Source organism: Corvus hawaiiensis, chromosome 3 (genome assembly GCF_020740725.1).
Source record: "Corvus hawaiiensis isolate bCorHaw1 chromosome 3, bCorHaw1.pri.cur, whole genome shotgun sequence".
In the NCBI taxonomy this organism is placed as follows: domain Eukaryota; kingdom Metazoa; phylum Chordata; class Aves; order Passeriformes; family Corvidae; genus Corvus; species Corvus hawaiiensis.
The window spans coordinates 33,628,167-33,761,157 of NC_063215.1; the positions used below are offsets into that span (position 1 = coordinate 33,628,167).

A 132,991-nucleotide genomic window follows, 5' to 3' on the forward strand; every position below is an offset into this window, starting at 1 on the left:
TCTTCATCCAGTTTCACCTTAGGTTCTCACAGATCAGTGCAGAGCAACACTTCTGATTAAACTTCAATTTAATTTTCTTACAGACCTTAAGGAAATAATATATAAAGCATATATATCAACCATCACATGCACCCCACAGAACTCATATTTCTTTATTCTCAGACATGAACTATCCAAGTAACCTACATAAGAATTTCACTCTGCTGATTTGCTGTTCTTTCTTTCATTGTTTCCTAAATCCTTGAGACATGAAGTTATATAGTCAATCAAGCTTACAGGAGAGAGCAAATGAATGTCACAGTTGAAATGAAGAACTGTGCATTTATTTTACATAACATAACTGAAAGATCAAACAGTGAATTATTTCAACAAAAGTCTAGAATTTAGTTAGAACTAAACTAAACAGAATTTAGTTAGAAGTGAATTTAGTTCATTTTATGATCTATACTTATACAGTAGTTTCCACAGATTTAAATGAAGTGTCCTTCCCTTTACTATTAAAGGGTTTTAGTGTTGTTGCAAGTCATAACAACTATGTCTAGTCCCAAAATTACACACATAATAAAATATAGGTTTCATTATAGCCAATTCCTTTTAATCACTTGTTTTCTTCATAATTACAGGGTTTGGCAATCCTGATTTCATTCTGGTTTTGTTTTTTGGAGGTTTTTTTTGGGGGGGGGGGGGGGGGGGCGTTGTTTTGGGGGTTTTTTAAGCTTTTTTTTTTTAATGTTTTCTACTCATTCAGCAGAAACGTGATTAAAGATAACATGGATATTTTGGCAGATGGGTGATTACCTCTTAAAACCTCCTATGGAATTGATATTTGTAGCAACTTATGGGCACATGCAATTTTCTCCCCTTAAAATATGCACAGCCCAATCTTTCCAGTTCTAATGTGCAACCTGAGTCCCATATACGGACTTTCAGCTTTCTGGACAGCTGCATCAGGACATAACTTGTACAGACTGATTTGAATTTTAAATTGTATCACTTGAGTCACATCATGCAACTTTTAAATGGCATCTTCATTTGTACCTGCTGGTGCTCACATTTGTATATCACCACCGTTTTATATCAGGCACAGAAACCATGGTAATGTGACCCTCTCATGCTGCAGCAGATGCTCTTCTCTGAAGCAACAGCCCAGCTGCTGGGAGAAAGGATTTATGTCAGTCCACAGCCCTTCCCTGATGAGTGCCTGGAGCCACAGGAAGCCCAGGTTAAGAGTTTTGAAGCAGCTACAATATTGATTACAGCTACCTCTGTCTGTTAGAATTATCTACAACCCATCAACTGTAAAGGGTTTTTCTGAGTGAAGGAGAGTTTCATGTAAAGGAAACAAAGTTTTATCTTTGGAAGCCGCTTGTTATAGTTGAAACATATTCACCAGATAAATAAAAATTACTTTCTCTGCCTCTTTAGCACAACGTGGTCACCTTGTAATTTGTGTTCCTATCTATCCATCTGTCTAAAAGCATGTATATATATGCATATATATATTTGCATATGTATACCTCTATAAATGACCTATTCTATTTCTACAGCATTTGCATTAGAAATTCATTTTACTAGTCTAAAACACTGAAGTTTTTCTGAGTGTTTTTTTCTTCTCCAATCTTCTTTACGTAGTTGCCAGATACAAGGAATTCTGGGCTTCAAGAATCTACATTTTTAATATTAACATGAAGTCTACATTTCACACCAGAAAAAAATGAATTAATAATGGTTTAAGCTTGTTAAATTCAGTAGGACATATTTACAATTAGAGCAAACTGACAAAACTCCTTTTAAGTGAATGAAATGGTGACAATTTACATGGCTGAGCAGACAGCAGTCCCTCTCCTCACCTACAAGAGCGGTACAGTATGGTAGTTTTGAGGAGAGACATTAGCATAACTCTGAAGACTAAACTGGACAGCACAGCCTATAAGAATAGATTTATTACACACTACTAACATGTGCAGCCAGCCTGACATGCCAGTGCATGACCATGATAGTGCCACAATATAGCAGACGTCCACAAAACAGCTTCCATGTTGCCATGCAGTGCAAAGATCATGGATCCTTTTCAGTAGGAGACTTCTCAGCACCACTGCCAAGGATCCTCAGAGGAATGAAACTGGAAAAGGCAGGTGCCATGGGGGAGATTCTTGCATGAATCAAAAGTCTTACTTGTGTGTAAGACTGCCAGACCACGTTATTTCCTCCAGTATAGATCAGAGCATGTATGTGCACACATAGCTAACAACCTCCAAAAACTCTCCTGTGATTTTATATATGGAATACTAAAATTTTTACAAAATACAGATAATAGCTACTCTAACCAGTTTATGTCCAATAACTCAGTAGTCAGAGGGCTGGCACACTCATACTCCTTTCACTTCTGTGTCACTTAAAGCCCACCTCTCTCACCCTGCAGCCCACTTCACCAGGTTACAGTCAATCTTCAGGTGGTCAGGGAGAATGTCAGAGCAGAATACTGTGGTTTGGTTTGGTTTGGTTTGGTTTGGTTTGGTTTGAAGGAACTTCTAGAGGGTGTCTAGTCAGTCCTATGTTCCACTTCAAGTAAGACAATCACCAAGACAACACAGCTATTACAGCTCTTCCACCAAATGAATGACTCTTTGGCTGAGACAGCACAGGATCACAGAATCATTAGGAATCACTGGAAAAGACCTCTACGATCATTGAGTCCAACCATTCATTCAACATGGCGAAGTCCAACACTAAACCACGTCATGTGGTATCATATATAACCCCTCACATGAAGGTAATTTGGTTTCTTATCTGAAAATATGGCAAACTTCAGTTGCCTCTAAAGAAAAATACATGCTATTTGGACCAGGGAATCAAAACAAGAGCCCTTGTATTCCTGCCTGGTAATTACTCTTCCACCATATTAAAGCTCCCTGTAGCCTAAACACTATTTAATTTCACCCAAAGCAGAGCATTTTTGGCAAAAGAAATTGAGACAAAACTCTTCCAGACCATCACTGTGATTGGTGGGTGCAATGCTTCTTTGGGAAACAAAGTGCAAACTACCTCAAGAAGAAAGAATTTACTCTGTATCCTTTAAGCTCTGAGCTGGTTAGACAGGCGAGGTGCTACAAGAAATAGCACAACCGCTGCATCTCAAGTGGGCACCTGGCCTTTCTAGTGAGTGAAGTCAGTATGTTCCAAGAAATGAAACTCCTTTCATTGAAACTTATGCCTGACCCAGCTGAGTCAATAGAAGGAAATGGACATTGTAACCCATGATTCAGCTGACCCCTCATGCTTGCACAGAGGAATGTTAATCAAAATTCCTCAGGATTCAATCACAATAATGTGGATATTTTAATGCACTCAATTTTCTCTATTATGAGGTAGTTAGCGAGGACTGCTCACATGTTCTTTGGTTAAAGTTCTGTGTAGAGAAGTGTAACCTAAATTTTTATACTCTAGGACAGCTATATCATAGCAATTACCTGTTTACCTCTCTGCCTTTTTATAAACTTCATGAAGAAAATCTTGTGGAATTACAAAAAGAAGTAGTAAATTAAATGAAAGCTCTTTATATGTTTTTACTTTAATTCTTCTTTCTTCTCAGATATCTGTTGCAGCATACAAGGAAAGTCTTGCAACACTGTTTTGTTACTCTCAGATATATGATGAAATGTGGAAATTATCTGCTATATTGTCACATTAATTTTTAAGTATTATTCTGATTACTTGCTAACATGCTTTTACTGTTTTTCTTACCTAGAGGCATGAGAATCTTTCAGTATTGATTTCCAGACTCTGAAATTCTTTGAGGGAAAGGTTTGATCTTTCCTTAGTATATACTGTATAGAAAGGAATGGAATCTGTTGTCAGTAATTTTATGTAACTGATGACAAAGCACTGTAAAGTATCACTTCATAATTGATGGTACAATGCCTATAAACAGTAGCAAGTTTTTTAGTTTCCCTGTTCTCCTCATATCATGTCTAACTTTTTATATTGCTTTTACAGAACAAGGTTTTCCTTGCATCAGATGCTGAAACGTGATCCTTTTTTTCCTGATGGTAATGCTTTGTTTCTGAACAGAAAAAAAGATGTCATTGCATAACTCACTGAACATCCTGAATCAGATGACTTGTTTAGAATTGCAGATTATGCTCAAAGGGACTGCTTGAGCCATATTGGTTCCATCAGAATTACATACAAAATAGAGCCATCATGAACACATTATAATCTGTTTTGAAAACAGCTTGATGCTGAGTAATGAAGAATTATTATGCCATATTTTAATTCAAAATTTTAATAATTTTTTTAAAGTAAATATAGCACTGTAACCCATGAAAAAAAGGCTCAAATGATAAGATTATGATGCTTCTGCTCATGATTTTCACATGCTTTTCTCAGAATAGTGTACCTCTTGCCCCACATCAGCTAAACCAAATTGCAGCTATGATAGTTGAGACAGCGTGTTTCATATGTGTTTTCAGACACTTCCAGTTCTCAGGTAAATAGACATGCATTAAAATATAAAGATGTCTTATAAATTCTGACAGACCGTAGTTCACCAAATGAAAATATATTCTTCCATTCTCAAACTGTTGTAGATACTGTAACCATCCGGTAAGAGCAGGGCATGCCTGTTTGACAGTAGTATAATCCATTTACTTTTAACAACTGATTGAAGACTGTGTTTTTTGGGTTTATTCTTAGTTGACCACTCAGTTGTTTAAAATTATTCAGCATGTGGATTGGTTAAATACTGAGAACTCATGACCTCTAATGTGATTAAACACCTCACTGCTTTTAATTATTAACAAAAGCAGCTAATTATTTTGTATGACCTTTTGCCACAAAGATATCCTTTGACTGTTCTTGAGATCAAAAGACATATTCATAAAAAGATCAAAGGAATTTCTGTGCAACTAGTAGAATCAGCTTCCTTCACAAACTACAGACTGCTTATTTCAAACTGAAACTTCATTTCACTGTTGTCTGACTTGAGATTACATACAGTGCTTATCATCCCATGTTTGGATAGCTTATTTTTTATTTATTGGATATAACATGAATTTGCACCATGCACCAATACATGTGCACATACACATTGCTCATTTATGAAAAAAGTAATGTTAGATTATGTTGCTTGGACATCACAAAGAAATTCTGCACTGAAAAGGTGGTCAGACATTGGAATGGGCAGCCAACGGAGGTGGCAGAAGCACCATCCCTGGAGGTGTTCAAAAAAATAACTGGATGTGGCACTCAGTGCCATGGTCTAATTAACAGGGCACTGATCAAAGACTGGATGTGATGATCTTGAAACTCTTTTCCAACCTTAATGATTCTATGATTCTATGTAATCACTGGGAATACTCACTGAATAAAGTTAATGCAAATTCTATACATTATTTTGGAAAATTTTTCTTCAATAGAACAGGAACACACATCTCAGCGATTCTGCAGTTGATTGTGTCCAGATTTTGCTGCTTTCAGATGAATAAAAAACTCATTAGAGATGCTCTGTTAATGGTGGCAGTACACCTGATTTTTTTCACCTTGAAAATATTGGGATGCTTCAACTTACTTTAAAAGCAAAACTAAAAAATGTACTAAGTTGTATCTTGGTTGGTATTCTGAAAGCTGTGCACAGTTACTTTGCAAACTCAAGAAAAATTTCTTCTAACTACTGCTAGCTCCAAATTAAAAAAAAAAAAAAGGAGCTGCTCATCTAAAACTGAATTTATACAGCTCTTCTTTTTTTTTAATGTAGTTCAAGTGCAAAACAATAAAGTGAAAAACATCCCTGCAGGCAGCTGCCTAGTGGTAGAAGGCCTCAGGATTTTTAGGTGTCTCTCAATAAGCCTCCAATTGCAAGCAGAACTGGTACTCTCAGAAAAAGCAAAGCCACTTTCTTTTTTAGAAGAGTAGTAATGTTGTCCCTGCCTAATTCTGCTTTTTAGATTCAGCTCTCTATACAGATGACAGGTTTGCAGGTAAAAGCACTGATGTCTCTGAATTTTTTCTGTCTCAGTTGAGAAGATATGAAAATATGGACGTTCCAGTCTACATAATGAGTGTCCAGTTTGAAAAGCATCTGCATCACTTATATGCACAAAAGATACACAGAAAATTATAAAGTGTAGCTGCTGATATGTCACTGCAATAGAAGACTGGAGAATGTTTAGCTATTTTTTCCCCCCTGGGTTTCACTGAGAAATAAGTAGTGCTGTCAGAATGAAAATGCTCTCTAACTTATTCTGTCTAATTTGTTTTTATCATTTGAAGTCTAAAATGAAAAGTTCCAGTGTTAACAGTTCTCCATAGTTGGGAAGGTAAATTTTTCAAAATAAAAAAAAAAGAAAGTGTGTATTAGCTCAGAAGTTTTTCACTATGTATACTGATGAAAAATAGTTTTTTGAAGAAAAGAACATGATAAAAACAGTGCTGCTTAGATTAGCCAAGAAATGGGGATGAGGGTTTTAAAAGTATGTATTGTTTGTCACATCTGAATACTTCTGTGTTCAGAAAGATTGCCCCCCACTACTTAAAAACTTGATGTATTGTGATAAGCCTAACTGCACCTAATGCATCTGACTTCATTACTCATTTCTTATCTCTTCTCCTGTCCTCCACCTCAGCCTCCTCAACCGAGTATTAATAAAAATTTCTTCGGGCTGTCAAGCATTAGAACAGGCTGCCTGGGGAAGTGGTGGAGTCACCATCCCAGGAAGTATTTAAAAGAAATGTAGATGTGGCACTGAGTGACATGGTTGAGTGGTGGACTTGGAAGTACTCAGTTAATGGTTGGAATCGATGACCCTAAGAGTCTTTTCCACCAAAATGATTCTGTGATTCTATGCCTCTATAGACACCATTTCTGACCAACAAGCCTTAACACAGCCTTTTCAGCACAGTTTGTGTAATTTTTCATAGAAAGGTAATTTCTTAACTGGCGAGCTTGGCTCACAGTGTTTCCACTAAAAGGCAGCTTCTATTTCCAATGCAGTATTTTAAAAAAATACTGTTCTGAAGTTTCATTATCCCATTTCCTCTTAAGATACTGTGCTGATTTTGGCTGGGATAGAGTTAATTTTCTGCACAGCGGCTAGTATGGGGCTGTATCTTAGGTAAAAAAAAGTTTAAAGAGACCTGAGTTAATCAGCAAAACACTTTGAGAGGCCCTCATGCAATTTATAGCAGTAAGAAGTGTAAAAGCGTGGGGGGTCGTCCCAGGTGATGGTGAGCTCTGCCACCTGGACCCTCGGCAGGCCCAGCGTGCGGCCAGAGTCCAGGGCTGGGACAGGCACGGCATGCTCGCTAAAAGCCTGCCCACAGCTCCGCTCCCTTCCTTCCCTGGCGGAAGCACCAGGGGCCTTCAGATGTCTCCTGCGGAATTCCATGGCCTCCCCCTTCCTGCACCTTCCCGACTGAGGCGGCCTTTGCAAAAAGCTGGCCCTCCCTCTCATTCCAGCCCCGGAGCGGGAGGCGAGGCCGCGAGTGCGCGGACTCTGCCAACTCCCCAGGGAGCACCCGTGTTCGGCCGACATAAACACGAGTGGGACGCGGAGGGCCCGCACCCAGGAGCTCCCAGCACCGCGCCGCGGGGCCGGGGCTGTGCCTGACCCCAGCGGGGAGAGATCCCGGCCCGGCCCCAGGCCATGGACCCGGGGCGCGGCCCCCGCGGCGCGGCCGCTGCTGCAGGTGGGTGGGAGCCCGAGGCCGTCAGGGCTTCCCGGAGGCCCGGGGAGGCTGGGAGGGAGGTTGGGAGAGGGCTCCGACCCCGCGGTGTCAGTGGCCTTTGGGGATATCCCCCATGTGCAAGCCCTGTGCCCAGGGGTGCGGTATGGGGGCTGCGTCAGACAGCCCCCTGCTTCTCCTGGTTCTCCCGGAACAGCCCCTTGGTTCCCCTGGTTCTCCTGGGACACCTGCCTCGCCTCCGTGCGGGAGGCCTTACGTGATCCAAGAGTGGTTTCCTGAGGAAAAGTTGAGTTTATTTGGAAGGAAATGGGAGCCTTCCCGTGAAAGTTGCACTGCTTTGGTCATTAATGATGAAGAATATCAGCTATGAATTACTTGTCTCTATTTTTATATATTACAAATGTGAAGTTTTTTCCTGTCCATTTCACCTAATTCACACTATTGTTGTGAAGTTTTGTTGGATGAATTCTGGGATTCAATTAATGTTGTTAATGCTCTGCCTGTTAAAAAAAGATTACATGAATGTGCAGATATAACAGAATACAAAAGAATTATCAAAGTTACCAATATTTTTAGCTGATTATTTCTAATGTCAGTGAATGGAAATGATAGTTTCTGATGACTCTGACCTTAGGAATACAGAAATCATAGGGCTTAGTCACTTGCATTTCTCTCATTGACTGATGGAAGAAAGTAATGATTAATTTTGTCTTATCACAGAAATGCCTGGAGTTCTAGTTCCTTAAAAATCGTCTAGTTCCAACCCTCCTGCCATGGGCAGGGACACCTTCTACTAGACCAGGTTGCTAAAAATCCCATCCAGCCTGGTCTTGAGCAGTTCTAGGGATGGCGTTTAACCCCAGCTGGCAACTAAGTACCACACAGCCTTTTGTTCAGTTCCCCCACCCCAGTGGGGATAGTCATAAAGAAAAGGTAAACCTAATGGGTTGAGATAAGAACAATCTAATAATTGAAATAAAATATTATAATAGTGATACTAAGTATGCTGATAGTATGATTAATAGGAGGAATTGTTATAACGAAAGGGAGAGACAGTAACAGAACCCAAGAGAAACAAGTGATGAACATCATTGCTCACCTCCTGTTGACCAATGCCCAGCCCATTTCTGAACAGAGATCATCCCCCCACTATCCCAGTATTCCTTTGGCCAGTTTGGGTCACCTGTCCTGGCCTTGCTCTCCTCCCAGCTTTCAGTTCAGCTCCTCAGTAGCAGAGCATGAGACATTATAAAGTCCTTGACTGAGGGTAAACACTACATGGCAACAGCCAAAACACCAGGATGTTATCAACATCATTCTCATACTAAATCCAAAACCCACCAGCATTGTACCAGCTACTAAGAAGAAAATGTCCCACCTAAAACCAGGGCATGCATCCACAGCTTCTCTAGGCAATCTGTTCCAGTGTCTCATCACCCTCACAGTAAAGAATTTCTTCCTAATAGCTGATCTAAATCTGCCCTCTTTCAGTTTAAAGTAATTTCCCCTTGTCTTGCCCTTGTAAAAAGTCCTTGTAAAAAGTCCTTCTTCAGCTTTCTTGTAAGCCCGCTTCAGGTGCTGAAGGGCACCCTGGAGCATTCTCTTCTCCAGGCTTAGCAACCTCAACTCTCTCAATCTGTATTCAAAGGAGAGGTGCTCCAGCCCTCTGATCATTTTCCTGGCTTAGATGTTTTCTTAATCTGAATAAACTAGTAATTGAGCCAAATTAAAGTGTGAAAAGTACTTGTCTATGGACTTGGCTATGAATCCTTGTCAAGTCTCTTCAGTGGTTCACTGTCTTTTGCAACCTCCAGTGCTTCATAAATTAATATTTAGGTAATACATATTTAAATGTGGTTATAGTTATGCTACTATGCATAGTATATGTAGGGCTTCATTCTTTATTGCATACCGTATGCTTCTTAGAGTACTGGATTCCTAGCAGTATTCCCTCTTTTCCTTGCCCTCCATTACAAACATTTTCTTTCTTCTGAACAATCTCATCTTTCATTCTGCCTGTATTAAATTTCTGTAAGAAACCCAAAACTAAAGTGTTGGGGAAGATGAAAGTTTGGTAAGAAAGTTTCACAGGTATGTAGGCTTGGCAGAAAGATCTTTGAATGTAGAAACTGGGGATGAGATAGAAATGAAAGCAAGTTTTGATATAGAGTAAAAGATGTTTTGCTGAAACACTGATCGATGAGTAACTGAGAAGGCAAAGGTTGGAGATGAGTTGGAAGGAGATTTTTAGGAGTAGGACAAAGGTATGTGACTACAAACAAAGACGTTTTTCACCAAGTAAATAAATCTCAAGAAGAGCATAAGTAAATAGAAAACATGTCTTTACCATAAAGAGAGATATGGCAGGCAAACAAGAAATGTTGATGCAGCAAGAAGAAGAAAGGTCTGAGAATTTTCCATTGTAAGCTTAAATTGTAACTTACTTACTCTTGTGATTGGACAGTAATGACTGTAATATGGTGATGGTAGTAGCTATGATAGGCTATAGGCAAATGTAAAGGTATTGTGTATGGTGCTTATTGGTTGTTATGTATTAAGATACTCTGCAAAGAAAAGTATAAAATGCTTTGTAACTTGAACAGAAAGCGGCTTCAGGTATGCCTACAGCTGGAGCTGGCAGCTGTAGGGCTGGCTCTGGATACCCACTCCCTGAAATGCTGTAACTTGACCTATGCAATAAACAGCTTTCAAGAGAGCCACCTGAAGTCCAGACAGCCTTCATGAAACATTCTCCTATACTAAAGTTTTTAAAATACAGTGGATGCATTACCTCAATGAATCTTGTTCACTGAAAGATACTGATCTTGTAGATTTAAAAACTTGTGGAAACTGAACTGGTCAGGTAAAGGCTGAAAGTGTGAAACTGAAAAGGAAATTATGGTGATATTTTAGTCACTATATTTTAACATGGGAAAAGGAGATATGCAAAATAGTCTTCATATAATGCTCCAAACTCTTGATGATTGCCTTTTCCTGAATTCTGCATTGAAATTCTGCATTCAAAAGCTAATATTGCTAGTCATTGCAATAGGTAAAACTGGGGAGATAAGGGCTGCTTTCTTCTTGTAATTTGGCAGTATATAAAGGCTGGGATTGTTTTCCATAGTCCCTAATGCCAACTGTAAATTTACTCTTTATGTAATTATTATTCGCATATATGAAACTTTGTAAAAGAATAAGGGTTTGAATTTCATGGTCTCGTAAATTTCATCTCATAAAGCTATAATGAAAAGTATGTCCTCAGCTCCCAAACCCAACGAATTTACACCCAGGTGACTAAGTGAGCACAGTTTTGTTTTGGTAGGGGAAGAAATCTGTTCTGACGTAAGAATAGATTAATTTACACCACTAAGTTATACTTTAATTTCTGAACAGCAGGTTTTATAGAATAAATTCCCTTTTCTGGAAACATATTCATGTCTTTCATAGTCAGAATAGTGAAGAGAAACATGGTAATGGTACTGTGTACCAAATTCACTTTATATTGTGACACATGAAAAATGCCTGTTGGAGGAGAAGAAGGAGTGCAAAAGAAAGAACTTCAGCTTGTAGGGAGAATATATACACAATTTTAAACTACCAGAAAATTCAGGCTTAAATTACTATTTTCAAATGACCTTTTTGAAGAGTGAGGCACGGAAGCTTTTAGGACTCAAACTGATTTTTTGTGCTCATAGAATTCCAAGCATACTTGCTGTTTCTCATGTCCCTACTTTGCACCTGTCTGCTATGTTGTGCATTGAAATATATTCACAAGGTTATTCTCACAAACTTTTTTCCATGTCCAGATCTAGAATGACAGACTTCTTTTGAGGAGTGCTGCTTTCAGCCTTGCAAAATTTGTCTTGTTAGTGAGGCACCTTAAATAGGTTTTTGAAGGTCTCAGCTTTAGCTGCCTGTGGTGCACCAGCTCATCTCAGTGCAGTTGGCTGCCCACAGTACATGTGTGTGCATCTGATGTAGTCATCTTAACACTCTTTGTAGTCCGTGCGGAGAAACAAATGTTTCTGGGTCATGACTTCACCACAAAATGTACAAATGACTTGGCTTATTTTTAACATTAGAAATCTCTGTTTCTGCCCATTGGTAATAAAAGGAGTCTAGACAGCTAGCTCAGTTGTAGCCATCTAAGCTGTAGGTTTCTGTAATTAAGAGGAGATAAATCCTACATCTAAAATGTTACTGAAATCCTGAGGGATTATGCTTGCTTATGTTCTTAAATTCTCTGAAACGGTTATATTTGGGAAACATTAATAAGCTCTAAAATGTTTTTTCAGCTCATTCATGTTATTTGGATTTGGAGAATTTATAAGACTTGATTTTAGAAGCTAAAATTATTTAAAAGTTAGAGTTTGAAGGAAGAAATCATGCTACATTTAAGTTTCCATGTGCTTTTGACATAAAGTATTTTAAATATTTATTATTTTCAGTATTGTTTTAGTGTTTTGAGTCCATTTGAAAAAAATATGCTGAAAGTATTGTTAGGCTTGTTGTAGGAAAAGCAAGTTCTTCCCCGAGTGTGTCCACATTACATATCTTTGTGTATTATGAGCATAGGTTGTTTAAAGATGACACTGTGGAGTAGCCTTGGTTTAATATACATTTTTACAATAAAAACTGCTTAATTGGAACACTGAAGTGATACTTCAGTTCATCTTGATTATGTAGTTGTCCTATTATCATTGTTTATTATATATACAAATGACGTTGTGCTAGGCGTACCAATTAAATCGAGTTTATTTTATTGTTGCTTAATGTTGTGGCCGTATGTGTCTGAGCTCAGCCCAGTTCTGCTAGAGCACTTGCAGCATTTTGTGCTCCATCATAATAAGTTCATATCTTGATTTCTGTTTTATAAAGCAGATGAGGTTACAAAGATGTGGTTAATTTTTTCGCCTTTATTTGCACTGTGTAATTGACAGACGAGTTGAAGTAAAAATCATGGCAACAAAATGGTTTTTCTCTTTATGTCTTTAAGGACAGATCATACTCTTAAATTTAGAAGAAAAAGCAGTTTATTGATATTTAGGGCTGTCTGAGGATTTTTTAGCTGTGTAGTAGTGGTGAATGGCAATTTGTTTCTGTCCTGACAAGTCTTCTTATTTTTAAATAAAAATTTCACGTGTGAAGAAAACTGAGCCCTGGAATGGCCTGGAAGTTAAATGAATTACAGTCTATTTTGTGTCTTATGCTATTAATTTTTTAAATTATTTTTAAAATTCAGATGGCAGTGGTCTGAATAACAAATGAGTGTCATGTTGTAAGCAATAAGGTTTTGTCTATGATATTTGCAGCAGTTTTCTCCATTATTAGCCATGAATTTCGTGGCCAAACATGGAAGTCATGCCTAAGGTCTATAATTCTTTGACATTAATGAGTATTACTCCAGTGTTGAATTATTTCAAATGAGTTTAGGTTTTGGGTTTGGTTTGAGGTACCCTATAATTTTAAACCATAGCATAATTTAGCTACCTTCTCCTAATTTGTCTGTGACTTGCTTGTTTCCAAGGTCAGTCAGAAAATTGTATGTACCACTCAGAAGAGTAAATTATATAAAATTCACCTCCTTTACCCATAAGCACCCCTGAAAGACTTCTTAAAAGCTCCAGAGCTGAGGATTCACCTGTACAAAACGAGTAGCTCATCTTTTGATGAATGGATGCAGCACATTCTGTGGTTCCTCTTGGCAGGGGAACCCAGAGCTGGCACAGGAAAATCAGTGGACATGGTCCCAGGAGCTGTAGGAAGCTCATCCCAAGATCACTGTGTTTTTTATTCAGGAAGCAGTCTATTTTGATGTGACTGCAAGTTTAACTCTACCTCTTTGTAGGATAATCCTGTTCGGGAGGCCACTTCCTCTAGTTCACATGTACTAATGTGAAGAATAATGAAGGGATCATCTCTATACTTCAGCTACAGAGTGGAAATTATTGTTATCCCTGTCAGCACGTTGTTGACTCTAGTGGAATTCTGGCATGGAGTAAAAAAATAAAAATAGTATCCAGAAGTATTTTTTTTTTCACTTCTTGAGACTTAATTTGGTGTGCAGCAATGAAAGCAACTTCTGTGCACTCAGGCTGGGCTGTTCAGTTGTCTGTGGTTAACGGGGGAAAAAAAAGAACCATTGAAGTAAAAGGCAGAAAAGCATCTTCTGACAGCCAGGAGAGTGCTAGAGGAGGAGAGAATGCTTTTGGGCCAGTGGTGGGCTTGGAGAATTGTCCTTGTTTCTTGAAGATGCCACACGTTTGACCTCAGCTTCCAGATTTTGCCAGCATGTTATCAGTATGAAAATGGGGACCACTAACTAGCAAGGTGCAGCCCTCTTGTGGAATTGCACGTTTTTTGGAAATAGGAGATTTTATAGCATGTTGAAATTACCTTGATGAATAGCCTTTCATGGCTCTAATGAATGTTTTCTTTTTTTTCCTATAATAATGAAATATTTTAATTCTTTATGTTTTTTAACCGATAGTATGAAACCTTTGACCTTTGGAATGAAATTAAAGATAGGCAGTTTCAAACCAAGAAGAAAATGAACCAAAAAGGTGATCATCTGAAACTAGTGGGGTGGACATTTTTCCTATTTTGTGGGAATTACTTCCTTTTCACTTTTTGACCATGTCAAAAACAATGTGGGACCTACCAGAAGAGTATCTTCTTGTAGTTAATGGTGTAATATGATGTTATGACCTAACTAGAGTGAAACAATGCTGAATGACCAGCATTTGTATATATAAATATATATGTGGCAGGTTTATTTTTGAACAATTTGGTTGGAATGGAAAGGAGGTATATAGCCATTTTGGTTATTATCTGTAGTAACATAACAATATAAAAGCATGAAAATATCACATAAGAAAATATATATGAAAAATAAAGAAGAAGAAAGGATAAGAGTAAATAGTGTAGAGGAAAGATACCACCACCCGTGGATCCAGCGACCAGGCTTGATTGGTGCAATTTCAGTGTCCGAAGTGATGGTTTCAATGTTGATCTGTCAAGGGTGGCAGAAGCTCTTGAAACATAAACTCATAAAAACATAAAACATAAATTCAACTCCCAACTTCAGTGGGAGTTGAATCCCTTCATTATTCTTCACATTAGTACATGTGAACTAGAGGAGCTGGCGCCCCAAACAGGATTAACCTGGAAAGAGGTACAGTTAAACTTGCATGTAAAGACATTCGAAACATCTGCTCAGCTTTGGGTGGCAACACCCAGGTACCTTCCCTGTGGGGGCGGTTTTACACTGTCTGCTGCAACACTGTGGACCATGCACAGTGTTTTGGTGGAAGGCCCCAGAAATGAGTCCGGGGACATTTCTGAGGTCTTTGGTGGTTAAGACCTCTTCTAAGACACGACCCTTGTTGTCAGCGTAGTTGAGCCAGTTACGTCCCGTCAGAAGGGCTGAAAACCTTCAGGCCTATGTGGGAATGTTTTGATACCTCCTTGGGGTGGGGCAGGCACAGTTTTACACCTGAGCCAGTTGTGTAAAGGAGGGTTGGTTTGCCCTGGTCTTTCTCCAGCGGTGGATGCTCACCTGGGCTGTTCTTGCACAGATCAGAGGTTTTGCTGCCACACACCCAAAAACCTCTCCTCCTCTCCTTCAGCTGGGTGGTGCAAACCTGGCTTCAGCAAGGCACCCGCAGCTTTTGCAAATGGCCAATTCTTTGAGTCATTAACCCTTAACATTTCAGTTTCTCTGTATGAGCTGCTACATCAAATGCAGCTGCAAAACAGGACTGGCATGTTGGTGGATTAGGATAGTGCTTATGAATCAGATTTATCCTGGTTCTTTCTGTTAGCCTGTATTCCTGCTTATATCAAAGGTCTTCAATGAATCTTGGACCACATCTCAGTTCCCCTTGGTTATGTTACACAGAGTGTACAGGACAGTTCATCGCTCCTTTTGTAATTATTTCAGCAGGTGAATAATTGCTCAGCAGTCTTCCATGGCTGGGATCTTAGCAGGTCTCAGCACCCTCTCCCTCCATGAGAGCTGGAAGCGTGGAATGTCATTCTTGTGTTGGAAATCTTTAGACTCAGCCCTGTTCGACAGTGTTGTTAACCCACTGTGTCCTCTGAGTACTCTTTCTTCCAATATCAGTTTGTGGATTGAGGGGTTTACACAGGGAACCTGTCACCAGGTGGAATCTGTTGTTAGGGTGCTGAGCCCTGCTTCCAGCAGAGATTGCAAGGCATTACTGGTTCTCTCCTTAACACTGAGTAATCACACGAATGGAGCTTTGGATAATTCTTGAACCTTTCTCTTTCTGTCAGACATTTTGGCATTAGCAGCTAAAATTAGACTGGTGACTCCTTTCCGCTCTTGGCCAGGTACTATTCTCAATCAAGGAAAGTTTCTGGTTTGGTTCTAAAACTTTTTTCTGCCCAACCAGTGGTATAATTTCTGTGCTGATAGGAGCAAAAATATTATTGATAAAACTCTGTAGCTGCCAATATGCTTTCAGTGGAATATATTTGGTGGTTCAGCACTTCCTGAGAGCAACAGATTGCTGTGCAATTTTTGCTAATGCACAGTTGGCCAGCATCCCCGTATTTCTAATAATGTCATCCGGTGTGTTATTTTCTAGAAGACTTATATAGTAGTATCTGAGAGAGCAATTGTCCCTTTAGGGAAATGGTGAAAAACCTTAATCAGCTCTTAGAACTTCTGCTTTTTGATACACAAACTTCTCTTTTCCCAATCAGAAAAGAAATTAAGAGAGATGGTGATAGTGACAGTAACAGAAAGCAAGTAAAATATCTGTATATTCTCCATAAAATCTTTAAGAAGTCCATTCTTTCTGGAAATGCATGCAGGAATCTTGCTATTTGTCATTAATTATCTGTTTTTAAACGAGATTTTGTGATTCCAACAGAATGACTTCTCCAAAAACTGTGCTGTGTCTTGTTCCTAAGAAGAACTGATTGTGTGATTTGTCCTGCTGTTGGGGATTTTCTCTAACAGAAGTAATTTTTCCAGAAAAATTATTCTTTTTCTCCAGAGTAAGAATATCTCCCTAAACTCATTCAGTGTAAGGCACTCCTACTGTGCAAGGGAATCTGTATAAGATGTTAAAGAGGAAAAGGCCTCCCTCAAACTCCAAATTTCATTAATTCATTAATTAAATTTATGTCTTAACTGTTGTAAGGAGGAATGCTATTTAAGATTCTCAAAGCAAAATTAGGTAATGGTTTATGTGGTTTATGTGACTTACTTACATCTCCTTTAGAAAATAGCATTTTGGAATGTTCCAGTTGAAAGATCCTTTTACTTGTACTCCATTGTACTGTTACCTTGTGCACTTAGGTTTTTGTTATGCTTAAAACACATAGTTTTAAGGATAACAAAGGGACAAAATAGTCCCTTTCAAAACAAAATGAAAAAGTGACTATTTTGGTAATGAGTGGTGAAAAAATGCTACCAAAGTAGCATTTCACACTAGTAGCATAGTGGTAATATGTCAGTGGTCAGACAGCAAACTTTGTATTTTCTTCATATTTTCTTTGTAATAGTATGTCCTGTAAGGAGAAATAAAAGAGTACAATAGATAAGAAGGTATTGATGGTGACTGATGATAAAAGGCACCTGAGCATTCATGTAATTCTGGAATAAATACCACTCCCTGACCCATACTGGAATGTTGGTCATTTTGCAACTTTTGTGAGTGTAATTTAAAGGAAAATGCTAATACTGACAAAGCATATTATGAAGCAGAAAGTGAACATGGATTTGTCCTTAAAAGGAAAATTGATCAGAAAGCTTTTGCAGAGTAGTCTCTGGAGGTACCAAAATTTTAAGCCAGCAGTGTAAGACGTTTTTCTGCCTGCCCTAATTTATCGTTCTGCTCTGCAAAGGGACTTTGTAAGAATGGAGCTTGACAGACACTGTTTGAGTAATATCTGGGTGAAATTTCTATTGATGAGATAATCTGGGAAACACCTTTCAGGTTCAAAGCTGAATATTTTGGATACCTTACTGTTACTACTTGATCTTCTTTCAGTGTGTTTCTACGTATTTAATTTTATTCACAGCTTTGAAGGCAGTTCAATTACTTGCATGGTTTTGTATTTGTAAACATTTCCTTTGATGTATTAGGCAAGCAAGTCTTACACCAGTTAGCTGTCCCACAGAGGTGCTAATCCTTTGAGACTGCGAGAATCAACCTCTGCTTTTCACAGAAATTCTAGATATGAATTGAAAAGTTGTGTAAAACAGATTTTCTTCGTAAGAAATTTTGCAGAACATACCATTTAATGTATAACTGCTTTAAGTAAGCGGCATACATAGTATAGTTCCGTTTCTAAAGGCTTACTATTTAATTAGCTTTAAAAATGCACTGGTAGCTTAGATTAGGTGATTTTGCCCTGACACGCAGCAGGAATGGAGTGTTTCAAGTGGAGAAGAGTAGCTTAAGATATAGCTGTAGGTAAACAGATCCCAAGGAATTTTTGCAGTCTTGTCTCTTGTGCTCTTACAATGTGAAGTGTTAATTGGCAGCTGTGTCTTAATGGACAATGTGCAAGGGTTGCACAGGGATTGTTTATGTATTTCAGAAGTATTTGAAAGGTGAAAGAAATACTTAAAGAGCAGTGCCTTTTGTAAATGTCCCTGATGGATAAATGAATATATGATGATTTATGAGTTACTATCCAAAGTCAAGTAGAACCAAAGGAAGAAATCAGCTTAGTGATAGCAGATGATCTGGGGAAAGGATGACCTAAAATACCTTTTTCTAAGCTATGCTGCAACTATTTCAGAGCTGCTCAATGCAACTTACTGTAGTGCTTAACCTGCAGTTTTGTTGGATAACGAGAAAAAACAGCATTGTGAAAAATGTGTAGATGTCAAGGCCAGGGCAAAAGTGTAGGAAGTGATTTTTTTTTTTCCCATAATTATTCTGGGAGTGATATTTTTTCAAGAAAAGAATACATTAAACAACTGAATGAAAATGGTGTGGAATTAGGAAAAAAAAAGTAACTTTGCTGATTAGATGGGCTGGTTATTATTAGTTGGTTTTAATTTCATTTTTTCCTTCTCTGCACCTAGGTCCTGTGCTGTTGCACATGACATAATCATCTGTTTAAATATTTTGTTTCTCTGACTCTTATGATGCCTTTTGCCCCATCCTCACTGTTTGTAACAGAGTTTATAAAACTTTCTTTACTACCTTACTAGCCACTTGCATCACTTTGAAGCTGTCTGCCTAGCTTTCTGCATGCTTGAGGCTTAATGTGGACTTAAAAATTCAAGAGCACCAATACGAGGTGTCCAAAATCAAAGACAACCTCAGAGTTTTATCTTTTGAGCACTGGGACCTTTTGGCACACTTTCAAAAATTTATATGTATTGTGTTTAAGTATAAAGAACCCCAAACGCATTCTTCAGTCATGGGTTTAGAATCCTTTTGGGGGGGAGGGAGTGTCAGAGTGGTTTTTTTGAGGTTAGTATTTTTACTTTTTTCATCTTTGTTTCAGTGGAGATAACATTTGCATTGAAAATTTCGCTAGGATAAGCCTATTTGAAGTGCTTACTATTTCCACAGTTATTCTCAAATACCAGCTGAATTTTATTTTTATAGCTGGAGTGCAGCTCATGTATGTTCTGTTCTCACTTTGAGCAGAGATGCTTGTATTTCTGTTCTCCTTGATGATTTAGGAATGCACTGGAAATAAAAGAATTGGTCTCACTGTTGAACAGTTTTCACAGCCAAGAAAATATTGTGCATCATTTCCTTAATGGAGTCATAGTGAAGTAACCTTTTTGTTTTCTGTTTTTCTAATGCAACAGAAATCAAAGATGGAAGAGAAAATCAAATTTCATATTTGAAAATATCAAAACTAGCATTGGCTTTTGCAATTATCCACTCAAAACCACCTGGGAAGAGTTCCAAAGAATACATAGAGTACCTTGCCAAAACTGTATCCGAACAGGATTTTGGATGGAAATGGAAAGTGGAAGTGCTGGAAGCTGAAGTTCTTCGATTACGACAGGAACTTCTTTTGAACAGGATCTCTCCAAGATTCTGCTTGGAAAATAGTAAGTTACTCAAATAATTTCTGGCTATGTTGCAATAGCAAGGAACCAAACAGCTTTCATGTTGCCTTTCATGTACCATTTCTTGTACCTAGATGTGGGAGTCTTCAGTGTACAGTTTTTTGGTTTTTTCCACAGTTCTGAGGTTGTGGAACACTTAATTTATTTGTAATGGGATTGTGCTTGAGAATTTGATGCAGAATTTACATATTTAACCTTCAGAACCAATATGTATTATACAAAATAATTGCAGACCAAAATTGTCAATACAGAATGTTACTCTATAACCTTGGAGCTACTAGTTTGTAGGAACTAGTTTGTATTTACATTTGGAACATGTCTTAAAGACATACTGCATATTTTTAACCACTCTACAGATGTTTAAAATCAGAATTTAAGCTTAAAGTCTTGGAAGCGTTAATCCCTAATATGTGTAACAGGAAGGTAGGGCAGGCAAAGAACAGTGTATCTGTTGCTTCTGCAAGTGTACTGAGACTGTGGGTACTGTGAATGTTTTTTATGGCATATAAAATATTGTGAGTCTGATATTATTGGATTCAGGAAAGCATTTATTCAAAGAAGATAAAAAAAAAAAGATGGTCTCAAACAGCACTGTTTTTCTGACTTGTGCGTGTGGAGTGAGTCATGCTCAATTCAAGATATCAGTGGCACTGTGTGAGCTTGGAAATCAGGCAATGGAGGATTTCTGCAGTCTCTGGGGAGATACTTTCCTGGGAGATGGAGGTCAAAATGCTCTGGGCTGAAGGAGAGAGAAAGTTCACTGTTGAAGGGATCTCTAAAATCAAGATGTATAACTAATTGCTTTATGACTTGAGATTTTTAAAAGGCTCCCTGGTGGAAAACTTGATAAGGCTTTACCACACTGCTTTTGTACTGAAACAGTAGCTTCTTTATTGCCTTGTGAAATGATCTCTAGTTTGTAACGTTGACTGATAGGGGGGATCATTAGACTTCAGCTAGAAGCTCTAATGGTTTATGTATTTTTGTATAATAGACCTTTCTCTACAGAGAAGTGATTTAATGACCCTTCTTACTTCATTATTGTCTGGGTGTCTGTTTTCTGCAACATGTTGCAAATATGACATATAAAACTAAAAGTAACTTTAAAGATGCAGCTTCCCACAGGTGTCTTATGTTTTGAAGAACTGGCTGCATATGATCAGGAGAGATTTATAAACATCTAATGTCTGGAGAGAATATTCTGATTGTGGATTAAGCAGAACACAGCAAACACTATCAATTAGCAAAACATAGCAAACAAAATCAATTCATTTTCAACTTCCATGTTCTAAGTCTAATTTTTTTAAAGATTCTCTAAACTCTAAATTTTAATTGTGAGATAGGCAAAGAAAACTGTCCCTGGCAGATAACACGTCTTGCAAAGGATGTTCATTTTCATTGCCCAAGTTACACTGAAGATTTAAACTGTGATAAATCTTTTCTAATTTTAGATGTCTTATACCTGTGCTAAGTTTCTGCTGAGTGTGCATTCATGATTACAGTTCCACTAGAGATAAATGCTTGGTCATGTGCATTTGAGTAAAGAAAGGTTGTTACTGGTACCTGATCTGTTGGTGAGATCTACACACTCCTCAGGAGATCAAGTTGATGATGTACATTAATAGTAGAACACCTGTGGTTGACATGTATGGGAAGATGGTCATAGAAGCAAGGCCTACCTGAAATAGGGACCGCTACACCACTGGCATCTTCTGCCCCAAGAAAAAATACAGCACCTTTCTCATGTGTTGTGCCCGTTTTGAGATTTTTCAAGCCCATGGAGATTAGAATCTAAAGGATGGCTACTGCTGAAATACAAAGGCACAAAGAGTTTGAATCTAAGTTAAGAGAAAAAGTGGTAAGCGGTGTTTCATCTTTTCAAGTGAGACTACTATAGATCCATCAAGCCATCCTTATGGATGATGATACTAGGTTTACCACCTAATATCACACCAAAGGTATGCTCTTTAGGGCTGAGGGTAATAACTAGGCTTGTTCTTAGCACTAAGATATCAAGGATCCTTTTCCTCCTCCACTCATTTCTCCAGCCTCATTTCTGGAGTTGGTGTTTTGCTTAAAATAATGCAGCCTTTTAAAAATATTTCAAACCCCCAGCTTTTCTATGGCTTTCTTGTGTTTCGATTAACAACTCTTTAGATACAGGAATATCTGGGTTTCACAAAAATCACCACCAGAAAATCTCATGCAGTAGGATGAGACTGCATTTATTTCTGCTGGTGCCTCTTGAGAACTGAAGAGTTTGAGTCCTTCAGCCAAGGTTCACTTTGCAGCTGTATCTTCTCTGCTTTGCATTCCGAATGTGAGAGCTTTCCTCTCCCACCTGCTGTTTGTAATAATAATAGTAGATCTTTCAGGGGCTTCAGTAATGATTAGAAACTGCCCATGGAGTTTTATTTCCCTGATGTGAGAAATCTGTGAGCTCTTTGAAGCAGTGGTACCTATTTTCCCCCTCCACGTACAGTTGAACACAGTATGGATGTGCAAATACATGAAGGATAAAGAACAGAGAATGCATTTTTAAAAGGTATGGTGCCTAAATTTTTTTGTCCCACCTGAATAATTCTTTGTCCTCAGAGACACTAAAAAAATTGTCAGTTCCTAACTTAGGGGGAGAAGCCTGCTTTGCTGCAGGTAAACTGCTTGGTGGTATGAGTTCTTATGGTTTAATGTGTTTTTTATGAAAGCGCAGTGGTCTGTATTCACTGACTGCGCTGTGTCTGGAAGTTCCTTATTTTTACTTACTGTTCAGTTGTCTTTCTGAATACAAGGACTCTATTCCTTCGTAGTGCTTTTGGCTGTATGCCAATCATCTGAGGAGGAGGAGAAGCAAATCTTTTTGCAATTATCTGTTATTTTTCACCTTGACAGTATTGTCCTGACAGCTATGCCCATGGGTAGAAAACAGAAGTCAAATTTCATGTTAAATCAGAGTTTCTTGTCTTTCTTTGATCCAAATTTACATTTCACAGAAAGGAGGATAGAAACTTCTTGGTGTTACTCTTAAGAATAAGCATATAAAATACTTGAGCATTCTGTTGTCACTTTGCTTTGGAGCAACATGAAAAGATAAAGAGTCTTACAAAGCATCGATGAATTGATAGATTAATGGATTTAAGCACCTGTCCTCTGAGACAAATTCCTTCACTGTTATCAACTCATAAAATCAATGATCATATTGTTTCTTGGCAAGCTGTGTTAAACAGTTCTGAAAAGCCTGCAGCTGTTACTTCAGCCCAAGAAGGCATAAATGCAGTACTCTACCCTTTTTTGGCCAAGCACATATTTTAGGAATGACAGTTTAGAGGATAGATGTTTATTGCCTTGGTTGCTTCAGGCTGATACTCTTGAAGGTTCCAAATCGATTGTCCAGGGTATATGTTTAGCAAAGCGTGTATCAAGTATGTGTTCTCTCTTCCTTAGCTTCACCTTCAAACTTGGTTCAAGTTACTCACTTCTTATGTGGTGGGTAGGGATTTACTGAGCTGCTTGCTCCTCTAATTAAAATAAAAACCGGATTCTCTCCACACCGCACCTTTTTAGAATTAGGTTAATCTTCCTTTTATAGATCATTTACAGTAGAACTTCTTCTGCCATGCCCTGGAGTTCTCTCCTGTTCTTAACCTCCACAGTAGCATGTCTGCCAGCCACCCTACCACAGTGTGTCTGTGTGTTTAGGGAAATGCTGAACTCTGAGGGGGAATGTGATTAACGTGAATGTCTGATTTTTAACTGTATGCTGAGGCTGTGTTTCACCTTTCAGGATACTGTCCTCTAAATTCTATTCTCTGTGTCAAAGAAGCAGCTTGTATCTCTTTGAGTAATAAGACCAGAGGAAAAAAAGAATTTTGTATCTCCTGCTTCACTCCCTAACTTGTTTTGGTTCTTTAGGAATTTAGTTGTACATGTGAAAAAAGGAACAAATTCCTTTGTAGATTAGTGTGAATGAAGACACTTCAGTCTCCTTTCTTCTCACTGGGAGCTTATAGAACTGGAACCAGCCAGTTCAACAGCTGAAGTAAAACTGATAATAACTAATACAGAACTACTGTTTACCAGCAGCCTTGGTTTGGGCCACAGAATTCAGCCTTCTCTTCCCTTTCCACTTCCCTGTAAGTCATGGCTTGGGAATTTCTTGCTCAAAATGGAGAGGCAGAAACTCTGGGTGCTTATGTTATACCCCAGGATTTCCTCGACAGGCAAAGATAGGATCAGATAAGTCCTGCTCTCATAATGTCAGGAACAGTGATGGCCAGTCAAAATATTTTCTGAGTAACTGGATTTCAAACTTCTGAAAGGGCAAAGCTCTCCATCATGACTTAAATAGTGTACTTGTGATGTTTCCTCTGCCTCCTTACATTAAAAGGAGTGGTGAGAGAACATAATTGATAATAGATTTTTTTTAAGCTCATTTTCAAAGAGAAACCAATCAGATGAATTCAGAAAGGTCAGACCAAAACATGAAGATTTCCTCAGTAGATATGTTATCTGCAGCCTCATAAAGGAGTCTTCCTTGTTAGTGGAGATAACAGCAGTCCACATCTGACTGAATAGTAATGATACAAACACATTAGTCTATTAGGAGAAATTATTTCCCTGCCCAGAAGGTAGATGAAATAGTGTGAAATCTGTTGTGAATAGCACTTAGCAACAATTTTAGTTCCTATAGCATGGCAATAGGGTAGAGGACTATAGAGTATAATGTCCAAGTTATCGTGGTATGTTTAAGGAAAAGCTGTTTTTTCAGGTTGGTGTGTTCAAGTGAGCTGCTGTTACAGATTGCTATGTCCTGTCATCACTTCCCCCCCCGGTATTTGAAGGAGTACCAAAGCACGACAATTGAGGAGGAGCTGTCAGTCTCTGAGGGGTATAGTTTACTTCTTTCTTTTTCTATCTTCCTTTTTCTAAGGTGAGAGGATTCTTCATTGGGCAGCAGTTAACTCTTAATTTGATGTTGCCATGGAAAACAGTTCTGATTATTTTTGTTGGGTGCTTAGGGATGTGATGTTTCTGCATGAAGACATTCTACCTCCCTATTTCTTGCCTCCCCCCCCCCCCCCCCCCCCATTAAAAATAGGTGTCTTTCTCTCCATACAGATCCATAAGGGCAGCCCAGTGTGTCATCTCAACATTTTTTTCTCTAAAGCATGGGGATGTCAGACAGACAGTACTTCTGAAATGCCATTTGACATCTTAAGTGTACTGGTGTACTCCCATGCTTCTACCAGTGGCAATAGTGCAAGTAGGCAGCATGGCAAGGAATGTCTCACAACCTAAGTATTTTATGTTTTTATGAGGAGAGCAAAGAAATGAGAGCAGATCTGTGAGATGGAAAAAATGAAGTTAAATCGTGTTTAGCACAGATTTACAGGAATATGGCTCTTGGAATATGATGATGAGATAAATCTGTTCTCCGTGATTGTATTGACACAATAGGGAACTTTATGAAAGCTGAGGCCTTTTCAGGATAATTAAATAAGTTAATTTGCAATCTGGAAAAGCACCAGCTGGAATGTAATGATTCACTGAAATCTCGGAATACTGCTCCTTCCATGGATAACAGGTCCGTTTTGGTTGTGGAAACTTTCTCCTTTTGAAAGCAGGTGCTGCTTGTCTTATCTGACGGCATTGCTACAGCTGTTCTAAGCACATACTTGGGGCAAAGGGACCCAAGAAGCATCCCTTTCTTTCCAGATTTCTGTGTAAGGAACCCATTCAGAGGCAAAACCAACCCAGTTTTCCCAGCAAGAGAAAGGGCTTGTTATTATTTTAATAATTCATTATAAGATGGATAGTGATTTTTAGGAATAAGGTTCATAAAGGCAAGTGGGATTCATAATTTAGTGTAGATTAATTTCTTCTGGGTAACAGAATGATAGTTTTGGAGAAAACTGAATGTATATGGTAAAAACAGGTTAAGAAGTGTGGCCATGGCAGTTGGGATCCTTTTGCCTTTAAGTCTGCTGTGGGAAAATAAGGATCAGTCAATGTTTTCCCTGGAAATACAGAATCACAGAATGGTTGAGACTGGAAGGGACTACCGAAGATCATCCTGTCCAAGCCTCTTGTCAAGCATGGACACCTAGAGCCAGTTGTGCGGAACCGTGTCCAGACAGCTTCTGAGTATCTCTCAGGATGGAGATTCCACAACCCCTTTGGGCAACCTTAACCCAACTCAAACTTAGAATCTAGTTCCTCAAGCAGATCTTTGTTTGTGTCCTTCTGGATATATAAACAGAAAAGCCAAGTATTTATACCATGTTGTATTCAAGAAAAGCGATGTTTTTAGGAAGGCACACTTTAGCTGACTTGCTAAGGAGTCCACCTCATTTCAGCCTTCATCTCATTAAGTTGCATCCAGATCATTGCGGTCTTCGTTGGCTGCTATGTCCTGTCTCTCAGCAAAGCTCAGTTTGTTTCATAATGGAGAGCACTTTTAATAAGACATAATGCTTCCAGTTCAGTACAACCAGTTCAGTGAGGTAGCCTTCAGAGGTACCATACATTAATTCATTTAGTATTTTGAAATGTCGCCTATCTGGCTTAGAACTCAAATTTCAGTCACGTCATTGAGATGGTCAATATTGTAAAGCTTGTCAGATTTTTTGTTGTCAAAGCTGCTTGATGAGCATTAGCAGAGCCAAATCCGTATGTTTGTTACCTGATTATTTATCATTTAATATCTTTACTGCAAGTACTCTTTATTTGACTCGAACTACAGAAGATTTGTGCTGTCATCTACAGAGATCCCTTAAAAATGAGTGTTTCAATCCTCAAAAACCTTCTCAGTTCTTACTGAATTCTAAACATTTAGATGCTCTATTTAAGCAAAATCCCTAACAAATTGAAGTATATACTTCTAAGCCTTTAGAGAATCATACAAACCTAGCACTGACCAATTTGAGAATTTTAGATACTCAGTCCTATATTCATTTCTGTGAAATTATCCCTAAATGGGATAAAATATGTCAGCATGCACCTTTAGAATGAAAAAGCACCTTGCATTTAAACAGAGGACCTTTCTTTTCCAAGCCAGTTATAAAAAAACCCCCATGGAGATGCAGAAGCCAAGTGTGGGATACAAGGCTTCTAAAACTTCTTTTTTTGGAGAATTCTAGAATCTTTATAATACTTTGGCATTATTATTTTGGAATAATGAAAATAGAAGTTTGGCTTGGTTCCAGGTCAGGACAACAATGAGGTGTTAAACACATAGTAGTTCATAAGGGGGGGAGAGTTGTTTTTTTCCTCGGCCAGTCAGCTTGGTTAGTAATGAAAGCAGCAGAATAGAGACAGTTACACATGAAAGAAAGGCAAAGAAAACATATGGGTTTTGAAAGAAGAGAATTAACTTGATTCATTGTTCACGGAAAGTGCACTTCAAACAAACCAATCAATGAAAATTAAATGATGAATAACAGAGTCCTGAAAAATGTAGAAGTGGACATAATTTCACTTACGTTTTTAATTTCCTTTTAGAGGTTATTGACTGAACACCTACTTGGAAAGCAGAATGCAGTATCATCAAAGAGATTTCTAAGAATGTCTCATTTTTAATTGTCTCTTGTTTTTTCTTTTAGAAGTGGAACTGAGAGTATCAATTGTAACTGAGTTTTAAGATAACTTTACGTGTCTGATGTCAATGTTTTTTATTTTCAAGTGATAATCCATGTGTCTGCTCAGGAAATGAGAGAATATAAACAAAGTCTAATGCTTGAAACTGAAGTAATTTTTTCTTTGCAGAACTCAGATCACCTCTTCACTTTATTTCTTACCTCTGCCACCTTCAAGCCTCTTTTCTGTTCTGCAGTCCCTGTTGGTGGTGGAACTGCAGGTAGATTAAGTTTTTCAAAAGACTTGAAGATCATTTTACCATTTCACAGCAATTTCATCAGTTGAGGACCCTCTTCAGTTTTTAAATTTTGAACTACATGTAGCATTTGGCCTTTCTCACTCAAATGTGCTCCAGTCTGTGGCAGCCACTAGCAGAGTGTCTTAAGGAAGCATCTTCCACCACCCCTGCTCCTGCTGCATGGATCTTATACAAGCTGCCTCTTTTACTCCACATTGGGTAGGGAGAGAATGAATGTGGGACATTGAATTGCCTTTGGTGTTTTCTAGAGCTCTGCTTCCTCAGAACTAGCTGAAGACTCCCCCTTCTCTAATCATGGGGCATGTTGCCATCTCACTGCCCTGATGAAAGCCTCTGTTTTATGGTCCCACAGGGGTATGTACATCTGAGTTCTAGTGCCTGCACACCTTGCTGACACGCTGCTCAGTATGTAAGTCACTCCCTCATCCCTTGAGTGGCTTCTGATTTTCAGGCCATACTCTTTCTGCAGTAGTGGATATGTGTAGAACCATGTGAGTTCTTCAGCCTTTGTGCCCCAAGACTCTGTGGTACCACATCTCGCTTTGTTTGGGGCTCAGGATCTTGCTTTGTTTTTCATCTCAGGATCTTAATTTAGTAAGGAGCTAAAGTCCTAAATAGGAGTTAAGAATTTAAATATTTCCTGAATTTGGTGTGACAAATTTAAGGAGACTGTAAAATTGTTGATGACCAGATATTTCATTACTTATGGTGGTGTAAATTTGGTGTCACTTTATCACACACACTAAATTTTCATATTTCTTGTTCCAATACACTTATAGTCAAATGTTCTTGAAATTACTATTTACAGATTCTTGTTAGTCTCAGGCAGGCTTATTTTAAAGGCCATTGCTTTTATTTTTTTATTTTTGTACTTGATAACCACATGGTGTGAACATCAAGACTGCTTTCTCATTTAAATAGTAGGTAAGTACAAAGCGATGAGTTTAGCTTCTTTCAAGAAATAAATTACAAGCTATGTGTAGACATTCTGAGGGGAATAATGAGTATTTCCTGGTGGATTTTTTTTTTGTTTTTTTTTTTTTTACAAGATAACTGCCACCTCCTCCCCAAATGTCTGGAACATGTAAATAGCTTAACAATTTTAAGTATTTTAGATGGAATTACTCATTTAGATGGAAATATACTGCTATTGGGGACTTACTGTAACAGGGTTTTCCGGACACTCGTCATGGAACAGGAGTTTGATATTGCAATGAATAGCAATCCAGCCATAAATGGAACATTGTCTCATACTAGAAGGAGTGTTTCATTGAATACCCTACCTCTTACATTTGGGAACATCTTAAGTTTTTCTTCTATGGATATTGCTGTACTATTCTTCCTTTTTTCTTCTCTTTTCTTTCCCTTTCTTTCACCTCTTCTGTTTTTGGTTTGTTGTTTTTTTTTTTTTTTTTACTTCCACAAGAGAATCAGCAAACATACATATGGGGTTTTTGCACATAGTTCTTGCTTTACTGCTTCTGACTTCTGACATTAAATCCTCATGAGCAATTTTCATGTTTTCATGGGATTGAGAACAGGAACAAAATACCCACATAGCAGAACTCACTGTAGATGGATTCCCTGGAAGGGAAGCTTATTTTCCTTAAATGGAACCAAAAACAGCTTTCATTTTTTTTCTTCTGAAATGTGTTCTGCTCAAAATCCTAGGGAGAGAAGACATAGAAAATGGATGCCTGTTCTTGTTCGTCAGACCTTGGGAAGTGTGCTTTGCTTCTTTTCTTGCTTTCCAAGTTTGGATATGCAGGGCATTTGGAAACAGTGTTAATCTTTAAAATGCTAGGCTGGCCTTAAATGTCCAGCTTTTCCTACCTCCTGGAAATGGAAGTTGATTTTCCTACAGTTAGACCTCTCATTTTGAGTCAGTTGGTACCAATACTGTGCAATTTCAAATATGTCTGAATGTTAAAGATGTGAAACTCAACAATAAATAAATAAATAAACCACATTTCCAGTTTTGATCTCAGTAATAGTACTCTCATTGGTATTGGTATGTTTTCAGAGACTGAACTAATGGTCAGAATTTAATTTGAAATTGTGAATTTAATGAAGTCTGTATTGAAATTTTTGAGTAGTGTTTTATTAACATACGGAATATTGTAGGTTGCTGCCTAGGGATGTTCTCTGTGTTAAAAATGCTTTTTTTAACTGTCTATGAAATACAACATTTATTTCCTGTGAGGCCAAACCATCTATAATTTTTAAAAATTAATAAGAATATAAAGGCAGAGGAGTATGGTACTGCTTTGGATTCTTGTGGAAAATGTGAACAGTGTAGGCATGTTTTCTAAGAGTGAGAGGGGAAGCAGTTTGTGACTCTGTCCCAGTAAGCAGGGCTGAGCCAGGAGTTGGTCAGATGGGGTTCTAGCCTTGCCTCGTGGCACTGAGATGTTTACCTGTGTTGGTCTTCCACTTCACTTCTCTGGCTTGTTTTGACTGTGATCTTTTGGCATAGGTAGCATGTAGGACAGGTGTCTTTTGTCACCTGGAGCTGAATTTATGTTGAGAGGCATTGCCTTAAATGTATTTAATGTGTGAAATGGGATGAAAGAGATCCTACAGTAGCGCATGAAAGTAATTTATTGGTGTGAATGTACTGCATACCTCTTGTAATGTAGTTTGTGTGTCTTTGAAGGAGATGGTGTGAGATAGGTGATGACTGAAGAAGCTTTTGATTCCAAATGTTTCTCTTTGTTAAATAATGAAAAAATCAAATCTAATGTTCTGTTCAACTTTGACTGTTAGAATTTCTTACCTGACTGGGGAGAAAGAGCACACATAAAAAAGAATATTTTGTTTGATGCAGTTATAGGAACAGACTTTCACTGCCTCTTAATACCAGTCAGAGTTTTTGAGAATAAAAGCAGTAAAAATGTTTGGAAGACCAGGAATTTACATGCATTTTCTTCCCTGTAAATTAATGGGAGTATAGATATTCACTTAAATTGTTTGGTTTATGTCTACTTAAATTATATATAGGAAAACTGAAAATTTCTGACAATTTTAAACTGAAAATTACTGTTCATATTACTATGAGCATAAAACATCTTGTTTACAAATAGACATTAACTTCTGAAATTTTTTACTTTAATTTAAAAATACGTTCTTCCACAGCTAAATTCTAGTCATGAGAAGTTCTTGGGGAGCCAACATAGACATGTTTACATGATTTTTGCATGGAAGCAAAAAGGAGAAAGTATATATGGCACTTTCAATAAGCATGCGTTTAAGTATTGCACAACTGTAACTGTGATGTTTGCATTTCAGGAAAACAGGATACGTCTGCTGAAACTCTTCTGGGTCGGGAATCTATAAACCCTACAAGTTACTCAAGCCAGCTAGAAGACTCTGGATGTGATGTCTGTAATGACTCTGCATTTGATTCTTTAGGCATAGCTTCAGATTTTCACCAATCTGAGCATAATGTCAACACTTCTAAACATTGGTTGGAAAGAGTTCCCCCACTGAACCTTTGCCGTAGTAGCAAAGAGCAATCTCTGACTGCTCCAGTGCAGTTTTTGCAACGTTTGCTTGAAATAAGAAAACTGTCAGAAGGAGGAATTCTTCAAGCAGACTTCTCAGAGCTTGAGAATGATTCTTTCACCATATGGAATTCAGTGTCTCAGCTGCTTGATGGACTGACTGTTTTTTACAAAAGTCCTAAATTCCCAGCTCCAAGTTTCCTTACTGAAGGAGTTTCTGTTTTGATCAGTTTAATAACTGATACTAAATTATCTAATCATGTTTTGAAGAAGTGTTTCAAGAAGATGGAAGAATTTAAGAAAAATCTAATTCAAATTATTTTAAGAAATAGGAGTGTCAATAGGGTAAGTTTGAAATGTTTTCTATCTTTCATATCCCACTTCCATATGCTGTAATATTCTCCTGGTTTTATGCACTTTTAAAATACAAGTTTGTCTTATATTTTGAAGAGTACTACTCAGAGATTTTTGTGATTGTTCTTTTCTGCAGTATGGACAATAAATGCTCTGAAGCACTTGAAAAAGTTCTTGCTCATGCTTGCAAGAAGTTCTAGCCTATTCCCAAGTACAGGACCTTTAAATAACTGATAAAAATGCAGTTTAAAGCAACTTCATAGAAAATACGAGGGAAAACCACATTGTTTCTCTTGCTTTATGACGATATACTATAGATATTCATTCATATGTAATGAATATACAGTTTTTTATTCTTTCTTGAGCATCTAGATAAAATAGTTCATTTGCTTCAGATATCCATCTTCCTCTAGATACTTGCGAACTGTGTTTTAAAAATATATAAGCAAATGAGTGAAGAGTTCAAAAATAATATATCCCCATGACAAACAACAAATAGGATTGAATTGCATTTTGTTTGTATTCATCAGTGTGTATTGTTCCATGTATCATCTTGTTAATTTCCTCATTCAACTGAAATATCACTGGTCTGTCCTCACAAGATGCCCTACAGGTAATGAATTTCACTGCCTGTTTTAGGATTTTTAGTTTTCATTCTGGCTTTTAGAGTTAACTTGGAACAGACACAATGGTGGTATTGTTTGACACTCAGACGTACCAATCTAGTGTCCCCATGTAGGCAACTACACTACCATTAGAGCAAATGAAGATCTTGTCCCTGTAATTCTTGGAGCCTAAAGAATGCTCACTGGGTACTAGGTCCCTATTTTAGGATAAATTCCAAAGTTGCCTTTAGCAAAATGAGAGCCAGAACATCTGCTATGCCCGTGGATGGATGTACCCATTTGTCTTAATTTAAAATGAATCCCACTCACTGTGTATTGAGTGTTTACCCCAGAACATGAACATGAAACAAATATTATTACCAAATTAAGAGGGTGTTGGATGGAAAGGATGTACCTGTATTTTGGTTAGAAAGCATTCAGACAGAAATCTTTCCAGGACTTGTGTTTCTAATACCAGAAACATTTCCAGTTTAGTGTCACCATGGTACAAGACTTAGTTTTTAATTAGAGGTGTCCCTGGTCAGTGTTTTGAAAGGACGTGACCATACATTCTATTTGTGTTGCGATAGGAATGGAGTTATACAGGTGTGATTCATTTTTTTTGTGTGTGTGTGATCACTGGATACAAAATAAAAAGTTTGAACAGTCCTTCATTAAGGACTTTTTTATAGTTGATGCTGTCCTGTGTTTCCACTGTTTCCCATCCTCTACCTGAATGGGAAGTCAGTAAATAATTGAAGTAAGGTTAATTGTGGAAGAGCAATCCAGACATTATCCAGAGAGGGATTTTCTGTTGATTGGAGGAATCTGGCAAAGTTTAAGTGAGCAGTGTCACATCTTAAATGGCAGAAAATACTCTGATAGATCAGGGATGTTTCAGGTGTGCAAAATGTTTTTATGATCATTCAGGAGAGGTGGAGTATGTCCACATAATTTGAAAGTGGCATATTTTCTCTGAATAACTTCACTAAAACAGATGGCTTTTTATGAGATGTGTTGTATCTTGCTTCCACCAAAATATTGACTTAACAGTCATTACTATTGGCAGCCATTGCTTCAGTCAAACAGATTAAAAGAATTTAAAAATCATATAAGCCTATTACTAAGGGATAATCTTGGAGGTTTCCAGATTAGAGGATTGGTTTTCTTTAAACTGAATTGAAAATGGAAATAAACATATAGCATTCAGAATTAGTAGTGTAAATTGTATAACTAATTCTTTACGTGCTGTGTACCAGATATCTCCCAGGATCACTTTATACAGGTGGTGATTGAAATATCAAGGTTTAAAAAAAATTACCATTACTTACAAGGCTATCTTCTGAAAAGAGTCGCAAACTGTATGAAATTCAGTTCCAGGAAAATGCTTAAATCCCTCCAGCATAAAAATATTAAGAATTCTGTTGTATCTAACTTTACTGTCAAAAAGCATTTGTATAGACAGCCATTGATGCAGCAATATAGTATTAGACACAGCTTTCCCTTTACCATCCTCACCATTAAAACTGTCAGGAACTTTCAAGGACAAACGGCTGTGAGAAACACCTTCAAAAAGCTAACAGAAGTGCTGTGGATTACACTAAATTAATTAATTACATCTTCAAAAGCAATCTCAGCATTTTTCAGAGGAAGTTAACTAACTTTAAATAATCTTTGAGAATTGGAAAAGGAATCATTATCTCTACCTTAGATGTAAAGGAAGAAAAACAGCAGCAGAATTACTTGCTGTAACTGTTGAGTCCTATTGTTTGAAATATTTATAATTATAAAGCATTGGAAGCTGTAAGAGCCAGCAAAGACATGTACTCAGAAATTTTTTCCTGGATTCAGTTGCCTAAAGCTGTGCACTTTGGATAGAATTTGACCTGAAACTCCAAATTTACATAGGTGTCAAAAGGAAAGAAAAGTAAGTCTGTCAATTAAGGTATGTGACAGAAAATAAAAGGTAATTTTACTTAGAATATTGAATTATTTATATAAAAAAATTAAAAGTAAATGTAGCCTCTTGGATTTTCCTTTTTAAAATTTTCTCCTTCCTCCCCCCATGTTTCGAGAGCAGCTCAGAAGTATGCATGCAGTTGTTAGACACACAATCTTTTGGAATAAACCTTCTGGAAATGTCTGAAAAATGGAGCCTCAAGTCACAGCTGCTAAGGGTGAAGCATGAATGTTAAGAGGTTCAACCATCTGTGCAAGGGCCTGACTTTGCACCTTCTGCTGGCATGATCTTGCATTCCTGTATGGCTGCCACAGAAAAGCTTGTGAGGATCCTGTGTGTGTAACTCTGGTACAGATGAGCTGTTGCTTTCATGCTGCAAAATGTGTGACAGTCGCTGCTGATCTATGGAGTAAGCATTTTGCTCATCACCAGTTTTTGAGTCCTTAGCACTGAGACCTTTGGGGGTTTGTAGGGGTGCGTATTGCCTTTCGATGTGCAAATTGTTCATTTCTGTTGTCACTCCACTGACACACTCTGCTGTGTCAGCAGAACCACTATTGTATTTATGTAGGTTCCTTGTAAGTCCCGCTTTCAAGCAGACCAAAGTGTATTATAAAACTCTGTGAGATTGTATTCAGTTGGCAGAGCTGCTGGCTCTGGCTTTCTAATGGATTCTACTACCTGACAAAACATGGGAAAACATTTCACATGGAAAACCCTGATAGGAGCTATGGTCTGTGATTACAGCCCCAGTTGTCAGACTGAAAATAGCTCATGCCTCAAACATTGATATAAAGTTTTGCTCATTATAAAGAACCTACAACAGAAGAAGCATCCCTGAAGAGTGGGACTTTGGACTGAAAGTCAAACTGTTGATTAGATAAAGGGAAACACATTGTTCAGTCACCTCAGTCTGAGGGAAAGGTCTGCATCCACAAACGGCCAAAGCCACCTGCTGCAACTATCCCCAGTTGAGTTTGGGGTGGAGGGAGAGCACAGCTCACAGAAGCCAGGTTTACACAGACTCCCTCCAACCGAGGGGGGAGGAGGAGATTTTGGGTGCATGGTGTAACCTCTGATGAGAGGCAATAAACACCCATCCTCTGATTACACAAACTGGCCCAGCTGTGGAACCCCCGACCCCACAGGGCACATCCACGGGACTTTCACATGAGAGGCTTGGCCCCACAGGGCTGCACGTGGTGCAACAGACCCAGAGTCTGCTGTGAGAGACCGACCCCCCCTCCAGGGGGCCATGGCCGGACATGCCCACCCAGCCTGAGCATAGAAACCCATCGGACTCTGTGCCTTCTGAGGGGACCTTCACCACCAAGAAGACCAGCTGGAGAGGATCAACGGGACATCTTGGGGTCCACGGAGCAGTGATCTTTTCCTTATTCTGTCCCTGTCACTCTTTCTGTTCCCCCCACCTATTTTCTATTTCTTTCTTTCTCTCTCTCTCTCTCTCATATTTACCATCAAATAAAACCCTTACTATTGTCACTGGCATATGGTCTCGTTTGCACCTTAATTCAGGCAGAGGCATTTCTAAGAACCTTAAAACTGGATCATAACACCAGTGGAGTAGAAACTTCAGAAAGGAAGCACTGGAACATTATTTTTTGCTTAATCTACCTGTTTGGGATTCAACAACAGTTGTCTCCATCCACCTCCACAGAGACATAGCAAATGTGCATTTCTCCTGCTCCTAGTTGCATCTCTCACTCACTGGCACTGAAATGTGCCTGTTCTGTCGACGTTTGTATATGTTGTCCAGAATGTGTTGAAACGGGGTAATTTCTCCTATACTAGAAGAATGCAACAGTTGGAGGCACGGGGGATTGCCAACTCCCTGTGCTGTTTAGGGTAGCATATGTGTTTTATATTTCTGGTGAAGGTTTTGAACAGCTCATGGCACTAGGGCACTTCAGAGATGACATCCTGGAGCCTGCCTGGAAGCCTGCTGTGGTGTGTCTGGGCTGGCTGTAGGTTCATAATATATGGAATTAGTTTTAGAAGTCAAATCTGTCTAACAGAAATTAAGATACTTTATACGTGTCATATTTACATCTCTTGTATATACAGCTGTGTGAAACTTCAGAACTGTTATTGTTAAGGAATCCAGAGTCTTGTTTATTACTTTGGAGATAGAAGAAAAATAGATTTATCTTTGGCCTTTTTCAGTGCAGTTCAATTGTGTTCAAAGCTGTCATGGCCCAGTATATCACAGAGTGCTGCATTACGTAGGATTTCTGTGGTGTGATCCTTAGTGGTGTCACACTAGTTTGTCAGCACTGTAGACAGTTCAGTTCACTGACAGTACTTCTTTTAGGTGCAGTTGATACTGTATTTCAGAGCATGGCTAGTGCATCAGTTATGGGCCAAAAGATCCTGGCCTTCACCCTGGGTTTTTTACTGAGATCTGTGTCTGTCTCTTGGACCTCATGTTTTAAGGAGTTAACCAAAACACAAAGACCCTACTTTTAGGCTTCTAAAGTTAGGCTGTGTTGGGCTCCTGTTCAAAGAATATCTCATCTCTCTGGCCCATCTCACTCATAGTCTCTTTCAAACAAGACCTAGAAGGGAGATGTGTTTCAGTGGTCTGTTGTTGCTTGCTTCTTCTCATGCTATGTTTAAACATCAATACTGACTTTGAAGATGCTGTTAAGTCATGAATTGCCACTCCAGTCAAACAACACATACACAAAAAAAGGTTATGTGATATTTCCTTCATTTTATCATAGCCTTTTTCTCTTTCAGAAATTGGCTACCTTCAGGGTAATTGTTTTGAAGTTATTAGCACTAACAGCATCTGGAGGGACATTGAGACATCAACATAGTTTTAGGAACTTCTCTTATCCAGTTTGGGACTTTACTGCCCATTTTAATTTTTTCCCTCACGTTTCATCTGAATGCCTTTATGTAAAATTTTGCCAGTGCTCAAAATATTACTATTGATGTATTTAACAGAAAAGCAAATGCAGAAGTTCTGAGTAGTAGTTTAATGCCTTTACTGGATATCTGTGCAAGAAAGAAATTCACAATTCTTCATGAAAATAACAATTTGAAAAGTAATACATTGAAAAGCAGAAAGAGAAATGTTTAAATCTCAGTGGCAATTATATAATGAAATGTGTGTGTGTGCTTGTGCAGTTGAAACAGCACACATTCATCAGAACCATGGTTTTGAATCTTTTCTTATCTAGGATACAATTTGTATGATTCATTAATGACTGAATTTGCCTGGAAGAGAGTAATCATAAACGTACTCTGATGCTTTAATACGTACAACAGTATGCATTTAATAAATACTGCAGCTAGTTGTGGGTGACCGTAAATTCCCCCAACTGCGTATAGCTTACAGTATCCTTTGTCAGTAACAGCCAAGACAGTACTTACCTCATCAGTTTACAAGAGTCCTTCCTGCTTAGGGACAAATAAGATTTAAAAATAGTTATTCATGTCACTGGTGGTTTTCAAGTATAAAACAAGCAGGTTTCAGTTTTCCTAATTAATTGAGTCCCAAGGGGAATACCATGGGTGCATTTTTCATCAGCCAAAAAATTCTTACTTTTATAGGGGAAGAGCACTTCATTTGTATGAATATTAAAACATGTTGCCTGGATTTTGAAGTCTAATAAGAGTCAATGTTTGAATCTCTTGATTATTGAATTAAATTCTCTCAGCAATCTGTTGTCCTTATGTAGAGAGTTGTTTAAGTCAAATGGTAATCAAAATCCATTGTCTTGTAAATTACTACTGTCTAAAGCAATCACCAAACTGACTGGCCCTCATTTACTTCAGTAAAGTGGATCATAGAAGTAAAAAGACAGGAATGAATGAAAGAAAATTTTGTCCATCCCCTCTCAGCCAGCCTCAGCTGATACAGATCATACACTAAAGCTACAGTTGTGGAAGAACTACAGGATAAAGTTAGCTTGTCCAGCAGATGCTGGGTGGGCTGAAGTTCCCCATCAGGACAAGAGCCTGTGAGCACAATGCCTCCTGCAAAAAGACTTTGTCAATAGGCTCCCCTTGATCAGGGGCCTGTAGCAGACCCCAGTCACAAGGTTCCCTTTGTTGCCTCAGTCTCTGATTCCTGCCCACAGTCTTTCGAGCTGCTCATGGTTGTTCTTCAGAGACAACTCTCCACATTCAATCCAGCTCTAGATGCAGAGGGCAACCCCTCTGCTTCTCCTTCCTCCTGTGTCTATTCTGAACACTCTTTAGCCTTCAATAATCATGCTCTGGTCATAGGATTTGTCACACTGAGCTTCAGGACTGGCAACAAGGTTGCAGCTTTCTAGCAGCACAGTGACTTCCAACTCCTCCAGTTTTTGCCCATGCTGTGTGCACTGGTGTAAAGGCACCTCAGCTGAGCTCTCAGTTGTGTTGCCTTCCTAGAGGAACACCTATTAATTCCATTGAAACATTTGCTTGGTGTTTCCCTGTTGGTTTCTGTTACCTCAGGAGTCCCTGGCTCATCTCCCTAAGACTGCAAGTGTGCTTCACTGCAGCTAGCACATTTCAGAGTCAGCAACAGAGGATCCTCACTAGCACCTCGTCCCTCTAATCTTTGCCTATCACCCCACAGCTTGCCAGGGACAAGCCTGATACTGACAGCCTGCAGCGGTGAAGCCAACTTACGGTTCTTGTGGAGAACATTAGGTTAAGAAGCATGGAGAAAAGCATGAACAAGATTATGAAAGAGGGAAAATTTAGCCCAGGTATTAAGAAGACATTCTCTACTGTGAGGGCATTAAGATACAGAAACAGGTTGCCCTGAGAAGTTGTGGATGAGCCAGCCCTGTCTCTGTTCAAGGTCGGACTAAATCAGGCCTTGAGCAACCTGGTCTAATGGGAGGTGTCTCTTCCTGTCGCAGAGAGGATTGAGACTAAATGATCTTTAAGATCCCTTCCAACCTTTCCATTTTATGATTTTATGAGTCTGTGAAGGGGTAAGGGCAGAGTAAGGGCTTGAGATGTGGCCTACAGACCAAAGAGTTGAAATAATATGTATCAATTCATATTGATAGATATGACTGATAGATAGAAGAAATATTGGCATGTAAAAGGAAGAGAGATATATGACAACCATCAACTAACAAAGGAAGCAATGTGAAGTAAGATAAGAAAAAGGGGGGCTAATGTTCCCTGTATAAAAGTGAGCTTTTCAAATGGCATTGATGATTAGGAGTGGAAGTCAGGTTGGACTAAGTGGACAAGGGTAATGTGAAATCAAAGGTGAAAATAGTTTTGTTTATAACACCTCACAATTTGAGGATACCTGTAATAATTATTTGCCTGTCCTGTATTGCCAAATATGTCAGTTGCTTGGGAAAGAGAGCTGTTACTTGGCACAAAAACTGTAAAGTAGCAAAACAGAAACTAAGGTGCAGTTGTAGTTGCAGGATGTAGTGAATCATGAAACTCATGAAGGAATTAAACTCATAAATTTTAGATACCCATTATTAAATAAAATCTAACATGCTGGTAAATGAGTTCTAAAAAACTAATTCATAAGTTTTTTATGTTGTTTCCTGGGAAACAGGGCTTACAGGACTGTGCTGTCCACTTTGGTTATCAGTCATTTACTCTACAAGTAACTTTTGATAGCCAGCTTGAAATCACTTTGAAAGGAGTGGAAGGTCAATAATACCTTCAAGTAGGCTTTAAAATCTGTAGCTGGGTGGAGGAGAGACCAAGTTAGTATGCCTGAGATAAGCAGAACATTGACATTATATATTCATTTTGGCAGCAGCCTGGTCGACAATCCACGCATCCTTCCCAGCTGCTGTCACAGCATTGCCCTCTCTTGCTCTGCATCCTGGATAACATGGGAAGACAGTAGAACCCGGGGTGTGGGAGGAGGGCTGGGGAGAGGTGATGCAGGACCTGAACAGTGAACCAGGCTCCATTATTTCCTGTTTCTAATGGTATATTTTTTACAATCTCATTTTATGACTGCTTTTACCTGTGGATTCCTGAAAGGCATTGGTTTTATTTCATCTACAACATTAAACAAGCCCAAGGGATTGAAAGAGTTCTGTTCCTTTTTAACATTGGATAGATTTGAGAGCTGAACATATGCTTTTATCTTTAATGAAACTATATGCTATTAGAATTTTTTTTGTTTGAATGTTTCCAGTGTAATTAGCAATACATGAGCATTGCTGTACAACAGAGTCTTACTTCTGTTTGCTATTTGCAGATTTATTGTTTATATGCTATAAATGTGTTCTGCATGCTTTTGATGCATACGGTCTGTGAGCATAATTTTAACCTTCTTTGTTGTCTCTTATTTTCTTAAAATATACTTATTTTCTTAAAATATTCTTATAGGAGTATAAGAGATCCATCAAGATACAATGTAAAATCACAGCTCTTTAATAAATCAGCGGGATTTTAAAAATCAGTACTAATATTTATTAAATATAATTATAATACATTTTCTATAATATATTACTATGACATATTTTTATTATAAGGGTATGTTTAATAAGAATATTTATTAAATATGAATAAATTCACCAGTGGGATTTTTCAGTGGCGTTGATACCCATATCTCAAGTACCCTAAGTGGCAGCATTACAAAATACAAAATACCTATTTACTTCTCTTAGTAGAAGCTCAGGCTTTAAATTTCAAAGTCCCCTATTATCTAGTCCTCAGAAATTCCAACTAGAAAACAGCAACTCTTGCCAAACCATAAAAGATAAGGAAATTTTGTGAAAGATCCTACTTTAGTTAAATCTCAGCTGCTAGCATTAATAATTGCACAAAAACATTTCATTGCTTCACTGTCTGTCAAAAAATCATGTAAGGAAATAGAGCTTAAACAAGAACAACAATATTCATGTTTTAGTACGATCTTTGAGAGAGGTTACATTGGAAAACTGCTCTGGATTGCCTTGTTTGCTTGCTCGCCAAAGGCAAATTAGCAAGTATACTCAATGTTATGCTCTGAAAATATAGAACTGTAAAATTTGTCCTTAATTTAAATTATCTTTAATTTATTAAAAGAAATAAAAATGAATGGCAACTTTACTGAAAAATAAGCTATTTTTTAAGCATTTTTTAAACCTTGAGTTGAAGCAGTTGTACCCTTTGGAACATGGGTGCTGTCAAGGCAGAACTATCCAGGTGTTGCAAACTTGTTTCTAGTAGATACTTTGGTAGACACTTTCAAAACTGTAATTTCTACTTTATTTTTAGAGGAGTCATTGTTTTGTTTGGAAGGGCATATATTTCCAGTATATGAAAGTCTCATTTTAATTCATATATCCTCAAAGCACAGGTAGGTGCATGCATTACATTATCCCTTCATATCATTTTAATTGTTCAGAAACCTATTTTTATCTCACCATTCACATTTCATATTTATAGACTCTTTGGTGTATATGTTGATGAATGATTTCAATTACACAGCTTTTCAAAGCTATATGTGTACAATTTATGAATTCTCTTTAATAGGAGGAGTTTACTTTGTATCTCTGTTTGCCTGCAGATTTGATTCTGTACTTAAGACTTGTGTGTTTTTTGTAGATTTCTTTTGATATCTGTTTTGGGATTACATGCAGAAGTGAGCTGGTTAAGGGCAAAGTTTTATTAAAGCTGGATTGTTATGACTGTGCACAGGAGTCTCATGTTGGGTGGATGATAACCAAGCTGATCCAACTCTTCAGCTGGAAGAGGCTGGTAAATAGGCATTGCATCAACTGCTGATCAGGCTGATCAGGCAAGAACTGTAAATGCAAAGGTGCCTAATTAATGGGTTTTACAGCAGAATATTTCAGTCCACCTTTCTGTCCACCTAACTAGCCCAAAATTTGGTGAGTGACAATTTTACAAGAGACAGTGTTGACAACCATGGTAAAGGCGAGGTAAATATTTCCCCTAAATAAAATCATACTGACTGCTCCTGGAACACCTTCCTGCCTTTTGTGTGTTTGGAAAAGTTTTCCAGCAGGATTCATCCAATGCAAACTTGTAAATGGCGGGCAAGTGTATTTATTCATATATATGTGTGTGTATATATATGTATGTGTGTGGGTATACACATGGGAGTTGGCTGGAGGTATAATCTAGATTGTTAATAGGATGGAGTGATCTGTTTTGAGTGGTTAAGAAATCATAGTTATTGTTAGGCATACAAATTAGGGTCAGAATATCCTTTTGTCAGTTAAAAATACTCATTTACAAAGAGTTACTGAATTTAATGTTACAGGGGTATGCATTTATATAAAAGTACAAGTTATAGTAATTGTATTTAATGTGTCTTACTTCTTTTTCCTTTGAAAGAACTCAAATATATCTATATACAGAAAAGTCCTGTGTACTTTTTAGAGCAGTATGCTTCATTACATAATAACTATTTGTTTCAATTTCAGGGAACAAAGACAACAGTTTTAATTTTTTTTTTTTATTAGAAGAAACTGTGGCAAAAAATTTCTAACATAATTCTCATGTAAGTTTACAGCACTCCTCTTGTGGTTCAGGTGAAATGCATTATTAAAGAACAATATGAAAGTGAATTGTTTGAATTTGAAAATACAGTGTGTCTTCTAGCAGTTAGCATTTAATCAAGTTTTTTCCTGATAACTATATTCAAAGAACACCCTAATACAGCTCCCAGCTTACATGTTTGAATTTCAAAGAATTTGTTCATTCATTTGGCTAGCTGTGAAATACAGATCTGTATGTGCAGTGTAGTCACCAATTTCTGTCAGCAGATGGGCATGATGACATCTAATGCTGAAAAGCAGTATCCTGGGGAGTTCACACTTTTTGCAGGAGTTTGTTCACATGACAGTTTCCTGTAGTGTTAATCTTTTGAGGATGAATGTCAGTTTCTCATAGATCTCATATGTCTGTAATCAATAGAATTTTAAACTCTAAAATTTTGAATTTGATGTTTTTCTTTAACATTTTTATATGTAACTCCCATTTCTACTTAAGGTAATTGTTTGGGATAAAAAAGATTGAGATGCATTTTGAAAGATTAAATTTACTGTTATTTCTCTTTAGTTTCAGGCACTGCATTCTGTATCACAAACGTTGGGTTTGCTGGGAAGGAACAACATACTAAGAAATTCTTTAATATCGCTTCTCCTATTGGAAGTCCGTCAGTTTGCTGAGCAGTTGTTGCAGGCTCACCAGGTGCTGTCATCTTTTCTTTTTGAGAAAGACCAAAGAGTGGTGGTGGGGAGTGTTTTGGCTGTATTTATTTGTTTCTTCAGATGTAAAAAAAGTATCATTCTATAGAATGTAGATTTACAGACCCAGATAATGCTAGGAACTACCTTAAACAGCAGATTCAAAACAAGAGGCATAAAGTAAGAGAAAATTCCATATGGAAAGGTAAAATTATCAGACTGTATAAGAAATTGACTGTATAGGTTTTTAGATCATACTATACAATTTGCAAAATACTTGAAATAATGAGTTAGAACACTTAGGGCAATGTAAAAATTACTGACTTTGCAGGCAATACAACTTTGGTATTCAGCTGAACACACAATCAGCTTCAATATTCTCTCTCTAGCTCATGCAAAACTGGAAAGTCAGCTGCTATATTTCAGAATTAGATTTAATGTTTCACATTATTATTATTTAAATTTATTAATTTTCATGATGCAAAACTTATCCAACACATAATATTGTATTTAGTTTGTTACAATAAGTAGGAGGTAAAAATCAGAATAGAACTGTTGGTAAAATTTATTCTTAAGTTAAATTTTTTTCCAGTAAACTATAGAAGAGAGAGAGAGAGAGAGAGAGAGAGAGAGAATGGAAGTTTTTTAACATTTGAAAAAGAGATGTATGAAATAACTAGGGGTTTCATAGGTTTTTCATGTATTTGTATGTGTTGGTATGTATTTTATGCAAAGTGTTCAGCTTCACTTAGGATTGCAACTTGAATTTGCACTATCCTGAGAACTGTTTATTTGGTGGAAAATAAATTTATTGATACATATTGAAAACATTCACCATAGATATATTTTGCAGTGGTCTAATCTAACAAAAGACTTAAGTGTTGCTCAAGCAGTCTTAACTTTATTTTTTTTCTTTCTAGGATATGATACAGTAGTAAGTTTGGACTGTTGGAGAGGGAATATGTAATTTCCAACACAAATTTCTAGTATGTTTGAATCATATTCTGGAAATGCCAGTTTTGAAAGAATTAGACAATGAGCTGTGTCTTATTTTAGGTCACTGTTAGCATACAAGACTTGTTGATGGCAACCAAAAGTCAACAGACTTCTAACAATTGTAGGGATAGGGAAGTGTGTAATTAAAAACAATAATTTTTTTTTAAGTTTGAAACAGGTGTTCATTTTTAACATTATTAAATCTCACCTGTTTAACAGAATTACTCATCTTTCCTTTCAGAGTTTTGCCAGTGGCAACACAGAACCTTTCAGTGCTCCACAATGGTGTCAAGCTCATACTGAACATTGCACTTTGTTGAGCTAGTTACTATGGAACTGCTTACCTTTGCCAGACTGTAATTATTTTTATTGCTCATATTTGGCAAAGCCTCGGGAGCTGGGCATCTGTCAATCTGTAGCAAACACTTTGTAGGACTTTGAAAAGCTGCAGTACATGTAAGGAAAGTAACTGAAGTTCTGGTTTGCTTAGCTTGCGGTGAAGTCAATGTTTTTAAAGTTCATGCATTCTTTCATTTAGTCCAAAAAGATGTATTGTGTTCATTTACAAACCCTCATATATTGTGCATGTGATAATATTCAGGAAGTATATCACAGTAGGACTCTAATTCTGATGGCCTGATTTACAGATTTGCTTCTAAATGTTTCTGAATTTGTGTAGCATGACTCCTGGTAGGTACGATTCTAAAAATACTTCCAAAGTATTTTTTCTTGTTTTATAATCAAATCTAATGATACTATATCAGTTTGAAATAAACAAAATGCCAGCTTAAAAAAACCTCTTCATAAATACTTAAATTAGAATTTGCAGAAAGATAATTCTTCATGTAATCAAACTTCATTATCTGACAAGTATCCTAATTGGGTTTTGTTACTTAAACAAAACCACTGTTAATTGCAAAGGGTGTGTCCCATTTAAAACAATCAAATTAGAGACTCTGAACTGTAGTTATGATTAGAGGTGTGGAAATACCTGAGGTTTGTTTTGCTTCGTTGTTAGTTTCTTTTGTTGTTGTTGTTGCTGTTGTCGGCAGATAGGAGAAATAAAGAATTATCTAAGGTATGTATTCAGGTTAGTTTGCAATTAACTTTTGAGCATTTGATGGAAAACAGAAATTGAAAAAATAGCTTATTTATAGTAATAATTTTTTTTAAATTGAAGATGTTTTTCAACACTGATGTGGATTAAAAACAAAATTCCTTTTAATTTTTCTAAATGAATCATCTAGATAGCTCAACATTTCTGTTTTAATTTCCTCATTGAAACTTGAGCTAAGTTCCAAATAGTTTGTCAAATGCATGAATTCAAGAATATGCAGCTTTATATTCCATCACGTCTTCAGTAGGAAGTGTGCTAAGCTCAACCCCCTGCAGGCTTGTGTATACATTTTCGACAAATATTGAAAATTTTTTACTTTAGAATTCTGTCTGATTTTGCAGAGTTTTTAACTGTGTCCTCTTAGAACAAGCTTATCAGTCTATGACCCACAGTTTTAAAGCGCTATCTATGCCCCATGCTTTTCAAATTAAAAAATTAGGTTGTATATAGTAGAGTGTTTCTAATAAACCACAGCAAAAAAGTACAGCAATTACTCTGACTATTTTTATATTGTTGTCTAATATTGTTGGTTAAATCCTTCAATCTTACAATATGGCAACTTTAGGTCAAATACATGAGTAATAAAATTTTTTATACATATTTCCACATATTAACATGGAAAACAAAAGTAATTAAGCAGCAGGTAAAACAGTAGAATTATCCTGATTTTCCACACAGTTAAGATGAATTTTATGTTACAAAACTCTCAAGTAAGTTAGTAGTTTGCCTTAATTCATGTAACTACTTCATCATGGGCTCAAAGTAAAGCTCATACTTAGGTGCTTTTCTGACACCAGCATGCTGAATTCTAGGCAAAAGCATATTAATATAAACTCAATTGGATCTCTTTATTTTTACAGATGTTGTATATGGGCTTTTGAGTTTTATCTGTAATAGAAACCTTACATGCTTCATAAATACAATTTATAAGAATACAGTAATTGAACCTTAACTTACTATGAAATAGAAATTTTCTGATCCCTAATTGGATTCCTACTGCAGAACAGATAAAATTGTAAGATACTAAGATTTCAGAGTGATGCTGTGGAAGATGGATTATCTTTAAAATGTTGAGCTCCTCTCCATGGTAGCAGATCTTCCTTTATGATAACTTTCAAAGTCAGAGGGCCAGGAAGGGTAGTTTACTGCCCATTTCTAACCCCCCAAGTGTTAATTCCAAGAACTCTGAAAAAGAAAATTAAAAACTAGAAAATAGATTTTAAAATAAGAAAGACATACTATGAAGTATTGGAAAGCTCTGTTATTCAGTAATTGCTGATGCATAGCTCATGTAGCATTACAGTTTTATATCACGTTACTTTCTATGTACCATTTTTACTTTTTTACAACTTTAAAATAGTTTTATCACAAAAGCTGTACACTGAATAGTTGTTTGTTTAGGGTTTTTTAATCAAAACACCTAGTTATATGTAATTCTCAATATTATACGTAAGCATTAAGTCCAAATTCAAATGTGGGTGCTGACTTCTCACCTGAAATGAATGACACAGGTAATAAAGGGTGAGATTTATCCTCTGTAGTTTAGGTGTATGTAGTAGACCTTGCTGTCCGCTTCTTGTAAAAGTCAACCAAGCAGCTAAAGTTAACTAAAAAATTTGCCAGCATGAAGATAGATAGTTATGCAAGGCTTTGTTGAATGTTACATAAATCCTTGAGAATCAGGCTCATTACAACAAAACAGCTTTGACTCCAAAGAGCCAAAGGAGGTTGACATAAGGTGGGATTTGTCTCACTTGAATTCAGATTTCTATGATGTTTCCATCTGACTTTCTTACTTTAATTTTCAATTGTAGTCAAGGGAGAGGAAAAGTCATTTCTTGTCTAACCTATGCTCTTGTACATAATTATGGTAATTGGCCCTAGAGTTGTTTGCTTCTTTCTTCTGGCTATGAGAAAGGACATTGAAGTTGATAGGCTGAAATGCAGATATTTATGTTGTAGAATTCCAAAGTTAAAGGATAAAAATCCCATAATATCTCCATGAAAATGTCTTTCTGGATGATCTGGGCCAGAGATGTTATTTCAGGGAAGGCCTAATCCTGCAGTACATTATAACAGGTAGTCATGGATAGGATACTTCTGCCTGTATACTGACAAACTTAAGTGAGTAACATTATTAGATGTTTGGAAAAAGTTCTATTTTAGTTACTGTAATTAATAAGTTAACTTAGTTACCAGTATTCAAATTCTTTTAGTGTACACAAGAGGTTGGTGACTGATGATGATTGATTGTACAGGATTGTGGATTGGAGCTTCTTGTAGATGCATTCAGCTATGGTGTGTCTGATGCATGTGCCTCTAAAGAGGAAGACCTGTAAAAGCAGTGGTCTATGCAGGCAGTATATTGAGGCAGAAAAAGAACAAAGGGGAGCACAAAAGGACTATGATTTTGAGCATTTTCCAAGGTTTTCATTGCTATTCAGCACAGTGTAGCTAACAGATGTGTCACTGGAATGTCAAACTACACAGGAACATTTCTATATGGAAGCAAATGAAGGGCTGAAATATTCCTCTGGCTGGGGGGACTTTTTTTTTCTTAGCTGGCTTGCAAATTACAGACATTGTGAATGTCAAGTTGGACTAGCTCTGTTGGTAATTAGTTCATCAGGGAAAACGGAGTTTTCCTGTAGCTGGGTTCAGCTAGATTATCAAAAGGTTTAAAGTGCTGAGAACTGAGCTAGTAATGTTAGAGCTTCTCCATGCATCCATTCTGTATCCAGTGGTTGCTCTGGGCAGGTGTCATACCCACGACATGCTTTATTCCAAATGCAAGTGTGTCTGATGTGATGTAGAAAATTCTTCAAACAAGCTCCTCTTTCCAACAAGTTTACTTCATTTATGCAGTATGTCTAATCTTTTCAAACATAAGTTTATATGCATTGAAATAAAGGCTTCTTATGGGTTTCTTATTTTAAAAAAGCTATACTATTTTTTCCCAAGTATGGTAGAAAATGGCTAAAATAGTTAATAAGAAAAAACAACTGAGAATATTATGCAGCTAGAGAAGCTAAATACATTTGGCAGTCTACTGTTGTTTGAGGTACTAAAATGGCTATCAAGTAATAGCCATTTATAATTTCTATTGTTGACTTTTTCTGATGCATCAGATTAATAATACTTTACTGAGGTAAAAAAAGAGATTGGTGTTATGTACCCCTTATGAAAATAATTTAAGTTGCATCTGGACATCTGTTCATCCTTTTTAAGATGTCATTTCTTTCCTTATTGTGCTGGTAAGCACAGATTGTAGCATATTTCAAATTGTGAATTGTTAAAGATGCTGCAAAATAGTGCTCTGTGTAATGTAGGGTTAATTTTTATTCTGTGCAACTACTGATGCTACTGATAACAAAGGAAATAATGGATGGATAGAATAATCTGCATTTTTTTCTTACATACCTAGTGTAGAGATACAGATTTGGGAAAATGTAAATGTCTTCCCTGAAAGGCAGGAATGAAACAATCAGTCAAGACTTGGTATATGCTAAACCAGTGCCATACACCTTTGAAGTGTATACCTGTTTTTGCTGCATATGTCATCCCCTATTACAGATTAGATTTTAAGATGCTTACATGTCAGACAGAAGTGGAAGATGACAAATGGTTCATACAGTTTTCTCTTCCCTCTCATATTATCTTGAAATGATAGTATTAAGGAGAAAGGAGTTTAGAAGTATTCCTACCGAGCTAAAAGGTAGCAGGGCTTTGACTACACTAGGTGCTTTGCAAAATTGAGGATGACATGTAATCAGAAAACCTCAGGTGTGTTTGGGAACAGAAGCAGCAAATATCAATTACATGAGGAGAGCTCTGTCAACTAGAGTATTATTACTCTAAATATCAGTGAATCATGTCGTTCATGGAAAGGTAATACTGGAAAAGGAAAAATGCTTAATTACAGATACCAAAATATATCATCCCTCAAAAAGCTACTAAGTAATATTCCTGGAAATCTTCTTGTTTCAAATTGTGCACAAAATTCAGGCTTAAAAAACCCCGAAAGCCAAAACCCAACAAAACCAAAAATAACATGATTATAATTTAAATAAAATTACCTATTTGAATTTCTGATGCAGTTAAGCTTTCATTACACTTTTTTTTTTAAAATGTGGGTTGGTTCTGCTTTTGCTTCCTTATTCTCAGTGCTAATACTGTCCTTTTCTTACTGCTTTCTTTACAGCTCGTTTAGTTCTTTTGCATGCCTGGAAGCATGCAAAAGGAAAAAGCGTCAGATTTTTGTGGCATATGTGGTATACTTGCTAGTCTGGAAGACAATTTGATTTTTGCTTAAACCTGTGTGTTCAAATAGATAGTTTTAATGTTCTTGTTAAGCTCCCTTCTTCATTGTGCATTCCTGCTTACAGACAATGATTTGCAAAATGGAATGATGTTACAGAAAATTGAGCACTGCTTCCTTAATGCTTTTTGGATATTGCAGTTGTCTATGTGAATAGCATATATACCATATGTGCTCTTAAAAGTTCAATTTCCAGGAAAGGTAACAGATTTTGTTACAGATTTACCTTTGGCTTTTAGTTTTGGAGAATGGTTTAAAGTCTTTATTATGCGTGCTTTTACCACAGTTTCACTAAATGCTTTTTTGGGATACGGTGTAAATGCACAGTTCCTGTGCCAGTGGCATTGCGGTCTGTTTGCTGCTTTAGTATTTCATATCTTCATAAAATGGAAAAGGAAAGAGTTGTAGCCCTAGAATTTCTAACTGGGAATTACTGATAAAATGATTTTTTGTTTAAAGAGTAACTACAGCTAATAATTAAAACTGTCTTTAAGACCTTAGATAAATACAGTAAATTGTAAATGGAAACTATGAAATTCTAGATTATACTAGGGTAAAATCATAACTTCATCTTTCTTTCAAAACCTTCTTTTCGTTTTACAGGACACATCAATATCTTGGATTTCTTAGCTTTGCACACACTTTCCTCTCTAAACGTGTGTGACAGATCTGTACATAATGACTTAAAACATCAGCTTGCCCCATTGAAACCTCTTTTGTTGATTTTTTTTGGTTTGCTAAAAATACATTTAAAGCTGTGTTTATCTACTTAGCGTTTATACATAACCATTACTATTTTAAAGACTAGGAAGATTTAACTGGTTTGTTTGGTGCTGTCTAAAATGCTCAAGTGCTGCCACCACAGTCAGAAGGAGCTGCTATCCCAAGTTTGGCTCTGAAACGAGCAGAATTTGTCTCTCATGGATTTAACTGATGTAGAAGTTATTAGCAGAGTAGGTTTATATCTGGGATGGAAGGGATTAGCTGCATAGAGTTTGCTTTGCAGCTAAGGTTGGAATTTTGGTTTCCAAGGCTGAGACATGTAGAAGATGAAATCTGGTTCCATAGCGTATTTTAAACTTAGTATATATTTTGGGTGACAGCACTGACCCCTGGCTGGTTAAGACTTGATCTGGCAGGACAGCAAACCACTATTAATTCTGTGCCCAGAGGGAAAAGTGAGTTTCTCAACTGGTGTCAGCAGCAACTCATTCGTTGCTACATTGACAGCATTTCTAGTGTAGATTTAATTCAGGGAGATAGGTTGTGATGAGCTAAAGCTGAACATCTTTATAGAAGGTATCAGAGATGGATTTAAGGTTGTTGTGCTGAGAACTTAGGAATCTGGGGGTTCAATCTGAGGTAGGCACAGATCATGTAGCCTCAGTCCACAACTGATTCAGTGGGGCTAATGTATTGGTGAGCCTGAGTAAGTGTCAGAGTGAGCTTATTTGGGCTCATAGCGACTTTGGAGATACAGGAATGGGATACTGGACAAGGTTTGTGGTGAGGGAGAAAGAGAGCAGCAGCTAAGTGTCTTCAGATCTGAGTGTTAGTTATGTGAGTTGCTTGGCTTGGATTTCCAGGATTTGTGCAGCAGAGAACGTTTTGCTGAAGTTGGAGGTGTTCCTGACAGAGAAGCTGAAGTGTGCTCAGGCAGGATATGTGACTTATATGGCTTGATTAGACTAAGGATTAAGACGTTGCGGGGTGCAGTCTTGGACTTGTATGAAATGCAGGTAACCAGATACCTCTGCTGAGTTGAACCACATTTGTAAATGCACACATGCAGACATTATCACAGAAGAATTTATGACAGCACAATTTGTCTTGCATGTCTTGTAGAATTATTTCTTTACCATTGTAGTATACATTTGAAATGCATGTAGCACCAACATTACAGAACTTAAAGTAGTTTTAGAAAATAACCTTCTTGTATCCACTCCAGTTTAGCTTCCCGTATATAAGAATGGATTATTTTCACTTGATTCCAATAGCAATTCACATAGGGAGAAGTCAAATGCATAGAGCAGGAAAATGAGAAAAGTCAAAGAAAAATGTATGTGTATATCTCCTTTCTCATAGACAATGGCATGCCGGGTTCCATGATTATAGTGCAGACTTTGAAGTTGTAGCTTGTATGTTTTGAATTTCTTGGCATCTGTCATTCCTGGAACAGAGTTGGCAAAGCGCAATTAAACCTCTGGGTGTATTGTCTTGAAACAAGATCATTTGGGCTCTATTTCATCTTTAATTAATCCTTTCATTAAAAGTTAGTACTAGTGTCTCTTGAGGTTTCAGATTATTAAACTTCCAGCTGAACTTGCAGTTTTCAAGAAGTCTTTGTGGAGCCTTATCATTTAATCAAAGCTCGTACTAAGCCTAGCTACAGCATTTAACACAGAATACTACAGTGAATTGTGTATGATAAATATGAGAGAGTGGAGTGAGAGAGTTAAAAATTTAAGTAGTATTTCTGCCTATTGGAATGAATTATAAAAGAACTTACTTTACAGTAACTGAATAAGTCAACCATTTTGAGTAATTCCTACACAATTTGATTATGTTAACTATGATTCAGTCCTGTTGATTAGCTTAAACAGAGTGAATTCATTGAATGATTGTAGAATTATGGAATGGAAAAGGTTGGAAACAACATCTGGAGATGATCTAGTGTAACAACCTGCTCAAAGCATTTTTTGCACTTCCATTTGTGGCAACCCAGGATTTCTCTTGTCCAGTTTCTCCAGCCTTTTGAGGTCATTCTGAATGATAGCACAATCGTCAGGTATGTTCATCTCTTCTGCTGTTGTATCATCTCTGAACCTGCTGCATTTAATAAATTTTCTAGAAGCGAGATTATAGTTGCAAATTAGTTGAGTTCCTAAAAGAAAAGATGTTAAATCATATAGAGACAAGTAATTTTTCTGCCTACAAAGGAGTAATACTATTCAGGAAAGCTTATAGGAGCTTCAGTAACACTCTAGGAGTTACAAACCAGTGAATATAATATTTAGCAGTTTATGGGAACATAAGGTGAATATTGAGACATGCTCTGAAACTCCTCATTTTTCTCAAACATCCTGTAGAAAACTCTTCATGTACCTAAGAAACCTGGAGGATAGCGCATAACCCACTAAGTTAGCCCTTAGTCTTCCAGAGCTGAAAGATATTTCAGAGGGACCTTAAATAACAGCTAGAACTAACGATATTTAACTATGTTCCATATCTTTGCTGTTGTTATTTTTAAATTATTTTAATGAAGGAAGCAGTTTCAAGGAAAGCAACACATTAGCTTCTCTATCTGTTTAATTTAGAACTTGCCTGATTTTAAGAAGGCTCTTGAATAACTTGAGCAAGCTAGAAAAATTATTTATCTAGAAACTGTAGTACTTGGATCTTTTAGGAGCTGTTTTGTTTCGTATCTGGATATGTAGTTTAGCTGGGAAGCCTGCAGCTTATATGGTAAGCTTGCTGAGCCTTTCTTTTTGTCCACTCATGTCAGAGAACATACATTCTTTTTGCTTCTGGGGGAGGTAAAGTGCTGCTGATTTGGCCATGCAGAGGGAACAGGGAAATAACCAAGGTTTACTGAGAACTCAAATTACATCTAGAGCAGTGCTTGCCACAAGCAGGAGTCATCAACGTGGTGATTCTTCACTTCGATTAATCTCTCTTCTGTGTCCATCTAGATTCTCATTGTATTCTCATTGTCTAGTCACTCCTGTCTGCTACTACTGTGTTACTGCTAGGTCTTTGATGTTATCACACCTCCCTTCCAGCCACCTAAACACCATCACAATTACTTTCCTTTTACTTCTCAGACCTGTTTACATACCAAACCTTGTCTGTCTTTCACAGACTCTTAGCTCCAGAGTAGACAGGAGAAGGTAACAACAGAAGTCTGGGGCTGAAGAGGGCAAGGCGCTTTTAAGCCTGAAAACGCTTTCTCACTGAAAATAAGTAATTCTAGATAATTGGTATGTTTTTCTCAAAACTGTATGGTGTATAATTCCAGTTGGTATTTCCAATATTGATAGCAAAATTAGGCTAGTGAGGTGTGCTTCTGTCAGATAAATGCTGTGTTGTTGAAAGACATTATTGTACCATCTGCTGAAAACAGAATACATTTTCAGGTATAATGTGAAAAGAATACTTTTCTCTCATGGTAACAAGATAAAAGAATCAATTCTCACACAGTAAAATTCACCCACACCATAGATCAGGTAAATGATAGTGTTTTCTATCATAAGAGCTTTTTTTCAATTTGTAAGTTTTGGAAAATGTCTACCATTCAGACTGAAACTTTTTTCCTGCAGATTTCTTTCTCAGGCCATTTCTGTATGTGAAGAGGAAGACATAAGTGTCCACAGTTTTCACAGAAGCCAGCATGGGCTTTGCTTTGAATTTATGCATTTCTGTGTGAGAGCAGACATTGTAAAATCATGTCCTAGACAGCCAAGAATGGATTAGCAGCTACACTGAGTATTTAAAAGATTCTTTCTTAAAAGTAGGAAAGCATTACCTCACTCTAAAAGCATTTATGAAGTTAAAGTAATATTTGTGGTATGTGTGGGATTATAGCAATGATTGCCATAAAAAAAAAGACAGTATTCTGTATTCAGAGCAGAGACTGAATACTACACCTTTCATGCCTATGCATATAACAAGAACAGAAAAAATACTGAATAATATTTCTTCTAATTGAGCATCATCCATTCTCTATAGTAACAGAAGCAAGAACCTTTTTCAAAAGGAAAAACAAACCAAAAAAAGCAAACCACAGCCAAACACCTGTAGGTATAAAAGAAACAAATTAGGCTTGTAGTGTCATTATGTGGATTTAAAATTGCCATTCCTAGTAAAAACAGGGAGCTAGTAGTACATTAAGAAACTATATAAAATAAATAAAATCATTATTTGCAATATTAAAGAACATAGTCTGAGTCATAGACCTTAATTTCCTCAGGTTTTATGATTCTGCTAGTGAATGCTTTGGCCAACCTTTGGAATGGTCCGACTAATTTATTCTGTATGGTGGTTGCTCAAGAATTTCTCAATTTTAGCTTGGAAGAAGAATCTACTTAACTTCGAGTGTCTGAATTTAATTAATTAGAAGTTTGTACCTATGTTTTCTGTCTGTAACGCAGGAGCCAATTCCAGTCTGTAGTTTAAGATACAGTTTTCCATGGTCACAGGTTCTTAAAATTATTATCATGTGAAAGACAGCTCTTTCTAAACTATACCTGTCTGTTTCACTTGAGTGTAGATACCATTATACAAAAAGTAGAGGAAGTTAACTTTCAGGGAAAGCATAAAGTTACTGGGATTCTCCTTATTCATGATTTAAGACTAACAAAAAGGAAGAGGGTTTCTGCTCCCCTGATGGCTTTAGAGAGTCACATGAGAATTAAACTGCTTACAGAATTATCTTTTTTATGGAATAATATTTTGTTATTTGCTATACAGCATTACTAATCACCTTTAGAGTGTAACTTTTGAAATCATGGAAAAATTATTAATATATTTCTCAAAATTTTTCTGTTTTCTACAGATAATGTTGCTAAATAGCCAAGCAGTAAAGGGTGGTTTGTGATGAGGACTGTGAAATGTTGCCCAATATTCATTATAATTGTAGTGTAATATTCATTATAATTTTTATTATAATTCATTATAATTGTGCTAGTATATAACTAGGCAACATATGATATTTGAGAAAGAGTTGATCAAAATGTCAAAAATAAATTATGATTACTGAAAAAAACCCTATTATTGGTAGTTTGTGGTTTGGGGTTTTTTTTAAAGTTTTGCATCTATTTAAAAATACAATGAATCCTAAAATAGAGCATTTACATCTTTTTATAGGTATTCTTCATGGGATTCTTTGTGTGCATGTTTGATGTGTTTAGAGGCATTGTTGACAAAATGTCAGTTTCCATAAAATAACCTGGAAAAAGAGAGAGCTGATGGGAAAGAGCAGTTGTAATTGTCTTCCAGAACATGAGAAGTTGTTACACAAGGAGTAATCCTTTTGTGTACTGGAGTGAACAAGAAGAAACATACCTGGTGATCAAGGTTAGCTATCAGACCTACTGAAGTATCAATATACATTGATGGTGAGCATCTTTTGGAGGTGACATAAGTGTATTTGGACCTACCTCAAGGTGAGGGGTGGTATTAAACACTTCAGCACCTTTTCAGCCATATATCTGAACTCTTAAACTCCTATTTATATATTACATTAACATTGATAATTGTGGTCAAAATTTTCATAGAGGGGGGGAAAGGAGGCAAAATTCCACTGCAGATTTCCAATGCTTCTGAGTTCTAGAAGAAATTGAAATACTATTTAACTAACAATGTGAATGCTAGTTTTGGGGAGATTGGATAATAAGGATGTAATAATTAATGCTAGTAAGTCAGGAAAGAGGCTTTACAGAAAATTTACAAAATTTGACACATTTTAGAAAATTACTAACACATCACAGAGTCAGGAATTCAAACTGCAGGACGTTAAAACTCTCTTCTTCAGGCAGTAATAAAAATTCAGGATGTAGATTAGATGTCTCCTGGCAGGCACTTTAAAAAGGTAATTTTTGCACAGAAGTGGCTGGTTTGCATCAGAGGAAGCCTTTTTGGGATTTCATGTTTGGAGTCCTGTGAATTCTTTGTTTCTCAGACAGATGACTTCTGGTGTCCCTGTTTATATTCAGTATTCACTGTAACATCTGTCTATAATACAATTTATCTCTAAAGGTGGAGGAAATGGTAATCTTAAGAGAGGGCTTGAAAACTGGGAGAAGAAGGTAGCTGAAGACTGGACTGCCCCGTTGATCGAGACATTAGAGTGTTGTGCACAGTTAAATGTAAGGATCTGAGTAATGAGTAGATTACAGCTGTGTTCACTTGGATAGTGTTTCAAGGAATATGGACTGTTCTGGGTGGTTTTATGCTAATGACAAAATTAGTAATACTCAATTTAAAAAAAAGTAATGCTTTTCTCATTTTTAAATATGTCCATCGTAAGAGCTGTTCTTCAAAATGTATTTTAGCATACATTTCAATTTCAGAACCTACTTCTTAACTTCCTTGCAAAATATTTTAAATTCATTTGAAAGTTAAAATATATTATTGATTCATGGATTCTGAGGTAAGAGGGAGTCATTTAGTCCAAACGCCTTTCTACACAGGCAATAGATCTTTCCAGATGCTGAATTTAAGAATGTGTTATTAATACATCAAATCTGAAAGCTGTTACTGATTCTGTTCATTGTTTACAATTATTATTCTCCTCATTCTTTAATAATGGCTTATAAGTTTTGGCTTTCTTTATCTGAATTTTACTGCATAAAATTAAGTAACATCTATTAAAAAACTTTAAAAAAAGCAAAACCCAACAAAAAAAATTCCCTGATCAAAATTGATAAAATATGCTGAAATAGTATTGCAGCTGCATAAGGTTATATTTTTTATATATATATATATATATATATATAAAGTATAATTGTATAGTAAGTTAGAGAAATCATGAATGAAATGCAGGCAATTTTCCAACCAGGTTTACGTTGAATCCACTCAAATTAATAGCATTGACTAAATATTGTTTTGTTTTGTAATTTAGTATCTGTTTGTTAAAATATTTATTTGAGGAAGAAATCCATCTGTGGGAAACTAAATTTTTCGTAGAACTCCTGGTCTAATAGTAATTCTGTATAGTACTTAATTCAAAATTTAAAGACCAGATCCAGAGCCTGTTGCAATCACTAGAGGACTCCATTTTTCAGTGAAATTATATTAAATGCTTGGATTTATACTATGATAACATTATATAGTTGCTGAGTTTGGGTACTCTTGAAATAATAGAATTAAATTAGAATTAATAATATTTAAGACAAGAATCAGGAATTTGTTCATGTGAGTTTAATTGAGTTTCCTTTTATCTAGTGATTTATAATTTTTGCTTCTTCTTCACATAGCCCTTAGTTTGTATCACTAATTTTTATTATGGCCCTATGTAAGGCATGATTTCATCATTTTTTGTTGTTTATGAAGCAAACTATTACAAAATGCTACCTGTACTTATCAGTCATGTCTGCCTTGGTTGTTTCTTTTGCCTGATACTCTGAAACATGATTCTCTCCTCTGTCTCCTCATTCACAAAGTGTACCACATTTAGCAAACCTGAAGTATTCAATTTGCATTTTCAAACATTTTATTGGCCACATTTGTTATGATTCCTGTAAGAAAGCATCAATTACAGTAATACGTATTCAGTAACAAACACAAATGTCTGGTTTAAAGAAAAAAGAAATCTTAATAGTGTAAAATATCTATACTACTTTATGATTGTTTTCATGCCATCCACATTTTCCTTCTCTTACTGCTCTTGTATGAACACTTTTAAACTGCAGTATAAGATACTCAAAGAAGAAATTAAGTAGAGGTTTTGTGGGGTTATCAAGATACAAAGAAAAGGGTATTTGAGATTGCTCCAGCAATTCAGTCTTATTGATTCTTAACACTATTGGAATGGGGAAGAAGTTTTTTGGTTTTAACCCAATCCCCAGAAAGATATATCCAAAATAAGACGTACTAAACATAGAAGAGTACATGGCACAGTTGCCATGGCAAAGCTGTTCTTTCTGTTGACAGGGGAAGCAACTGGGAGGGCTCCTGCTTTTCCATGGGACCCTGGTAGCCCATCAGTCTCTGGTCGTGTGGGACAGCACCCCGGAGAGCTGCTGCCAAGCCACAGAGCAGCAGTTCTCCCTTTAGAGCCAAAGGACCATGTGCTGACTTGGCACCCTGGCACATCTTTCGTCATCCTGAGCTGCTTCCTGATTGATTCTCCTGCCTGAAAAGTAAAGGCAGAGGAACCTGTGCAGACCATTTTAAATATCTTTGCTGGCAGCTTTAAAGACACTTTACTGTCACTGTTGCAGGTATGAGAAATTCTGCCAGAATAGCAGCATGCAACATTGCTTTTAACTCTACATACAGCACCACTACCTCTTCACCCAAAAGATCTCAATTTTTCACTGGTTGTATTGTCTTTAAAGATGCATTCCTTATGACGATTTTTTCTTCAAATAAGCAGTTCAGTGTTAGGAAAGAATGTGACTTTCTTTTTCCTCCTTAATCTGTGCCAGTATGCAGATTTCAATTCTCTGTGAGCAACTGAGTGCAGTTTATGTGTGCAGAAGTGATGGCTCCCAATGAATTTCTGCACATACAAGAACTGGAATAAAATAAATATGGCAAATTTTGTTGTAGTCTGTGCACAAGGTACCAATTTTTTTTTAAATTGCATTTGACTCAGCAGGAGACAGATTTCTAGAATTTCACTGACAAAGATAACATGCCTGTAACCATTTGATCAGTAATATCTTACTTGTAAATTATCACCCTGTGCTAAGTTCCAAATTCCAAAGACTTGAAAAAAGTAATAAAAAGAATCTAAAGCAGAGAGTCTAAAATACCAACTTATTACTAAGGAACCTGTTTTTCCAGTAGGAATTTAAAAGACACAGGATTTTCAGTCAAATGCATCATGTGAAATACAAAGACTTTCAAAATTTTGTAGCTATGAGTGTAGTTATGAAACTAGGTTGACAGTGCAGTCTGTGGATTTTTTAATGGATTTAATTATGTCAAAATTGAGGCATATTGATTTAATTGACCTTGTGGTATATTGAGGGTCTGCAGGAACAGCAATAGACAATTCTCTTATCCAGTGATAATTGTTTCTATCATTGGCAAAAGATTTTTTTTTCCCCAAGGTGTGAATAGTTAAGCGTAAAAGCAGTTGCATCTAAAAAACAAACTCAGAAACAGAACTCCAGTTTCAGTTGACATATTTCTAACAAGACCTTCAGGGCTTTGTTGCTATAGGGAAATATTAGCAATTAATGTGAAATTCAGTAAGTGCACATCTGTCTGCTAAGTTAATAAATAAAACATAGATGGGTTTTATTACTTGCCAGTTGTATCCAGGAGCACAAGCAGTGAACTGTGATACTTAAAATAAATTGGCATCTTACAAATACTATTTGAGAAATAATTATAGTCCCTGAAATGATTAGCCATAATAATAAATTTTATTTTTCCACTTCTTCGTGCTATTTTAAAATTAATTAACTATGTAGAAGTAAAATTACGTTTTTGTAATTTAATCAAATATCTGTTAGTGCCAAGAACTTTCTGGGGTAGAAGAAAGGTCTGCTTCCTTTGATATTCTTTATTTGCAGTCCAAACCATGAAATACTATGTTTGTATTGAACATAACGCTTTTTACACTAGAAAATTTGTATTTTCATAAAATTCAGTGTGAACGTAGGGCCAGAATTGTGTTCCAGTCAATTCATAACTGTACTAGGATAAAGGAAATTCCCTAGCAGACAGGCCCCACTGCCTTTTTGTCAAATGCATTATTCTGTTGAAGCAGATCTTCCAAGCAGTGATCTAGGATTGATATACAAGTTTGATGTTCTAATGTGGATTTTGACATATATTCAGTGTGAGAAATACTGCAAAGGTGCTCTGGGAATAATTTGATAGCATCTACTCATGAAGTCTTGGGTTGTTGCAGATGATTTTTCATATCCCCAGTTTTTTAGTTCCATCCACACCATCATATGGAATAGAAATGTCCTTTTCTTCCAATTTGGGTTTGGAGCAGAAACTATTCCAGACTATTTCTGGTTTGGTTTTTTGTCATAGCTACTTAAAATTTTCTTACTACATTTAGTAGGGTGTCTTTCTTTTTATCTGTGGCTTTACTTTTACTTCTAATATATTTTAAAGTTTAGGTGTGTCACTTTTTTTTTTTTTTTTTTGTGAGGGGATGTTTGTTTTGGGGGTTTTTTTTGTTTGGTTTTTCTGGTTTGTGGTTGTTTTGTTTGATTGGTTGTTCAGTTGGACAGGGTTTTTTACTCTAGCACTTAACAATATTCTATGATCCTTTTAGCTTCTCTCAACAATTACTTGCATTACAATATTTACTGTATCTTCAATGCCACCTGATCTACTTCCTACATATAGATTATTTAATGTTTGATCAGTGCTTTCACATTTTCTTTTAATAGATTCACTTTTACATGAGCATACTTTTCCATTTTCAATGTTGGTACTTGGAAAATTCAGCTGTCGTACCAGCAATTTACAAGGAAAAACAGCAGCTTCTGTAGTTTGTCATCTTTAAGTTAAAGTTATGTATCTTTCTAAAAGACAGTTAAAATCACTTTCTGGGAACTTTCAGATCAAGCAGTGTGGTCTTTGGGGTCCTTTCTTGACTTAAAAGTAAGACTATGTAAAAACTTAGTAATACATTATTTAATACTTTCAGATACTTTCAGATTCTTTCTTTCATTAAGATCTCGGAATTATTTTTTAATAGAGGCAGAATTACTTCTCTGGTTTGGTTTTATGTTTCCTTGCTGTAAAAACTTTAATGAAAAATATTTGTTCAGAAGAATCTGCACTTGTTCATTTAGTTTGGTTTTACCTACTTTTTCCAACCCTTCAAGGGCAGTTGTGCTGTAGAAATACCAATGAATGGGTATTAATTTGAGATTAGGAGGGTGCTGTCTTATGTCATAAGATATGAGTACAGCAAAAAGATAGCCTTTGAGAATTGATTTCTAAGTAAGCAAGGATTTTTTTACTTTTTTTTTTTATTATTATTACATGGACTGTGTAGAATTTCAGCCTTCTGCAGTCTGATACACAAAAATAGAAACAATAATGCCTGTCACAAACTTAAGGAAATGCTACACTTAATACACAACCAAGGTCTGTCTAGCTGTTAATTCTAAAAGTAGCTGATTTCTTACCATCTTGCTGTTTCTGGTGCTTAATTTGTGGGTTTCCTTGTACATAATATTTGAGACTGAGCAATAGATGTCTTTTCCTAGTTAGGGGGCACTGCTCAAAGTGGGCTGGTGAGTCATTAGCATTGTTTGGCTTTTTGCTGTCAGCCAGTTTTTGCTGTCTTTCTCAAATCTTTTTGCAACTCTGTCAGCTTTGCATTATTAATACTTTTTCCCTACTCTTTCACTATAAAGTTTGCTTTAAGACTGTTGATTTTTCCAGTTTTAGAACTTCATACTTTGATTGACTACTTTTGGAAGCTAAACTGCTATTCATCTAATTTTTAGTAAATATTCATTTGTTTCTTGTTTTAAAAAACCCAACAGGTATTCTTTGTACTGTTAGTTAAAGAAAAGAGTTCACCTTAAACTTTTATTTTTCTGTGCAGCTCACCTGCAGTATTGCAGTTTACAAACCCTAAGTGGTTTCCATAGTGAAACACCTAAACCTTCTATTTCAAGCTGGAAATGGGAAAGAGATTTGTATATGTCCTTTTAAATGAAGTCAGTACATTAAAGTGCTTCTGATGTCTCATTTTCTTACAAAAAATTACTTTTTTACAAAGAATTTGTGCAGCTTACTTGCTGATTTAGACTAACAGATTGTGCTGTTCTTCACAGCTTACTATATTCTTTACCATACCACTTGAAATACCACTTACATAATATACACATTTGATAAATAAGAACAGTAAAACCAGTCTGGGAATAAACAGGAAGAACCCTTGTGTTGCCTTCCACAGCACTTGGACCACATGAAAGGGTTAGCAGCACAGGATGTTTCCTCTCAGACACATTACATTTTCCTAGTGTCCTGGTCCTAGCCAGGACAGGATTAATTTTTGCAGTAGCCAGGAGGGGGCATGGCCAGCAGCAGGAGGTTATTCTATACCACCTCACGTCATTGCCAGGGGCAAGGGGAAGGGCATCTCTTCTGAGGAGAAAGGGGTTCCTTCCATATCACCATAGCATGGGGAGGGAGCAGTCAGGTATTGCTGTTTCCGTGTGAATCATTCCCCTCTTTCTTGTACACTCTGTCATTAATATTGTTGCTGTTACTGTTCATTTTCTTATCTCATTTCTATTTCCAGTAATTTGCTCTTACCTCAATCCAAGATCTTTAGCTTTTGTGCCTCCAGTTCTCCACTGCAGAGGTAGAGGGGAGCAAACAAGTGGCAGAGTGGTTTCAATGGGAGCACTAAATTGGAGAATACCATTCCTAAACCAGGACACCCAATCTTGCTATCTCATGGTTTCTCACCAAAACTATCCTTAAGTATTGTGTTATGCTAATTTTCTTATACATCATTTGTATTTGTATTGCATTTCCTCCTCTTTCATTTACCTTCACACCATTTTAATGCCCAGAGTTCATTCTTAAAAGAGATTATAAATTTGCATTAGTCTCTTAGCCATCTGGGTCAGTATGCTCTAATTGTGTTACTATCATGCTGTATCTTTTTAAAACAATTTTGAGCCTGATTGTCTCTGCAGTGAATACTGCAGATACTGGAGTAATCACTGTGCATGAATTAGTTAACTTAAAAAAAAAACCAAAAAACAACCAAGGAAATACTTTCAGACATGCACAAAGAATAAATCTCAAAAATGTACCTGTGTTCCTGCAAAATTATTCCCACCAGTCAGTGACTGTCTTCTCAAATGCTTTTAATATAAATGCAAGGAGAGCATTTCAAAACATGAGTATTATAAAACCAGTAGAATGGCAATTACAGTCTGTGTAGAATACTAATGTGCTACTTAGTGTGAAGTAGGCCTTTGTTACAAGTTCATTTTATAGGTGAGCCAATGTAGATTGTTTTCAATATGAAATATGACAGGCAGTGATATTAATAAAAACTTGTTGCACATATTGCCATCGCTTAATATGCAATTAAGCACAGTTTTAAATCCTAAGATAAATCATACTGCGTGCAAGAGCAGCAAATTAAAAACCACTCCAAGTATTTTGTCATTATTCTTTCATCAATTAATGTAGCAAGGTGGTGCTAGCTATTGTAAATTTAAATTTTGAAGATTGTGGTTAGTGTAATTTTTTATTCATTAATATAATGAGTGATTATTTTGTTTAACCCTCAAGAGTTAGTTCTTTAATGTCATTAACCAAGTACAGAAAATAGGGTTTTAGCTATTGTTTCAATGGAGAACAACTCTTCTAGAACAATTAAGATTGTAAGAGAAACAAGTAAAGAAATAAATGATGAGTTGCAGCAAAATTGGTCATGTGATAATGTCTTCTCAGAAAATACATAACAGACTAGAGAGAGTTTGGATAAACACAGCAGATATAGAGACTTGTAAAATCATTTATTCTGAGAGAACAAAAGATTATGATTTAAAGAGTAACAAATGAGAGTTACAACAGAAGTGTATAAACCAGTGTATTATATAAAGGAGATGAGCTGAGTATTTTTTCCTGGCCCTTACCATTATGAAAGAACTAGATTGAAATTTGAATGCAAGAAAAATCCTCGTATCTGAGAAAGAGACCCCTTTGTTCAAAGGTAATATCTAGTATATTTTCTTTCCTGATCTTCAGATCCTGCACAAGAACATTCTAGCTACATTCTCTGTGTGAATACTCCCTGAAAATTCTTGTCATATGAGCTAATTCTCTGTAATCTTTCTTCCTTCCCTAATTCACCTTTATCTTTGGGTTCTTGATATCACTGCAGATGTGCTTCTCTCTAAGGCAGAATTTTCAGCCAATACTTTGTGCTTCTCTGACGATCCACATCTAATGGATCCTAAAGGGTGAGTAAGAGGAGTAAATTCTGGAAGTACTGAGATTCCTTGCTCTCAGAAACTGTCAGAGGATGCTGCAATTTAAAAAAGGAGTCCTAAATGTACTAAAGAATTAAAAAACTGGAAATTTTCTTTGAAAACCCTCACTTGGTGTTTCTGAATGTTTCCAAAACTGTTTTGGGTTTTCAGAAGGAGAATGGGATACCTGTTGGGAAGGATGGGATGATCAGATATGAGTGTAATAACTATTACCTTGTCACAAAAGTCTCCCACCTTTGAATGTTGATTGCTTTTAAAAGCAATGCATGTGGATTACCCACCTGATCTGTTAAGCTTTTTTTTTTCCAGTACAAGTGCAGTGAGAAAACTTTGGTTTAGAAAGAATGTTCTATTCACTGTCTGAATCTCTCAATTCTTACAGTCCTGCTAGTTGTCAAATACAGTTCACCTTTTTTGCTGTTTTGCACTCTTACTTGACAAAAAGGCAGTGTCTTAAGTCACTGTCAGTATGAACTTAATGTTCAGACAGAGCTGTGAAATGAAAGATGCTTGTGCCAAACAATGACAATTTCCAACTGATGAGTGAAGAAGGCAGAAAGCTGACTTTTCAGGTTTTACTACCTTTTTTCAGTGTTAAAGAAAAAAATTCACAAAGCTTTGCATAATTTCTGCTGTTAGTAGTAACTTTGTCCTTCACCTCCAGTAAAGCCAAAGAAAGGCAGCAGAAGGCATTGACTTTATCCAGAAGGAAGTCTTCAGTCTCATGTTTCAAGACCAGCCAGAGAGGCATATACTGTGTCTGGCATCATGTTCATAATTACTATTCAAAGTAATAGTAATACTATTTCATGGTATATATATATATATATATATATATAAATATATATATATATAAATATATATTTCATGGTATATACTATTTCATGGTAATAGTAATACTACTTCATGGTATCTCAGAAGAATTACCTTTGGAATTGCTTGAATTCTTTCAGACAACCTCAGGTTAGACCAGCTGGCTTGGGGATTTGGTAGTATTTTGAAGCTTCTTTCTCTTCAGACTTGTTATGCTCCTCATGATGCCACAACTGACTTGCTTTTGTGAGTTCTGACTTTCCACATGCATGGGATTCTGCCTCCTTCCTTTCTTCAATTGTTTGCTAAGTGAGAGTATAGGAGAAGCAACACAAATCCTTCTAGAAAATTAGTTGTCATCCTCATGAAAGTCATGAGGGGTATTTCACTGTTCAGCACTTGTATACTCTCTATGCTTCTGGGTTGAGCCTACGTGTTTTTTCCCAGGTTGATTCCTGAGGTCTTTCAGCCTGCCCCTCATTCTGGTTTGATCGTAAGATCACCGTACATCCATGTCAAAAATGCTTCCTTTGTCACCAGATGTTGGCCAGAATATCTCTCTATTAACAAGGCTATTTTAAATCTGGCAAAGTCATTATAAAAATCTCCAGTTTCAAGCTGTGAAATTAATAGATAAATTAAAACAAAACAAAACCAACAAAAACCCCCAAACTAACCAACCAACCAAAACCAAAAAAATCAACATAAGTTGATTCACTTTTAATTTCTTTTGGGTGAAGGAGGTTTGTTGTTACTTCTGTGGCTGCATGGGAACAAGTGCAAATGTGAATACAAGTTAAGTTCTAGGCATAAGACCAGAAGCACGACATTGGAATTGGGAAGAAGTGCACTTATTTGCATCATCAGCTTCTCCAGCTAGTTATTAAGCTATCTATGCAAATTTAAAGTTCTGCATAAACTGCCCTCTCTCACCAATGTTTTTGTAATGACTTCAGGAGTTTTTCTTCCAAGGCTTATAAATTCATCACATGGATGTTACAAGCAGTAGTGATTGTGTTGATATTCCCTGTCAAGCAAGGTGTTGTACAGTTTTCATAAAGAGTACCTCCAAGTTTGAGTCTCTATGCTTACCTAGAGAAATGCCTTTCCCTATGGTCATCTACCTATAGGTAACTTAATTCTTTCAAATGATAGAGTAGATGAAGTCTTTCTTTTCACTGAAGATTTTAGAACCATATTAAGATGCCTTGCCTTAATGACAGTCACTTTTCAGAGGAATCCAGTTCTGTGGATCTTACTTAGTGGGGCTATACTTCTTCACTGTTCCACACCTACAGCCAGAGTTGAGTCCACTGAAATAATGGTGTTAGCATCACTCACACAACAACCTCGTTTGAGAAAAGTTTGATACGATACCTACTCTCACACTGTAGTAGACCCAAGAGGCCTAATACATTCCTTTAATTATTAATTTTTCCAGTTTTGACTATAATCCCTTCTTTTAAGAATTGTATTTACTCTATATCTTTGTGTGTACATTTGTATTGTCACAGCCAGAAATGGTTTAATTTTGTTTGCCATATTGTTGCCTGGAACTGCTGTTAACTTTTCCCCTTTCAAGGAATGATGCTCATGAAGATCTTTCACAACAGGTTTTCTTCTGATCCTAAAAAAAAGTTCAGGTTCCTATAAAAGGAAAGAAAAGAAGGCTCTTCAGCTAAGATTTTGCCTTTTTTTTTTTTTTCCTAAAAGAGAGTGGAATTAAAGTTAAGATACTAAGCTTCTTCATCTTCATATGAGTATTTGAGTTGATAACTCTGATACAATATCAGACATTCGAGAATTGGGTTGGGGAAAAAAAAAAACCAAAATGGATTTCCTTCTTGTTGCTAAATCCTGTGTCACTTGGGGACAGAAGTGTTTGGAACAAATGATAGGTCAAATTTTATTCTGAAAAGAGATTATTGCTGTCAAGAAAGTTTCATGGGAAAGTAGAGCAACAGACAGAGTAGTAATGGTTCAAGGTTGACCTTGCTGAACACTAGACTAAGATCCCACTGAGGGAACAGTAGGTAGAAGGAGCCTAATTAACCCTTTAGGATGAAGAAAGTCAAAGTCTTTAAATTGTTATTGTCCAGAGGATTGAGAACCAAAAAGAACATTAAATGAGCCATAGTTCTACATTTTGATAACCCTATCTCCTCCCTTTCCAGTAGGGAATATAAAATAACAGAGTATTAAGGAAGAGAGATGGAAATGGGACAAAACCAAATGAGAAATTTTTACATTTCAGACTGGAAAGCTTAAAAGCTTTACTAAATAAATGACTGTGCCCATATGGCATAGAAGAGCCTTAATTCAATTTAAATGAGTTAAATTCGGTAGCAGAAACAGTCGGAGCATGAGTTCCCTATTGGCTAATTTGCTGTCATCAGGGAATCTTGAAGGAATGTATTGCATGGCTACCTTAGAGCCATAAAAATGTAGCAGTATTCTCTTTCTTATTTGTTCACTCTCTAAATTGCTGTATTATCCCAGAAGTTTTCCTGTACATACATATTCTCCACAAAAGCATAAGGACAAGAATAGTGACCTTTTTTTTTTTTATAAAACAAGTTTAAGCATTAAAATAGGAGGGTTTCTTTGTACTGCAGTGGATGTCTTACACTCATTTGTAATGTTACAATTACTATGCCAGATAGTCCAGGACTTCTAAAAACGAGGAATTTTCTAGGAGTCAGTTACAGCATAACAAAGATGATCTGTGTACCTCAATTCTGATAGGATTTGATTTTGTTTCTTCTCTCCTCTTTCAATGAGTCAGTCTCTAATGATTTTCTGTCATATTTTTGTTAATGTATTCCTGCAGTCATCTGAAATAATTTTGAAGAGCTAGGTGGCCTGTGCATTTACTATGATTTGTTAATATGATCTTTTAATATCTTTCACAATGATTTAAATCTTGCTTGATAAATTAAGCAATTATGTTAAATTGCATTAAATTTACAGCAAAGAGAATAGAGCTGTGTTGCTAAAGGCACTTTAAAAGCTTTGTTAGAATCTTGTATGTATTGCCTACTGGTAATTACTACCTGATTGTAAATAATGTGGTACGAAAATAACATACTAACATTTTGAATTCTTACATCTGGTCCGCAGTTAGAAACATGCTTTATTTCTTGTTCCAGACCATTTAATTAAAAAAAAATAAAAATCTGTCCCAAACTGAAGGTTAGCTATCTTTTTGAAAGGCTAGTCATCCTCTGAAATGTTGAAATTTTTCTGATCTTTTCAGGCCAATTTTTTAATAAATACCATGATATATCTAACGATGCATTCTTATGCACAGTAAACCTGACAAGTGTGCTGGAAGCTGCAGGAAGAGCAGAGTAGTCTCTGAGAATCTTGGCTGAATGTCAGTTATCTTAATTTTGGTAGGATGATGCTATTTGTTGTTTTACACAAAAGGTCAGGTGCTGTCTTAATGGTGGTGAGGATTAGGGAGTGTTTTCTGTAACCTGCTTGAAACTCTATTATTTTCAGGTAAATACTATATCCTAATTGCATTTTTAACCTCTATTTTCCATAGAAGCAGCATGCAGTGTTTTATGTGGTGCTAATTATTCTGCTAGTCCAGTCCCCTTCAAAACATCCATAGTTATGTAGTGAATGTAAAGAGATTTGTATCTTTTTCTTCAGTTTGAAGATTTGCTCATTTTCCAGTCTTGCATTTTTTCCCCAATACCATGTTCTTCTGGGAAATTTAAAAAAAAAAAAAATTGTATTTTGTCCAGATTTCAAAATCAGAGACATGGCCCAGACTCATGGTCATGCCAGTGGGACACTTTTCTTCTGTTTTTCTGGAGATGGGGGAGGGAAAAAATAGAGCAAAGCCAAAAGGATGGTGATGGGAATACAGCAGGCAAAGGAGTGGCAGGGCAGTTTGTAACCCCTAAGGAAGACAGGAGAGGTTTTCAGATGCAATTCATGTAATATTATCATTGGTTCAGGCCATCAGAGGAAATCACAGCTGTAGCTGAAAGGTGGATTTCAGCTGTCTTTTTTTTACAAAAAACTAGAACTAGATTATCTTTAAGGTCCCTTCCAACCCAGGCCATTCTCAAATTCAGTTGCAACAAGTTCACGTGTATTCTTGACTTCCAGTAGCATCCCTGACGTGCCGTTCTTTGCTGCCATTACGTTATTCTCTGTTGTTATTCTGGTTTTCTTCAATACTATGACATTTCTTTTATGCAGCTGTCATACCACATTCCCATGAATGACAGTGTGTTTCTGGAAACCTAGCTTACTAACTGTTATCAGGGTCCCATATGGACCCCTACAGGTACATTTATGGCAGCTTTCTCTAGCGGGTCCACCAGATACCTCAGTCATTGACCTAAAACACTGTCTTTTAGGTTTCTCAAGTCAAGTGTTGTTTCACTGGGCTTCATTCAGATCCTTCTTGACTTTGAATGTACTTTGAGCTCCGATTGAGTTGTTTTTTTTCTGGTTGTAATTTTTTCCAGAATTAATGCTTCTGATTTGAACTTAATTGCTTTGAACTTTTATAATGTCTCTGTTGTTTGGTTATAATGGTCTCCTTTTGGGTGACTCAATGCAAAAGAGAGCGCTTCTGCTCATTTTTAGCTTTTTTTTCTTAGATATTTTTCTTAGCAAAGCCATTTGATAAAATCATCTGTATTTTTCCTAGGGTATCCAGCTCTGATGTATCCAATTCAACCTCAGAACATACCCTTCAAACAGACTCTGTGAAGAACAAAAAAGTCTGTAGTTCCCCACTACTTTTCAGTTCTAGTTAGTTTTACTGAGCTGTGTTGAAGCTTTGGCATAAGAAATTATACCAGAGTGAAAAATGACATGATTCTCTTGCCATATGTAAATCGTCCTAAATTTTCTTTAGCTTTCCTCTGGGTCATTTCAAATCCTGGCATTCCCAGATTCCTTTTTTGATGGTATCTGTCTAGCACAAGGAAGGAGGCCTGCTATAAACAACTGTGTGCTTGCTGAAAATAGTGGTGTTGCGCATCCAAAGTTTGGCTTGACTTTACGCTCTTGGAAGATATTTTCCTTTAGTTAAGGCCAGTTGTACCCTTGTCAGCCTACATATTTGAGGTTTACAGAATCATCCAGGTGATAAGTTGGCCATGTGAAAACTCTGACTTGCATAGAAGACATCTTTCCCCAGATTCCAGAACAAACCCCAGACAAAGTAGTTCCCCAGACTACTTTGAATGGAACTCAAACTATTCCAGTTTTATGGAAAGGAAGCCCTTGGACTTGTTACGACCTAGTAAATTTCACTATATAATAGTACTCAGAGCACAGAACTTTCTTCAATAATTCTTTCATTATTTGTTTCAGCTGATATCATAACTTTTAGAATTATAAGCATTTTCCTGTACATAATCATTCCTGTATATTTCTTATATTATTTTCTCCTTCAAAGCTAGAAAAACTAGTTGGCTTCTGGTGGTCAATTTAGACTTTAATCCCTTTCAAGTTTACTCTGCTTTTTTGTGTTCTGTCAGGATGCTGCAATTTTCACACAAGTTGCAGAAGATTTTCAGTTTCAAAAGGATCTTCCTAAGTGTAACTGTCTTTAGAGTTACTGCTGGCATGTTGAACTTTAGAGGGCCAATCTTGAACTGCATAGCACTGCTTTCCAGCACCATGACCCTCACGTGTTCTAAACTGCTGCTCTGGAGCTCTTAAAAACCTGTCTTTTTACACTACTGTGCTGCTCAAGCAGTTGAAACAAAGAAACAAACTAACATTTTAAAAAGTAAAGTTGTCTAGACAACTTCTGATTTTGGGCCTTTCCAGGAGAGTCTCTCAGATATAATGGAAAAGTAAAATTTGAAAGCAAAAATATATTTGGTTACAGTCATACCTCTTTGGTTGCTGCAAAGCCTAAAAAGATTGTTCCATTTTCTGTTTTGTTATATTTAGTCAAAAGGTCTAATTCCTTCCAAAATTAAGTTTTGACACATGTATGCAAACTTTTAGATACGCTGTGGTGTTCTCATGATTTCATGACATTTTATATTTTGTGTGATTTTCAATTAAATATGTTTATTCTGTAATTTCTCACATATTGAAGGTGAATAAACAGTATTTTCATAGTGTTAAATTTGATTAACCCACTCAATATTTCTTCTGTATACATATTCCACATAGTTTTAAATACAATAAATAAGAAAAATAGCACTGCTTGTCAACCCTTTCAAATTTTTATGACATTATATCTCTTGAGTCTTCCATGTCTCCCATGTCTCTTGAGTTTTACAGTTGAAATTTGGAAGACTCTCATGGTATTCTCTGAAAATTCAGGGGTTGTTATGAGATTTGGTGACATAATTGTAGTGGAAAGTGGGTGTTTAAGACGGATGGCAGAATCACTGAAAAAACGTTGTCTTGTTTCACTTATATCTAATGAAAACATTAATCCATTTTAGGAAAATAGTTTGGTAAAACGCTGTATGTATGTGAAACAGAAATACTTTCCTAAAGACTTTTTATCTGGACAATAAATACAAGATTTTTTCTAAAAGAGGAGGAAAAATAAATAGATAAAACACTTCTTCCTAAATAAAAGACAAAGTTTGGTTTGGCATTAAATTAAATATGTAGTATTTAATATATATAAAATATATATATGTATATATATATTAATATATATGTATATATATTAAGTAAATATATATACAGTTATAGAGTATTAAGCCTCTAACTATGGAAGAGGAAAAATAACTGCGTAATTAGAAGAAAACCTGTCTTCTTTAGCAGTATCATTTTTTATCTGTTAAAAGTATACAGAAACTTTGATTCCTTGGATGAAAGTGATTCAGAAAGCAGATGTCAACTTTTTTTCTTACAAATATTAAGCTTGTGTTCCAACCAGATTTGTCCTTTTCCCCACAATAGGACAATTCCTAGAATCACTCCTCTTGCTCCTTCTTAAGGGTTTTGTCTTGTTTTTCATGGATTTCCTGTTTTCTTTTGCAGCAGATATATACAAGCATCAAGCACACATTTGTTCTCAGTTAGTTCAAAACTACCTAGGTTTGCTTATGTTTGGGCTGTTTCTCTTTGTGATTCTGAACATGGAGTGGTGGATTCTGCCTCTTTGAAGCAAGGACTGATCTCATTGAAAATGAAGTGGGGGGTGCATGTGGAGCCACTGGTTGCAAGCTTCCAGAGCTGCAAACTGAAAAGTGGAAGATTTTCTTCTCTGAAGTAACTTAACATTAGTGGAGGGTGGGGCAGCAAATTACACTGGGAGATAGAAAAATGTGAGAATGGCCATTCTGCCTCTGACAGTGCTTATAGTAAGTGTTCAGAGGAATTTGGAGATGTTTTCAAGAACATTCTCCCAGTGTCCATCAATTTGTGCTATCCCAGGTGAAGAGTGATTGATTGTTTTTACATGTATATCCGTGAATTTCACTGTCCTACAGCTGTTTACTTTTCTTTCACCCCGTACAAGCTTTCAGCTTTCACAGTATCCTGTGGAAAGCAATTTAAGTGCACGTTCTGCAACAGCCTTCTGCTTTGGCTTGTTCCAGGACCACCCATCTGCCATTTGCTAGGTCCAGTTGATTCTTTCCATCCCTAGATAATTTTAGGAAGAGATAATTTTGGGAAGTCAAGCTCAATGTGAGGCAAAGTTATCATGCTTATAGGGGAAAAAAAAAAAGCCTTACAACATAAAAAGCATGTTTAAAAGCTTCTTTTCAAAAATTGATGAATTATGGTAAAGTACAAATACATGTGTATCTTGGCTTACTGTCAGGATTGCCCATCCAGTGCTAGAGTCACTAAAGCAAAGTGATTGCTATTTATTTTCAATACTTCTGTGCATTTTCTAAAATAGGTGAACTGTCAAATCTTTTTAATCTAATGTAGCTGTATTTTTCAGCAATCCATTGTTTTCTGATTTGATTTTAATTAATGGAGGACTTTTTATTATTACTATTACTCAAAAGTTAATCTTATTACCTTAGTGTCCTATTACCTATAAAAATGTTATATATATGATGTTTATTTTCAAGACCTGCTTAGATCACTGGCCTTGCTGTATGCTTATGACATTTCTCGCAGGATGAGAACTTAATTTCTTATGTCAACAAACAACATCTATTATTTCAATTATATGGTTATTTCATGTGGTACTCTTACACTTGTAAGTACACGAAGTCCTCCAAAAACAAAAACCCCAGCAAAACCCTTTCTCTAATAATGAAGTTTATAACTGAGACATTTTATTAGATTGTTTTGTTGATTTCTTTCTCCTGATAGAGACCTTCCATGGGATTGTCTGATCTATAAATTAATTTTTAAGCTAGAAATATTCTTAAGTAGCCCATTTGATTTGGAAGGACCCACACTATAATAGATATATTCCCAATCTTTATTTCAGATTCTTTTCTGAAAAAAAATACAAAACCAAAATCAAACCAACATATTTCACTGCTTTGAGTTGTGAAGAATTAATTTTTGCCATTTTAGAATAAATTTCAAAAAGAATATACTTGAGAGAAGTCAAATTTGAAGTATATGCCTTGTAGATTGGAATGAAATGTGTTTATAAATTCCCATTATCCTAAGAAGGTTGATAGATTTATAATTTTTGTCTGTTCTCTCTAAATGAGGTAGCTTTGTAACTTATATTTTAGCTTTCTTTAATAGGGTAACAGGGATTGGAATTTGGTTTTTAAAGGTTTCTCTGTCTTTGTTATGTTATTTGCAAGGCAGTTGTTGTGATTCTTACTCCAAAATGGAAACGTCAGTGCTCTGCTGCTGACATATTTAATTTCTTACAATATGCTGTGGAAATTGTGTTACTAGATAAGAATAATATTGCTTAAGATGTCTTGGGAATTTCTCGTAATTCAGTGTGTCATAGTAAGGGCTAGTAACAGATGACCCTGCTAAGTGATACGTGGAAGAGGCACAATGTGTAGATGCCTCAGGGATAAGTATCTTCCCCTTGGGAGATAGCAAAGAGAACAAACAAACACTTTAAATTCTATCAAAAGTATTTTCCAATGGTATGCCAAATAATTATATCTGGACAGATATTATTTTTGCAAGATTCTTACGGTTCCTTTTGAAACCTCTCTATCATGAGACTGTCTGGGACTTCTAAAGTATTGGTGGCACTGTCTTGCTCAGGACTAGTCACTGCACATGCTGTAGATTAAAATGTTCCAAGAGTTTATCTGATGGAATATAATCTCCTCTGGAATATAACTTCTACGAATATTGGTAATTCCTTGACCCTTTCTGTAGTCACTTTTGTCTTGGTCTGTAAGCAGAATAGTTGAAACCTAAGGAGCTACTTGAGAGTAAAGTGATACTCAGCATGAATAAAGACACAAATAGAATTTCAGAACCCATTGAATAAAAGATGAAAATGTTTTGAAAATTCAGGGTGTGAGGCTATAAATTTAAATAAGGAATTGTACATGATGTGAATATATCAGTTTGAACTTATATATATCATATATATATATGTGATATATATATCAGTTTGAACTTACTTGGCAGGTGAATAATTAACATGGTTATGAGGATTATGATTATTGGGAGGGTTGTTCAGGAAATAGGCATTTCAAATCACAACAGAAAGATCTTAAAGAGATATGTTAATTAGCTAAAAACTAAATCCTGCATCATGACAATTTGTAATTACCCTTTACATTAACACAGTAGTAGGAAAAGAGAACAAAAATATTTCTAGTAAAGACTTTCATGCATGCCTATGCCTGCCTTAAATATTTTAGAGATGCATATCTGCATGTTATTTAAACACTAAACAACAATTATCTATAATCTCTTTTATCCTACTGTGATTTCTTATACTGTGGATATTGTTGGGTTTGTAAATTTTAATGATCAAATAGAGGTTATTTATGTATTTGTGGAATATCCAGTTAAGAAGATTTCTGTGTTGTTTTGAAATAAAATGCCCACTATCCATATGTTCTTAACTGTACTCTGAAAAATGTTTGTCTCGTATTTAGCACTTGAACACAACAATAAATAACCTGGATAGGGATTTCTCAAAGGAAAACTGAAGGGTCAGGAACAGAATTCCCTGTGAGAATTAACCTTTATTCACAAGATGAGAATGTATTGACACTTGAGGAAACAATTCAGTGATTCTTGAAATGTATTTCCATTAATCTCTGACCTAGACTGGATGAGTAGAGTAAACCAGTGTTGATTTTACTGAAAACTTATGTTTTCAGCATTCCCTTACAAAATTTACCAAATGGTGACTGTTAGTTGATAGAGTTTCCAGTTAGTCTGTTTTTTCTTGTTTTTCATTACGCTAATTTAGAAACGTTTTTCTTAAAAGATGTCAATTATCTCTCCATTTAGGAACTTATATTTATAATTATATACTCATTAGAACTGTAGTGTTAAAATGCAGAAAACCATTTCAGACAAGTCTCCCTCCTATATGCAGGCATAGTGAACACAGAAATAATTTTTTCATTTATGTGAGCATCAGTGACTACATTTAGTATGTCACTTCCTTGTTGCTTAGTCCCAGTCACCTTTCTCTTAGTTCTAGATGGAGCATCCCCTCTTACCACCAGAAAGCCAAGGCAGCAAAATGAAATGAACTAACAACAAAAAAAAGAATTGGGGTAATTGTCCATTAAACAGCCTACCCAGGATTGTGTGTCTCTAGAACCATGTAAATCAAGCTCAGACATTTTCTAACAGGCATGCTCCTCTTCAAACATTTTCAGGTGCTTTGGGTAAGTCCCGTGTTCCTGTGGGACATCAGCTTCCACTTGCTCTGTGGCCTCCTGGACCATGAATTTTAATTTTCTTCCCCAGAATTCAGTCTGCATGTATACCTGCCTGTACTAGCCACCTGCGAGAAAACAAGGGGGCACTGGGACTGTTTGCTGAGATGATCTGTTTGCTGGTAGTTGGCTGTGTCAAGAGAAATGTATGCTCTTTGTTTCTACTTGCTCTGGAAAATTTCTAAGAGCTTTGGCTACATTTTGTCACCTGAGGAAGGGACAGGCCATGGGGGATTTTTCCTGGAAATGGCTAGATGTCAGATTTGGTTCTTTTCTATCCTCCAGGCTCCTTAACTAAGTAGTCACAGCCCAGCAGCTGATGCTGCTGCAATTCCTACTGCCTGTGCTTCCATTGGAAGGCAAAATGAGCCAGGCTGTAGCACATTGTATATTTCAGTCTACCCTTTATGCTTCTCTGAAAAAGATGCATGTATAAGAGGAGAAATACTAACTTTTAACACTTGATATTTCAGTGAAATTTTACTTACAATTTCTTGAAACATAGGAAAGACACTTTGCTAGCATGAAAAGCAATATACCTGCTGAATAGTAGAGGTTTGCCAAGAAATGGAGGAGGCAAAAGTTGCAAAAAAATTTACAAGAAGCAAAGCTGTTAGAATATGATGGACTGGGGAGATCTGGGCAGAATATTTTTCCGCTAAAATAACTATCTAGAAGTGTCAATTTTATGACTTTCTAAATAGCAGAGGTATATAAACACTCATCTTTCCAGTCTGAGCAAGGTTTGTATTGGTATGTCAGTGTTTTATGTAGCATTATGTTGTGTAGAATTATTTGTTGAAACATATATTTAAACTTGGTATTGTCATGGGACTAAAAAAGCCTAAACAGATGTTAACTAAATTACAGAGATAGAAAATGAGGGAAGCTTTTTGTTACTAATCAAACATAATGGTGCTTCTAAATTAATTTTAATTGTTTTCATTTTGCCAGAAGTTTCAGCATTTAAATCTTCTGTTCTAAACCAAAAAAAGAAGTTTTCCCGAGTCATTCGTGCTGTATCCCAGAGAGCGTACAGGTGTTGCTGACACTTCTACATAAGATCTGAGCTGCATCGAAGCAGTTGCCATGAACATGCTCTCTTTCTTTTCATCTAATTTTTATTTGCAATGATAAAGTATTGTCTCTGTTCTTTAGGTCCTTTGAGATGTAAAAGGAATAAAATTTACCTGCCCCTACCCAGAAAGTGCCATCAGCCTTCTGCATGTGAAAATTCCAGGCCCAACAGACTGCATCACTAGAAATTTGACTTGTGGCTGGTGACCTGGCTTAAGAATTGTAGAGAATTTCTTTGGTTTCTTTTCTGGTTTTATATTGCTGTTATTAAGGGCATTTGAATAAATTATATAAATGTGCATGAACCACTAAGACAATGATCCGGTTTGGCCAAATTTAGAAATATATCCTCTGAGAAGAAGGCAGGTCACCACCCCTCCCCCACCAGGTTCGGGGAAAATAAATTTTCCTCGAAGGAAAGTGAAGGAGATAAAACTATTTATTTAACAAACACACATGGGAAAAGGAAAGTAATGCTGAATAATAAAGTCTCTCGCTGTGGAGAAAAAACCTGGGAAAGTGTCAGAGTCCTCCCTTTGGTCTCCTCAGAGCTGGGGCTTGGCCCAGGGCCAGGCCCTCTGTGCTCAGTGGAAAGTCCTCCTGCTGTGCTCTGATATTGAAGCAGTCCAGTAGAAAAGGGAGAACATCCGAAATTCCAGGGAAGGGAAAAAAATTCAACTCTCAGTCTCTCTCCGGAGAAAAAGAAGCTGAAACTGGCCAGAAACTGACTGGGCAGCAGCAAGCTGGGGGCTTCCTCACTCCCCTGCCACAGCTGGGAAAAAAAAATTGCTATCTCTGTGTGACCTTGAACAAGCTGCAAACTGCTTTGAAAAAGTTTTGCTCAGTTTTTCCTTCCCCCTCTCAGGCTCAGTTTAAAGGCATAGAAAGGCACAAAAATTAATTTCTGGGCATAGGGCAGCGATATGGGATACACATCATAAAGTCACCCCAAGACAGACAAGAAGACAAAAATATTCTAAGTACAATTTGGAATCTGTTTCCTAATCTATTCACCAAGACTCCAAACCCATCCAGTAAGTCAGCAATGGCTTGGAATTTGATCTGTGGCCATCTGGTTTGTTGTTTAGCAAAGAGGAAGTATAATAAAGGGCCGGGGATCTGGGATACAGCAGTTTATTTTAACATACTAGTACTGGTTGTGATAGCATTGTAACAAAGACAGGTAACAGAACTTCTTCCCTGCTTTCAAATTATGTAGTAAATGTGTGTCCTATTCCAGGTGGTCACAATGTAATGTAGGAGAAGCCTGAAGAATTAATTTCAACCAAATATTTTGACACTTCTTGCACTTCTGAACTTGGTGATATAAATACAATTAATTCTGATTAGCAGATCATCAGATCCAGCCAGGAGGTCCTTGTAACCCTTGTTTCCATCTTATGTAAAGCTCAATTTTATATAAATAATATATATTTTTTAAATTACTTAACTCTAAAAAGTCTATTTGTATTGAGAAATCATAATAAGAAAATAATTTCAAAAATTAAGTACTGAGGTACATGAAAAATGCTTATTACTGTTAGGAAACACATTTCCAAGTATTTGGTGAGGCAAAACTGATGAGGAGTGATCTCATAAAAAATAGCATCTGAAAATCCATATTGCATACCTGTCTGATTTGTGAGAAGAGTGATTATCTTAATATTCATTGAAAAACAGAGTTAGTGTTAAAGTTGCTTAAAGTTGGTATTAATATATTCTAGAAGAGCAGCATATATATATGAGGCTTGCTTTATAGACACACCTTCTGAACTTTCAAGATAGCTCTGTGTGTACACATAGGTGCACAGCTACCCACTCACCCATATTGGTGGGCAAGATTAATAGGCCTATTGTCTGCCTTTGCACCATTAGGGAACAATCAAGGCATCCCTTTACAAATTATGTGGCACAAATTGACATTGGTAGTAATTGCATCAATCAGTGCTACAGAAGGCATCTAACAAAAGAAAGAGAGACACATTTTGTTCAGATTATTAAATGGATTGAAAAGGTTAATAATAAGCCTTGAGCCAGAAAACATTCTAGACTGATTTCCCCCCACCTCGGTTATATAATACAATATTTCAAAGTACATTTGTCTCCAGAAAAGCAATTATCTCAAAAAAATACTTCCTCTTTTCTCTTCAATGTCAGTTCTGTGTGATTAAAGTAATTTTCCTGTAATGCAGTACTATTTGTAGAGGAAGCTAATTAGTTAACTTGTGGATTCTATTATCCATAATCAGATAGTTTACTAAGCTGCAATTAGTTGCACCTTTCAAGACCCACTGAAAGTAACACAGTTGCTTAACTGCTTGGGAGAGCCTGAGGTTACAGGAAGTTAAGTGAAGTGACATAATTTGCCTTTGTAAAACATTTTATATTGATTACTCATATAAAAGGAGTGAATTTTCAAGGCCAACACTTGAGAGTCAAACAAAGATTTGTGCTTGTAATGTTGTACATCTAATTTCCAAATTATAGGAACTAAGCATAGAAATTCCATTTATGTTACCACAGTCATTTTTTTCTGGGCACAGTCACACTTTATCACTGTAAAGAGCTCCAGGACATGGTATATCTGAGGTTTTGGTTTGGAGTGGGATGAATTACATGCTGAAAGACCCTGAGAACTACTCAGTTGCAAAAACTCAGTCATCTAATAGCACATCTAAGGTACTCCTCCTGGCTTACAGCTGCTACCCTTGGGCATGTGAAATGGCAATAGATATCTACATTCAGGCAACTGTGTCCCACCCCCTGCTTCCCCTTGGCTGAAACAGGAACAAGGGATAACTATCTCAACTTGTTGATGCCTGTGTTTGGTCAGATGACCCCTACACTGAAAGTCCTAGGAACAGAATTTGTAGGGCTTTAGAATCATCTATTTCTTAGAAATTCAGTAAATCATTAATAACACTTATTTTCTCAACTTTGAAAGCTGTAATTTAGTATAATAAGCAAAGTAAGTATATTTAGCTTCCCACTATTATTTAATAGTCAAAACAATCAGTGTATAGGCATGATTGTCATAGAGCTGGGTGTTTGACATTTGAAGAAACAGACTGTTTTATTACCTCTGCTTTGGAAGGAGGTTTTCCCCAAATTAGGCAGTTTGATTTAACTGGACTTTAGAAGTATGCAAATACTTAATATTGTCTTTTTACATTTTTTGCTGTCTGTTCTGATAAGAATGTCAATACTGAATTCTTGGCAGCAGCTTCTGAATTGTACATTTTTCTTACCAGGTTCCAGAGAGAGAGAACAAGAGTATGCAAGGCTAGGTTTTGTTTTGGTATATGTTTTGGTAACGAACCTAATTTTCAAGATTTCTAGAAAACTCAGCAAAATTCTTTTGCTACATTGAGGCTTTGCAATAGGATGGCTGTGTGTCTTAATTTTGTCTCTGAGGCGGGAGGCTGCCTGAAAACCATTACCGTAGTGTGCTTCAACACAGATTTTAGGTTTAATAACTACTATCTCAGAAAATCCAAGTGAGCAATTTCTGAGCCACCATCTTCCACAGTTTTAGCTGGAGAAGGTAAAGTGCTGTCTTTTTCTTAGATTCTAGTGGAATCAAAATTAACTTACATTTTTTGTAAAAGCAATGGTTGTATAATAAATTTCACACTTTGGAAAGTCTTACAGTATGTAATTTAGACTGAGTAAAATGATTTGATGCTTTTTCATAGAGCTGTGTTGAAGCCTGCACCCATCTCGCTTTGTACCACAGGTCTAAACAGATTTTTAGATTTGCTAGAGCTATTGGTCAATTTTTAAAAATACATAATTAATTTTCTAGCAGTTATGATTTTACCTTTCAGTTCTGATCATCTACCTACTGTAATTGCAGACTTTTTCAGAACAAAGTCATCTCATATTATTGGTAGATTTTGCTGTTAAGGAGGACACAGAATTTCATTCCAGAGAGAAAACTCTCCAAGGTTTAAGTTTGTATCTTACTAGTTATTTCCTATGGAGAGAAGAGTTCTGAAAGCTTCTGTGTAAAATTCCAGTTTCTAAATACAGGACAGGTAAATTTATGTTGGATAAAGCTGTAAGACACCTAAATATTTTTAGTTTGGTCAGTGTCCTTGTTCCAGCTTATTTGACAAACAGAATATTCTACTTTAAGTGGCTCAGAACTGGCTTGAGCATTTTCTGTTGAGATTGAGAATTTGGACTTTTAATTTGTTTTCTGGAGGTGTCACTTGAATAGATGAGTGTCTATATATAGGAATAAAAAATTTTTTTTTACTTGTTATTTTATTTCTCAGAAAACAGAAATCCACCAATTCTAATTATATGCCCAAAACAAACAAAGCTGTTATTGTTGTTATTTTTCTGCACATCACTATGGTGTGTCATAGCCTGTGGATAATTAGGTAAAGCAAACCTTCTCATGAAGAGGAGGTTATGTTGACTTCTCATTTGGCTGTGTGATGCAGTGTTAGTTGTTTGACTGTTACCACGAAAGGGAAAACATTTTTTAGAAGTAATCATACTGAATGTATAGATGTCCTGATTATATAAATATTACTGCAAATTTTAACAGTATCCCTTAAACTGTCATCTGAGATGTTAGGCTGCAGAAATGTTTTCACACTCTACTTATGTACTGATTTTTCTTTATTCCCAGGTCCAGTCTGTGTACGACATCACCCAGTATGAGAATATTTTTCTTTTGTGCATGATTCTGGAACAACTTCTTCAAAATGAGACACAAGAAAGTAACATTTCAAGCTCAAACTATGGAGGAGAAGAAAAAATCAAATTTCTGAAGAACCTTGATCAAATTATTCTCCATCTCTCAGATGAATTCCCTTTGTTTTCTTTATATTTATGGAGAGTGAGTGTTCTTTTGAACTCAGGTCAAATGCAAATTGATTAAAACAAGCAGCCTACTTTTTAACTGTGCATTTGTTGTGGGATTGCACTGGAAAGTTTTCGAGCCAGACAGGGAAATTATCCTTATTGGAAAACATTTATGTTAAACTACTATTCTATACAGCAGTTTCAGAGATAATGCAATTATTTCCAATTTTGAATGTAGAAGAAATGTAATAATCCAGGTGCCATTTTGAATAAATGCTGTTTCTTATAATGGAAAACTGTGTGTTGGTGTTTGTGCACACAGTGAAAATGGAACAAAGAAAGTTGTTTCAAGTGCTGTTTAAAATGAACACTATGAATTTTAAAGTAGAGTCATAATATGTGCCTAGAGCTTCCAAGTTAGGAGACTAATGCCTGTCCTTTAAGAGTTGTAAGCTTCTGTATGATTTAGAGACAGTATCTGGTTGGCTGAAATAGAAACGTTTATTTTAAACTTGGTAACTTACCAGTACAAATTCTTATAGGACCGACTTTGTTACTGATAATCAAATGAGTCATTACTTGAGCAAAATAAAATCTGGTGCTCAGTTTCACAACTTTCTTCCATTCATTCTATACTGCTTGGGTTTACTTGTGTATGCACAAGTTTAGGCACAATAGGCCTAATTCACTCTGAGTTGAGTAATGATTTCAGAGATCTAATCTGAAGAAGTGTAGCTCATCTAATGGCTACTTTAAAACTTTCTGCTAAAAACTAATGAATATTGATAAAATCCTCTTTGGTACATTTCCATATTATCTGATTTTTTTTTTTTTTTCTGTGTGATGGTATTATATTCATAGTAATAATTAAAGTAACATATTTTAACAGAAATTATCTTAAATAGTCTTTTAAGGGTGAGTTCAACAACACCTTAACTGAACCAGAGTCTTTGATAAATCTAAAGGGTAACTATTATGATGAATGGCATTTTTTTCTATTAGATAAACAACATTTTAGGTTCATTAGGCCTCCTAGAAGTGTATACTCACAATAAATACAAAGTATTTTGATTATTAGTCCTTGTCCTTGAACTTGTTTCATCAGATCAATTTTTATATCAGGAAAATTCTCTGAAACACCACTATCTTGTTAATTTGAATTTTAATTTATTTCATAATAAACCTTTGCTTTATGTATATGTAAATACATTGATATTTAGAAAGCAGGTTGCTTTGATGGTGACTTGGCTCCCCAGAGAGCATTCCTTAGTTAAGACACCAGCCCGTTTTTTTTTCTGAAACTTCATATTTGATATGTCACATGGTAACGTTTGTTTAGTGCTTTCTTCTAGCTAACTTTGTTCCAGCAGAAACATTTGATTTGCAAAACAAGCATTCCTGAATAGTCACATGAGAAAATCAGATAAGTTTAGCCAAGCTAAAGAAAATAAATCAATGTATAAGTTTGGTAGCCACTCAGAAACTACTGTGCCCTTTTTGTTGCTGCTTTACTTGTTTGTTTGTTGTTTGTTTGTTTAGTCTGGTGGAGGATCAGTTCTTCCTTCTCCCTCCACAGTGCTGAAAGCATGATTACAAAAATAGCAAGGAAAGGAATGAACTATTGTCTAATTGATATAATAATTCTCATTTTAATTTTTTTCAAAAGAGCTTCATTCAAAAGTAGTATGTAAGTAAAAGACACAAAACTCAGAAGGATAATAGCATCTATATAATAGCAAAATGTGTGCTGTTTCAAGACTGTTGTTCAAAAGAAAAGTTTCCACCCTAGATTGAACACCATATTTGCTCATCAATTGGCAAAAAGTATTTTTGTTGTTAGTAAGCAACTTAGGTAAAAAGGGACACATATTTTCCTCTTTGCAGATTGTAGCACTTTCTCACCAGCAAGCTCTCTAGGCCACTGGAAAAGCAATGGATATATTTTGGGAAATATATTCATCCTTGGTAAGTTTTGAAGTAACTGCTCACTTGAGACATGATTTTTGAAATTTTTTTCACAGCATACAGAAAGATAAGGGTTTGTATCCAGAGATGGCACAACTACATGGCACTTATGCTCTGACAGGGATTTGGAACAGTTGTGCAGCTTTGGAAGTGTTGAGGCAGAGTGAGAGTTCCCCTTACAATGCCATTGTAGCAATCTAGACACACACTCGCCTCTCTGCAAAAGTGCTGTTAACTGGTCACCTGGGCTCTCTTTATCTCCTTAATGCAGAATTAAATAGGGCAGTGAACCATATTAATGAACACCTCAGCTTTGGTGGGGGCAATAACCCCTGCAATCAGAATACTTACTAGATTGTTGTCTCTTGTTTCTTGGAGATTTTTCACTAAGAGGGGACTTACCTCAAGACAAAAATGCCAAAGGTAGACTTGTACATTTAGATGTCTCCATGTGGTTGGGATATCTAATCTATGAAACACTTGAAAAGTAACCCAGTGTTTTGGTCTGGGTATCTAGCTGCTGCCCCAAAGGACTGCAGATCTTCTTTAAGTCCTGTGTCACATTTTCTCTCTTCATGTAGATGCCTCTGATATCCTGGAGCATCTTTAGTGGCACTGTCACTTAAATGTGTCTGCTTAGGCAACTGAATTGTGGTGATAGCAGAAGCTTAGATATGTACCTCACCACCACAAACATGCATTTAGGTCTCTTAATCTGAAAACTAAACCCCACATTTGTGATACCTTATATGTTTTAGAGTAGGAAATTAAAATAAGTTTAAATCCCTGCTCTTCAGACAATTTCTGCTCTTATCCAATGACTGTTAGATGTAACTTGAGTAAACACCACTGTCTTTAGTTTTGAAATTAACAGGATGACTGAGACAGTCCCTGGAGAATTTACAACTAGGTTACAAGAAACCTGCCTGCATCTTGGACTTAAACTAAGTCTTCAGGTACTTACTAAGTAGGTATGACCATGTCCAAGTTTTACTTGTGTGGCCTCCAGAGAGGAATACCAAATCCAGAGAAAGTACCTGTGCTCTTTGCTGAGTGTAGACTATTGGATGTCTCAAAAGAACAATCTCAAGGTCCGATGTGCTGAGCATAACATCTCATACACTTAAATAGGAAACACTGAAAATAGTTTGGTCAGACTTGTCATTGCTGTCTGGAGTATTTTACCTGAGTTACCCTTACAGTTTTAAAATGAACAATCCAATGATATTTCTTTTTTCTTGCACATCTCTTTTTTTGTAAACACATGTACTTTAGATGTTGGCAAAATGTTAATGTTTTGCAAATGCAAATTGTTCAGCCGTATAAATACAGAGATATATATAAGCGCACACACACAGTTAAATTACATATTTATATGGTTGAATTAGCAATGCTTATTTATTAGTAGCCTAATAGCAGTTTATTATTTTATAATTTGCTGTTCTGCCACATTCTTAGCTTTCTGGGTGACTGATTTTCATGCCTGTCTCTATCTGTTTTAAAAGAATTTTGTGGTAGAGTGTCTCTTTTTATGAAAATAGAAAAATTATGAGACAAAGAAAATAAATTTTTATTCTAGTGCTGCTCCATTGACTGTTCTATTCCCTAAAGTTTTGCATGCCTACTAATGACAGCAGTGGGTGGGATTTTGAAGTGAACTGTCTCAGGATGTTTTTGTAAACTTAATTTGCAATCTTTTCATAATCTGTAAGTTATTGATTTTACAAGTTATTGCTTATATATGTTAGTAACAGTGAAAATTAAGTTGTACCTTATTTTAATCCTATAATAATTTGGGGTTTTTTTCATTCAGTTATCTATGCATTAGTATCTGATACAGTTTGTAGTTTACTGTGGTGCAATGTTTAGTTGATGTTCACAGGATCATAGGAAAATTCGGGTTGGAGGGGACCTCAAGGTGTCTAGTCCAACCTCCTGCTTCAATCAACATTAGCTGTAGGATCAAATCCATGTTGGTTGAATCAATATTGTCTGTTGCTATTCAGTCAGGTATTGAAAACTCTCGAGGATGGAAACCGGATAGCTGCTCTTTTGCTTGACTGTCTTCATGGTGAAAAAAATGTTTTCTTGTATGCAGTCTGAACTTGTATACAGTTACTTCATTTATGACCAGCGTCTTAAGTCTTTTCACCACCCAGAGCCTGGATCTGTCCCCTTGATACCCTTCCCATAGGCACTGGAGGCTGCTGTTAGATCCCCTTGCAACCATCTCTTTCCCAGGCTGATCAGGCCCAGCTCCCTTAACCCCCTGGTGGCACAGATGCTGGAGCCCCAGGCATTTCTATAGCCCTGTGCTGAATACACTTCGGTTTAGTTTATCAGCATCTTTTTACTGGGGGCCCAAAATGGGCAGTAGTTTAGCTGCAGATTAATGAGTGCTGATTAGAGGGAGGTGATCCCTTCCCTTAAACTGTGCTCCTGCTGACACAGCCTGGGATGCCCTTGGCCCTCATCACTGCCATGGCCACTGCAGACTCACAGTTAGCTCACTGCCCACCATGGCCCCTGAGGGCTTTGCCTGCAGAACTGCTCTCCAGCCAGGCACTCCCAACCTGTATCACTGCAAAGGAGACTTCCTTCCCAGGCTGGACACTTTGCACTGATCCTCCCTGAAGTGCCAGTCTCAGTGATCAGCTTGAGAGAGAAGTAGTTAGGAACTACAGTCAGATAAAATCAGAGGACTACATTAATATTAGCATCTTACTCTATTTCAGTTAAGTAATGAAAAGAAGGGCAAGTTTTAAAGTATTTTTAATTATTCATAATGCTAAGCACAAATACAGGAAAAGCAAAGGATGTTTGTTTTTCCCTGAGCAGCTGTCCACATATGTATGTTTCACTTTAACTCAAAGACGTTTTATTGCTTTTTTGTTTCTATAGCTTTATACTTGTAGCTTTCCCGGATTGTGCTTTTCTGTCTCTCACATGCTAGTAAGGGTATTTTTCTGTTCTGCAGTTCTTAATTGCCTTGATTTGAGACAATTTCTGCAGCTTCAACCAGATGGTCTGCTTCACTTAGGCCTTTATTAAATCGTCTCCCCCTTACATAAATTGTTTCACCCTCTTTATCTTTTAGTTTTTTCTTTTTTGCATATAAGTAAATTCACTTAGTCTGCACCTGCTTCTTTAATTGAACAAACAAAGTTAGTTTAAAGCCCTGCTTTAATTAAGCCATTCTTTCAGTATGATTTCTTCTAAACTTGCTGATTTCAAATTCATCTTGAATTCTTAGGTGTTATGCCCACCCTTAAAATAGTTACACTGAAGAGAGGCTCATCCTTGAGAGAAGAACTGTTTGCATATCACTTTCTTACCAGGCTTGAGTTCATGTTTGAGACAATCGCTCAAATTACACTTGAGGAAACAGTCTCTGCAAACCAGTAACATCCCCCAGTGAATAGAAATAGTTCCAAGACAAGATCTTTTGATTGGTGTTGTTTAAAAGGGCAGTCTTTTTTCTTTGCTTATTCTCATAAATGCCAGTGATTCATGTGACTTAGGCCAATTCTGGCACCTTACAGAATTCAGCTCTTCAGTACATGCAGCTTAAAAAGCAGCACACATGCATTCGTTAACAATTTCTCTGGCACATACAGGAGAAACTGTACACTGCAGATTTTAGCAATGATGCTGGTTACTCCTCGAAGATGTCTCAGTGATTTCTTGCTTTCTTCTGTCAGCTGCTGTTTCTGGTTTTCTTCTGTCAAAGCACAGGAGGTTTTTTGCAGTTATAATTACTGACTTTAGTTATATTCTTTGAAGACTTTCTTTCCAGCTTGTGGAGACTGAAATTCGTTTCTGTCCTCCAGAGCAGTTGACTTCCTCTGACCACAGCATGACAACACCTACGGATTTCATAAGTATGCTCTCTGATGTATTCAGCTGAGTTTGTACAGTCAGAGGAATATTATGAAGTAAAATCTCTGGAGAAAACAACAGAAATTTCAACTCCTGTAAATTACTATTGTGTACTGAAAGAAGATAAAACAGATAAAACACTGAAAGCAAAGGTACTATTACAAGGGAAGCACAGAGCCTAATCTGTTTTCTTGTAACATAAGTGAGCTCTATTGCTTTAGTGAAGCATTTGCTTTATGTTTCTGCTGAATGCAAGAAAAAATTGTGTCAGCCTAATTTTTTGTTATCTTTTTGACGTAAAGAATTAACAAGAAGGTTTTACAACCAAAGAAGGCTGTGAACACACTTATATACTACACTTTTTGTTATCGGATGAAGATACCAGGTCATTTCTGACCTTCACAGCTCTTCATTCTGTCTTCCTCTGGAAAGTTGTTACTTTTGGCCATTGTATATTCTGAGCTTTGTCTTTTGAACCAGAGATTAGGAAATAGATCTTGATCCAGAAAAAGAAAGAATGAAAGATTAATCTTGTAGCTTGCTATTTTTCTTAGTGACTGACTCCTTTAAGCTCTTTTTCTTTTGGGGGGATGGTATGGTGGAAAGAAGAGGGCGAACTGTCCTCAGGGGAAGTCTCAATATCTGTTTTCAGGACTTTTACAGGATATCAAGATACCTCACTGGAACCTCAGTGGTACTCCTTATTCATGTGGTAATGAGTCCTACGAAGATCAAGGTTCTTCAGGCCTTGAAGACAACCGAGTGTTTTTCAGCTAATCTTTCAATTTATCTTAGTAGCCATCCATAAAAATTATTCTAAGGGCTGAGATAATTCCACATTAACTTTACTCTGAGGCTGTCTTGTCTTCACAATACAAGGGAAAAGAGACAGATGAGAAAAAGAAACAAAAAGATAAAACCTGATGAGACCTCCCAGAAAGTGCAAACTCCAGGGAAATTTTCTAAAATCCTTCAGCAGTGTGTCATCCTTCTAAGGGTCAGCAGGAACATCCTTCTAAGCAGCAGGAACAAATCATGGCTTTCAGGGTCCTTGCCATTAGGCTGGAGTGAGGACAGGCAATAAGAAAAACGTTCCCTCTTGCTCGTGCAGTGTCCTCAGCACTGTGCACTTCAGGGATCCACAGCATTACTGGTTTGGATCACCAGGGCAGGCACCTGGACACTTGGCAGGTAATTCACTACAGGTCTGCTTTATAAAACTAAGCATAGTCTGCTTCCTAAATAAAGAGTCAGTTGCAGATTTTCATGTGTGTTTTGTCAAAAAATATAGTAAAGGAACCCCTCATAACTAGGCAAGGTAGATTGCTACTGTCCCATTTGATATTATTTTTTTCTGTTAGGTATCACTTTTTAAGGCAAACAAGCTAACTATTTCAAAGGAGACTTTGTTTTTCTCTTTTTTATATAAAATGCTGGTTTGAGTAGACAGAATTTATAAGAAACTATGTAACACTTTAAATATTGGGTTACCACCCTTAGAATGTAATAGATTTTTTTGTAGGTTTTTAGTGCAGCAATTTGTTCTACTATTCAGAAAACAGATTGTACTATTTGAGCTGTCAAAACTCTACTCATATATTAGGAGCCAATAGAAGCACAAAGGAAGCCTGTTCCACATGGATACTACTACAAATTCCTTGTTGCACTAAGGTATGGTTGCAAACACCTCTGTGTGACATTAATGTATACTCTTGAGCAGCATACTCAACTCCACTTTTTTCCTCCTAATGATTATATAAACCAAAACTGACATCCCAAACTGTAAGAAGTAAACAGACTAGAACTCTAGGATTCTGTTTGGCATTTCTAGTTTTTTGTTCCGAATGAGAAAGAAAATCTGCTTAACATTATTTATGCTGCAGAATTAAAACCATTTAAGGCAGTAAGTGAAACAAATAAGTTAAAGAAGTGTGTGTCATTCATGTATCTCACCGGAAAAAACTTTCTGGTTTTTTCCACTCATTAGTTTCTAGTAAAGTTGAAAAAGGTACTGGAGGCAGGTTGCACTCAAATCATTTCACTGCTAAGTTAATGATCCTGTTCCTCACAAAGTTCCCTTATGGCTATTTTGAAATAAACTAAGGGTTTTCATTTTTACCAAGGGAAAATGCTGATGGCTGAAAGGCTTTGTTGTGCTCTGTGACTAGACTGCACACCAATACCATATCTACCCTTATTAACTCCTTCCTTTGTGGCTTCAGCCTTGGTTAGGCAGCCCATACAGTGAGAGCTAACTGTACCTGTTTGACAGTTAATGAGAAGGAAGAAATTCTGAGATTGTGTGATCACCTTTAAAATGAAACAATCCCAAGGTCTTCTTACCTATTTTATTCTTGCAAGATCTTTCACCTCTATTTTGGTGGCTGCAGGCACATGGACATAACTAAGGGTTAGATTCTACATTCTTTACTCAGGGTTACTTAGAGTGGGTTTTTTGTTCCTGTTCCTGGTTTATTAATTTTAGCTTCAAGAAGCACTCATGATGCAGGAATTAATAAAAAAGCAGAAGCATGAGTCCTAAGCTCCCATAGCACTCTTGTCCCAAAAAGCAGAAAAGACAAAAACCTTATAAATTACACTGATGAAGAAGCCTGTGTAGTTTTTAGAGGGTTTTTAATGTATTTCTTCTGGATGGATTATTTACAAAAACATTTTGAAGAAAAGGGCTTATCATAACCAAACGATCAAATCCACTTTCAAGCTCAGTGACTGAATTCACATCAGCAGCACTTTAAAGGAAGATGAGAAATTATAAGCGAAAAAATATCGTACTAATTTACAGACTGATAAATATCTGAACATTTTACATGTTGTCTTGGTAATGTGCTACAAAGTGTTGATAAACAGGAATACATCCATTTTATATTCCATGTCCCTGTCAGATCTTATATTCTTCACTTGCTTTCATTTAACTCTCTAGGCTCTCCCCTATGATTCAGTCTTCCAGGCAGCATTATTTGTGTTGATATCCTGAGCAGATCTGATAACTTTCTGATAACATTATTCTGCTTGGAGAGTAGTAATTCTAGCTGAGATTGTACTTGGTCTGCTTTGTATAATTGAAGTCTTCCTTGAGCACGTTGTAGCTGCTTGTACAAGAACACCGTACATTGTGCTGGGTATCTTAGACACTTAAGTCCACTACTGGACAGGTTTGTGCAGTAAGATTTAGACATGGCTTTTTTTATTTTTTTTTCAGAGAAAGAAGTGGCTAAACTTTAGCCAGATCTAACCAGTCTCTGATCACACTGATATAGGTGTTTGGTTAAGATGGCTCAGTCTGGCACAAATGTGCTCTTCGTTTCAACTGAGATGGTTTTGGTGCATGAAGAAGAGCAGTTTAGTAGGCTGTCATGATCCCTGCAGTGTAGAAGTAATTTTGGGAACTGACCTTTTCAGTCAGTTCAAGAAAAAGTAGGTGTGTCTGCAACCTTACCTATTCCCGGGCTCTCCTTTCTTCTTTGTGTGCTTAACTGCTTTCTCTTTCCCCCTTCCTCTTCTTCATTTTCTTCTTGTGATAGATGCCTGTCCTGTTTGCATCACTCACCCCACAGATTTATCAAAGAATTACCTTAAGCTAATATGACCTGTAGGGCTTCTCACAAAAGGCATTTGTAGTCTCCTGGTTCAAAAGGCAGCCCCTGAACGCAGTAGTAAGGACATTTGTTTGTTCTTCTTATGTGGTGTCCAGGTGAGTCACTCATCCAAGTGTGGAAAATCAGTGATCCCTGCTCAGTCTGACATTTCAGCAATAGATGATTTAACTTCTCTGTCCTGACACTCTCACCAGAACAGACCAAGTCCTCAGGTTTCAAAGGTCATGCAGAGATTGAAATAGGTTTTCTCACAGATGTGGCTGTTGCCAGAAATTTGTGTAGGTGTGTTAGGCTTTGCCTGATACGTAGTTATCTGTGTTTACAAATCTCATTGCAGGGTTTGTGCCCTTTGCTTTAAATGTCATCCTACTCCAAAGGAAATGTCACCAGAGGTTCTCAGCTCTGGAGAGGGTGTCAGGAAAAGTCCTAGAGGAAGCAGGGGAGCAGAGCATTAGATGGGTAACAAGCCATGGGGCCTGAACTTCCAGGAAGGAGAAAAAAGGGAAGTCAGAGTAAAAGGATTCCTGAAAAGTAGAGCTAGTGCCTTTGTGTCCAGAGTAGATGGAATAGGAGAGCTAGACCACAAATGAGCAGCTGGAGACAAGATATCATCCTGGGCTGAAATCTCTAGTACATACAAGACTATTTTCTTCCTGGAGACATTAATTTTATTTTTTTTCTGTTAACTGAATTTTCTGTGTTTTATTTATTCCTCTGATTAATTTTGCCTCTTGATTTCTGCGCCACATTTGTGATTTGCAAGTTCTCTCCTTACGCCCTACAATCAGATCACTTATGACAGTATCAACCACTGTCAGTCTTATCACTGTCCCCCGCAATTACACTCCAGGATAGCTCTCTGCAGTCAGTCACCAACATTTATCATTACTTTTTGCTAATGCTGCTTTTGTCAGTTTTCAGTTTACTCAAGTAGTAGCATGTCTGAGCCATGGGCAAACTTCCAAGAGGAAATTTAAATGACAGTCTACATAAGGTCCCCAAGGTAGAGGAGAACAAACCAGGCTTAAAGGGGGGATCGTCAAAGCTAAGGGTCCTGTTATATATTCAGATGCCATCTCCAGAACCTGTTTAAATCTTTGATAGCACCACTGATCTTACCCGTTTATCAACTCCGGTGTTTATCATCCTGAAGGAAATAGGAACTGCAAGGGGGAGCAGCTGACAGTAAAGAAATTAAGACTCAGGGGAGGGTAAATCACTAAGAAAAAGAAGAGTATCTTGGTTTGACCTTCAAAAGGACAGCTTTAGTGGGAATAGAGCCTCAAAGTATACTCTGGAAAAAAGAAACTTTTATAAAAATCTGTAACAATTCAAAAAGTTACAATGAGATACCTGTTTTTCAGTAAAGGCTGTCTCCTGAAATAGCTGCTGCTGAGTTATTACAGAAGAGAGAAGCTGAAAGTGAAGATGAATTCAGTAGTGTGCAAGAAATTAAGAAGGTAAATAAACAATAAAAAATAAAAAGTAATTAGTGCAAGTAATATTGACTTCTTCAGCTTTAATGTTAGGAATTATGTTAAAATTGTGATTGTTGTGAATTTATGCTAGTGTAGATTTCTGTTCACAGCACTTTCAAGATTAACCTTTACAGTGCAGATATCATCATGAAATCAGGAGAGGCAAGTTTTCATTTACGGATGTTGAGAGTAAGGTAGATACATTAGAGTTAGTAGTCTATATTTCTTGTAATGAAACTATTGTATTTTGGACTTTTATTGGAATTATCAAGCATTCAATTTCTATTTATATCTGGTTTTACAGGATTTTTTTTCAAAACCCATTAGCTTCATAAGATTAATACATGGAAGTAAAAAGATTTTGAAAATTTTATTTTAATTTCTAGAAATTGAGGCCAGCTATATCCAGTTACAACTTTCACATATTGAAGTCTTCAGATTGCCCAAAATTTTAAGGATAATCCTCCTCTAGCACAGAAACTCTGTAAGTTACAAAGACAAAAAGTGTTAACACACAAACTTGTGAATAATTTCAAAGAAAAAAGTTAAGCCCAAGATGAATCTGGAAAGTGCTGACAAAAATTTGCTTTAGAGTTGTAATGAAATTTTGATAGTACTTGTTTTGCATGAAATATAATATCTGCAACTCTTTTTGTAAAATGCATGATTTGGAGTGACACAGATTCTCTTTTTTTTTTTTTCCTATTAGAATCTTATCTTAGAATTTCACTTTTTTATTATATATTTGGTTTATTTCTGTTTTTAAATATATATGCATATATACTTATACTTTGTATATACCTTACTTGTATTTTCTTTTATTTTAGACTTGTTTCTTTTATGTGCCGTAATTTTGTAATAAATTATGCAAAAATACTAATGGCTATTGTATGCCATAGCAACTGAAACTTCTGTGATTTGAATTGTTGCTTTTTCTTTGGTTTAAATCTTATGAGCAGCTGATGCTCAGTTCTTCTTGAAATATGTTGTAATTTTGTCTTCGGTGTCTCCAGTTTGAAACTTGAGATGTTTCTGCAGTCATTGTGTCCTAAGAGAGTGGTCTGTGGCACAGAACAGAAGAAAAGTACCTGTCTCTAAGTTTGATTTTTTTTTTGAGTGGTACTTGCTAAAGATCTGCTATCCGTAAGTCTTTGTTCCCACATATAATTTATGCTTACAAAGTTTGCAGAGTTTATTTGGATTTCTAGATTGTCTGTTACCTATTACTCTTCAGGACTGTTTCATTTTAGCATTTGTAATAATTCCAGCTTAAACCCTCTGTAGGTGAGTTTCACATCACAGTCGATTTGTCTCGTTTAGAAAATAATTATATCCATCTTAAGTACACAGCAAGATTGTTCCAGTACGTTGTGTTTGAAAAGGTTTTAGACTGCAAGTGGCTCAATAAAGTACTAATAATTAAGGATTTCATTCAGCAGATCAGATTGCATTCAGTTCAGCTCAAAGTTGTTTAGATGTGTCAACAATTAATTCTATGGAAACACACACTTTTCATTAACGAGCTGGAACCCATTAATATGCAACTCTTTCCAAACATAAGCTGCAATTATAGTAGAATGTAGTCCTCTGATGGAACAGCTACAAAGTTTGTCCCTTTCTAAAAGCTTTCCTAATCCCTCACTGATTTCTATTTCCTATTCGTTAAAATATGGCCTAATTAGTTTAGAGCTTTGTTGTAGAGAAACAGTTTTCACTTTCTAAAATGTTGATCTTTTCATATTTCTACTTTCAGCAGTATTTTCTGTCGAAAAATGATACACCTCTGCATCAAAGTTGCCACTTCATTTACTGTTATAAAATGCTGAGGTGATGAAGAGTGTGGAAATTGCTGTAATTATGAAAGTATTTGTGTTTGCTTATTGTCTCACAGCTGCCTAAGTGTTATCTGACGATAGGGCTCATCAGCAAACAAAAACTTCATTTACTGAATTTTTTTTGTCTTTCAAATTAAAGTCCTTCCAGTACAGTAGAAAAGAGAAACCTTCAACCAAGAGAGATCCCTCACCTAGACCCAATTTCAAGATTTTTGCTCTTCTCCAATCTGGTTGAATAAAGATTTTGAATCTGTTTCTATTATTTTGTCTGCCTTAGCTTAAAAATTGTCTGTCTCCCTGTCTCTCACCCCTTGGGTATTCTGGCTGTGATTAAAATCTCATTTACCTGGTATTTGATTCTGATTAAAAATTCTACCTAAATTTAAGAAAACTTACTCAGCAAAATTTATTTTTTTAATTAAAACTGCCCTGAAAAATAGGTTTGTCTGGTGGACATTTTTGCTACAAAAAAAGGAAAAAAAACTTTTCTTGAAAGTTCCCAGTCAGCTCTATTTAGCTGCTGAAAGGGGGAATGTTTTTCTACTATTAATCATGCACAGCACTTAAAGATAATTTGTGGAGCAATTAAAGTAGCTAGTAAGGTTTTATGGTGTGCAATTATGTTTCTTCCATCAGAACATCATTAGGAGAATACTTGTTTGCCCTTGCAAGTGAGCTTGTTAAATGTAAAGAAAAATGCAACTGGCAAGCAATAAAGGGCAGATTAAGGGACAAATAAGATGTCCACAGAGTTCTTTATTAGTGGGGATTTTTTTGTTTGCTCAGCTTTTGTTTTTCTAGCCTTCCTTGGAACAAAAAAAAGAGCTCAGAAAACTCATTTAATTCCATATAGTTGGCTGACAGTTTAAATGCAACTTCATGCATCAGTGGTAAATATACTGGATTATAGTTAAGCAAAAAAGCAGTATGTGCCAAACTTGTGAACATCACAACATAGCATTTGATCCACCTGGTTTTTTTTCAGAGTTTTAGTGATTTTCCAAAAGATAGGCTTGTGATTTTTAAGACTGTAGGAAAATTCCATTTATCCAGCTGAGTTTTGAAAAATTCCAAGGATGCTCAGTTGGAAGCATGACCAGTTCATAGACTGCATGACCACTCTGGTCAGCATGTTCTGCTGTTTGTTTGGCCTCATGGTGAGAATGTTTCTCCTTACTGAGTCTTAATGCCTTTTGTTTCCACTTATCCTTGTTACCACTCTTCTTTTCATGCATCACTGTGAAAAGCCTGGCTTTGGCCCCTTGATAATCTCTATGTAGGCAGAGAATTGGCAGTGGGGTTGTTGATTTTTTAAACTTCTTCATGATTAGACATCTACCACCATATTTGTGGGAACACTGGAAAATTACAATTCTTTAGCCTAATAAAGAACACTTAGGGGAGCAATTAATAGCAGTTTCAAGTACATAAAATGTGTATTTCAATATTATATCTGATTCTGAGTTTCTGGTTCATATGTACACTGAAGGTTATAAAGTTACTTGCAGGAATCAGCATGGGAGAACAGAGTTGTCAGGTGGAGCATCCTCTAGCTGAACCACAGCTTAGAGAGGATTGGTTTAAAGTATAGACAGAACTTAGTCATGCTTTACTCTCTGTCAGAAACTTGATCTTTCAGCTGAAATAAAAAAGAAGAAAGCAGAAATTATTTTGAGGCATTTGTTCTGTTTAATCCATAGTTTTTAGAAGAGATAAAAATTGAATGAGAATAATGTCTGTTCAGAGAAAATATCCTAACTTCGTATTAGGCATCCTCATGTTTTAGGGAGAAAGTGAAAGCAAGAAGAGGAGACCTCTCTGTTTACTGGAAAAGATATTCAAGAGTGGTAGCATTTCTGTCATTTTTTTCTTGCTGCACTCCTGAGAGAAGCAGAAGTAATTCATCTCTGTAGCAGTACGGTGTCCACGTTGAAGGTGTATTTAATTTCTCATTTCAAACTTCAACTGAGTAGTCTAATATTTTGACTGATACTGTTTTCCTTTAGGAGTGAAGAACATCACTTCTTCTAACCTCTGCAGCTAGAATAGAAGTAGAAAATTAAAAAAACCCAGGCCAGTAGACACTTAATAAATTGAGAAATAGATTTCTACACAATTTCACTCAGAATTTCCATTTCTTCTTCTCAATTTTATCACCATCTCTTACTAGACTGCACTACAAGTTAACATGGTATTTACAGAATAATAAAAATATAAGTTTCTGCCATAAGTAATTCTGAATTTAAATTAAATTTAACACAGCAGTAAGCCAAAGCTAGAAGACCAGCTATAACAGCAGATGACAATAAAAAGTGGGGGTTTTTTTCAGATTTTCAAATTGTTTTAATTTGGGCGTTAATGTCCAGAGGGTAAATATGATGTATTAGTACATGCTCAGAATTCTAAAAAAATCAATTTCTGTGATATTAAAATTATATAAAATGGCATTTTAAGTTCTGCAGGGTGGACCTTCTATTCTCACTAAATTTCTGGATAATGCATATGCCAAACCATGCCTGACTGAAGGATTGTTCACTTTTGTGTTATTATAGGTTATTTCTCAAACATTCCTTTCTCTAATGCTCTATGTAAGACTGCCATGCAAAATGTGTGGTGATTCTCTTTTCCTTTGGTCAGCAGTGGCTCAAGACAGATGTAATATTTCCTATGTAGCATGTCTGTTCTTGTCGGTATAGTTCATCATCACCTACTCGTTTGCCTTGGCCATGAAAGTTTCATTGATTATCTTTTTTTGTTTGTCATGTTGTCTTTAACCACCAACCTCCATCTACAGTGGCTGAACATAGTCACTCTGTTATGCATCTCTTTCACCAAAGAACATCTCAGGAAAATGAGAGTAAGCTCAAAAAACCGCTGCACAAGCAGATTTTGGAGTTTTCCTTTGACTGAAAAGGGCTAGAGGCTTCAGCTTCTTGTCTGGAATGTGTCATACCTTTGGGCACCAGCCAAGTTTCAAGTTCTGAAAGCCCCTATTTTTTTAATGACTTTGCATCAAGACCCCCTTCAGTTTCTCTGAGTAACCCTCTAGCAAAAGCTTTTTCAACACAATCCCATGAATTCATAAATCCCATGGCCTGAGGAAGTATTATCTATATCGCGCTTTTGCTGACAGTCTTCCACTTTCTGAGGACTCTTTCAAGACATGGGGGACTCTGAGAACCCATTTTTCCATCCCTTAGCAATGTTAACATTGCATCTGATTTTTAAGTGTCTTTCTAATTTTGGTAGTATCATCAGAAGGGGAGAAAAGGTTTGAGTTCTGTTGTTCATCCTCTAGATGCAAATACATGGGTTCCCTGCAGTTTCTGAGATTTATCTAATTCAGAGGACTAATCAACCTGTATTCTACTGAGAACTTCTTATCCCAAAAGTGGACTAATTCTTCAGCACATCCTTTGTCAAAAGCACATTGCTTTTCACCACAGAAATCAGTCCCCAAGATTGTTTCTGCTGGTAGTTGGGAAAACTAAATGTAGGATTATCTTCAGCTAGAAGTTCTTAAACTAGATAAATGAGTTATGTCAAGCTCCAATATGAGACTAGCAGGATGAGAGCTATCCTCAGCACTCCCTGGAATTCAATAAAAGCTCTGCTCTCATCAAGAGATAGCTATGGGTAGTTATACAGGACACATACTGACACATTACTGACACATACCAAGATGCTGCTTCCACCCAAGTGCAATTTATCAGGCATTATAATCCCTCAGGACCTTGGGTGACCTATTTTGTACCTGTACTTTATTTCGGTTGGAGTCTGAGCCTCACACATCAGGGAAGAGTTGCCTACAAACAATGACTCCAAGGTACAACACAAGGGTTATTTGGCACATTCATTCTCATATGTACTTCTGTGCTTTTCCTTACAGACTTTTAAAAGACTGAATTGTGCTTGAGTGAGTATTAGTGCACCCACAGTGGGGCCACAGTCATGTGTGTCTCCATGGACTGCTCCACTAGGAATATATTTCTCAAGTCTGATTTAAGTGAACAACAATTTTGATAGGCTATTAGAAGATGGTCTGAGTGAGGTTATATTTTGTAGTGCAAATTCCTGAGCAATAATTGCAGTAAATTTCGTACCCACGTCTACGAAGCTGTCTGATGCTTTTTTTAGACAGTGCATCTCTGGGTTCTGTTCCATTAATCATGTCTGCTTTTTGGGCCACTCTCTTTCCCAGTAGATTTTAGACTGGTAGAAAGCTGGCCAATCTTCATCTTGGCCTCCAGGTCTTATCTTGCCTTGGTTTTTAGGCTGGTGCCTTCTTTTCTCACTTTCTTGGCCTTGGGTCATGCTTGACCATGCTCCTGCCTCTTCTGGCGCCACTCCCATCTTGGCCTCTAAGTCTTGCTCCTAGTTGTACCTAACAACCCCCATGAAGAACAACACTGTTCAAGCAGGATCTCAGATCTTAAACATCTACTTGTCCTGGTTTTTTATTGGTTTGAGGTTTTTTATAATTTTATGTTGGCTATTACCTAAATTCATGTAGTTAAAATGAAAGAATTGTGCTGGAGTTGTTAATTTTTCAGTAGTTACCTCTATTTTTTAAGACTTCTGTTAATTTCTGTGAAGGAAGCATGAGGAAAAACTCACTGTAACCGAAGTGAGATTTTAGCATTTGAATGAAGGGGAAGTACTTAAATCTCATTATTTCTCTACAATTAGCTGCCCTTTTGGGTGAACTCCCTGAGTCAAAGAGCTACATTAAGAATGAACATTCAGTTTTTTCAACTGTTAAGTCAAGGCTATAGGGCGTTAGTTATTGGGCAGGAAGGAGACGAACAGACGGAGTTTTGGCTTTTATGTTTTCTGAAGCAATGGATGTAATACATCTTCCAGCAGTATCTCTGTGCATGAATTTTTTGGGGTTTTTAAAAAGACATTTTTTCCTTATGTCAGCTTCCTGATTTATTCTCTGTATTAATTCAGTGACTTGATAATTTCAAAATTCAGGAGCAAATTATTATTGATTCATTGGTTGATTCACTCAGTCTTTGATTTGATATATTCATTGTTTATTTTTAATTAGCTGAACAATTTGCAGTAATTTAGCTCCAGTCATTGTTATTGCTATTCACTTCTTCCTTTAATCATAATCCCTACACAGAGAAGAGAATTGATCTTTCAAATTGCATCATTAACTCCAAGTTTGTCAATAACTTGGCAAATAACTTCAGTTACTTAAGCCATTTTTTCTAAAGTAATATTTCTGTGTCCCCCCCAAATGAACAATAAAGTCAGTAATTAAAAGCAAATAAGGAAGATTCATGTGTTTTGAGGGAAAGATATACCATAGGTGAATACAAAGCTGAGAGGCCATGGCTCTGTGTCAGTCAGGGTCTGTCTGTCGGTGCCTGCTGAGTGGTGTGAGGTGCCTTGAGGAAGCTGTGGAAGTAAGATACTCCATATTTGGGCTGTCCTTCAAATCTAGCATTAAAGTCATCCTAAATTAATGTCTGGGGCTCCTCTGTGGTTTCCAGCTGGTTAAGCTGCATTTTAGCACATTATTCCCAAGTGTAAGACTGCCTCTGCTCCTCTCATTTTGGTACATTCTTCTGTTGTGATAATGCTTCCCAACGCTGTGTCTGTTGTCCACTGATTTCATCTTTCATTATCTATGAAAAATACTTCTATTCTTAAATAATCATAGAATATTTTGGGTTGAAATGGACCTTTAACATTTCCTTTAACATCTAGTCTAACCCTCAAGTAAGATGTGTCTAGAAAGCAACCTTCAGAGGAAATCCTCATCTGTCCTATTAGTCCAGCTGCAATGATTTTCTTCTACCCAGCTGTTGATGGCTTATTTGGATTGCACACAACTGTGCTTGTTTTACTACATGTGATTCAAAAAGGAGAACATTGTTCCTAATTCCTATTTTGCAACTGTGAAAACTGGGAAGGGCAACTGTCAATAGATGTGGCTTTACTTTTAGAAATACCATGGGAATCCAACTTGATTAATATCAACTACTTTTTTGTGGGGTATGCCCAGCCCTTGCCCTGGAGGGATCTCTGCTAAGAGATTTTGTAATCGCCCAGCAGGACTCCCTGGAAAGGCAACCACTGTGGTCATGGCGAGAAAAGGCAGACCCACAATCCTTTGGGAGACACTATGCAGATTTCATCGTAACCCATTGGTCTGTTCCCATCCCAGATCCTCTGTAACCCATTGGCCTTTACTGATCCCCTGTATCCCTACAAAAGCAAGCTCTCTGGGGCCCCTCCCAGAGAGGGTTCTCATCCCTGGCTCTCCCCTTTGCCGGAGGGGACCCACAATAAAGCTGCCTCTGTGTGGAACCAGCCACACGAGCCTTCTCATCTCTCTCTCTGGTCTGGCTTGGCCTGGAGGCTGCCCTGCAGAGCTGAGCTGGAATCACAAGCTGGTAATCACTAAAGAGCTGACAGCCTCTGCAAGGGCCCCTCTGCCAGCAGCTGAGGGAAGACACCGGACCTCGGGAAGGCGATTCCTTTCGGGACCATCTTCCTGGACTGGTCACCTCTTCCTGGGTCAGAGCCTCGGACCCCACCACCAGCTGTAATACTTTTTTACTATTATTATGCAAGGACATTTACTTGTTTATGATTTCTGAGAAATGCTGAATTGCTTTTCTTTCTTTCCCTCTGAGAAAATAAATAAATCTGGAGATCTGGCCTGACTCAAAATAGAGCATTGAAACAATTCTGTGACGTTCTCTAGGCATATTATTCCTGATTTTATATGGCAAGTTTATTGGAAACATTCAGGTAAAATGTTTTGACTTATGGCCTCTCCACTGAATGCATAAAAATTCAGTGAAATTAAATAGGATTTTCATTAAATTATGCATGCAAAAGCATTTTGGTATGAGTGAGAGATCACTATTCTAATTTTATTTTAATGTGTGCTTTTATTCTTTACTATTGTATCAGTTGTACAATCTTTTTCACCCCTGATGTTTTCTTGTTAATATTTCAATCATGCTTCAATGTGTTTATGAAAAAAATATGTGAATTTCAAGTACTGGGGATTTTTGTGTTACAAGTGGTGGATCATAAACCCATTATAGGAGGGTATTCAATTAAAATTAACAATTTATTTCATGTTCTGTGTGAAATAAGAAATGAGAAGTACATCTTGTCTCCTCTTAACATGATCTGGTGATGAGGTATTTTAAGCAAAGCCCTGATCATTAATATTAATAAGAGCCAACCCTGTCCTTTTCATTACCAATCAACAGGATGTGCCTACAGAGAAAATAAGGCACTGCAACTCCTCAAGGGCCTCAGAAAATTTTAAAAAAAATTATACTAAACACTGCAAATGCTGATATGATTGGAGAAAAAGATCTCCAATAGCCTGAAATCAAAAATCTTGCCTTGAAAAAGGAAGGGATACTCTAGTGCAGGGTGTTCTGTAAGGATATGTGTGGTTATGTACTTGGAGGGAATGAGTAAATGTTTTCTGGAGAAATTTTAAGGCATTAAGTTTCTCTAATAGTGTGCTGGTTGAAGGATTTGGAATAAATTTTACATAAACATACACTAGTGCTTCAAAAGCCTGTAATAAATTATATGGTTTAAACTGTATTTAAATAGCATAAATTTGCTCCTACTAGACTGAGTTTGAAATAACTTTACACAGTTAAACCCACGTAACAAAGATAACTTTTAATTTTTTTTTTCAGGTCCCAAAACTAACATCTGAATTTAAAAAATGGGATCTAAATCTGAGTTTAAATGATTATTGGTTTAGAAGTGGTAATCAAACCATGTGTTCATTTATAAATTCTAATTCCTCTGGGCATTTCTGGGAAACACTAGTTAAGAAATGGTTTTCTTTTTTACTTGATAATATTGAAATAGATTCAAAAAATTCAGTCTGAAGTAACAAAAAGTTTCTTTCTCTCAAAAACTTTCTTTCCTTCCAGTATTAGAAAAATACGCCTGTCAATATCAACTTATTTCTTAATCTTTTATGCGGGAAACCTAGGGCAAACAGTAATTTTCAAAAGGTTTGGATAATTTTTGGTTCCAAGCATTTCCAGCATGTTCCACCTGGGATATGTTGTGATTATTGGAGCAAAACTCATTTGTGTTGGAACACCGGCATATTTTATTTAGCAGACTTTGATAGGAGCAATTTTAATGGCAGAAATCACAAAAGCCTAACCAATTTCCCCTCTTTCTGCAGTAAAATGGTTTTGTAGTAGAACAAATAGGCTTTTCTAAGTGTTTTATGCAACGTTACGCATGAAGCGCTTTCGAATGGTTGCCAAACTGGTGTTAGTATTTTACAGGGAAGCCATTCTGTTTGTGAAAGGCATTGAATTAAGAGACAAAATGAACAAAACCCTTAAATTATGCTTCATGTAAATGTGCACATTAGGAAACATTGCAAAACAAAGCTATTGTTATTTGTGTCCCTTGCAAGAGTCACATGGATTTTGTGACTGATGTCATAAACTGCAGTAACCGGGAGTTCAGAATTGGACAGACTCTAATCTGATGAGTAGTTTAATAAACTCTATTACTTCAGAAATTAATTCACAATTAATGATACAACTATATGCACTCTTATAGGAAATATCTAGTATGCTTGTCCCCTGGAAAACTCCCATTCTGTTGAGTGAATTGGTTGAATACCATGGGAGGAGGGGGAAAAACTCCGAGCAAACCCAACTCCCAAACCTCTCCATACAATGCAGAATCCCAACATTGCTCCTAGATATTTCTGCCTTTGCTACATTCCAACAGGACATATATGAATATACATATATATATGTATATTTTGAAAAAAACCCACAGGTTCTTAATTATTTCCACTAAATTAATTATGGGATTTTCAATAGGGACACTCATTTATTCATTTAATTTCATTTACCCTTTCTCATCACAGGAAACTGTATAATTTTGCCTTTTTGATGTAAGATGAAACATGATCAGCCTTACAAAGGAAAGCAAATAAGCATTATGTCTTTGTTTCAAAACTTTTGGTAGAGTTCTTTCAGAATTCATAATTACTGAAGCCCTACTTCAATAGTCTTAGTTTTCTAATGACTGTATTTGCAAATTTCAAATGCTAGCATTTAACTAAGTCTGTTTTGTCTGTGACCTAGTGGCATGTATCAATAGATATTTCCTTTTCTGTTTCTCTGTCACTGTTAATGCCTCTGTGGAAGCTGTTTTAAAAATTGAGAGGGGATGATTTTTGGAGATAGTGGAGAGGATAGTGCTGCAGCAAATTTGTAGAAAAACTAAAGTAGATGTGGCTGTGGCCTATAATGAACTTGAGGAGGCAGCAGCACTTGCATCTAACTGCAAGCTTCTCTTCTATACCTTCTCAAGTCCCAGAAGCCACAGAAAATAATGGAATCATTTAAACTGGAAAAGGCCTTTAAGGTCAAGTCCGACTATAAGCCTAACACTGCCAAGTTCGCCACTAAACCATTACCTGAACACCACCTAAATACCTGCAGGGATGGTGACTCAACCACTCCCCTGGGCAGGCTATTGCAGTGCTTGGCATCACACCTAGTTACCATCTTCTGAGTCAAGAAGATGTAAAGAACCAGCTGTTGATGGATGGTAGAGAAAAAGAGGTCACAGGCTGATTTGTACTGATTTTCTGTGCACCCTTCTGCTGCTCTTGCTGTGAGCTCCTTGCCCCTGGCAGAGAAGGGCAGTGGGGAGCTCAGCCCACCAGCCTTCCCTTGAACCCCTGCAGCTGCTCTGCCAGTGCCTGCCCTACGTGGCATCTGATGGGAAGGAAGGGGATATTGATTTTTCTAATCTGTGAATATATAGGCTTTGCAATGGATCTGAACAGACTTCTGTAAAGTATCTCCAGAGCCCACTAGTGAGTCACAGGAGGGAGTTCAACTCTACATGGCTTAAATGAGCCCAATGTTTCTCCGAGCTGAGGCGTTTTGTCCCAATGTGACACATCAATGAATCAACATCAGAGAGAGAAACACAACCAGGTAATAATTTCACACAGGCAGAGCTATTGTTCAGTAATTATCTCTCACCATTCCTATTTTATCCTTAAAACAAAATCAAAGGAACAACCAAAAAAATAACTTTCCTCTCCCACAGGATAAACAACTATTTTTTAAAATGTTACTAAAATTGATTTGTCATTTTAAAACACAGAATAAAACTGGAATACTTTCACCAACAGGATTATTTTACAACTCAGTTTCCTTGGATAGTACTTTTTCTTCTTTGTATTCTAATTGTGTCTGCACAGAAGCCAATCTATATGTAAGTGATGCTTATTTTGTTTTCTAAGTTATAAAAAGTCATAGTTTAGTAATAGAAATACTGTCATATGTGGCAACAGAAACTGAGATTCAATATGAAGCATGCATGCAAATTACTGTGAACTGTGCATGCACAAGAACTCACCTAGTTATGTTTGTGAGTTACTGCCAAATTTTGTAGGTAAAAAAACACTATGCTTTAACAGACCAGCTTTATGTTTACTTAATGTCCTAAACTCTCACTAAAATTCTCAATAAAGGGGCAAATCAGTTAAGAAATGACCATCGGACACAAGGAACTTTTGCATTGAGTCTCTAGTGAGTTTTAAAATAATACTGGGTACCAGGTAGTGTGTCATGGAAGTCTATTAAAGTAAAGAGAGCTTGCATTTCTGTAAAATTGAAGGGCTGCTGCAGAGCAGCAAATGCATTTTCCTGATCTGAAAAAAGTAGTGGGTTTTTTTGTTTGGCTTGGGGGTTTTTTTGTCTGCAGAAGTATGTAGAATTCATACAGGTTTGCTATGTGAATGTCACTTCTTCCAGCATAAGTAGTTATTAATATTGTTCTGGTAGCCATAGTGAGAGGATTTACTATCCCATGCTATGTTTTTTCACTCTGGTTAATGAGGAAGAGAAAATTAGACAAAATTATCTGAGCAATAAGAAGAAAGTTTGAGTTTTGTTAGTGACATATTGCCCTTGTGTCGTATGTGTGCAGTAATATACATTAATGTGCTGTGTAGGAGCCCTATGCCAGCAAAAAGGTTCTGGCAGTATAGGGACACAGCAAGGAGCAGAACAGTAGGATGGAATTTAACAGCTTCTGAGTGAGTGGTGGAAACTTTCAGGGACGAGCTAGTGAGAAGGGACTTGTATCGTGAGAAACAAAAGAGAAAGCAAAATGTGTTTCAGTGTCAAAGGCTAAACTGTAGAGCAGGTTTCTAATATAAACCAGAGGTTCAGATAGGGAGAAAAATCTTCAGGATATACAGTATGGTGCAAATACAGAAGATGGAGGGGAGGGCAAGATCAGAGGTGTAGAATAAGCGTGGAGGAGAGTGTAGAAGAGAGGTCAGAAAGTCTACTGCAGATCCTTCAGAGGAGGAAAAGTTTTAATTTGATTTAAAAATACCACAAAGGCTAAGGAAAGCAATTGATAAGGTGCAGCTTCTGAAATATAAAATATATGCCACCTGACGTGTGGGGTGTACTTACTGGGAAGATTTAAAGAGATGATGAGCAACAGTCAAGACAAGAGGACTTCAAATCTGAAAGTGTTCGAGAAGATGTTTAAAGCAGACAGTGGGAATGCAGGAATGTATTGTAGCATAGTTTCAAGGATGGGGATAAGCTTTCTCACAGCAAAAATAACTGAAGGAAAAGCGTATGTTAGCTATGAAAGCCTCAAGGTTTTCCTAATAATTGGGCTCCAAGAAGAAAGTCAGAGCCTGAAATTCCATGCCTAATCAAGGTGCCCAGCAAAGAAAAAGTCATAATAATAGCCTGTGACTGGCTAGCCCTCTAGTTTATCTGGTTGAGATGCATAAACAAGAACAAAGTTTAGCTGGGAAGGAGATACAACAGAGTAAAGCAGCCTATAGAAGATAAAATTAAAGCTTTCTTATTTCTGTAAGTTCCTGCCACTCAAAATAGACCTAGATTTAGATAGTTCGCTCCCATATGCAGTGCAAGGGGAACATAGTTTTAAAAGTGAAGCAGGTGAGATATGGAGACACCAAGAATTGAAAGAAAGCACAGCTGAATAAAACAGGGAAATGGTGTAAATAAAAATCTGAAAGCCCAGACCTGCTCACCCATTCATCACTTTGGGGTACATGGCTTGAACACTGTCTTTATCCTAGGGATCAAGATGCCCTTTTTTCAAAGAACTGAGGAGGGATTCTTCAGATGCATGACAGCTATTCTACACCAACACCAGGCACACTTTTGCCATGCTGGATAACTCTGTCTCAGTTGTGGAGTTTGAGGTTTCCTTTTTCTTAAGTTTCATGCAGAATAATTGGAACAGAACAGGAATTCAGATTTTCCCACAGGATGATTAATTTGTCCAGCCCCTTTTACTATCTCTCCCCAGAGTTCTAGTTGCTAAGAGTTCTCCAGTCTCAGCAGCACAAGTAATTTGTATTATCTTTTGCCTTGCATGTTAAAGAGAGTCTTTGCTCCGTGTGTCTGGAGTATGTGCTAAAGGCAAAGGCACACAGCTATCACAGCTGTTTCTTCATTCACCATCTGAAATGAGATGACAAAAGGATTGAGGAATTATCCAGCTATTTAAGAAAAATTTGGTGATTACTGGAGTAAAATGGAACAGCTGCTCTCTGTGGAAGCCAATAGCACTATGGCAGAAGCAGAATCAGCTCCTTTAAGCCAGATATCTCTAAATTAGGAACAGACCAAATGAAATACTTAAATATTGATGTGCTATATCAAGATACTGTAATCCTTTAGTTTGGATTTTTTTTTCTGACAAAGGAACACAAAGCTCACTTCAATACACAATCATAGTAATCTTTTGTGAGGACCATCTGGCATGTCAGAATGAGATCCAAATGGACAGAACACTGAATAAGTGGTTGGTTGAAACTGAATATCCAGGAAAGTTTGGAAGAAGTCTGAGTGTAGCTTAAAGACCTGCATTGATATTCCAGAGCAGACAGCTTACAAAATACCTATATGGAAGCCCTTTCTGATCTGGTGACCCTATCTGTAGTCTTCTTCTCAGAGCATGTGCCTATGATTATTCATTAATAGGGGGGCAAGGCTTAGCCTTTTCTTTTAAAGGATAGCTATTTGGTGGTACTGCTTACTTTTTATATACATTCAAAAAGATTGATATTCAAAGAAAGAAGTCTTGGGTTCAAGATTCTCCTTAGCCCCTGTATTCCTGGCTGTAGTCCTGAAGATTATCTTAACCATCAATTTAGAGGTTACAGTAGACAGGGTAGAGAGGTACTTCTTTAAAACTGAAAGGAGTAGGAAATTCATTGTCAGACACAGCAGTGGTTGTCATGGTAGCCAAGGGAGTCACCCTTTTCTGGGAGAGGCACCATTCTGCAGGGTCCATCAGGTGCAATCACAGCAGAGCAGCTCTGCTGACTCAAACTCACTTTTCTGGGAGTGTATAATATTAAAAACTTAAGCCAAAATTGTCAATACAGATTGAAAATAACGAAGTAATTTATGAGATGTTAGTTGACATAGTTTACATTACAAAATAAGTGGAATACCAGCTTTGTGGTTAATACTGATGATACCAAGCAAGCAGCAGCTGACCATGTAACAGCCACAGCTGAGTAACTCCAAAGGAGCACCTGCACTGTGCTGCTACAAGGAGTCCGGGCAAATGAAATGCAGTCCATGTTTGCTGTACTGAGTATAATCAGTTGTCACTGTTTAGTCACAAAACCCATTATTCCGGTTACTTTTATTCACGTGACATCTCTACTAATTCACATTAGTAGAGATATTATATCCTTCAGATAATACCATTTCTCTAAAAAATAAGATTATCTAACAGGCAAGTCAGTATTTACATGGCAAGAACGGACACTAAGAAGAAGACTAAGTTACCTGAGGAATTCAAAATTATTGTATTGTGAATACGTGTATAAGTGGTACATAATGCCAATGAAAAATACAGAGGCTTCAGTTTTTTGGGAAATAAATCTTGCTTTTGAACTGCAATAGCCACCTCCTGGATTAAAGTGATCCCACACCAGCTATAAACTGTCCCTGACAGTTCAATTTAACATACAAGTTAGGATTTTCAGGCAACAGATTCTAATCAAATTAGAAAAATATAAACAGTTCAAATCTTTTAAAAAGAGGAATAATAAAAGCCAAATATTTAATATAAAGAGTAATGTGGTTAGAGGTAGGAACTTCTAGGCAGCAGAGCTATAGATTTTTTTTTTTTACCTGAAATCTCTTTTCCCCTGTAACCTACCATGGTTATTATCAAGAGGAAAAAGTGAATAAAATAGCAGTAAGGAATATGTTTAATATTGAATGTCATCCTTTGTCATAGATACATACAAAAGTATTAGAAGTGATTTCTCATTGTTAGGGTTTTCAGCTGGAGGCACCCAGTGAAAAAGAATGCAGCTTATTGAAAATAATGCATGAAAAAATTAGTTTCATGAACTTTATATGTACACGTGCACTGTTTGCTTATTCTGTGGAGGAGATTGGTGCATTTTGTTCTGGGACTTGTTATCCGTGGGCCAGATGGTACTGTCACTAGTTCCAGGTGAGGAGCCAATTCAGGATCCTTCTAAATGAAGCAATCAATGGGTTGAAATGCATTGTTTGGTAGTGTTTGTCATACAAATTCATCAGAGGAGCTATGGTACAAAGTGCAGATAGTTCTGCCTGTCTGTTTTTAATGAAGAAGATGAACATATATTGCATAGCAGTATGTGCTGGTGTTATCAGATCTGCTGGTAACTTTCTGGTACACAGAATTTATACAGGCTACAAAAGATTCTGTGAACCAAAAATCATCTTATAAGGTTTGAAAATCTTGAGGCTTATGCAACTATTTAGTTCTCTGATGAAGACTAAAGTAATGATTACAGAGATGGAAGGATACTTTGCATTACACATGGCAGAAAACATTCAAGAGGGCCTCAATCAGACCCAGCTAGTGTTTGTGTGAAGGACTGTCACTGAAATATGTTTCCACTTTCCCTCCCTCATAATCTTTTTCTGTCAGTTTGTTTAGACTATTTATCATTTTATTAATGATTTTCAGTTACTCACTCTGATCTCAATTTTCTTATCTAAGAATTTAGGGTAAGATTTTTTTATTCTGATCTTGATCATAGGGACAGTGTGACTGTCACTTGAAGTCCCTGGCCACTGGTTATTGAACTATTTTAAAGCATGTTACAGTTAATTTGACACAAGCAAGAGGGAATAAATGGAAATATGGAGATGTTTCCATGCTCCAAGTTGTGCTTGAATATTGCAAGGTGTCATTGAAGGTCTCACCCAGGCGATGTATCTTTTCTATCTGTAATCTAAACAAGACTGTTTATGTTTGTTACCACATTAGTGAGTAGTGCATCAGCTTTAACGTTGTTCATCAAGAAGCTTTAAAGAAAATTTTAAAAATCATGACCAAGACTTGTGTTTCTGACCATCTTGGCCTGTAGAAGATTCACAAGAAAACTTGCGTCTCCACTGAGAGACATAGGCAGTGTGTCATTTTGAAGAAACATCTTTTTTTTTCCTCCAGTAGGAAAGCAAACATTGCAAAAAACTGTAATCAGGATCAGATTTTTTGGTTTCAGTTATCTACTGTCCAAGATCAAAGCTCTGACTCCTGAACAAGGAGAAGCTGCCCAAAGGTTAATTCATAATTCATCTAATTGAAACTTGCATGATAGATGTGATCAGAATACAGACCAGAAGTAGTAGGTTGTATGGGAGTTTTCACTGAAGACCTGAGATGAGGTTGAAAAGATCTGGCAGGGGTCCAGGGAAATGAACTAAGGTACTCTGAGTCCTTCTTGGAGGGGTGGATCCACAAAATGAATGTGTGTGAATTAAAGCACAACTGAAAAGAAACATAGTACGACAAGCTGTATACATTCAGATTATAAAGGTTATAGGAGCTACACAGAATATCTGTAGGGTTTGTTCACCCTTCTTTTTTCCCCCCCTCTTGTTTTCTGACATATTTATGGAATTTTAACTGTCTCAATCATTCTACTCTTGCTGGAAGAAAAAGCAAAATTATTTTATTAGTTCAAGTGTCTTCCTGCACTGTTAGTGCAATTCTTTTTTCTTTTTTTAAATAATCCATGTTCCTTGGTTTCATTCTCTTGTAATATTCTGGCCTGAATTGCTTTAGTGTAGTCTTATTGATTGTAGTCATCTTACTATGTCCTTTGTAAGGGCTAGAAGAATTTCTTACAATGTGCCAAATTTTTAAGTACATTCATAAAGAGGTGGAGCATTGAAAATATTTCCCAAGAGTCATTTCATCCCACTTGTGCAAGCTCAGCAGGTATTTTATGATGACTATTTCTCTAACCTGTTCCTAAAAATGTTCTGAGATTTGCTATGTGGACCATTCTTTCTATAAATAAATAAACAAATAAATAAAACCTGCAGTCTACTAAGACAGCTGAATTAATGGGAATTTTTTCACTATAAATTTTTAGTAGATATTTCAGTTTCAAAAGCATGTTTAAGTCCCTTCACTATAGTATTATTAGAGAAAAATTGTATTCTGTCATCTTTCTTCACCATTAACAAGTGCTTTACTTCTATATAATGAATTAATAAATCAAATCTATTAAATCCCTGAAGAAAAAAAGGAATTTTTAGCAGATATTTAGGAAATTATTTGATCTCCTCAACAATGAATGACTTCCTAGATGACAGCAACTACTTCAAGCTGAAAAACTGACAATTATTCTCCATCATTGAGAAGAAATACAAATCATCGCTTGCTTACAATTATGGGCCTCAAACCTTATTTGTTTTGTGCTGAAATCACTTCACTGCACAGCAGCCAAGCTTAACAGCCCCATTTTGGTGTGTGTAACAGCTGAACCCCAGTGAGACTGTGTCTGTACCCCTAAGCCTCAGGTCTGCATGGCCCTTTGGGTGCACAAGTGCCTCAGGCTGTTTGCAGGGACCTCATGAGCACAGCTTGAGGTAGGACATATGATGGGCTGCTTGGCTGGAGACAAATTGCCTGATATTTCCTGAAATTGCATTACCTTGCAGTTGCTGGGATTGATAATAAACTGGACTTGTAGCTGAGCTCCTGCATCAAAGTTGTGCTAAATGGCCAATATAATTTGTGTGCTGGAGTGGAACTGAAGCAGTTCAGTGTTCTTATTATTCAAAATGGTTTACAGTTTTGTTTTAGATTTTGGGTTGTGATCTAAGTATTCATTGCCTGTAGAAACCAGGGAAAATCCTTTCCTGCTGGTTTTGAAGCAGCACCAGTGGATTTCTTCACATTTAGTTAAAATAGCTGAGGTAACAATCTGGAAATGCTCAATATTTTTAATAGAAGCAAAGAATTAGTAGAAAATGTGATTCCTGAAAAATAGAATAAAACAGTCAAACCTTATAACTTCTGATGGAAACTTAAACTTTAGTACATTTTTTTTCTCTTCTGAATACCAGTTAAAGCATTCAGTTTAAAGCAAGTGTTGTAAAGACCTTGCTGCTCTCACAGGATCATTCTGGACAAAATGTCCAGCCCACAATAAACACATTATGGGATGGGTGAGCAACTGGCTCACAGATCAGGCACAAAGTGTTATAGTGAATTGGGTGACATCACGCTGGTGACCTGTCACTACTGGGATTCCACAGGGCTCCATCCTCGGCCCTGTGCTCTTCAACATCTTCATAAATGATTGGAGGCAGGACTGGAAGAGATACTAAGCAAGTTCACAGATGATATAAAAGTGGGAGGAGCTGCTGACTCCCTCCAGGGTAGGGAGGCCCTGCAGAGAGACCTCCACAAATTAGAGGGCTGGGCAATCACCAACCACACGAAGTTCAACAAGCAAAAGTGCCAGATTCTGCACCTGGGAGGGAGCAACCTTGGATGTACAGACAGAGCAGGGAATGAGATGCTCGGAAGCAGCACCACGTAAAGGAACCTGGGGGTCCAGGTCAATGGCAAGTTGGATACGAATCTGCAGTGCCCTGGCAGCCAGGAGGGCCAAGTGTGTCCTGGGGGACATCAGGCACAGCATCGCCAGCTGGGCAAGGGAGGGGATTGTCCCGCTCTGCTCTGCACTGGGGCGGCCTCACCTCGAGTGCTGGGGGCAGTTTTGGGTGCCACAATGTAAGAAAGACATTAAACTGTTAGAGAGTGTCCAAAGGAGGGCAACAAAGATGGTGACGGGCCTTGAGGGAAAGCCGTGTGAGGAGCAGCTGAGGGCACTTGGTCTGTTCAGCCTGGAGGAGACTGAGGGGAGACCTCACTGCAGTTACAACTTCCTCATGAGGGGAAGAGGAGGGTCAGACACTGATCTCCTCTCTGTGATGACCAGTGACAGGACTGAGAGAATGGCCTGAAGTTGTGTCAGGGGAGGTTTAGGTTGGATATTAGGAAAAGATTCTTCACCCAGAGGGTGGTTGGGCACTGGAACAGGCTCCCTATGGAAGTGGTCACAGCACCAAGCCTGACAGAGTTCAAGAAATGTTTGGGCAATACCCTTGGGCACATGGTGCGCCTCTTGGGGATGGTGCTTGGAGCTGGAATCCGTGATCCTTGTGGGTCCCTTGCCACTCAGCATATTCTGTGATTGTAATTCTTTGCCATCTAGACACAGAAGTGGCACTTGTTCAAATTCAAAATGTAATAGCAGGATCTGTTCTTGTAAAATCATGTGTGTATAAAGCTTAAGGATTTATTTTGAGGCTTTGAAAAAATATTTTCTTATCCTTTCTCTACAAATTTTGTATCTTAGTTGCCATAAAAACCATACCAATGAGTTGCATATAAATGTGTTTGCTATCTTTTTCCCAGGGTAATTTATTTAATTTTATTGTAATTTGGTCAGTGTGAAATCCCAGCTTTTAAGTGGTGATTTTATAATAAATTAATATGCCTAATAGCAAAAGAGTTTTGGTTTGGATTGTTTGGGGTTTTTGTGGTATGATATGACTAGCTTTGTTTCTAAATTACAGCCCACTGATCAGTGAAATGATCCTTCGTCTCTATAGTTACGCTCTATTCAAGCAGCACTAATCTTGTTACTGCTTCTCACCATTCTGCAGAGGGAAATAATGGCTGGGGCAAGCTGGGAAAGAGGAGGGGCAGGAGGAGACTGCAGAGCTTGGGAAGCGAGTACTGCAATAGCAGCTGCTGATACTGCTCTACAGCCAGAGGACTGCTCTGTGTGGTATTTCTAGAGTCATCCCTGGAATCAAGTTTTTTGTGTTAGTCCTGGGGATGAGATGCAGCTGTTGATGGGTTTTGGACATGAAGCTAACTGTACAAAATTGTTCGTGCTTCCCAGTGTTTAAGTTACAGTGGAGAAGACCAGTCTGTGTCTCCCCATGGGACAGTAAATAGCTCTCATTCAAGGCTCAGCCTTGCTCCTAAATGCCAGCTCCCACCAGCCTGGAGGGGTCTGGAAAACCACAGATTTCAGAGTCTGGCTTATTCAGAGGATGATCTTGCTAATCCTCTTGCTCCTTTTTGAAGACGAGGAGGAATAAGTTTATAAAATGTCTTCTCTCCAATGTCAGAAGTTGTTCCCGTGAGCAGTGTCCCCTCCACGTTTCTGAAGGGGCTCAGCCTGACCGTGGTGCTGTCCAGGAGAGGTGACTGCCATCTCATGGTGTGGGTAGTGCTGGGACTTTCAGCTACTCTGCCCCTGCTCTGTGTGATAAAGGCAGCTCTATGAGTGACATCCCTTGCCTTTTGGCACAAATTAATTGTTTTCAGGGGATACTTTTTTTAATGTGTTCATTGACAATCACGTACAAGAAGCAGACTGTGGGCAAGGGAATGTGTCTGCCTCAGTGCAACAGTGAAGACCCAATTTTGCCATTCAGCTCCAAAAAAATAACCTAGCACTGAGTTGCTAGCTCCAGAACAGATCTCTGATTATCTGAAATAATCATTTCCATTGCAGTCCCACACATCCTCCAAGATCCTAACCATGGAGGATGTTGAAACTTCCTTCCCTTTGCGACTCAGCTCTCACAAATACAAAGACATGCAACAAATAGATGGAAGATCTCTATAATTAGAGTGCATTGCTTGGTGGTTGCCTTCCCCTTTCCTGTTGGCATTCATAGCTTTAGTTTTCTCTACAACATTTAGTTTTCTGGTCAGCCTGAGTTTCCTAGATGGCTAGGTAACAAGCACATCTACAGGGAAGTTTGTCTTGTGTGTTTTACCCATGTTTTCACTTGTTACTTCATTCTACTGACTGCAAAGGATGGAACTGCTGGCAGTCTTATGTAACTCCTAATTTGAATGTCTAAATTAGGTAAAATGGGCTCCACCTGAGATGCTTGTCTAGTTCCTGTCATTTGTAAAGGATTTATGCCTGTGTGGATGGGAACCCACATCAGGTTTATTTGTCAGTAGATTTCTGGCACATTGCAATGGTCTTGTGATAACTGAACATTCACTTCTCATAAGAATTTGAGGTAGCAAGATTCACTGTTAGTATGTCAGAACTGTAATTCTTGCAAATAAGATTTTTGTGGTAGGTTAGTTCTTGTCAAAATAACTTGTATGTATGAGTTCTTAATTCTCTAAGAAAAAATGACAGATTTCTACATGAAAACAGATTCTAAAAGAGCAATGAAGAGAGGTAAGTGGAAAATAGCATCTATTTGCTTGTGAAAGGCAGAAGAAAGTCAATATTATTCAAACTGCCAAACAATCACCTGAAAGTACTGAAGGCTGCCAGAGTTCTCATGCTGGAGCAATAGTGGACTCCTTAAGTTTTTTCCTGAGATGAGTAGAGAAAATCAGAACAGCTTCTTCTGCACAGAGTACTTTGGTTTTATGCCACTGCAAATTTTCATTGCAATACTTTATGTTGTTTCATGTTCAGGGTCTTTCACCACCCAAAATTTGTGCATATTACTTAACTACCACCTGCCATAGGAAGTCATTCTTCTTGCTCTGTCATTAATTCCTCTCTGCAACTGCTGTGTCAATGCTGACAGACACTCACCTGTCTTTGTGTCCTCCCACTTCCCAAATCAGTTCTTTCCCTGCTCTCCATGTACTCTCTCCATGTAAATGTGGCTTCCTTAGCCCCAGTCACAGCCCTGCCTGCTGCCATCTGCCATATTGGACTTGAGAAGATCTGAAGAAAGAGCGACTGAGAGCAAAGGAGAAGTGCTATTGTCAAAGGGCAGGCTGTAAATGGAGGAATCTAAGCCCAAGAACTGAGGCTGAAACTGCACCTCCTCACCTCCTCTCCTGTGAATGGTGCTGGGTTTCTGAAAAGGAATAGGAAATTACACATCCTCCGTGCTGTAAGGTCCTCTCTGGGCTTTTGACATAGGGAGACCACTGAAGGACTGAATTCAGCCAGGCTGGGCATAGAAAGAGCTCTGTGGCCCCATTTATTGCTGCACATCTTGAAGATTCATCCTTGAAGAATATGAGGATCTTATATTTTTTTCCTAGCAATCATTTGAAGCTGCTATAACTTAATAGGCTCATGGGCTAAGAAGGAAGCTCAAGTCTCGCACTTCTACAAGGGGTTTGGAAAGGTAGTAGTTAAAAGGCTATGTCTAGAGCTAAATACTCACAAAAGCTATGTGTGACAGCAGCAGGGCTGAGTCCTACTGAGCATCCATCTACTAAGCAGCTTTATGAACCGAGGTTCCTACAACTGAATTAATGAAGTCATAAGATTGGGCAGTTTCTCAGGAGAAATGCAAAACCAGGTAGGTAGGACAATAGCCACCAACACTAAACCTGGGAATGAATGGGATACGGTTTGCAAAGAAGGAAGGAAAATGAGCAGTAAAAGAATATTTACTTATCAAGTACACTTACAGCTGGGTGGGGAACTGGAGAGGTGGATGCTTACCGTTGGCATTTACAAGAGCAAAGTTGGATTTTGCAATTTAGAGTTACACCTTATTTTCCCCAAGCTGATGCTGAGTTTTCATGTAGACTCACAGTTTACAGAAATGTAAATGTGAAAACACGGCCTGTTACAGGTACCTAGGGAAGGCATTTAGATTTTCCAGAAATTTAGAGCTGAGATTGCAGCTGATGTTTCTTTACTTTGCAGGGCCTTGGTTTTCCTGATAGAAGATGTATGTTTCTTTTAGGGCTTTCCAGATGGTCTAAAGGTAAATAGTGGTACTTGTGTCTTCACCGCATTGTAAAGAGCAGCAGATTTGATGGGAGAGCTTTTCAGGGATTTCTAGAAAGCTTGGTTATTAAAACAATAGGAACATAAAAATTTGTAAAAGGACCTTTCCTTAGGTCTTGTTAGTTCCTATAATAAATTTTCTGTAAGAACCTTGTCAATTGTAGAGAATCCAAATAAATCACATCTGCTGGATCACCTTTATGTACACACTTATTTTTATCCTACTCAAGCACCAGCTTTTTAGTGCAGCAGGTACAGACGCCACACTGTCACCTTCCCAGCAGACCATCTCCATCCATCTCCTTCTTGTTCTTCATTACAGGCTCTATTGTCTCATCTGAGCTGAAACTCAGTCTCCAGAGTCTGTGGTGCCTTGGCTCCCCTGCAGAGACCTTTACACTGATGTGAGGTTTTATCATCAGTCCTCTGGTGTAATCTTTGTTTGTGTGACAGGTTACTCCTAAAGGGGGGTGGGAAGGGGAGGAGACATCACTCTGGCTGCTCTGGTGGCTGAGGAGCTGATGTTGCTTGTGCTCAGGAAAGAAAAAACAACTGGGCACTAATTATTAGCAAATACCATGTTAAGTAATAGCAAAATATTTGATTGAAGTTGTCAATAATAAGAAACAAGATGAATCATTCACAAGCTGCTATCTAAGTGTCTTAGTCATTATATTAATGCATAATAAAAAAGAGATTATCAGAGGAAGGATTTCCCTGCACATCCCAGGCCTTGGGTTCATGTACACCTATGCATGCACAGAATCCTGCAGTCTGACATAATTTTCACTGAACGTCCTTAAATTGCCACTCCTGTGACTTTTGCCCATTCTCATTTATTCAGGCCATTCCTACTGTGTTGCTCTTTCCAACAGTGTGGCTTTGTTTGCAAACTGGGTATAAATAGGTTCTGAAATTTTGAAAACTGAACATGTCTGAGGCATCTCTAACAATAAAAAAAAATATTTATTTGGGATACTTCATTAAGGCCTTTGCTACTGCCTACAGATGCAGTGGATGATATCACAGTTACAACAAATGTGTTTCTTCACCACTTTGGGAAATACTGAGAATGAAGCAGTACCCTCTCAAAACTGGCATTTACCAGAACTTTTGACTATTATTCTGTGGTTTTATACAGACTTCATGGGAATTTAAGTTAGTGAATGAGGAGCCAGGAACAGATCTAAGCGGAAAAGGATGAAGAGAATGAGAAGACAGGTTCTTCTACATATTATTGTATCAAAATAGCTGCTTGTCTGCAATTTTCTTGTAGAACTGTGCAGCACTAACATCATGGGAGCACAAAAGAAATCCAGAAAATTTTGGAACAGTACATATTATATACTATCATAAAAGTATGATGATGAGTCTGACTAATTTTATCTTTCAAATTATATTCTTAAACAGCCACAGCTGAGCTATTCTGGGGGAAAGGAAGTGTGATGGTTGTGTATTAGTTTGCAAAGAATCTTGCAAGACTTTTTCATTCCCTGAGCAAAAGTTTCAGATATTCTGTGTAGGCATCACAAAGACTACAAAGATGGGTCAGACCTTTGCAACCCCTCCTTCCATTCCATTTCCTCGTAAAATTTTCTTTATCCTGAGTGGACCTAGTCCTGGAGTGGCTTTGCTATCTGTCTCTTTTCTCTCCACAGACCCCTGTGAGTGGTCTCTATATCTGTACAAAGCCCAAGTGTTGGGTGGTAGGAGTGAAGGGAGAAGGGTACCCTTCTGGATGCCTTTGCTTTTACGACATTCAGCTTCTGTGTTCTTTCCTGAAGTCACTGGTATGATGTTAGTTATCATCGTGTTTTTCATAATAAAATGCCCTCAGATAATCAGTGCTCCCCTTTTGGTTTAAAAAGCTCACCCCTGCATACCTTGAAAGCCTGGGGTGATGTTGCTGAGTTAATAAGAGATAAAACTGTTTTCTGGGAGGTTTATGTATACCATTCAGTCAAGTTCTGCATTGCTTGCTTATGTCCTTAAAGGTCATTTAACAGATAATCTCTATTGATTTGAAACATAAAGCCGTGGGTAACCCTGGGATAAATTAATAGCTGACACAGAAATAAAGCATTTAATCAGCCTCCAATGCTATTAGGGTGCGACATTATACACAAATTTTGTTATTCTCTAGCAAGTCATAAAAAGAGAATAAAAAGTACTGAATGTCCTTTTGTGTGGTGGCATCAAAGTGCTGAGGGGACCACAGTGTTTTGAGCTCTCTCTTCTGTAACTCAGTTGTTCAGTACCTGCTATGTTTGTTTTACCCGTGTTTGCCGGAGACTCTGGACCTCAGTCAGACCTGCAAGTACCCAATTCCCATCAGAGGCAGAAGTCTGACATCTGTTAACCCTCAATTTGCTTAGCTCAATTATATATTTGTCCTTTCACCAGGAAGAACTGAGTGGGGTTTTTTGGGTTTCCCTCCCATCAAGGCCATTTGGGCTACCCTGCCATCAATCTCATTGTGTTCTCTAACTGATAAGTTATTGTTTTCACAATAGCTGAATTCCTCTTCTGATTTACAAGAAGTTTAAGAACTGACTTATTTATACTGTGCTGACATCATCTTGCTTCAAAAGAAAAAGGAATATGGGTGACTGTAAGGATCAACTTGTGCTGCTGGGTGAGGATCCTTGGCTAACACAGAACAGAAAGTCTGAGGTTGTTCTTCAGCACCTGGTTGCTGCCCCTCCAGACCTGATGCCTGAGCAGAGGTTGTGTCTCTGTGTGTGCTAAGCTGGTCTGCTAAGACAGGCTCTTCCCAAGCTTGTCCTCAGAAAGCTTGTATGTGCTGACAACAGTGTTGCTGGCTTGCGCACAAGAATGGAGAGGCCTTTTGTTGACCTACAACACTCTAGAGTATTTGGAAAACCCCATCACAAAGGGGGAGAATTTCACCTCAGCTAACAAGTCCTCCATAACCTTTCCACAGTTCTCTTGAGAAACTGAATTTTTTTGTATGCAGTGAGGAATACAGATGGTTAACTTAGTAGTTCTTAAGTTATGGCCTATGTCAGCGTTAAATTACTCTCCAGGTTACTCCCTCATATTTAAAAAAGGAAAAAAGCACACACATATGCACCCCAGAACCAAAAAAACCTACCACCACCAAAAAATTTCACAGTGAAGTTGTCTAAACATGGGAACACATTGCTCAGGGACACTGTAGTGCCTCCACCCCCAGAAATTTTCCCAACTCGAAAAGGCCTTGAACAGGCTGATCTAACAGTGAAGTAAGCCTTGCTTTCAGCTGGGGATTACACTAGATGCCTTTGAGAGTCCTTCTCAACCTGAAGTCTTTTATGATGACTTTTATAATTTTCTCAAAAGGAGCTCTCAGGTTCCTACCGAGCTGAGAACTGTCAGGATTCAGCATATTCCTCCTAACCATTTTTCAGCAATGCACCTCTGCCACACCTTTTTTCTTCAATGGAACTGTTTACAACTATAATTTCCTCTTCTGGACAGCAAGGCAAATGTCCAGACCACCCCTGGAGACCTGGTGCTCAGCATAAAGAAAGTGATGTGCGAAGAGGGTTGTCTCTGTGTGTCTGTTGTAGCTGCAATTTGAAACAGGTTAGACCTCGCAGGCTCCTCTTCTCAGATGACTTCAGCAGAGGTGACAGGGAGAAGTTAAGCTGAGAGGTCCCATTAACCTTCTTCAGAAAACATGTAACTGTATAAGTCACTAAGGTTTATTTCTTCTGTAGAAAAAAAAATGTCAAAACCTTGGGCAGAGGTGGAGGAGTGATTTTTAATATTAATATTTCTCAGCAGTGGGAAATGAAGAATGTTCTGAAGTCTATCCATCTGCTCTGCCTTCTTGTGAAGGTCTTTGTCTTTCCCAACACTCTATCTTTAGCAGTTCCTGTGGTGTTTTTTCCCCATCACGTGAAGATACTCAGCAGAATTGGCAGTGAGAGATTTTTTGAATGACAGCCTCAATTCTTACTGTTCCAAGCATTTCCTTGTGGGTGTGCATTGAAATATTTCTGCTGGAGCTGGAACTAATAAAAAATTCTCTGTAGCTGAACTGCGTGTAAGTTTGCATTCTCGTTGCATTCTCTAAAACTTCTGCCTTGTGGAAAAAAGGAAAACTTGCAGCTACAGTTTTTCTAGATATTTTAATGTCTGAACAGCATGTCTGCTTTTGGTCTTCACTGGCTTTCAAGCAAGGGCATGCTACCTTTTCCACTCCTTTGAAATTCCTCAAATTGTGTATACCTTGTTAATTTGGTGGCTTAGGGGAATGTGGCTGTTCAACATCAGTAGACATCTCCAGCTCACTGTCAATCACTGCCATGCTGAATGCTGTCCACGTGCTCCTGCTGTGTTTCTTGGTTTCCACTGTTTTTTTTTTTTTCCTCTGTAGCAATGCCTCACCCCATTACCACTTGGTACCTCTCTGTGGAGGTCCTGCTGTGGAGGTCCCACCCTGAGGCTCTAGCCCCAGCCATCCAGTTAACTTGGGTATAAACAGGTCCATCTTTGCCCACATGAGAACACCACAGTGCTCAGTCAATTTTCCTGCAGTAGGATTAGCAGGATGAGCAGCTGCATCCCATGGCATGAGCAGCAGTCAAGGTCCATTTCTGCCTCCTGCAGCCTCTGACTGAAGCCCTGGTTTACACAGTTCAGAGCTCAGCATGCTGGTGAGTCTAATAAAAAAAATAGGTTTATATTTTTTGTGTGTTTGGATAAATAACCCCTTATATATTTTCTTCTTGTTTTTCTTCTTCTAGAGCAGTCTTCTCTTTACTCCCAATGTGCAGTGTTGTATGGAATAGCTGAAGGCAAGGACAGTTTTCTGTTACAAATGTGTGTTAGCAGCAGCAGGAAGCTGCTCTTCTGATAACAGCCTACAGATGTCTGTCACCTTATAGCAGAATCTCTATAAATCTTTGGCCCTTCTCCAAATCCTCAAAAAAAGGGGGGCAAACCCCCTAGTTTTGGCACATAAAGGACCAGGCTGTTCCTCAAATGACAGCTTTGAGGACATTGCTGTAAGCAAATCGAGTAGCTGTTCTGCAATGTTCCTGTCCTCATTCAATCTTCCAGAGGGCAAAAAATATGGGTTAGGCTGGAAAGTGAGTGGTGCTGAGATGAAAGGTTTGATAACAGCTGTAAAGACATACTAGGTGTGTAAATACCAAGGATAAGATTATTAACACAAAGTGACACAAATGCATCTCTCAAGGAAGTGTCTGCTTTGCCTTTCCTGTCGGACAGTTCAGACTTTAGCTAATCATGCATGGCCAACTAATCAGAAACTTACTGTGAACAAGGCATCTTACATCCCACAGCAGCTGCACACTGTTAATATCACTGTAGCAAAACGTGAATTACTGCAGTTGTGGAGACATATCTTAGACTACACTTTATTGTGATTTTGCTGAGTAGGAACAAAACGAACTGCTCTTTAATTAATGCTGATGACAGCAGCAGCTAAGGCAAACCTGAACCGACTGCAGAAGTACCCCAAACAGGCTAGTGAACACACAAATAAAGAAAAAAGTAAGCATCTAATTATAATTTCATATCCTTTTGCAGGTGCTTGAGTTTATTGAAGATGTATCTCTTTGAATTGTGGTTTATATCCACCATTACCATTTTCTGTTGTACCAAACCCCCCAACTGTGTTGATTGCTTTTAAATTTGAACCAAACAGCTAAAGCACAATTCACATTTTCTTTTTATTGGCAGTATTTATCCTCATTTTCTCAGAGGAGACTAGCTAGATTAAACGTAGTAACTGCAGCCAACAGTCCATCTCAGCACAGTTCAGTTTTGTACCACTAATGAAATTTCACACACAGGTTTTGTTCCATTTAAGGCTTTTAAAACCATTTCATGAAACTGGAATTGTCTCTACATTAAAAAGCAAAGCTCCAAAAATCTTTTGTCTAGTAAAGGTAAGATGGAACACTATGATGATACATTTCCCAGGAATTTAAGGAAGAGGCTATTGTCTCCTAACAGAACAATGTCTGCTTAATCTCTAACTGTTGTGTAATTTGACATGCTTGCTCTTTGGAGATTACTGTGAAGATCTACTGAGGTGTAGAAATGATAGAACCAATGCCCAACCAAAATCTGAAAGATAAGAGATTCAATTTGAAACTATATACTGATATTTGGCCTCAGCATAGTTTCTCATAGGTAATCTTTGAAAGATGAGTTGCTGAGAGTTTGTATCACTGCTTTACTGTCAACAAACTGAGAAGTTTCAAGCTGTGCTCTCACTGAAAAAGAGTGCTGAAAAATTAATTTTGACCTAATTGCAAACAAATAATACATTAGCTTGTATGTCTCTGCCTTATCACCTAATCACAGATCTAAAGACGACAGCCAAAAGCGAATGCATTTCTTTCTGAGCTGGTAGATATTTTCAAGTGAATGTAAAATGGCTTTTCATTTATACCAAGTCAAAAAAAGGAAACAATAATACTTATCAGGATTCACCAGGTTAATAGCATCAGCAGTGTATGCAATGTATTTTTTCCAAGTACAGCATCCTATCTAATATTACAAAGATACAGAAGTGATTACTTAGTGCCAAAGGGCATATTACTAGCTGATTTCTTTGATCTAAGATAAATTATTGGATCCAAAAATATGAATTCAAAACACTTGTACTGCCCTTAAGCTGTAGAAAAGCATCGTGTATCTCCCAAGTTAAAGCACTATCCTATCAGATTTCAACTACTGGCAGCTGCTTTCTTGAAAGAAATTCCTTCAAGAAACTTGATAATCCTGGTACTTAGTTGGAAAAGCTTCATATTGCAAATGCAGAGGCTAAAAATTGGCTCTTAGTCTTGCATTTCCATTACAAAAGTCCTTTTCAGTCTTCCCATACATGGTGCTGGAACAAGTGTAATGCAATGCCTATATTTTATATAACAAAATAATGGCTGGATTCCCCCCTATGGAAAAGATCAGAGTCCACTGGATTTGATCTTTTTCATTCACAAAGAATTTCCTTTTTTCCAGTACCATGACTTAAGACCCTGAGCAGCACCAGTTCTTTTGTGAGAGCACCTGTCTTGTTGAAGTCGGGACGATGCTCAGTGCAAGATTCACTCTGAGCATGCGTGTGTGTGTGTGTAAGAGAGAGAGAGAAGAGAAGCGAGGGGACAGTAGGGTGTACAACTGCAGTGCAGTGCATTGCTGTAGGTATTCAAATAGCAGTGGGGACATTCCCATGGCTGCAGCTCCCTGGACCATTGGTTTTTAGCCAATGGCTCCTGAGAAGTGACTATTTAGAAACCTTAGTTTAAAAGTTATTAAGAATGCAGGCACTGCTTACTCCTGTCTGAGCATGTTCAGCATCTTAAGGACACATTTTGGTTGCGCCTTTGGGTAAGTTCTTGTCATAGAGGAGGCAGAGAAGGTAAAATAGCCTCACACATGCTAAAGTGGCCCATGTACTTTTGTGTCAAGGCATAGTTTACATCAATTTTCCTTCTCTGTCTCTTCTGTCCAACAGATAATTTTTAAACTATCTGTACCTCATGATTTGTTTATAAGCTGAAGGCAAGAGTTGTTTTCTTGCCCTATAGCACAGCATGTTCTGTATTAGTCCAAGGACAAAAAAGAATAGTCAAAGTGTTTTCAACTTGCCACATGATGCCAGTATTCCATTGGATTTCTCTCAATTGGGATTGCAGGTAGAGTACATGATAAGTGGCTTTATGTATTTATTTAAATGATACATAATTTTTCCTGTCACTGTCATGGCACTGCTTGTGTTGCCTTTCTGCAAACCATGTGCAGAAGGTTCTTCCAGCAGAACCTCTGCAGAAAGCAAATGTGAAACTTCTCACTGCAGTCCTTGTGAGACGTGCATTTTGAATTCTGTTCCTATGAGCACTGGCACCTGCACATTAAGCACATCCTTCAACCTAGCCCTCGTCAACAAAACATTTAAGGATTTGACTGAGTGCTCTCCTCAACTGGGGGCCTCCGCTCCAATTCTTAGCTCACTGCAGTTGGTATAAGCTTTGATGAGAGCTGCAAGTTGAGCAGCCCCAGCCTTCCAGCTTCATTGAATGGGTGAATTGTCCTTAAAAGTTTTCATTCTACTTTCCTAACCTTGACTGTTAATATCTCCTCCTACTGCACCTCTCCTTAAAAGGCTGCACTTTGTCATACCTTATTGGTTTTGCCTCTTGATGTATTGAGGACTAATGCAGTGTTGTGGGAGAGCATGTTGTTTGTTTTCTGGGGACAGTATTTGTTTGGTAGCCAATTCCCCTCCAGATGGAAGCAGAGGCCCCGCAGGTGCCTCAGCAGAGCATGGCACAGCCCTGCAGTCCTCACACCCAGTATTTGCAGCAATTTTTCTATCACAACTCAAGTAATAAGGAACCACTCTCTCTCCTCCTCCTCCACTGTCTTACACCATTTTCACCAAGTACTGCAAACTAATTACACAAAATCTTCAGAGAAACAAGTGAAGTGTTTATACAGCTACAGACTATTTTCTCTATTTTTTTTTAAAATATGTAATAGTTACTTCTAGAGTTCTTTTATTATTAAACACTGAGGGTGGCTCATGGAGGGAAGTAAACACAGACTTGCCCTGGACCAAAACACTTAACCTTCATTGATTTAAATGAGAATTGAGCACGCACTCAAATGCCTTTATTAATAAAGGCTAACATAATGCCCCAGTAGTTGAGTTAAACTTTTCCTCCAGTCCTTCAAACAAGGATTTTTTGCAAAAATTAGGGAAGGAGGGTAGCATGGCCTCAAATATTAAAGATAATAGCATTTTCAACTTGTGTATTTCTAAAAGTGCATTTTAATTTAGTTCTGGGAATGTGAGTTCTTTCAAAAATAAGACTTTGCAAAGCCACTACTCTTTGAATTAATTGTCTACTGTATATTTTTAATATGTGAGTCAGATCAAGTGCAAATTGCCTTTTAGAAGTTGCCAGATCAAAAACTTGTTTTATCTAGGGCTGACTTTTCCCTTGAGGTTTGATATCTTTCTACTCATCAAAAAGTGTCAAAGTTCCCCTTTTCCAGTACCAGTATGGCAAGAAAAGACATCATTTTGTCTTTCTTGTGCTCACTGCCAATGAAACAGTATCTACATAGCATTATTTTCAGCACTGAATATAATTAACAATGATTTACATAACATTTAATAACAGTTTAAGAAGATGAAATTTCATTACCATTATTGAATTATTCTTCCACTTTCAAGTTAAGTATCACAACTGAAGTGATTTTTTTAACATGCAAGTTGCATCCTCAGCAACGTATTTCAGTCAATTTATATTGATATTCTGAGGGTACTCTCATTCTACATGTCTCTGCTTTTATTTCCAATTTAGAAGCAGAAGAGGTTAACCAGGATTTAAAGGAAACACAATAGACAGTAATTCATTCTGTTGCATGCCTGAACCATTTGCAATTATGAATGGTATTGAATTTTTGTAAACTGAATTTCTAATTGAATTTCAGGAAATATTTGCCATCATTACATTTTATAAAGGATAAGAAGTGTTGCAGAAGGTTTGGGTATTTTAATTAACTATTAAACAAGGTAGGCAGTGTTACCTTTCAATCATTAGTAGAAGAGGCAGCAAGAAAGAGAGATTAGCAAAGTTAATACCAGCAATAAACCCTCTGTCTCAGTTAGAGGTAAATAAGATACTTAGATAGAGAAGATGTTTGTAGCTCTTCCAGACTTGATGAACTCCATTCTTTGACAGAAAAAGCACACGTTAAAAATGCGTGGGAGCCAGCAGCAACCAGCTCTGGGGATCCACAAAGGGAATGGATGAAGTGCCATAAATTGATCTCATCATTTTTGCTTTCCCCCCTTTCTTCAGAGAGAACAAGGGTGAGGAGAAGCAAGGGAGCTACATACCACTCAACATAACTTTAATACCCAGAAAGACTCTGGAACAGAGAATTCAGCAACACATTCATAAGTAACCGGAAAGTTATGAGAGGAATTGCCATCAACTCTCTTCTTGTCTAACTTCTAGCCTGTAACTTGTTCTTCACAGATCCAAGTAACTCTTTTTACAGTGGAATAATGGCATTTGTGGGTAGAATGGGAGTGTGAATATTTTATACCTGGTTCTTAGTAAGGCTTTTCACAATGTTTAACATTATATTCACAAGCCAGCTACAGAATCATGGTTTAGATGAAAGAACCCTAACCTGCAAGCAAAATTGTGCTCAAGAAATACTTTTCAGCACTTTCTTGACAAAAGGGGAAGATATATTTATGCAGCTCTGCAGGATTTTGCCTTCTAGTTTGCTGTCAGCAGCGGTCTAGGTGAAGGAACAGATAGGGTGCTTACACTAAGAAAAAAAAAAAGCCAGAAGAACAATAGTTATGCTGCAAGGCAGAAAATAGATGAAAATGGAGAAATAATCTGAAAAAATCTGCACATGTAGTCAGAACAACTGGAAAATGCTATAACCAGATATAGTCAAGTGAACTAATAGGGAATGGAAAGCACAAGACTCCAGTCTCCAATCTAGGTAGACTGGAGCCCTAGGCAATCATTAATGGCATGATAATTAACAAGCCAAAATATTGGATTCTGCACCTGAGATGGAGTGACGCTGGACACAAGTATGAATTGGGAGAGAAGTGTCTGGAGAGCGGCCCTGCAGGAAGGAATCTGGGGGCTCTGGTTGGCAGCAGTCTCAGCACAAAACAACAGCGTGCCCTGGAAGTCCAGAGGGCATCCCACATCCTGGGGTGCATCAAGCACAGCATCACCAACTGGAATATTCTATTCTACAGAGCCACTCTCCAGGGAGTATCCTGACAATATAATGTATTTTGAGCTGCATGTGGGTCTGGAAAAGGGGAAGTACCATTCTGGGATGTATAAACTACAAGTACAACCAGCATGTAGAGCAATCCTTTAATTCTGGTTAGTAATGCCAAGACCCCTATTGTAATCCTCAGTCAGGTTTTCACCAGCATTTCCAGGAAAGAGAGGAAATGTTTGTGAACAGGCTGGAAAAGTGCCTGTCCAGAGTAACCATAAGGCAGGCAGATGCACATTTGAGAACCTACCCAGCAATACTTCCCCAGGCTTTTCTGAACAACACCAAAGCACATGAGATGATACAATATATTCACAATTTTAGCTTTGTTTGTGTTTGTTTTGCATTGCTGCTGTAAAATTTAACTTGCCATTCAGTTTGACCCATCTCCCCATGAAGTTCAGATATTAATGCAATATGGGGAAGAAAATGCTTTTTTTCCCTTGTTCTTTCATTTCTGTGGATGAGGCTTTTCCAGCCTTGCTTGTGAACAAGAAAATCAAATATACATGCATATTGGATATACTCACTGTTGTGCTTAGGTTTCATTGTTGTTGTGGTAATTTCTTCAAGAAATACAGGTTTATTCTTAGTAACATGCTGCCATCAATTTGAGGGGTCAAAACAGAGAATTCTGGATTCTAAAAAAATTTGAGGATAATCCTCTTTCTCATAGGACTCCCTTTTCTTATGAGACAACAAATTACTGTTTTCTTCTGTTTACAAAGTTTTGCTGTGAGAATTTCTCCTGTATTTTCACTACTAATCTACTTTGTTGGAAAGAAAACTCCTATTGCACACATTGGGTACATCAAAAATATTTTGGTTTAATTGGAACTAATTTCTGTTTCCAATTCTATTTAAATTATGATTCCAGACTAATTTTAGGTCACTGGCAATGTTTGAAGGGAATATGCATTTATTTTGTCCACACACAGAATTTGTGTATCATTTTTCCTCAGGTAAATGTCAATGGGGCAGCCCCATTTCTGCAGAATGTCCAGATTAGTATCTTTTAGCATGAAAAATATATGCTTCATTTCTATCAAGTTTGAGATCACACAAAAAATGCTATTCCTTAGGTGTCAAATTTTTTATGTCACTTAGTCACATATTTATGCCACTTTTCTCTTCTGAAATGAGACATGGTATTTAGAATACTGCAGATGGAAGCAATCTCTAAATCAGTCATGCAAACCACTAGCTGTTTTATCATATAGGACATAGCTATGAGACCTTTTCAAATACTCTTTTACATGTTAACAAAGAAATTGGCCTTTAGAAAAGTGATAAGGAAATGGAGCTCAAAAATATCTGAAAAATATCAACTGGGTGGTGTCATTTTAGCAGGATTCCTGGATCCTTCTATGGTGTGGGATGCTTGAAATCCTAACATAGATTTTATTTATCTGAAGCCTTACTCACTCTTCCGTCAGCATCCACGCTGCTTCAGCAATCACCACCTGGCTTTCTGCAATGGGGGAAGAGCTGGTTGCCTCCTGTGCTTTGCAAAGGCTCGTGCTAGGAATTAGGGCACAAGAGGGGTTGCAGCAGGTGTTTAGGACCACCTGAATCAGCTGAGCATTTGCTTGCACTGCTTTGGGGATACAGAAGAAAATGTGAAGCTGAAGTGGCTCTTACTATTAAGAATTTCTAATTTTTTTACATCGAACAACACACTGGACAACAAATGTGTGTTGAAATTGAGAAGGGTGAAGCCAGCCTCTTAGATCTTCTCTTTTTCCCCATTCCCATGGTGGCAATTAGCAGGATGGTGCTCTAGGCTCAGCAAGGCATTACTCATGCCCAGAATGGACTGCAAAGTGAACTGTCAGTATGGCAGATTGTCTCTGCCAAGGAAAAAAGGATGAGAGCTCTCCCAAGAGTAGAAAAGAGGATTTGGAGCCCATTTTTTGGAAGGTATTTAGGAATCTGAGGACGTAAGGAAACATTTGGTGGTTTACCCATGGCACCTGAGTCATTAGCTCATTGTCTCACAGCCCAGCCTGAGCCCTAGAATTAAATACTAAATGTTGATAGGATGTCATATATGGCTCACAGGGAAATTAACTGTCTTGGGAACATCCCTTTCAGCATAGGTATTCTTACTGGGTATCCCGGGAACTCAGCTTGGTGGGTTGAATTGTCAGTATGACGCTTCCTGGTGGTTGCCAGGAGGTCGCGTAGGCCCCACTTGCGACCACGTTGCCCAAGCCCTCCCTCTTATCTGAGTTCTTGGCAAGGCATTTCGCTTCTCAGGAAGAGGCATGTGGGTCAAGAAGAGAGTAGATTGATGTTGTGGGAATGCAGCAATTGATAGCATGGTATTAAATAGTTGTGGCTCTGCAGCTCACATCAGTCCAGGTGAAAGCTTTGACAGAAATACCTGGGTCTCTTTGTATGGCTCTTTGAAGATGGGCTTACAGTCTGTAATTCTTTCCAGCAGAATTACATCTCCTACCCAAACCAGTCCCTCTCCAAGGCCTCTGTTACTGACATCAATTAGTAGAAATATTCGCCATTGGAAGAGGAAGACCATGATTCAGATTTTTTTGCTCATTAGTTGACGATCTTGTTGCCAACTGTTGAAGCTTATCAGCTTTCTCTCTCACTCATGCAGCCCACTTGTGTCAAAATGAAGGTTTTATTAGGTGCTTTGCATTAAAATAGAGATAAAAGGAGCGTGTTTGCTTGAAGCAGAACAAGACAGAATAAGCCAGATCTTCAGCTGATATACATTTGTCAGAGCTCTATAAAGATAATGAAGCGATACTAATTTGCATTAGTTAAGCAGCTGAGCTGGTCTCTTTCATAGAGACTCCTCTGCAGATCTGGTGATGACCGTGTATTGCTTCTGGCTCAGATGGAGTCAATTTTCCCCACTGCAGCCTTCACAGTACTGTGGGTTGTATGGGTACCTAGAAAGGTGCTGATAACATGCTAGTGGTTTGGCTACTGCTGCATCAAGGCTGTCTTCCCAACTTTCTCCCCTCACCAGTAGGCTCAGGATTGGAAAGATCTTGAAAGAGGACCTAGCCAGGACAGCTGACCCAAACTAAACAAAGGGATGTTCTGTACCATTTGAAATGTGTTCAACAAAAGAAGCTAAGGGAAAGAAGTAGGAGGGGGGACATTTGTTATTATGACATTTGTCTTCCAGAGCAATTGCTGAAGGCCATCCTCCTGGGGAGTAGCTGGACATCATCTGCTGATGAGAAGTAGAGAAAAAATATTTTCATTTTCCTTTGCTTCTGCACATGACCTTTGCTTTTGCTTTAATAAACTGCCTTTATCTTGACACAAGAGGTTTTTCCCCATCTTATTTTCTCTCTGTCCTGTCCTGCTGAGAAGGAGAGTAAAAGAGCAGCTTGGTGGACACCTGGCATCCAGCCAAGGCAACCCTGACAGCTTCTAGCCCATGCCTCAGATAGGTCAGAAATAGTCTAAATCATGCCTCTGTCAAGGATGGTTGATAGGCAAGATTTAGTTGCAAGTAAATGGTGGAATTCTTACTCTTTTCCCTGAACTGTTTTTTGGTATTATCAGGCAGAACTGCTCTGCTTTACCTCTGCCTTTAGGGCAAGGGATTTGCATTTTTTCATGACTGCTTGGAATTAATCATGTGGAGTTAAGAATGATGTGTTTCTCCAAATCTGGCTGGAGACCCACTCCATCCTCTGTTTTTCACTGCTTCTCTGCTCGTCTTGCTTCTCAATTTTAGGCAGTGAGGAGGTTTTTCCTACCTTTTCTACCCCTTTTAACAATCTTTCCCTCTGTCTCACTTAACTCAAATTTTCTTTTGATGCCACCTGCTCAGAAATAGTCAAATATCATTTACCTTGTAAACATACATTTCTAGCCGATATCACTCTGCCTTCTGCAGTGACAAAAGAGAATAAATTTCAATAATTTGTATTTTGAGTAAGTAATAAAGGTTGAAGGGATTCCATACTGTTGTATTATTCCAAAAACACAGACATCCTTTGGCCTTCATGAGCCCACGAGCTGAATCAGAAGTGTGCAAGTCCCCCCTCAATACGAGCTGAAGCTCTCAAGTCCTTTTGCCGACATCACTGTTTGATTCATGCAAACTGGAAGCAAAAGTGATGATAAGCAAAAAGAAGTGTCCCTCCTGTTTCCCCTTGCTGGGAAGTTAATACAGTTTTCATGTGTTGTGACATTTTTTAGTGTTCCCAGGGATGGCTGCATAACCGCAGCCTGACAGCCGGGGGCACTGGGAACAGACACATTCCAAGTCCCCTAACAGTGAGGGTCTGGGACAAGTGATACAAAGCAGGTAATGAAAAATTTAGCAGAAAAACAGCACTTTCACTCTGTTCAGTAAAGTAAATTTTATCTCTCCCAAATTCTTTTAAGAAATTAAATATTTTTTTAATGGAATTTTTTGGTGGATTTGTGTGTGTGAGTGTATGAGCTGGTTTTCCACTCAAAATTCAGTGTGGAAAATTCCTGCAGGTAGTTTTCTGTCTTTGATTCAGACTATCCACTGAGATATAATATTCATTTCATTAGGCTCATCAGTGTTAATGCTGTTCAGCTCCATCTAATGAAAACAGTAAATTAACAAGTGCAGTAGTTCTCTTTCACTTACTAATTGATATATGATGAAAGTTCCCATGCTACCAGCTAGTACATCCTCAAAGAGAGTAAGCAGAAACGGTGGCTTAAGGGGTTTTAAAAATGTATGTTTTTAATGACAGTGATAGCCAGTATATGCTATTTAAGAGAAAAATGCAAAAAAAAGTTGCTGCCACTGGATAACAAAATCTTATACAAATCATTTTCTTCCCTGGGAATTTGAGCAGCTATTGTACTTATGCAGGAATGGTCTTTGAATACATATTTCAGTAGCATTATGCACTTCAGCATAAGGATTATCATTCTGAAATCTGTTCTCGTAGTTGGGGGTTTTTTTTTGGTGGACTTTTAACTTTTGATCGTGAGCTTGCATCTAATTGAGGAAGTGCTTATACGACTGACTGCTGATTGCTGGGCAGGAAAGCCTTGAGTTACTAGTCATTTTCCAGGAAGTTAAAATGGAGGATGACAGATTCTCATCTGATGTTTATCAGCTGATCTGCTTAAAATTGGATTGTGTTTATTTGCATCTAAGTATGGGAAAGAAACCCCTCAAGGAAGCACTGAAGAACACCTCTGTCAATGACAGAGTCACACAGCTCCCCAGAAGCCCAGGAGACTTTATCAGGCCACAGCCAAGCACCTGTTACCAAAGGAAACTTTGAATGATCAGTAAGGGAAATAAATGAAAAACCATAAACTTCATCAGTACTGGCTTGTGGGTGATTTCACTCTTCCTAAAAAATCAGCAACTGACTTCCCCTTCTGTAGTAACATATGCCTACAAACCTTCAGAGGGAAAAATCAGAGACAGGCGAG

General features: G+C 37.4%; 1 protein-coding gene across 4 annotated transcripts; it reads left to right on the top strand.

Moving 5' to 3' along the window:
* Nucleotides 1-7,294: 7,294 nt before the first annotated feature.
* On the top strand, nucleotides 7,295-93,496 carry MEI4 (meiotic double-stranded break formation protein 4). 4 transcript variants are annotated; one of them, XM_048298997.1, is made up of 7 exons: nucleotides 7,300-7,686; nucleotides 19,499-19,747; nucleotides 30,945-31,504; nucleotides 43,106-43,237; nucleotides 81,677-81,886; nucleotides 83,737-83,817; nucleotides 92,678-93,496. In XM_048298997.1, exons 1-6 carry the CDS (start codon nucleotides 7,644-7,646, stop codon nucleotides 83,767-83,769), a joined length of 1,227 nt encoding a protein of 408 aa, XP_048154954.1. In that variant the 5' UTR covers nucleotides 7,300-7,643; the 3' UTR covers nucleotides 83,770-83,817; nucleotides 92,678-93,496. The 4 variants fall into 4 exon arrangements, with proteins under 4 accessions (XP_048154955.1, XP_048154954.1, XP_048154953.1 ...); XM_048298998.1 differs by lacking the exons at nucleotides 83,737-83,817; nucleotides 92,678-93,496 and adding an exon at nucleotides 64,228-64,306 and having other exon boundaries at nucleotides 7,295-7,686; nucleotides 81,677-81,821; XM_048298996.1 differs by lacking the exon at nucleotides 92,678-93,496 and having other exon boundaries at nucleotides 83,737-85,478.
* The last annotated feature ends 39,495 nt before the right edge of the window (nucleotides 93,497-132,991 follow it).

Bases quoted from the DNA above. Each gene is read 5' to 3' on its own strand.
- MEI4 (XM_048298995.1), top strand. From the start codon at position 7,644: ATGGACCCGGGGCGCGGCCCCCGCGGCGCGGCCGCTGCTGCAG. The intron at 7,687-19,498 runs GTGGGTGGGAGC...CTAATGCAACAG, and splicing joins CGGCGCGGCCGCTGCTGCAG to AAATCAAAGATGGAAGAGAA. The intron at 31,505-43,105 runs GTAAGTTTGAAA...ATTTCTCTTTAG, and splicing joins GAAATAGGAGTGTCAATAGG to TTTCAGGCACTGCATTCTGT.